Source organism: Drosophila miranda (genome assembly GCF_003369915.1).
Source record: "Drosophila miranda strain MSH22 chromosome Y unlocalized genomic scaffold, D.miranda_PacBio2.1 Contig_Y2_pilon, whole genome shotgun sequence".
Lineage (NCBI taxonomy): Eukaryota > Metazoa > Arthropoda > Insecta > Diptera > Drosophilidae > Drosophila > Drosophila miranda.
In genome coordinates, this window is record NW_022881614.1 from 16323710 (window position 1) to 16467888 (window position 144179).

The window sequence follows — 144179 nt, forward strand, 5'->3', positions numbered from 1 at the left end:
TACCGCAGCTCTTTCCTAAAGAACTCGCACTTGTCTGCGTTCAGCCGCAGGTTCGCCAAGCGCAGCCGTCGAAACACCTCTTTCAGGTTTCTTCGGTGTTCTTCCTCTGTTCGCCCGATGACCACTATGTCCTCCTGGTATGCGAACGCGCTCGGCATCATTTCTGGCCCAATCCCTTGGTCTAACGCCCGTTGGAAGGTGGCCGACGCGGAGTGTAACCCAAACGGCATCACCTTCCATTGGTATAGCCCCTTTCCGGGCACCGTGAACGCCGTGATCGGCCGGCTGCTCTCGGCCAGGGGGATCTGCCAATATCCATCCTTCAGATCTAGGCTACTTATGAATTTCGCTTCCCGCAGTTGATCGAGGATGTAATCGATCCTGGGCATTGGGTACGCGTCCTTTACTGATCTCGCGTTAACTTGACGAAAGTCCACGCACAATCTCCATTTGCCATTTTTCTTCTTTACCATCACTATAGGCGAACTGTAGGGGCTCTTTGACGGCTCTATGCATCCCATTTCTACTAGTTCGTCCACTTTCTGGTTAATCTCGGCCTGCATTTTGGGGTTCTTCGGGTAATATCTTTGCTTAATCGGTTGCGGGTCACTCATGGTGATTGTGTGCACCGCCACATTAGACACCCCCTCGATCTTGGAAAATGCCTCTAACTCTCGGGCTAAGAATTCCTCCACTGGCTCTTCCCTCGCCCCCTTATTCTGCCTCATGCCCGCTGACACCCCTCTGGCGGCCATTCTTAGGGCCGTGTCCGTTTCGTTGTCGGACTCCGGAGCCGTGTCTCCAGCTTCGGCCTTCGCCACGGACAGTCTTTCCTCCTGGTCTCCTCGTTCCCGATCTTGGGCAGGGATCACCACCCTGTGCCCTGCACAGGTCACCACTGCCCCGACCGCGCGGTGAAAATCCCATCCCAACACTAACTCATTAATCACACCCGGCAATACGAGTAGCACCATTGGGATCTCCTTGTTCCCAAAGCATACCTTCGTTTCAATCTGGCACGTGACCTCCTGGCTATGGCCATCCGCCAACCTCACCCTTTTCCTTGCCGCCGCCTCCCGGCCTTCACCCTTTAGTCGGTCCGCCAGCTCGCGGCTCACGAAACTGCTGGTAGCTCCTGTATCCACCGTGGCTTGCAGCTCCATGCCCGCGACCTCCACTACTGCGGATAACTGTTCCTCCTCGCTGGTCAGCCTGCCGACTAGGCTTGAGGGACCGTTTCTTGCGACCCTGGCACGGCCCTCCGCGGCGTGGGTCGCGGGGCGTTTCCCGTCTTCCTGCAGCATTGCCATGCCGAGGTGCCCACTTTTCCGCATCTCCAGAAGTAGGTGAGAGGTCGGCCATTGCACTCCCGGCTCCAATGATCCGCGCTCCCACACCTTCGGCACGCCTGGGCCGGATTCTTGACATATCCGTTCTCGATATTGCCGTTGGTCGGTGTCGGCCTAATGACACGCTCTCCCCTCTCCTCAAGTGCTGCTCCGTCCAGCGGGCCGTCCTTGCATCGCCGACAGGCCGTCGTCTCGGCTGGCTTGTGGAAGGGATTCGCTGCCCGGGCTTTCACGGTTGGATTCTCCCGTTGGAACTCTAGGCGGTCCCTCTCCAACGCCTCGAACTCGTCTGCCAGTTCCATCATGGTGTCGAGGTCCTTGCACCGGTGCGGCCTCATATACGCTCTCAGATCGGGCATGCTATTCTCACGAATCAGCTCCGTCTGCTCCTCTTGGGGACATTTCAGGGGTCGCATAAGTGTCTGCATCTCTACCATATACTCTTTGAATGGCTCGCCCCATTTCTGTTTCCGCATCCTCACTTCCTGCAGCAACTTCTCAAAGTATCCCCGCGGCAGAAAGTAAGCCTGGAAGCTCGACGAGAGCTCTTTCCACGTTCTCCACTGTCGATTGTTCGCCACGAACCACATCAGCGCCCGCCCTTTTAGCAGCTCCGGCATCGCCCTTGGGATCAGATCCGGATCCAGACCGTACGTCTCGGCGGACCACTCGACCTGCTCCAAGAACTCGAGAGGCTTCGTCGTCCCGTCGAACCGGAACGACCACTCTCTCACCTGTTTCGCCACTCTAGCGTAGTCCAGGTGTGCTGGCCGTATTGTGGCTGGGTCGGTTCTCCCTCTTTCGGTCTCTCGGCTTCGATCCCTTCCTTGGTGGCGGGGCCTGCTAGGCGTCCCCGTGTGCGAGCGTTCCGGTATTGGCACTGAGAGACTCGCTATCAATTCTCTCTGTATGTCGACTGGGGACCTCCACAGCGTCGCCGCGGTTGCGCCGGGTGGGGGTGCCGGGTGCTCGTACGCGGCTTGTTTGTCGTCCGCCCGGGGTGTCGGCGAGGACCTGTCCGCCCGACACTCCCATATCAGATCGGCCCACTCCGACTCATCTTCGTGTTCCCTCATCCACTCCTTAAATGGTCTTCTCATTTCGTCCACTGTGCCCTCCAGCCGCACGCCGAAGGCGTGGCCGCATTGGACAAGCTCCTCCTTTCTCAACCGGTGGATCCATTGTCCCTTCCCCATTCTCTCATCTATATTTCTCCTCCCTTTGTCCTACTATTTGTCGTTGTAGGCCCCACGTTGGGCGCCAGTTGTAACGGACCTGCTTCTTGGTTCGCTTGAGTTTGCTGGGCTCGCTCAGCGGTCGGCCGATTCGTCGCAACGTATTTTTATTGTTGCCCCCAACGACAAATGATTAGACCTTCCTTTTCTTTAATCGAATCTCTCTTTATTCGTACTTATATTAGGACTTAGTGCTAGATGCTACAATTCAGCTTATCTATGGATCTCCACCAAGCGTGGGCTATCGTCGGGTGTGGCAGCGTTGAGGCTGTTGATTGGGGCAGTTTGACCTCCGCTATTGTTTTGGCCCGCCACGCAAATCCGCACTCCACGTCTCGCACTCCCCTCTTAGCTTCCGCCGTCAACTGTGGATCACCTCTTAACTTAGACTCACTCTGGGGGCAGGCGGGGCCTGTCTTCCTGTTGTTATTCACTTCACTGCACTTCTTCGAACCGTACCGGGTGTTACTCTCACGTTTCGGCGGGGTTTCAACGTGCGCGCGCGATCACTTCTCCACGGAAAAAAAGAGCCGCTTCGTTGCCGCAGCCTCCTTTTATAGCCCCTTGACGGGCCCCGGCTCGGCGTTGGTAGTTTTCCATCGCCGTCTCCTGGTTTCCACGGCCTTCGTAACGGGGCCTGGCCGGTGGCGTGATCCCATGCCCCTATTTGGTCATGCGTCGGATCGCTGCCGGCCCGATCCCGCCGTCTCCTCTGCCTCTCGCGTTTCTCTTGCTCCGAGAGCGGGACACTTCTCCTCTCGGGGCCCTTGGCCTCTTCGCCGCATACGGCTAGCCGTGGGTATCTGGGCTGACCTTCGCCTTATCCAGCCAGCCATCAGCCTTTATCCGACCGTCCCACCGCCTCTATCCGGCTATGCTTTGGTCGAATTCGGCCTGTGGGAACCACGGTTCCTCACAACCCCAATACTCATTTTGAGTATCGGGTATAAAAAAAACGAGGGGGAACGTTGTGAGTTGCCGCGGAGACCGCAACTCTACAGTTATACCCGATACTAAGTCAGTATGGCTCTCCTCCGGCAGACGCCGCTAATATTAAACGACACGACAAGGAGTGCGTGCGAGAGAGACAGAAAATCAGTCTGAGCGTGACGTCGGGCGCTGCGTAGCCAGTGGAAATTGATTTGTTCCTTTTGGCTATAAAAACGATCTGATCTGATCCAGATTCAGCAATCTGATAGATATGGTCATTATCTATGATTCTGCGTTTGTAGTTTTCTCGAATCTGCAATATTGTGGATGCAACAGATTTTCGTCCTTTGTGTGGGCGGAAGGAGGTGGGGCGAAATTTTGAGATATGCGTTTTATAGTGAGATCTAACAGGAGTGCGGATACCAAATTTGGTTACTCTAGCTTTAATAGTCTCTGAGATTTGTGGATGCCCCAGATTTTCGTCCTTTGCGGGGGCGGAAGGGGGTGTGGCGAAATTTGGACACGAAACGGTCAAGGTCCGATATCACAGGAGTGTGGATAACAAATTTGGTTGCTCTGGCTCTTAAAGATTCTGAGATCCTTGAACTCATATTTTGCAATTGGCAAAGCCGACCATGAAACCTGTGTGTTAGAGAGAGACAGAGCGAGAAAGAATGAAATTGTTTTCTTGATTCTGGCTATAATAATTATACGATCTGGTTGAGATCTTACATTTTAAAACATATAGTCATCCTCTACGATTCTGCGTTTTTGGTTTTATCGTATCTTTAAAAATGTGGATGCCACAGATTTTCGTCCTTTGTGGGGGCGGAAGTGGGCGGGGCGAAGTTTTGAAATATTTTTGTAGCAGTGACATATCACAGAAGTCTGGATCCAAAACATCGTTGCTCTAGATCTTATAGTCTTTGAGCACTAGGCGCTGAAGGGGACGGACGGACGGACGGACGGACGGACAGACGGACAGACAGACAGGGCTCAATCGACTCGGCTATTGATGCTGATCAAGAATATATATACTTTATGGGGTCGGAAACGATTCCTTCTGGACGTTACACACATCCACTTTTACCACAAATCTAATATACCCCAATACTCATTTTGAGTATCGGGTATAAAAACATAATCCGCACTCCAAACACCGTTTCACATTAAATGTTATTTTGTTCCGTGTGTTGTCCGTTATTTAGTATTTAGTATTAGCTTAAACCGTTTAACGTAAAATCTTGGCCATTGAACTAAATATGTAAAAACACCAACACCTTTCACGAACCTAAATCTGCGAGCAGCTGTTCAGTTCCAGAAGATTAACCCTTAGTGGGTGAAGCGGGGGTCCCGTCAGTCCACCGTATTTGGTCGAGCGATTTGTGGAAAAATATTGTTTATTGTTTATGTCCCGGGGACCCTTAACAAGAGCTCTTGGTAGGTTAAGTCTCCGTAGGGGCCCGAGTTAAATTAACTCCCGTAAAATTGGATCCACTTTGTGGATCCCTGTTGGTTGAACGAAATTTCAGCAGTTATTTCCTTGTTTGCCTTTGTGTCGAACGTTTTGGTGTTTCTTTTTGGTTAGTGATAATTTTGAGTATATCTATTTATTAATGAGAAAGATGAAATTGTCAATTTATAATTATTAAAGCTTGGATATATATTGAAGCATGATGCAGTAAATTAAAATAGAGGGAGGACGCGTGGCGTAAGCCATGGATTAGGCCAGCCGTTACCGTTCCAGCAGATTTTGGCCAAAATGAACGTTGTGTTTGGTCACAGGTAGGGCGGGCGCGCGAAGTGATAACACCCAAGCTTCACCCACTTGATAGCCGTCTGTTTATGATTTTCTTTGTCTTTAGGTTGTTGTTAGTTTTGATGTCCCGAGAAGTAGTATGTCTCCATCTTTGTCTACATTTGGCGGGCAAGGGGAACTACCCAGCCCTGGGGTCGACAGCTAGCCGGCATTGCCCTCTGGGAAACAAGCCAAGTGTAACAAATGGCGCCCAAGATTATTTTCGAATTCGCATGCATCTGGACTGACGCAGGTTCGGGTGGTATTACAAGAAATGTCACTCGGGCTGGTAAAGGCAGATGAGGGGAATGAAAAAAAATAAGAAATTTAGTGGAGAAGACGACAGCACGCGAAGTGCAGTTTAGCTGTCCCGGCAGAAGTCGCTGCTGCAGGCTTAAGGTGAGCGTAAAGCTGGTCCTTAATGGCGCGGGGTGATTGATGCTAGGGATGGATAGACGGAGGCAGTTAACGGATATATAAAATATGTGATAGGGACTTACGAATTACAGTTGAACATTTTGTCGCTATTCGATGTCGCAAGTGAACGTAAGTCACTGCCGTTCAACAAAAAAATGGACAGGGAGCTTGCGACGGACACATTGCCTGGTGGACTGTGATATCGAATAAATCTGTGATGGAATGTGATATTGGAATAAGTTAGAGTAAGTCATGTAGGTAAATGTTCATTGTAGTTTCGCACCTGTTTGTTTAAAACAAAGCCGCTTTCGTGTTTTTGAACCTGTTGTCTGTCTGCCGAGAGGTGGTGAGGAGTAGGTGGCCCGGGAGTCGTAAAGACAACCCTCGATGCATCTGTTGTCATGGCAGATCGGTAAGATGGATGACAGGAACAAATCACAAGCAAAGTGAGCTCATACACCGTGAGGCTTCTCGTTTATCGGCCATCGCTTAGAGCGATGACTAGAGTAGATGACAGGCCACACAAAGGTGGTGTTCGTAATTGTAAGATATCCGTAGGGCGACTGTCAAGTGTAGCGCAGAAACTGGAGCGGTTAATGAATCTTGTAAGAAGAAGAAGAACTGTTAGGAATTTTTGTTGTTAGGTTTTGGGTTGTGTTGAATGTATTTGAAGTTTGAGTGTCTTAGGTGTCGACCGAATATACACGTATGTTATTATTTATTTATTTATTCAAATATTTAATTGCATATATCTCGTTAACGGCGCTAGTTGGCGCAATATTTATATCGGTATTTATTTATTTATTTATCGGAGTATTTATTGGTCCGAAGCGTGGTGTTATTTATTCTTGCTACATAGTTATTTCTTTGGTTATTTATTTCTTTATTTATATATATTATCTAGTTTAGGAGTTTCACTTTTTTTTGTAATATTGGTGTGGCTCGGTGTAGATGCCACAAGAAGGGGGTAGTCGACAGTATAATACGCGATCACGCGTAAACAAAACAGTGGACTAGATAGGAGAAGTGTCAGGGGCGATGTTTGATCAAGATCGGGAGGAACTTGGAGCTGTGGGTGGGTTGCCGAGAGCACCGGTCCAGGCCAGGTCAGAAGAATGGCCAATGTCCGATCCTACACCCACGCTTGCTTCCGAACTGGCATCAGCAGTCAACGTATCGTTGGCTCAGGCTCATGCGACACACAGGGCAGCGAACACTGACTCGATTAGTCGGGTGTTACAGGAGGAGTTGCGTAAGGGGTTTATCGAGATGATGCACCAACTCAACGAGGTACTCCAGCCGGTTAGACAGCTGCAGCAGCAGAAGGAACCGCAGCGGGAGGAGGTTCACCACGAGCAGGAGTATCGAGGAGCAATCCCGAAAAGTAAGCCGTCTAGCACGACTGATGCGCCGATTCCGCCACCAAAACCATTTTTGGCTCGCTCGGGGCGAGGTGGTATTGGTCCGGAACCGTCTTCAGGAGTAGGACCGACCGCATCCAGTGAGGAGCATCAACGGGGTGGGCATCAAGCGCGAAATTGGCGAAACCCGATAGCACTCAGATACTCGGGTCAGGGTCGTGGCGAGAGTAGGAGAGCTGGTGGGATTCCTCGAGAAGATCCGCATCCAAATCCCCCGGGTTATAGACCTTGGCCACGGTGGGGCCGAGTCAAAAAATGGGACGTGACGTTCGACGGAGACAGCAACAAAATGACAGTCGAGGATTTTGTGTTCCGAATTGAATTCCTACAAGCCCAAAGCCGCTGTCCGTGGGATGAAGTTCTAAAGGGATTTCATCACCTGGTTACAGGAAACGCGCTGGAATTGTACTGGCAGTACATCCGTGATCATGGCGGTGGTGTTTGGCAGGAACTAAGGGGCGACTTAATTGCACGTTTCCGAGGCACGGCGTCCGAGTTCGACCGCATGAGAGAACTGCGAGAAAGAATGCAGCGGTCAAACGAGAGTGTGGAAGACTTTTTCCATGTCATGAGAAAGCTCGCGTCGAGGTTGGAGATGCCACCACCTGAAAAGGAGATGGTAAAAATCGTCAAAAAGGCACTCACAGATGAGATAGCGAGTTTCGTCTACGGCTTACGGGTTTATTCCTTAGACCAACTGCGGGATGAGTGCGTGGAAATAGAGGCACATCTGAAGAGGAAGGCTCGATCTTCGTGGCGAGGAGCACCAAAAGCCACAAACTATGGTCGCGGGGCGAATGCGAACGTCAGCGAGGTCGCGCAGGATCGGTCGATTAGCGATGAAGAGGCAGAGGTCATTGAGGAAGCGCAAGTGACACAGCGGGTTCCACAGAAGTTGATTTGCTGGAACTGCGGGCAGACCGATCATGGCTTTAGGGACTGTATGGCATCGGAGAGGCGAATTTTCTGCTATCGGTGTGGAAAGCCCGATGCATATTGTCCAACCTGTCCGAATTGCGCGGGAAACGTGAAGAGGGCTGCGATCCAAGCAGGCGAATCACGCTCACAGAAGGGGCCTGCGCAGAGAAAGTAGCAGAAAATAAAAATGAATTAGATAGACGTAATTTGCATGCTAGGTTAAGGAACTTATCATATGAAGAGTGCTTAAGAAATTATTTAGAAGCCCGAAATAGAATATTTTCTGAACTACGAGTGGATGGTATGCGAGCACTGTTGGTGCGGGTGAGAAAGGCGAGATCCCGGTTTAAGCAAAGGAGAGCTATGAGGAGGCAGGTGATTGCTTCAGTAAAGCGTTGTTGCAAGAAAGACCCGAGAGTTTTCGCAGAAATCTCTATAATGGTCGAGTCCGTGCGAGGCCTGTTAGATTCAGGCGCTACACACAGCATGCTAGAGTGTAATGGGCAGGAATTCCTGGAGAAGCTGGGCGTGGAGGCTCGTCGATATTCTTCGATAGTGATGGTAGCGAATGGGGAAGATCGCGCAATCGTTGGCCGAGTAGAATTTTGGCGGGTATTCTCATTGGCTCCTGAGGTGATGGGAGAAGGTCCAGTAGGGGCATCTCACAGGTTAGTGGAAGAAGTGCTGGCTGATCAAGTCGCTCACTATGTGGAAGGCCCGGAGAAGGAGATAGTGCAGGAAGAATGGGAGTTGTCAGAAGAGCAAAAGGCAGCATTGGATCAGGTAGCCGTAGGCCTGGGGAGGACGTCGAGAGAGACTCACAAAATTCAGTTGGTGGAGAAGGCCGAGCCTGTGAAGGATCTACATTACCCGCTGTCGCCAGCGATGCAGCGATGTGGTGTGTGGTGAGGTGGACAAAATGTTGGCTTTTGGAGTCATCGAGTACAGTGATAGTCCGTGGAGCAACCGTACCACCGTGGTGCGAAGGCCGGGCAAAAATCGTTTCTGTCTCGATGCCCGAAAGCTCAACAAAGTAACCATCAAGGACGCTTACCCACTTCCTAGCATCGAGGGGATTTTGTCGCGTCTCGATCAGACGATATATATCTCCAGCGTCGACTTAAAATTCGCTTTTTGGCAAATCGAGCTGGACGAGCAGAGTCGACCATATACGGCGTCCACGGTGCCAGGACGGCCTCTGTACCAGTTCCGTATGATGCCCTTTGGCCTCTGCAACGCCGCACAACGCCTATGTAGACTGGTCGATAAGGTGATTCCGGTGGAGATGCGTTCAAACGTCTATGCGTATCTCGACGACTTGCTGATTATAGCTGAGGACTTCCAAACGCACGTGAAGATTCTGCGACATGTTGCCGAGCGTCTACGAGAAGCAAATTTAACGATATGGCTGAGAAAATCTCATTTTTGCTATAAAAACATTAAATACCTGGGATTTATAGTGGGAGAAGGAGCACTGAAGATGGATCCGGATCGTGTGTCGGCCATTTTGCGCATTCCCGAGCCGCGATCTGTTCGAGAATTGCGTAGTTTCCTGGGAACTGCGGGCTGGTACCGGCGCTTTATGAAAAACTATGCTGAGATGGCCGGTCCGCTCACAGACGCCCTGAAAAAGTCGGGAAATGGAAAGTTTAAATTGACGGAGGAGGCAAAACGAGCCATGGGGGAGCTAAAAGCTGCACTCACCTCGGCAACAGTCCTGGTACACGCGGATTTCAAGCGGCACTTCTACTTACAGTGCGACGCCTCACATTATGGGGTAGGAGCCGTACTCTTCCAACGGGATGACGAGCAGAACGAGAGGCTTATAGCGTTTTTCTCTGCCAAACTGAATTGCCACCAAAAAAACTACTCGGTGACAGAGAAGGAGTGTCTGGCAGCCCTCTTGGCGATCCTTAAGTTCCGTCCGTACGTAGAGCTTATGCCGTTTACAGTCATAACTGACCACGCCAGTCTCAAATGGCTCATGACCATGAAGAACATGGATGGTCGCTTAGCTCGTTGGTCCCTTCAACTGCAGGCCTTCGATTTCGGCATAGAACAGACACATTGTCGCGCAGTATTGAAGAGCTGGAAGTGGATCCGAGTAGTATCCTGGGTTTTGAAACGGTGGAGTTTGAATCTGGAGAATATCAGGAGTTAAGGAAGGAAATAACAGAGAACCAAGACCGCTTACCTGATCTCCAGATTGTTGACGGCATGATATTCAAGCGCATGCGCTTTGAACGATTGGATGATCAACTGGAGGGCGCCGTCTGGAAATTGTGGTTTCCGAGTTCGCTGACGGCCGCGTTGATAGACAAAGCACATTCGGAAGAGAAGACAGCGCACGGAGGAATCGCGAAAACCTTGCACTTATTGCGTAGGCAGTTTTACTGGACGAACATGGCAATAGAGGTGCGGGATTATATCCGACGGTGCACCGTGTGCAAGGAGTCGAAAGCGCCGAATTATCGGATGCAGGTCGGGATGGGGCAAGAAGTGGTCACTGAGCGCCCGTTCCAAAAACTTTATATTGATTTTTTGGGCAAATATCCGCGGTCAAAGAACGGTCAGGCGTGGATATTTATTGTAGTTGACCAGTTCTCTAAGTGCACATTCCTAAAGACCATGACCAAGGCCACAGCAAAGGAAGTGTTAAGATTCCTCGTTCACGAGGTGTTTTACAAGTTTGGAGTGCCGGAGATGATTCACTCGGACAATGGGGCTCAGTTCGTCTCGAAAACTTTTAAGGAGATGACCGATGCATTCGGAGTCACTCATATGAGGACGCCAGTGTATTCTCCGCAGAGTAACGCAGCCGAACGCGTGAATCGCACAGTACTCAGCGCGATTCGGGCGTATCTGGAAGACGATCACCGGGACTGGGATGTGCATCTGCCGGAGATAGAACTGGCTATTAGGAACTCGGTTCACGAGGCGACAGGCGTAACACCGTTCTTTGCAGTCTTCGGGCAGCAAATGTATTTGCATGGGTCATGCTAGAAGCTGGCAAAGCGACTGCGGTCAATCGGCGAGCATGACAAATCGCTGCTGGAGGGTCAGGACAAGCGAAAACTCATCCAAGAGAGGATTCGAGCTGGTTTACATCAGGCATACGAGCGTAGTAGGGTAAGGTACAACCAGCGAGCTCGGGGGTTCTACGCGAGGCCGGGACAAGAGGTATTCCGCCGAAATTTTGTCCTTAGTGACTTCGGAAAAGGCTTTAATGCCAAGTCCGCGCGCAAATTCATCCGATGCCGGGTAGTGAAGCCAGTAGGAGAGAACGCGTATGCTCTGGAGGACCTTAACGGCCGTCCCATAGGAGTGTACCACGCCAAAGACCTGAGAATGTAGTCAGGTGTGGGTGTGGCGAACGTTGGGCGCGGCAGAAGAATGCAGGGCACGCCGGCGTGTGCTCAATAGTGTTCCGGAATCCGGTGGGCATGCCCACGCGTATGTTGTCCCTCCTGGGACTGACGACATACTCGTGGTGGTGTTCCAGTCCCACCTGAACGATAGGTGGCCAGGGCTGAGGGCGACGCGCCATCTAGCGGAAGTCCAGGGAGGCTCGATGGTGTATGGGGACATCGGGGGGAGCTGGAGCCGTCACTGGGGATATAAGGAAGAGAATAGGATTAGTTATATGTATTAGTAAGGGAAAAAGGGATAAATAGGAGTGAAAATATTAGAAAACGTGGATTGGATTATAGAAATCGTGGAGCGTGGACGGAGTAACGTCGAAATTGGAAATTTTGTGCTTAAAACAGAAAGTTTGAAGTGAGTACAGAAAAGGCGGGCGATAAAATAGGTTGTAATGCAGAAAATTTTACAAACAGCCGGCAAGGAATATAGCCACCAGAACCGGGCCAGAAGGTTTCCTGGAGAGGGACACTGGAGTTCGAGAAAGTCGACTGCAGAGAAGAAGACTGCCCAACGGAACCTGAGTGAGTTCGTTCCAGTTGCGGGTGTGTGAGCCAAGTAGCGCGGGACGTGTGAAGGGGAGGGTGAAAGAGGACGATTTAGCTGCCAGGGCGATTCTAGCCACACCGCACGATCGTTGCATCGCCTTCCAGTGCGTGCCACACGTTTGGTCTCATTCACCAAGTAAAAACCCCGAAACCCTATTCACACACACACACGCGCACACGAATACTCGGACCTATATAAATTTAGGGCTGACCGGCCACGGCCAGCAATCGCCCACGTCGTTTGAATTTAAAGAAAAAAAACATAATCCGCACTCCAAACACCGTTCCACATTAAATGTTATTTTGTTCCGTGTGTTGTCCTTTATTTAGTAATTAGTATTAGCTTAAACCGTTTAACGTACATTGAAAAAAAATATGTAAAAACACCAACACCTTTCACGAACCTAAATCTGCGATCAGCTGTTCAGTGCCAGAAGATTAACCCTTAGTGGGTGACGCGGGGGTCCCATCAGTCCACCGTATTTGGTCGAGCGATTTGTGAAAAAAATATTGTTTATTGTTTATGTGCCGGGGACCCTTAACAAGAGCTCTTGGTAGGTTAAGTCTCCGTAGGGGCCCGAGTTAAATTAACTCCCGTAAAACTGGATCCAGTCAACTACACATATTCCATTACGTATGGGTGAGGGTATCCCTGTTGGTTGAACGAAATTTCAGCAGTTATTTCCTTGTTTGCCTTTGTGTCGAACGTTTTGGTGTTTCTTAGTGGTTAGTGATAATTTTGAGTATAGCTATTTATTAATGAGAAAGATAAAATTGTCAATTTACGATTATTAAAGCTTGGAAATATATTTAAGCATGATGCATTAAATTTAAAATAGAGGGAGGACGCGTGGCGTAAGCCATGGATTAGGCCAGCCGTTACCGTTCCAGCAGAGGGTGGCCAAAATGAACGTTGTGTTTGGTCACAGGTAGGGCGGGCGCGCGAAGTGATAACACCCAAGCTTCACCCACTTGATAGCCGTCTGTTTATGATTTTCTTTGTTGTTGTTAGGTTGTTGTTAGTTTTGATGTCCCGAGAAGTAGTATGTCTCCTTTTTTGTCTACATTTGGCGGGCAAGGGGAACTACCCAGCCCTGGGGGGGTCGACAGCTAGCCGGCATTGCCCTCTGGGAAACAAGCCAAGTGTAACATGTTATACCGTCAATGGCGAACAATTCTGATTGGAACGTGATTGTGTGCCTATCGATGTAATTGTGTGCGTTATCGACTGTCAAATTACATGAATTCTACATTTATTATACATGGCAGTTATTGCAAAGATCATTTAAAGGAATAGAATTTAAATAGATCAAGATATCGGTGGAAAAGAAATTAAGCATTTAATGTAATAAATATAAATGCACCAGTCCGAATTTCACTTTCTTCGATTTACCGTTGTCCTTGGCAGCAGCCAAAATGCAACCAAGGTTTCCGGCAGTTGTTTTTTTAAACAACATTGAACATTCCAAAGCGTTGAATCAATTAAGAGCGATCCTTTGACATGGAAACCATCGAATTCCTTAACCGCACCAGCCGGCGAATTATCAAATCGCAAATCGGCTGGAAGGTGGCACAGCGAATGCGGGAATGGTCAGAGGATTTGGACGACCGCCGCGGGCAGCTTTATGTGCAGCTCCACAGCGAGGCGCTGCAGGTGGACGAGGAGGTGGCAGCACTTCTGCGGGCACGCGCCGACGAGGCGGAAAGGAAACGGCACGAATGGATTCACATGGAGCGTCTGAAGCGGGAGGAGGCTGAGCAGGAGCTGCTGAAAGTGAAGCAGCAGCAGCGGGAAATGTGAGTCTCCCTTGCAGCCCAATTGCTGCACTCCAATCCAATCCTGTCTCCTTGCAGCAAGAACTCCGAGGCGCATCGCCACATGCAAACCAAACAGATCCTGTTCGAGAGCAAGCAGGCACAGCTCCAGCAGATTGAGGATCGCCAGGCTCTGAGGCGGCGCCAGGCTTGCGTGGAGATCCTCTGGCAGTACGAGCAGCAGCTGCGCCGCCTAATCGGGGGCCAGTGTCAGGCCGAGAATCTAGCCAGGGATCAGCAGCAGAAGACACAGCTCCACCAGAAAGTGCTCGCCGAGCAGCGGGCCTGCGCCGAGGCGTAGGTAGATAGCTCTTTAATGCCATGTTGATGCATCATTGTCTCTTCCTTAGCCTGGATTTGAGTGCCGAGAATGACGCGAGGAAGAGGGAAATGGAACTACAGCCAATCGCGGCAAACAATTGTCTGATCTTCAGGATCAAATCAGCCAGAACCTGAAGCTTGCAACCAGCCAGGCAGAGGCCAACCACCGCGAGGATGTAGGCTACAACATACGCGAGGATCGACAAATTTACGAGGAGCTCATGCAGAAGCACTGCGCCAGGATGAGTCACCGCGTCGACTACAACGTCGCTCAATCGATGCCATTCACCGGTGGAAACTCTTGTATTAGGGACGCAATCGTGATTGGCACCAGAGCTACATAACGAACACGGCTGAGGAGCGGACTGCCCGTCGCCGCAGTGAGCAAGAGCGGGAGCGCGCCTACCTGGGCACTGGGTGTGTGCTCGGCCAGCAGCAGAAGCAGCCATATGGCAGAGCTGTTCGCTGAACATTGATATGATATGTCGTCACGCCTCATATTTGGATACCGATCGATCGATTATTGCAAATATATTTACGACTTATATAAATCACGGGCTGCGATAAGGAAAAGCGTATCACGCACTGCCGGCATAAAACTGGGCACAATAATGGCCAACACCAATGCGGATGACGGACAACTGGTAGCGGAAGGGGCAGGGGAAGGCGGGAGCTGACCAACTTGGCCCGTGGCCAGCGGGCAGTATGCAAATCGATGAATATGCATCGATAAAGGCAGAAAAGTGTTGCTCGAGAAACGACTATGACAATATTCCTGATACCCCGAATGGGGCCCAGGACTGCAGCTGCGGCTCCACCTTGGGGGCATGGGCATGGGGGCATGGGGGGCATGCATAATTGAACGCTTCCGTTGTCCATTTTCTTGCTTGTCTCGACTTGTTGCCGCTAATTAGAGTTGATCGGTGGCCGCAATGCACTCTTAATGCAAACAGACGGCTAACCGCTGCACTGTGTTTATTCAATTAAAATTTGCACAACGAAGATTGTCCAGGATCCAGCATCGAGAAAATTGATGGCAATTTTCATTCCAATGTTCCAATGGCCAGAATGGCACGGACCACAAATAGCCCCATTTACCTATAAGATGAAAATGTTTGCTTAAAATTGTTAAGCAATTTCATTGGGATTAGTAAAAAAGTAATCTGTTTTCATCTGCTCGTAATGGCTGGAATTCATGGCCCAAACATGTGCCCATCTATTCCGCGCTCATGTTAGCTGTCCAAACAGCAAACATTGGCCCGAGATATCCACCCAACACGATCCCATACATCACACGTATCCCGACTCTACAGCCAGTCCTGTGAACGGACCGAAACGAGCCGAACCGATCCATAGTTGAGAAGCGGTCCGATTTCAAAGAGAGGTGTTAAAGTGGGCTCTGCCCGGCCTTCCTCCTCCTGCTGTGAGCCATTCAGCCATGTCATTAGCTGCAACATGCCAAAAGGGGTGGCTGCCACGGCTGCATTATTTATGTGACACTTGGGATCGGATCGTGACATCATTTGCCAACTGCTGGGAAACGATTGTATGTATTCAAATAGAAATATCTCAAGCAACGCTAAGAACAGGAATCCAACAAAAGCTGTTAGCATGCATCATAAAGGAACGGTCTCCAGAGAGGGGGGTAACTTTTCTAATATTCGCATAAATTTGATTCACTCCAAGACTTAATGCCAGGGTCTTATCGGGGATCTGCAAAAGCGCGGCCGAGATTTATGGATTTTCGGGGCAGACACATATCGCATCTCGGATCCCGACAGCAACTCATTAATAAACGTTTAGAGACGTCGCAAAGCCGCCCAAGTCACTAATTTCCAAACGCCTCCAGAGCCAGGACAGCGATCGGGACAAGGACTAGACGCAGACCAAGAGAATGAGGACTAGGACCAAAACAAGTCAAATAAATAATTGTTCACGTAGGCGACGCTGGACATGTCAGTCGGCTCGGGTCGGCCCTGGGCCCACCTATTGTGCGGTTGCACACGTTGCACGTCCATAGGGGGCAGGGCTGCGGTCAGCGCTGATTCGCTGATTGAAATACCCACGCCTGCCCACGTCCTGGCCTCCTGCTGGCCAGCCATGCCACCCTATCCTCCTACTCCTACTCCTACTCCCCTGCCCCTGCTCGTCTCTCCCGGGTCGTGTACGTGCTGGACAAATTTAACGCCTTTTATGCCCCGCTCCGGACACAAGAGAAATGAGTTGTGGCCTTTGCCTGGAGGCGCAGGAAAATTTTGTTGCAACAAAGCAGCCTGCCCATGCGACTGGCTGTTGCAGCTAGAACAAGTGGGCTGCAAGTGGCAGAGAGCACAGCCTGCTTATTCCCTGTAAAAAGGCCGAAGTGACTACACATGGGAGGTTTTTAAAGTCTTCTACGAGTCTACGAGTATTGAACGACTGTTTCGATATAGGTAGAGAACGTATAACCGTACAACTGAATCACCATAAGAACTGGTCATTGCTTTCCTTCGATGTGTGCCCATTAATCATCACCACTCACTATCAGTCACAAAATCCTACCCCAAATGCAGTATACCTCTCCTTCCATCGTCTATATGTAGGTACCCTTTGTAGCTTTCCGCCCCAAAAACAGATCCGAAATACCTTTTGTTTTTTGCGATGCTGTAATTTGCATGCTTCGAAATGAATTTCGCGCCTGAATCGAAAATTGCAAGCTGGCTAGCCAAACGTCCATTTCGTTACTGCCCCTCTTCGGATCACTCTCTTTGTGGCTTCTGCAACTGTGGGGCGACACTCAGAGTCGTGTCTGTTGGCAAGTATAGGTTTGTACTTTGATAAATATAGCGACGATAATCCAGGCAAGCGTTGGTGCATTTTTCCATAAACTTGAAACCATTGACAGACACGCGTGGAACCCCAATCTCTCTCCACATCAGAAGCATAAAAAACAAAACAAGAAAAAGAATGAACAACAGATGCGGGCAATTGAGAATTTGGGTATTGGGGAATTGGGGAAATGCTTTGGGGACGGGGGAATCAAATGTAATTACTGCGATAAAAGCGGAATAAAAATGGTGTTAATTGTCGAAAGGCTTGCATAGAAATTCGGTACAATCCAGCGGTACTCCAGCGAATGACGATGTTCTGGCGTCCACGCTTTATGGCCGCCATCAATCTCCTGGCTGTCTGAGTGGCCTGAGTGCTGATAGCCGGGATGGTTCCACAATGTACATAGAAGATGGTGTACGGAACAGCAGTTCCTAATGCAAAGTGAGTGAGTGCCACTTGGCTGTGCGACTGCCTGATTGAGCGATGCATCAGGAGGCAGCATCAGCAGCAGCTCCTTGTACATAAATACAACTCCTGTCCATTCACTTGCTGAGTGGCCCAGGCGATAAATTCGTTTAATATGGAAATCATATGCAAAATTGATCGGGGTGATGGGGTGTCCAGGGGGGGGCATTTGCCACGGAGTAATTAAAAACCACAAATTGCTGACTACCGCAGACACTGCACTACACTGCACCACACCACCGATCTCTAATTAGCCATAGATCAGAGATCTCCCAACTGGATCTGGCCAGTTTTCGACTGCTACTCGTATCTGGCGCCTACCGGCTCCAATATCCACACGTACCTCTCTTGAACAGACCCAGAGAGTGCCAATCGGGTTTCCAATAGTTCGTGGTAATTAATATCTCCCGTCAAGGACACTTCCTTGTGCAATTTGATTTAAATTGCTCGTTTTGTGTGTCATAATATCGCAACAATTCACTGAGATCTTAACACATGATATTGGTAAGTCTGCGATTTCAAAACTTCAGCTGGGGAGTGTCTCATGATAAATAAAATTATATAGATTGGAATGTAGAGCGGCAAAGATTGGTTCAAAAGATTAAAGATTGAAAGAGCACAGCTATGAATAATTGAGAGTCTAAAACTACATCTATGATAGACTTCTCTCATTTATGTATGTACATATGTAACCCTCTCCTTTGAGAAACCAAAACCCCCTAAACATGAACGATCAATAACTCATTCTGAGAGGGAGAGAGAGCATCAGTTTTGTTTTGTCAGAAATCCAAACAATAATTGACTGGGGGCTTCCATTCAATCAGTATCGTAGAAAACTCCAATCATTACTCAGAATAAGAGATGCTAACGTCTGTCTGTCAAAAGTTAATTTTGTTTTTGTGCCCAGTTATAAATCAATTGAAACTGAATTTCCAGTAGATGAAACATCTTAAAGCGATCGATCGCAGGCCAGCGCGGTGGGTAGCGGCGGTTTGGAACCCCCGTCAAAAGAATCGTCTTGCCTACCACATTGTCGAGGTCTGCAAAGCATAGCAAGGATTAAAAACCACTATAATCATTGTCATATCTTGGTAATGGCAATAATGGCATATGTAATACCAATGCCGGCTCCTGCCAGAACATCGGAGCAATGATGCTTGTAGTCGGAGATGCGCGTAAGGGCCGTGTACCAGGCGAACGTGAGCAGCAGGAACTGCACGAAGTGTTGCACCATTCTGAGCCTGGGCCAATGCATGCGGCGCTGCAAGTAGATCTTCAGGGAGAAACACGAAAATATATTAACTAATAGATGTTGTTTCTATAATAATCATCAAGTAGAACCTACTGCTGTATAGAGCATGGCATAGAATGCGAAACTGGCATGCCCGCTGGGGAACGATAGACTCATATCCTTGATCCTCCTGGCATTCATGTCCGCTGCCCCACAGGTAAACTCTTCGATGTAATGGCCGGCATTCATCGGATGATGAACCAGAACCACGGGCAGAGCGCCACACATGAGGTACAGCATCCAGCTGCGTATGGTGGAGTGCTTATAGGGATGCTTCAGGGACGTGTCGTTGCAGAAAAAGCCGCGCTTGAAGGGCTCGCACCACAAGGAAAAGCCCGGCATAGGCAGACCCACTGGAAAGAGATGGAAAATCAGGGCATGGCACTAGCATGGAAGGATGTAGCATGTGGTATTTGATATTCTGCCCAGTGCTATTTGAGATTTCCCATCCAGTGGGTGGCCCAGCAGCGGGCAATCGCAATGGTGTCCAATTCATGAAAGCAAGGTCTGCTGATCCAGCCTTAATTGGACTTGGGTAAACAACACAGACCATGTTGATGGTGATGATGACTATGTGGCTGCTGATTATTACATGGAAACGAGTACAAATTAATCAAATTCTCCCCCTGCTAAATGAGAACTTGCCACAAATTGAATAAAATAGATCAGACCAAACTCGATGCGCGAATATGTTTTTGGTTTTCTTCTGTTTAGGGTTTGCTTGGTCGAAAACTGTCTGTTCATTATTAAAACATTGAAACACTAATACATACAACGAAAAGCCACAAGGGAACACCATCATCAATAAACACTGCTGGAAGCATTTTAAAACAATTTGGAAATGTTTTCATTTCGCATCTGAGCCTCAGAGAGGAAACAATGCGGCGCTTGCTCACCTCATACGGTAAATACAGTATGTATAATAGATAGAACCCCATCTGTGGCCCATTCTCGCACCAGACAACATCTTAGGCGGCTGCGTGATTGATTCAGAAGTGGCATGGGTGGAATGACTTGCAAGTGCAAGAGATCAATTGCTGCCACATGATAATAGATCATAAAACGTGTGAAAGGGGGCAGAAGTGATAGCCGTGATGGAGAGGCTATTGTGCTAGAGCTCCCTCCATCAGAATTGATTTATTCGGAACTTAGATTAGAAAAGAAAACCATTCTTCACTGAAAATGGGAGCAACTCGAATGGGGTTTCTTTTTAAAAAATGCATTATGAAGTTTTTATTTTTAAAAGTTTAAAGTTCTCTCTCTCTCTTAAATCAGAGTGTAGTGAAAATCTCTACTGGAACCTATTTCGATTCCTGTATAACTATCCTACCTATATTTGCCTTTACCATCTATTAAAGGCCATCAATAACCACTCTTTGTTATAAGAGAACATATTTCTAACAGGAAGTTATATAGCACTTCCTGTAGCTCCTACACTTTGATGTCTGCCCTGAGAGGCCCCTTTCCCCTCGATTCTATTCAAATTCCCCCACTTACCGCAGCTAAGCATACACAAGTCCAGCAGAATACGTCCAATAATCTTCTTCGGACCTCGCAGCAGCCTCTTGCCGGGGACAATGGATCCCGGTCCGGTTACCAGTCCAGTTCCTAGGCCTGGGCCCGAGCTTCCAACGAATGTCGGCAGCTGTAAATCAAGTTTTACATTGTTGTTGTTGTTGAGATTGTGGGGATTGGATGTCGATGTCGGTGTGGCCGAAGATGCGGCTGCAGCGGCAGCGGCGGCGGCTATGATGCTGACGATGGCTCCTTCCCGCTGCTGCTCTGGCTCTCGAAGCGCTGCAGCGGCGTTGTATCGCAAACGCTGCCCGGACGCAGGCTGCTCATTCTGAGGCTGCGGTGTTATCAGGAGGGGGTATGGTATCGGAGGCTTTATCTAATGGGGGAGCACTGGGAGTGAGCTTGAACGTGGCCTCAATTTATGGATCTATTGCACCTGGACACCGCTTTGGTGGTCATCTTATCAGCGGCAGACACACACAAACGGACTAGCACAGTGCGATACAAATATTTGAATAATCCTCGCGACCCGAGAGATTTCTTCGAATATGTGCTAATGAATAATTCAGTTGGGTCTTACAAAGTAAGGCACTTTCTGTGATAAGCGTCGACGGTGGCGGTGGCGGTGGCAGTCGCTGATTTTTGGGTTGCACCAACTTATCGATAATGCTGTAAAGTCGGCGTTTTCTTAGCGGCTCCGAGGGGAGTGGTTAGTGGTAGTAGTTGGTGGGTAAGGGAATTGCGCAAGCGATGAGCGATTGCAATCGACCAAGACCGAGTCAAAATTTTGAACAAATACTGCTGGCGACGCGTAAAGCCAATACATTGTTTGTACGCTCAAAAAAATCTGTTCCATTATTTGCACTTGCATTTCTCCATTCGCACTCGATTTTTGTGTGTTTGCTTGCACATTTTTCTCTCCTCTCCGAAGATGTTCTTGTTGCTACTTTTCTATGCGTTGCGCACTCTCGGGAATACCGACGATCGAAACCTCACGAAGACGTACCGTTAACCGAATGAAAGCGACATGCACCGATGCCAACCGCTCGACTGGTGAAAATGGAATGAAACTGGAAAAGCAGCCCACCATCGCCATCTCTCTTTCTCTGTATTTATGGGAAAGATTGATTTGTTTGTTAAATTGGAAAGGGGGTGGAGGGGTCTCTTAATTTGGCTTGCGCTGCGCTTCTCATGGGATATGGAAAACAGAAACAACAGGGAAGGAGAGGAAGCTAGTTATGTTATAATGTTAATCTGTTATGATCCGAATATCTCCCTGTCTCTCTCTCTCTCTCTCTTTCCAATTGCCTACGCAAAGGATTCCTTCTGGCTGTTGCTTACATCTGCACAGATCTGATATGCTCTTTTAGTACAGGGTATAAGAAGAGAAGTAGTGGTAGCACTCTCTCTCTCGCTTTCTGTCGCTCTCTCTGATCAGTCCACGATTTGGGAATGGAACAGTGGATAGAGTTTCGGAAAGAACTTTTAAGGGTTGGAGGGTGGATGCAAAGGTGTTGTAGGTTCTTGTGATGGTCTTTATTGTATTGAATCCTTGATAAATTCCATTAGAGAGAGGGCTCACATTGATTGTAAAATTAACGAGGGGGAACGTTGTGAGTTGCTGCGGACACAGCAACTCTACGGTTATACCCGATACTAAGTCAGTATGGCTCTCCTCCGGCAGACGCCGCTAATATTAAACGACACGACAAAGAGTGCGTGCGAGAGAGACAGAAAATCAGTCTGAGCGTGACGTCGGGCGCTGCGTAGCCACTGCAAATTGATTTGTTCCTATTGGCTATAAAAATGATCTGATCTGATCCAGATTCAACAATCTGATAGATATGGTCATTATCTATGATTCTGCGTTTTTAGTTTTCTCGAATGTGCAGTATTGTGGATGCAACAGATTTTCGTTCTTTGTGTGGGCGGGGTGGGGCGAAATTTTGAGATACACGTTTTATAGTAAGATCTAACAGGAGTGCGGATACCAAATTTGGTTACTCTAGCCTTAATAGTCTCTGAGATTTGTGAATATCCCCAGATTTTCATCCTTTGCGGGGGCGGAAGGGGGTGTGGCGAAATTTTGAAACAAACTCGTCTCGGTCCGATATATTAGGAGTGTGGATACCAAATTTGGTTGCTCTAGCTTTTGTAGTCTCTGAGATCTAGGCGCTAATGTTTTACTCTAAGCAAAGCCGCCTATGCTACGTGTGTGTTAGAGAGAGACAGGGCGAGAAAAAATGAAATTTTCTTGATGCTGGCTATAATATTGATACGATCCAATTCAGATTTCGCAGTCTGAAAGATATGGTCATTCTCTACAACTCTACGTTTTTGGTTTTCTCGTATCGTCGAAATTGTGGATGCCACAGATTTTCGCCTTTGTGGGGGCGGAAGTGGGCGGGGCGAAGTTTTGAAATATTTTTGTAGCAGTGACATATCACAGAAGTCTATCACGATCCAAAACATCGTTGCTCTAGCTCTTATAGTCTTTGAGTACTAGTCGCTGAAGGGGACGGACAGACGGACAGACGGACGGACGGACAGACAGACAGGGCTCAATCGACTCGGCTATTGATGCTGATCAAGATATATATACTTTATGGGGTCGGAAACGATTCCTTCTGGACGTTACACACATCCACTTTTACCACAAATCTAATATACCCCAATACTCATTTTGAGTATCGGGTATAATTAATTATTGAACTTATTAGTAGACTTATGACTAATGAGCTTTCTAGGGCTGTAAGGGATGCTCCCCATAGCCATAACACGAAATAACATAATGGAGATAAGTATTTACAACCAGATTACGCAAGCTATAAATGGTTTTATTGAAAACCGCTGAATGTTGCCGCCGCAATGTTGCCCAAGAAAACCCTGCCTAAAAGACCATTACAAAAGCTCTTCTATAAATCTCCTTTCTGCATTCCACTTCCATAACGTTTCGTTGCGATAACAGAGAGAGTATTTATTCTCTGCTCTCTTCTGTCGCAATTCTCGTTCCGCCTGCGACTGAAACACTGGCATCTGAGTGGCAAACGGCAATCTTATCTCCACACTCGCCTTTTTTCTGCTTTCGTGCTCGGATGTGTATACATTTCTGATTCTGTGTCCCGCTAACTCTGACAGATCCCACTACGAATCGGTCGTATACTATATAATACCAGTGCTGATATTCAATTCGTGGGAAATCGAATTGTTTAAAAGAAGTGTACAAATCAGACCTAACGATGACGGCGCCAACAAGGCCTGCTTAACGAAAAGGTTTCGCATTTATTTACGTTTCTTCGGCAAAAGGTAAATCAATTATACAAAACTACGCAGAAATATACAAAGAAAGTGTTTATTTGTGGCGCCGAATTATTCATGGAGCGGATGGATATAGCCATATTTGTTACCTCAGGATTTTATTGATTTGCTTGGCTTGGCCGGCAAACACAAAAGTGCTCCACCGCCTCCAAATTTGGCGGTCACATAAACAAATGAAAATCAAATGCATATCGAATGTGTGCCAGTGGGTGAGTGTGATTGTGTGGAAATTCATACGTTTTGCAGGTGAAAAAACTGGAAAGGGAAAGGAAATTCCACTTGCTCACTGCCAGATCGTGGCATGGGAAACTGTATTGGCCATGTGCCAAAGTATAAGCCATTACAAGATTCGTCCAATAAACATTCGGATTGGAATTGTGATGGAAGTCTCAATATTATTCAAAATCAAATAGTTTGCATTGCTCCCTGTCCATCAATTATTTTTGAGGGATTTTTGCAAGCTATGGGGAGATTTTTCCTACTAAAACATCACATTATTTATACTGAAAGCTATAATAGTAGATTCATACGATTCCTTTTACAAAAATCACTTTCCGATTTCTGGAGTAGTAAATTGTGACTTTCTTCAAGAAATAAGCTTCACAGTCCAGTAGAGAAAAGCCCCAGTCAATGGCGGGTTCCTCTTTTCCATAAAAACAACCATCGCCTCTCATATTACGGCTAGCAACTCAACTCTTTTTCCTACCAATATATTTTGCCACCTCAACGTATTTTGTAGTATTCGATTTCGTTGTCAGGCGCGTGTAAATGGTGGCCAACTTCTGCTGATCTGAGCCGGAATAAAAGTGCATTGAAAAAATGTTCCTTAACAAAGCAAATAAACATGCACTTTACATACACCGGTGGGTTCGGTGGTTTTGGTGGGACTGGCATCGATTTTCCTTCCGTCGACGCGTCGACAGGTTGTCTGCCTGAATTTGAGACGACCCATGGATCCATGGATTGTATAATTGAACGTGGGGCTCTTTTTGGATGAGTTTGAATTTCCATATTCCAATGGAAAGTCACTTGTGGCCACCCGGCCATTCTCCTGCTGTTTATATAAATTATGATTATTACACTTGGCGATATATATGCGTATCTTGATTTTTAAATTCATCTTGGATAAAGCAGCTTGACCTTAATTCGCGCCATGTGCTGTCTGAAATATGTATTCCAGAAAAGATATCAAACGAGGGGGAACGTTGTGAGTTGCTGCGGACACCGCAACTCTACAGTTATACCCGATACTAAGTCAGTATGGCTCCCCTCCGGCAGACGCTGCTAATATTAAACGACACGACAAAGAGTGCGTGCGAGAGAAACAGTCTGACAGAAAATCAGTCTGAGCGTGACGTCGGACGCTGCGTAGCTAATGCATATTGATTTGTTCCTTTTGGCTATAAAAATTATCTGATCTGGTCCAGATTCAGCAATCTGATAGATATGGTCGTTATCTATGATTCTGCGTTTTTAGTTTTCTCGAATGTGCAATATTGTGGATGCAACAGATTTTCGTCCTTTGTGGGGGCGGAAGGGGGTGGGGCGAAATTCTGAGATATACGTTTTATAGTGAGATCTAACAGAAGTGCGGATACCAAATTTGGTTACTCTAGCCTTAATAGTCTCTGAGATTTGTGGATGCCCCAGATTTTCGTCCTTTGCGGGGGCGGAAGGGGGTGAGGCGAAATTTGGACACGAAACGGTCACGGTCCGATATCACAGGAGTGTGGATACCAAGTTTGGTTGCTCTGGCTCTTATAGGTTCTGAGATCCTTGAACTCATATTTTGCAATTGGCAAAACCGACCATGAAACCTGTGTGTTGGAGAGAGACAGAGCGAGAAAGAATGAAATTGTTTTCTTGATTCTGGCTATAATAATTATACGATCTGGTTGAGATCTTACATTCTAAAACATATAGTCATCCTCTACGATTCTGCGTTTTTGGTTTTATCGTATCTTTAAAAATGTGGACGCCACAGATTTTCGTCCTTTGTGAGGGCGGAAGTGGGCGGGGCGAAGTTTTGAAATATTTTTGTAGCAGTGACATATCACAGAAGTCTGGATCCAAAACATCGTTGCTCTAGCTCTTATAGTCTTTGAGCACTAGGCGCTGAAGGGGACGGACAGACGGACAGACGGACGGACGGACAGACGGGCAGACGGACAGACAGACATGGCTCATTCGACTCGGCTATTGATGCTGATCAAGAATATATATACTTTATGGGGTCGGAAACGATTCCTTCTGGACGTTACACACATCCACTTTTACCACAAATCTAATATACCCCAATACTCATTTTGAGTATCGGGTATAAAAATGGCCGAGGCGGAGGGGAGGGCTAGAGGCAGTCTTGGAGAGGAGAAGGCTCAGCTTGTGGTCGTTGCCCGAGATCGGTTAATCGTTCAACTTGTTTATGCAAATGTTCAGTGGTAAAGGAGAGGGAGAGTGGGAGGGAAAGACCTTCAACTGCCTCTCCTTCGTGTTGATCTTGTAATCCCGGTGAACATGACATATCCTTTGATATGCTAAACGCGTGAAATTTATTGCCCCGTGGAAAGATCATTGAATAATATAAATAGCCTTAAGTTGAAAGATGGATATGATTTGGCAGATTGATGAAAAACTGACTGTTGAGTGGCTGCCATATGAAAAGGAAAAGTCTGCCGAAGCGCCAGCATTTCCTTCAACTGTCTGCCTGTGAAAGATTTAGTAGAATTTCTGTTTCAAAATCTCCGATCCCCTGGGTTCCGATGAATTCTGTAAATAAATCGAAGCCAGATCATTACATCGTAATTGATCGTAAATTAGATCCAAGCGTGAACATATCTTGAAATTCTTAAAATATGTACTGTTTCTAAACAACAAAATATACTCCATATAAATCTTTTCACTTTACAAACCCTGTTAAAGTTATTTTATTTGTAAGACAGCAGAAGATCAGTATACAGAATTATGTGTGCTTCCGAGTAACATACGCAAGAGACAGACGCCGAAAGAAGAATATCGATATGAGAACATCGATATGCAGCAGGGCACATGCGCAGTGTTGTTAGAGATCAATATCTAATTATCGTGGCGGTCACTCTGAACACTCCTCCTCAACACAACGCATGTTTACAAACTTAAAATATACTTAACTAATATTCAATAACATGTCAAGCACTTATAAACGATCTTTTAAACCAAATGCAAATACAAATTTATGGTGCTTAACCTTGGCTAAGTTCTTTGTGAGGACATCTGCTATCATCTCATCGGTTGGCAGATACGCAATGTTGACTTCACCTCTCTTGAGAACCTCTCGAATATGATGTATCTTGACGTCGATGTGCTTTGTACGTGCATGAAACATGTGGTTTCTCCTTGGACATCAGCTTCAAGTCAATCAGTAGGCTGCGAAAGTATATCGCCTCTTTTGCTGCAGATGATAAGGCTATGTACTCTGCCTCCGTGGAACTGAGGGCTACCGTCGATTGCTTTCTTGACTCCCAAGAAACCGCTCCTCCTGCCAACATGCATACATAGCCAGTGAATGACTTTCGGTTCGTCATATCACTTGCCCAATCTGCATCAACAAAACACTCAATTGCCTTTCCTTGCTTTGTGTAGCATATCTCCCAGTCGATAGTTTTTGCCAAATATCGAAGGATGTGCTTGGCTGCCGCTTCATGCTCGGAATGAGGATCCTTGTTACGTTGTGCTAATTTGTTCACCGAATGCGCAATGTCCGGACGAGTCATAACAGCAAGATAAGATAACTCTCCAATTAGCTTTTGGAACGATGTGATGTCGACCCTGCGGCAGTCCTCTTTGTTGCATGCCACCTGGTAACCAGCTTCAAGAGGCGTGGACGTCTGTCGACAATCTTTCAAATTATACTGTTCGAGCAACCACATCAACCACATCAAATTCTGCTGCGATCTTTATCTTGATATCAGATATATCATCTAGGTCCTTACACGCCAAAATAATGTCATCTACGTAGACAGCTATTAGATACATATTTTTACCTGGCTTACAATACAGACAGGGTTCGTTGACAGTCGGTATAAAACCAATGCGTCTCAGCGTTGCATCCAACGTAGAGTTCCACACTCTTCCTGATTGTTTTAGGCCATATATACTTTTGAAGCCTCAAAACGTGATTTGGGTGAACTTCGCTGATGAAGCCCTCAGGTTGTCTCATAAAAACCTCATTTGATGTAGGTGGAGACCATGTTCGACTGCAAGTGCAATTATCAACCTGATAGTTGCGTGGCGTACAACTGGTGCAAATGTTTCCTTGTAGTCGATCCCGTAGCGTTGGCTACAACCTTTCGCCACCAGACGTGATTTGAGCCTGTTCACGCTTCCATCCGGATTGGACTTAACTGCGTAAACCCATCTGCATCCAATGGACTTTTTCCCGCTAGGCAATTTAGTAAGCGACCACGTGCCGTTCTTCACGAGAGATTCGTACTCGTCCTTCATTGATGCTTTCCATATCTCGCCTTCAGTAGACCGTTCAGCTTGTGCGTAGTTTTGTGGAACTTGTACGTCTGCTGCCAGTATCGCATTGAGCATATGATACTGTTTCCTTGGTCGTCCTGGTTTGCCCGTCCGTACTATGGTTGGGCGTCCTGGTCCTCTTATTGGTTCTGGAATTACAAGAATGTCAATACTAGACCTAATCTCCTCCTGATTTTCTGGCTCATTTTCTGGATCTTTAAATTGCTCGCAATCCATTTCTGGTTCAGAGTCCTGGTTTTGTTGAACCTCAATTGATGCCATGTCATTGGAACATGATGCATCTAGTTTGCCCCCTTCAGGTTCTACAAAAATGACATCCCTACTCTCTACGAGTTTCCTGGTTTCTTTACTGACCAAACGGTATGCTTTGGCTGTATCCGAGTAGCCCACCATTATATACTCTAAGCGAACTTTTATTTCTTTGTTTTATCTAGAGCTATCGCTACTGAGCCAAAAACTCTTAAATGCGATACCACTGGCTTTCTACCTGTCCATATTTCAAAAGGTGTCACCCCGCTCAAGCAGCTGCTTGCCACTCTATTTCGCAAATACGTGGCAGTTCGAATCGCTTCTGCCCAATAGCATTCACTTAACCCAGCATGCAGCAGCATACTTCTTGCCATTTCTACCAATGTTCTGTTGGCCCTTTCTGCAACTCCGTTTTGTTGAGGTGTATATGGCACTGTTAATTTTCGCTTTATTCCATTTTGGTTTAGGTAATTATCAAAAACGTTTGATATGTATTCTCGGCCATTGTCGCTTCGTAAAACCTTGACTTTTCTCCCATTTTGGCACTCAACTTGACTTTTAAATTCTTTAAAAGCCTCGAAAACCTGATCTTTGGTTTTTAGGAAACTAACTGATACATATCTTGAACAATCATCAATAAATGTGGCGATATATCGATTGCCTCCCATTGACTGCTTTTGCATTGGACCGCATACATCAGTATGTATTAAGTCTAGAACGCCCTTTGACCTGTTTGTGCTCGATTGAAATGGTTGCACGAAAATTTTACTTTTTGCGCATGTTGCACACACTTGTTTTGGCTTGTATATGCCCTTGAGACCTATTACCATCTCCTTGTTAACCATTTCCTTTTGTAACGGACCTGCTTCTTGGTTCGCTTGAGTTTGCTGGGCTCGCTCAGCGGTCGGCCGATTCGTCGCAAAGTATTTTTATTGTTGCCCCCAACGACAAATGATTAGACCTTCCTTTTCTTTAATCGAATCTCTCTTTATTCGTACTTATATTAGGACTTAGGGCTAGATGCTACAATTCAGCTTATCTATGGATCTCCACCACGCGTGGGCTCTCGTCGGGTGTGGCAGCGTTGAGGCTGTTGATTGGGGCAGTTTGACCTCCGCTATTGCTTTGGCCCGCCACGAAAATCCGCACTCTACGTCTCGCACTCCCCTCTTAGCTTCCGCCGGCAACTGTGGATCACCTCTTAACTTAGACTCACTCTGGGGGCAGGCGGGGCTGTCTTCCTGTTGTTATTCGCTTCACTGCACTTCTTCGAACCGTACCGGGTATTACTCTCACGTTTCGACGGGGTTTCAACGTGCGCGCGCGATCACTTCTCCACGGAAAAAAGAGAGCCGCTTCGTTGCCGCAACCTCCTTTTATAGCCCCTTGACGGGCCCCGGCTCGGCGTTGGTAGTTTTCCATCGCCGTCTCCTGGTTTCCACGGCCTTCGTAACGGGGCCTGGCCGGTGGCGTGATCCCATGCCCTTATTTGGTCATGCGTCGGATCGCTGCCGGCCCGATCCCGCCGTCTCCTCTGCCTCTCGCGTTTCTCTTGCTCCGAGAGCGGGACACTTCTCCTCTCGGGGCCCTTGGCCTCTTCGCCGCATCCGGCTATCCGTGGGTATCTGGGCTGACCTTCGCCTTATCCAGCCAGCCATCAGCCTTTATCCGACCGTCCCTCCGCCTTTATCCGGCTATGCCTTGGTCGAATTCGGCCTGTGGGAACCACGGTTCCTCACACCCCCCTCTTTCTTCCCGCAGCGGAATACTCCCGTTTTCCGCGACCTTGCGACGGAGTGTGCTTTCCTCATTCAAACGGCCCCATTTTACGCGCGCTCCTTACGGCATCTGGGATCACGGGCGCCCTGGCGCCCTCTGGCGCCTTTGCTCGGGCGGCGCTGCCAGCCATTGCAATTTTCTGGCTGGGGCCGAATCCCCACCTATCGATAAGGTGTGGGGGTGCTTAGGCGATCCACTCGATATCTCTCCCCCGTACGTATTCCACTTTTCTCTTTTTCTTCTCTCTTTATTCATTTTCTCTTTTTTTTCTTTCCCCCTTTTTTTCCTTACTTGTGCTCGCGGAACACCTCCGTGCGCGTGGCCGACATCGCAATGCGGTACCGGGTACCCCGCTCGCTCACCAGCTTCTTCACCCTCCTACCCACGAGGCGAATCTGGGCCTGCGCGCGGATCACCGCCGCCGGCCACTCCTCCCGCGGGATCGCCCTCCAGTGGACCGTGGCTGCTGGTGCCGAGCTCTGCCGTTGCAGGGCCGGTCGCTTCGGTCCTGCACAGGGCTCCGGGCAGGAGGCCTGTCGCTTCAGAGCCGGGCGCTCGGCCGCCGTCGACCTCTCCGGTGCGGGCCACACCCACGGTCCGCGCTCCCAAGCCTCGAGTTCCACCTCCGTCGGTGCTGTCGCCGCCGTCGCCGTTTCCGCGGCCCGCGTCTCTGCTTCTGCCGCTGCCTCGGCCGTCGCCGTCTGGGCCGCCGTCGCCGTTTCCGCGGTCTGCGTCTCTGCTGCCGCCGTCGCCGCCTCTGCCGCTGTCTCGGCCGTCGCTGTCTGGACCGCCGTCGCCGTTTCCGCGGCCCGCGGCTCGGCTTCTGCCGCTGCCTCGGCCGTCGCCGTCTGGGCCGCCGTCGCCTTTTCCGCGGTCTGCGTCTCTGCTGCCGCCGTCGCCGCCTCTGCCGCTGTCTCGGCCGTCGCTGTCTGGACCGCCGTCGCCGGCTGGGCCGCCGTCGCCATTTCCGCGGCCTGCGTCTCTGCTGTCACCTTCGCCGCTTCTGCAGTCCGCATCGCTGCCTCCGCCGTCGGCATTGCTGCCGCTGAGGTCGTGGGGGCGGGTCCGGGGTCCCTCCTCCGCGGGTCCCTGCTGTTGCTGCCGCGTGGACTCTCCTCCCACACCCGGGCGCCGGCCTCTGGCTGGGCTTCGCTCGGGGCGGGCCCCGAGGCCCACGTGATGTGCAAGGTCTGGTGGTGCCACACCATCCCCTGGCGCACGGCGGTCCGCACCTCCTGCGATACATACGGACCCATTACGGCCGCCTCCGGTCCCCTCCACTGTGGTTGCTGCTGCCACTGCTCCTGCCCCTGCTGCTGGTGATGCGGCTGCTGGTGCTGCTGGTGCTGGTGCTGCTGTTGCTGCTGCTGGTGCTGCTGCTGCTGCTGCTGGTGCTGCTGCTGCTGCTGCTGGTGCTGCTGGTGCTGCTCCTCCTCGGCCTGCGGCTGCCGCCTCTCGGGGCCCTCGTCATCCTCGGCCGGTGGCGTAGGCTGCCACAGCTCGCCTTCCTCCTCCTCGGCCTGCTGCAGCCGCCGCTGCCACTCGGCCTCTGGGTTCGTAGCCTGCTTGCCCGTGGCCTGGGGCGGCGTTCCCTCGGTCTCCGCCTCGTCGGTCCGGGGCTGCATCGGCGGCAGCACCACCCGGAATGGTGGGGGTGGCGGCGCCTCGTCGCTCTCTTGGCCGTGCTCCTCCGTACTGGCGGCTCTTTCCGCCTGTCGCCGCCGCGCCTCCATCCGCTCGTCCCTCCGCCGCCTGATCGCCCGCGCCCTCTCCAGCACTTGGTGCATCCGGCGCTTCTCCTCCGGCGTCGCCTCCTGAAACCTCCGCCTCACCGCCTCAATTTTGTCGCGCAGGGTCAACGGCCTTCCATTCCTCGTCTCCGGCTCCGCCCTTTGCTGCCGTCTCCATCTGGCCTTCTCCTGAGCGGTTGGCGCGCGCGGGCCGTCGGTGCATATGACCTCGTCGTCTTCCTCCTCCTCCTCATCCGATGACACCGTCGGCGACACCGAGTCGTGCCCCGATGGCGCCGGTGACACCAACGGCGAGGCCAGCAGTTGAAGGAACTGGGAGCCATCGCACCAATCCTCCTCGTCGCTACGCGAGAGCAGAGACGCCCGTCGCTGACGAGAAGTACCGGCGCGATAGCCCCCTCCTCCCACGAACGCCTGTTGCTCCTCCAGGAAGGCCCTCATATCATCCATCTTTTTCCTGCCATCCTCGTGGTTGAGCCCGCGTTTCATCTCCATTTTTTTTGCTGCCTTTCTTGCGTTCTTTCTGGTGATAACTACCTTCAAGTGTTCGCTGTTCCGTTTTCCACCCGCCTATATACACGCGTTGCATTGCCAATCGTTCCCTCTACCGGTGCCGGTGCTCCGTGTCTCGGTCTCTCCCGCCTGGTTCTAACGGTTGTTGCGTCTGTACTCATGGCCCTCAGCCTCGTCTCTCTGCCGGCCGCGCTCTCTAACGGCATCTTTCCCCTGGTTGTGCGAGTGCCGGCGCGCTCTCCGCTCTCTAGCCGATTTCGCCTTATCCCTTCTTTTTTGGATACTGTTGTGTTCTCGCCGCGTTTCTCTGTTGGCTCATGGATAAAACTTTTCCATCTTTGATGGACCCACCCCCTTCCCGTTCATGATTATTTTGCTTTTTATTCCCCCATTTTATTTTTGCTTATTCACAACTTTTATTCAGCCCTTTATTCTTGTTTATTTTAATTGCTATTTAATGGATTGATGGATTGCTAATTATTTACTTTTAATTGTTATAAAAAAATTGTTATTTATTCTTACATGCTACCGCCGACCTGTGCTGCTCGGACCCTCCTTGGCCTGGGTGAGTTCTCCCGACCCGGATGACTTTTACTCCATCCTTTCTCCCTTTCCAGCTCGCCCTCTGCCCTCAATGCGGGCCGCTTGCCGCGATTCCGCTCGTGAACAATGGGTCATCCGACCCTCCGCCCGGGCTGGAATCTTGGGCTCACATCCCAGGGCAACTCCTTTGCGCCACCGGCCGGACTCTTTTGACGGGTGTCTCCCTCACACAGTGGCTCGGACCCGAGGATCATCCGACTCCTCGCCCGGTAGTCCACGCATGAGCGGCACCCGTCGTTCCGGCCCGACGCTCGTAGTTGCCCCGTGAGTCCGCGTTGAGGCGTGAACCTGGCCCCTGGGTTTTTCCTGGTCATCCGCTGTCTGAGATTACACTCCCCGACCCTGGATTCGCCTCCCAGCTTTGGGGGCCGCGTTTCCTGTTCAGGTTTGCTGCGCTTTTCCTCTTCTCGTTTTATTTTCCTTTCTTTTTACTAATCTTCGCTTCTTTCAGATTTCTCCAAACACAGTCTTCCTGTTCGCCTTTTTTTTTTTTTAATCTAAGTGCACAAGTCCATCACCCTGCGTGCTGACGAGTCTCGTGCGTGTCCTGCGCGGCACCCTTCCCCAGTGTCCTGCGTGGCACTCTACCGTTCCTGGTCCTGCGTGACCCTTTAGGGCGACCTATTACAGCCATTCTCCTTCACCCCTGTGTCTCTCGCTCCTCGGGTTGGGGTTTCAGATCTCGTATGTGTGCCGTTCTCTTCTTCCTGTCGCCCTCCTTTCTTAGGTTGCAGATAACCGGCGATATAAAGTCCTCTATCTGGTATGGCCCATCGTACCTTGGTGCCAGCTTCGCGGCGAATCCCTCCGCTGCATTGGAAAGGTGGTGCTGTTTGGCCCACACGACCTCTCCCACTTTGGGTCTCCACGGTCTTCTTCTCAGGTTGTAATGCCTGGCCTGATCCTGGGCTGCCCTTTCCAAGTTGCGTCGAACCAACTGAAACAGCTCCTTTAATTTCTTCGCATTTTCATCCGGCGTCGCTGTGCCTTGTCCCGTGCCTACCGTCTCCTCGTCATATAGGGCCTTTGGCAGCCGGGGTTCCCTTCCTTGCACCACGAACGCCGGTGAATATCCCGTTGTATCCGACACTCCCGAATTCATGGCCAGCATCAGCTCCGGCCATTTTTCATCCCAACACCTTTGATCACCCTCGGTAAACTGAGCTATCATGGTCTTTACCGTTCTGTTCGTTCGCTCTGTCGGATTCTCTTGCGGCGTGTATGGCGCCGTAAACTGGTGACGAACTCCTAGCTGCTCCAGGAATCTTGTAAATGCCCTGCTTGCAAACTGCACCCCATTGTCCGTAATGAAGACTTTGGGCGTGCCAAAACGGGCTATTATACGCTCCCGACAGGCCTTTATTAGTGCCTCTGCTGTGGCCTTCCTCAGCGGCACCATCTCGGTCCACTTGGAGAATCGATCCACCAGCACCAACAACATCGAGTTCCCATGTTTCGACCTCGGCAGAGGACCCACAAAGTCCGCGCATACCGTTGCCCATGGTTCTTCCGGCACCTGTGTCAACATTTCTCCTGCCGCTTGTAGCTGACTTGGCTTATAGCGAAGACATAGTTCGCACTTCCGCACGTAGGCCCTCACGTCCCTGTACATCCCTGGCCAGTAATATCTTGCTGCCACCCGTGCCGCGGTTCTCCTTCCGCCGGCGTGGCCTGCTTCCGGACTATCGTGGCTTTCCTTTAAGACCCTTTCTCGGGCATATTTCGGCACACATAACTTCCACGAGGCGACTTCTTCGCTCCCTGCCCGGTGAGGAATGTGCCTGTACAAGTTTCCCCCCTTCTCCACATAGTCGGGGTACTTCGGGGATTCTTTTCTGATCTTTTCTACCATGCCCTCTAACCACTTGCAGGGCGGCTCGCCTACTGGCTGTGTTCCCTCCTCACTTCTTATCCGACGGCCTCGCTCCTCCACCGGTTGTCGGGAGAGTGCGTCGGCTACCACGTTGAGCTGTCCTTTCCTGTACGCAACTTCAAAGTCGTACTGCTGTAACTCTAATGCCCATCTCGCCACTCTTCCCGACGGACTTTCTATGCTATTTAGCCATTTCAGAGCCATGTGGTCCGTGACCACCTTGAAGCGATATCCTTCCAAGTATGGCCTCAACCGGCGGATGGCCCACACAATGGCCAGACATTCTTTCTCGGTCGCCGAATAGTTCCTTTCGGGTCCATTTAGCGTCCTGCTAGCATATGATATTACCCGTTCGCCCCTTTCCGTCTCCTGCGTGAGAATCGCACCCAGCCCGTAATAACTGGCGTCTGTCTGCAGAATGAACTTCTTCGAGAAGTCGGGGCACGCCAGCACGGGGTCCGCCACTAGTCGTCTTTTCACCTCCTCGAACGCTTCTTGCCGTTCTTGTGTCCAGACCCATTCCGTCTTCTTCTTGAGGAGCCCGGACAGGGGCTGCACGAGGGTGGCGAAGTCGGGCACGAACCTCCGGTACCATGAGGCCACTCCCAAGTACTGTCTCAGCTCCTTGACATTTGTCGGCGGTTTCAATTCGGCTATGGCTGCGACTTTCTCGGGGTCTGTACATATCCCCTCACCGGTCACCTTGTGGCCTAGATACCGCAGCTCTTTCCTAAAGAACTCGCACTTGTCTGCGTTCAGCCGCAGGTTCGCCAAGCGCAGCCGTCGAAACACCTCTTTCAGGTTTCTTCGGTGTTCTTCCTCTGTTCGCCCGATGACCACTATGTCATCCTGGTATGCGAACGCGTGCGGCATCATTTCTGGCCCAATCACTTGGTCTAACGCCCGTTGGAAGGTGGCCGACGCGGAGTGTAACCCAAACGGCATCACCTTCCATTGGTATAGCCCCTTTCCGGGCACCGTGAACGCCGTGATCGGCCGGCTGCTCTCGGCCAGGGGGATCTGCCAATATCCATCCTTCAGATCTAGGCTACTTATGAATTTCGCTTCCCGCAGTTGATCGAGGATGTAATCGATCCTGGGCATTGGGTACGCGTCCTTTACTGATCTCGCGTTAACTTGACGAAAGTCCACGCACAATCTCCATTTGCCATTTTTCTTCTTTACCATCACTATAGGCGAACTGTAGGGGCTCTTTGACGGCTCTATGCATCCCATTTCTACTAGTTCGTCCACTTTCTGGTTAATCTCGGCCTGCATTTTGGGGTTCTTCGGGTAATATCTTTGCTTAATCGGTTGCGGGTCACTCATGGTGATTGTGTGCACCGCCACATTAGACACCCCCTTGATCCTGGAAAATGCCTCTAACTCTCGGGCTAAGAATTCCTCCACTGGCTCTTCCCTCGCCCCCTTATTCTGCCTCATGCCCGCTGACACCCCTCTGGCGGCCATTCTTAGGGCCGTGTCCGTTTCGTTGTCGGACTCCGGAGCCGTGTCTCCAGCATCGGCCTTCGCCACGGACAGTCTTTCCTCCTGGTCTCCTCGTTCCCGATCTTGGGCAGGGATCACCACCCTGTGCCCTGCACAGGTCACCACTGCCCCGACCGCGCGGAGAAAATCCCATCCCAACATTAACTCATCAATCACACCCGGCAATACGAGTAGCACCATTGGGATCTCCTTGTTCCCAAAGCATACCTTCGTTTCAATCTGGCACGTGACCTCCTGGCTATGGCCATCCGCCAACCTCACCCTTTTCCTTGCCGCCGCCTCCCGGCCTTCACCCTTTAGTCGGTCCGCCAGCTCGCGGCTCACGAAACTGCTGGTAGCTCCTGTATCCACCGTGGCTTGCAGCTCCATGCCCGCGACCTCCACTAATGCGGATAACTGTTCCTCCTCGCTGGTCAGCCTGCCGACTAGGCTTGAGGGACCGTTTCTTGCGACCCTGGCACGGCCCTCCGCGGCGTGGGTCGCGGGGCGTTTCCCGTCTTCCTGCAGCATTGCCATGCCGAGATGCCCACTTTTCCGCATCTCCAGCAGTAGGTGAGAGGTCGGCCATTGCACTCCCGGCTCCAATGATCCGCGCTCCCACACCTTCGGCACGCCTGGGCCGGATTCTTGACATATCCGTTCTCGATATTGCCGTTGGTCGGTGTCGGCCTAATGACACGCTCTCCCCTCTCCTCAAGTGCTGCTCCGTCCAGCGGGCCGTCCTTGCATCGCCGACAGGCCGTCGTCTCGGCTGGCTTGTGGAAGGGATTCGCTGCCCGGGCTTTCACGGTTGGATTCTCCCGTTGGAACTCTAGGCGGTCCCTCTCCAACGCCTCGAACTCGTCTGCCAGTTCCATCATGGTGTCGAGGTCCTTGCACCGGTGCGGCCTCATATACGCTCTCAGATCGGGCATGCTATTCTCACGAATCAGCTCCGTCTGCTCCTCTTGGGGACATTTCAGGGGTCGCATAAGTGTCTGCATCTCTACCATATACTCTTTGAATGGCTCGCCCCATTTCTGTTTCCTCATCCTCACTTCCTGCAGCAACTTCTCAAAGTATCCCCGCGGCAGAAAGTAAGCCTGGAAGCTCGACGAGAACTCTTTCCACGTTCTCCACTGTCGATTGTTCGCCACGAACCACATCAGCGCCCGCCCTTTTAGCAGCTCCGGCATCGCCCTTGGGACCAGATCCGGATCCAGACCGTACGTCTCGGCGGACCACTCGACCTGCTCCAAGAACTCGAGAGGCTTCGTCGTCCCGTCGAACCGGAACGACCACTCTCTCACCTGTTTCGCCACTCTAGCGTAGTCCAGGTGTGCTGGCCGTATTGTGGCTGGTTCGGTTCTCCCTCTTTCGGTCTCTCGGCTTCGATCCCTTCCTTGGTGGCGGGGCCTGCTAGGCGTCCCCGTGTGCGAGCGTTCCGGTATTGGCACTGAGAGACTCGCTATCAATTCTCTCTGTATGTCGACTGGGGACCTCCACAGCGTCGCCGCGGTTGCGCCGGGTGGGGGTGCCGGGTGCTCGTACGCGGCTTGTTTGTCGTCCGCCCGGGGTGTCGGCGAGGACCTGTCCGCCCGACACTCCCATACCTCAATCAGATCGGCCCACTCCGACTCATCTTCGTGTTCCCTCATCCACTCCTTAAATGTTCTTCTCATTTCGTCCACTGTGCCCTCCAGCCGCACGCCGAAGGCGTGGCCGCATTGGACAAGCTCCTCCTTTCTCAACCGGTGGATCCATTGTCCCTTCCCCATTCTCTCATCTATATTTCTCCTCCCTTTGTCCTACTATTTGTCGTTGTAGGCCCCACGTTGGGCGCCAGTTGTAACGGACCTGCTTCTTGGTTCGCTTGAGTTTGCTGGGCTCGCTCAGCGGTCGGCCGATTCGTCGCAACGTATTTTTATTGTTGCCCCCAACGACAAATGATTAGACCTTCCTTTTCTTTAATCGAATCTCTCTTTATTCGTACTTATATTAGGACTTAGGGCTAGATGCTACAATTCAGCTTATCTATGGATCTCCACCACGCGTGGGCTCTCGTCGGGTGTGGCAGCGTTGAGGCTGTTGATTGGGGCAGTTTGACCTCCGCTATTGCTTTGGCCCGCCACGCAAATCCGCACTCTACGTCTCGCACTCCCCTCTTAGCTTCCGCCGGCAACTGTGGATCACCTCTTAACTTAGACTCACTCTGGGGCAGGCGGGGCCTGTCTTCCTGTTGTTATTCGCTTCACTGCACTTCTTCGAACCGTACCGGGTATTACTCTCACGTTTCGACGGGGTTTCAACGTGCGCGCGCGATCACTTCTCCACGGAAAAAAGAGAGCCGCTTCGTTGCCGCAGCCTCCTTTTATAGCCCCTTGACGGGCCCCGGCTCGGCGTTGGTAGTTTTCCATCGCCGTCTCCTGGTTTCCACGGCCTTCGTAACGGGGCCTGGCCGGTGGCGTGATCCCATGCCCTTATTTGGTCATGCGTCGGATCGCTGCCGGCCCGATCCCGCCGTCTCCTCTGCCTCTCGCGTTTCTCTTGCTCCGAGAGCGGGACACTTCTCCTCTCGGGGCCCTTGGGCTCTTCGCCGCATCCGGCTATCCGTGGGTATCTGGGCTGACCTTCGCCTTATCCAGCCAGCCAGCAGCCTTTATCCGACCGTCCCTCCGCCTTTATCCGGCTATGCCTTGGTCGAATTCGGCCTGTGGGAACCACGGTTCCTCACACTTTAATGCGTCAAAATGTACATGGCCGAACCTATTGTGCCATTTGAATGCATCTGCCTCAACATTTACAATGTTCATACCCTTTTCCTGATTGTCCTGAACCATAAACAATCCATTTTCCAGATGTGCATTTATAACTATTTTTCCGTTTTCAAAAATCATCGCTTGATTTTTCTCAAACACAACTTTTTTTCCATGTTTTAATAGTTTTGTGACCGATATAAAATTGTACTGCAAATCTGGTACCAAGATAACCTTTTTCAGCGTAACGGATCTATCACCGAACTTTACTTGAACAGTTCCATGCCCTTCAGCAATAAGTGATTTACCGCCGGCTAAAAATACTTTTTGATTATCTTCCGTGAACGACACAAAGTGTTCCTTGTCACAACATAGATGCGCCGTTGCGCCACTGTCTATGCACCATGCATTTAACATCTGGTCATTTGGCTTAGCTAAACTTAGGATTGGTACATATTTTTCTGGTTCCACTTTGGCATATTCGGTTACGCAAAGCATTGTACCCAATCTTTCCCCGCTTTTACTGTTTGCGCCATTGTTGTTTGCTCCTTCCTGCTTGCTTTTAGCACGGCATTCCGATTTAAAATGCCCTTCCTTTCCGCACTTAAAACACTTTTTGCCCTTCTTAAAGTTTTTCTTAAAATTGTTGTTGTCATAACTGACGTGTAGTTCCGCGCTACTTGTAATTTCCTTGCTAATGCTATCTTCCTGCCTATTCGCTTCTTCAGAAATTTTTATTTTTAGCATGCTCAAGCTCGGCAAATCATCTCGCGTCTCAATCGCAACAACAAAACTTTCATACGATTTAGGCAAACCATTTAGCAACACAACTGATAAGATCTTTTCATCAACCTTTATGTTGACCTCTGCTAAAGCCTCGTGTACCACCTGGAATTTCCGCAAATATTCCTGTGCACTTATACCATCCGACATTTTTAACGTCAACAATTGTTTAATTAAAAGCACTACCCTTGCTGGTCCGCTTGGCCTGTGAATTTTATTTAGCTTTTGCCATGCCTGTGACGACGATACACAATTTTTAATATTGTTGAGTTGGGTCGATTTAACACAAAGTAAAATTGACGCCAACGCCTTTTGATCCTTTAGTTCAAAAGCTGCACGTTGCTCATTTGTTGCACTTTCACTAAGTTCAATTTTACCACTGACGATTGGCCACAAATCATTTTGTATGAGAACACTTCTCATCAAAACTTCCCATGTGCTATAATTGTTTTCGTCCAGTTTCTCAATATTGAAATTCATATTTCCACTCATTTTTTATACTTATTGTCCCACAGTGCAAAATTTGGACCTGTCGATCGTCTCATGCACAAAGCAACTACGACGACAATACTGTTGTCCGTGTCTTTCTTTTGTTTTTTCGTTTTCTTTTAAGTATCCCTCCGAGTTTCTATTTACACACACACACTCGCGATTTTCTATGCCTTGGTATACACACTTTTGGGTATACACACTCGCGGTTTTGTGCGGCTTGGCATACGCACTTTTTGGTATACACACTTGAGTCTCCGTTCGCTTTTGTGTTTCTTGATCCGTTGGGACTGCTTTACTTTGGACTTTAAACCACGGCAACGGTCCGATTCGCTGCAAAATTCTAATCAAAACGAGGTGGAACGTTGTGAGTTGCTGCGGACACCGCAACTCTACAGTTATACCCGATACTAAGTCAGTATGGCTCTCTCCGGCAGACGCCGCTAATATTGAACGACACGACAAAGAGTGCGTGCGAGAGAGACAGAAAATCAGTCTGAGCGTGACGTCGGGGGCTGCGTAGCCACTGCAAATTGATTTGTTCCTTTTGGCTATCCGATCTGATCAAGATTCAGCAATCTGATAGATATGCTCATTATCTATGATTCTGCGTTTTTAGTTTTCTCTCTGTAGTCTCTGCTATCTATAAATAGTCGTTGTCTGATCGAATGGAGGATTGCCATGGCTCTGGCTGCTTTGGCCCGGCCATAATCGAAGCTGACAACTTCGATTTCCATCCCCTCCTCTCACCAATGAGTGGGCTCTTGCTCCTTCTGAACGGATCGTGCACAGTGGAGCATTGCATTGCTGAGAATCTGACAGACGTTTGCCACTTGGGGTTTTGTTAAATTAAGGGGCCTTGTTGAACCTGAAGCAGTTGGCGTGCCCCTAGTTGGTCATTACCGAGTTGATGGCCGAGTTGATTGCACAAAATTATAGAAATTCACGATGTTCTAGAAGAGAACGAAAGAATGGCAGTTCATGCTGTAGAGTGTAGATGCTCGATTGAATGGATACCCAAGGTTCCAGGAATACTCGTAACGAGATGTTCGAGGAAAGGAGTGGAAGAATCTCAAGTCTTAAATTGAATAAAAATTGAAAGTTAATTGCTCGTTTGAATAGACGTCACTTAACCCGTTTGAGAACTCGGTTGTTATTTCCAGTCGAGTGTTAATAAATCGTAAAGTTCTTCAATCAAGATTTACACACACATGCATACACATGTACATGTGTATGAATCAGAGTGGGGAAAAGGAAGAATCGTCACAGCTGTCTGTTTTATCGTTAGGGAATCCGCGCCGCCGCATTACTCACGCAATGCCCCCTCTTCCGTCTCGACTTTACCATTATTCAACATTTTATTATTTACTCATAATACATTTATCTCTTTCTTTCCACATGATCCGTGCCAGAGGCTGGCTATGACGTGAGTTCGGAATTTCTACCTTCGCCCGAGAGAGTCAAGTCGAAAGCGCCTTAAGCTCAAGTTCACTGCCAGCAAGCGGCAAAAAGCGCGAACGCGAGAGATATAAAGAAACGAGAAAAGCTTGGGGCAAGCAAGCTTTTGCATCACCTGTTTTTACACCCAAAAGCACCAACATGAGTAACGAATCTTCCGTTAGCGAGACAACACCGCTCCGGCGGCCGCCAAGTCAATTGAGTGCCGATACAGAAGCTAACGTGGCCGACACCAGACAGTCGACGGTTTCGGTTGTTAACAACAATAATCATAGCAACAATAACAACCACTACAGCAACTTGGTGGAGGTGCGTCTCCAGGAGGCAGAAGAGAGCCAGCAGCAGCAGCAGCAACAGCAAGAGCAACGCGAAAACATGGACACAAATAAGAGAATCTTGTGCCGCGTGGGTCTGGACATTTTAATTTTACTCTGCGGTAAGCTTGTAGCAGTAGCATAATCCACCTGATCCCACAAGTACACAATGTATCACATTTCGACTTGATTGCCCTGAAATTCAATGGGAACGTCTTCAAGTAAATACGGAATGTTTATTTGCTGCCGCAATGTTTATTATACCCGATACTCAAAATGGGTATTGGGGTATATTAGATTTGTGGTAAAAGTGGATGTGTGTAACGTCCAGAAGGAATCGTTTCCGACCCCATAAGGTATATATATTCTTGATCAGCATCAATAGCCGAGTCGATTGAGCCATGTCTGTCTGTCCGTCTGTCCGTCCGTCCGTCTGTCCGTCTGTCCGTCCCTATTAGCGCCTAGTGCTCAAAGACTATAAGAGCTAGAGCAACGATGTTTCGGATCCAGACTTCTGTGATATGTCACTGCTACAAAAATATTTCAAAGCTTCGCCCCGCCCACTTCCGCCCCCACAAAGGACGAAAATCTGTGGCATCCACAATTTTAAAGATACGAGAAAACCAAAAACGCAGAATCGTAGGGAATGACCATATCTTTTAGACTGCAGAATTTGAATAAGATCGTAATATTATTATAGCCAGCATCAAGAAAACAATTTCATTTTTGCTCGCCCTGTCTCTCTCTAACACACACGTAGCATAGGCGGCTTTGCTTAGAGTTAAACATTAGCGCCTAGATCTCAGAGACTATAAAAGCTAGAGCAACCAAATTTGGTATCCACACTCCTAATATATCGGACCGAGACGAGTTTGTTTCAAAATTTCGCCACTCCCCCTTCCGCCCCCGCAAAGGATGAAAATCTGGGGATATTCACAAATCTCAGAGACTATTAAGGCTAGAGTAACCAAATTTGGTATCCGCCCTCCTGTTAGATCTCACTTTAAAACGTATATCTCAAAATTTCGCCCCACCCCCTTCCCCCCACAAAAGACGAAAATCTGTTGCATCCACAATATTGAGGATACGAGAAAACTAAAAACGCAGAATCATAGATAATGATCATATCTATCAGAGTGCTGAATCTGTATCAGATCAGATCATTTTTATAGCCAAAAGGAACAAATCAATTTGCACTGGCTACGCAGCCCCCGACGTCACGCTCAGACTGATTTTCTGTCTCTCTCGCACGCCCTCTTTGTCGTGTCGTTCAATATTAGCGGCGTCTGCCGGAGGAGAGCCATACTGATTTAGTATCGGGTACAACTGTAGAGTTGCGGTGTCCGCTGCAACTCACAACGTTCCCCCTCGTTTTACATAATTTATAGATTAGCAGTTCAAAATGTGACTCCATATTAATGCCTATTCAACCGCATGTGTAGTAAATATCTATATTTTTCTGTATTTAAATCACTTGTTAAGTCAACCGCAACAATTTGTATTGCTGACTTATGTTTCATTTCCCTGTTTGCACACCGCTGAAGAGCTTCACCTACCTTTTGTTTAAACAAAAGCCAAAGCGCAAGTAAACTGTGTCAGCCAAAAGGTGGACAACCTGCAGTGGGTTTGTCTCTTGGTCCGGGGGAGGGGAGTTGGGAGCTCTGTGGCGGAAATGCTGGCGGAGGAGTTGTTGTGCATTTCACAATCAGCAGTTCTCTTCAGCTCAAACATTATCAGCATTTTGTGTTTTAAAATCTAAAAGAAAACGAATATAAAAGACTAGATTTTGGGGCGACGAAGATGTAGTCACCCTGCCAATCAATCGTTTCGGATAAATATAAGATTTAGCTTCAGAAGTTACGCCAAATCGGCTGATCAGGAATATACTCCATGGTCTAAGTATAAGAGTGGCTTGCACTCTACGATTACGGGGTATAAAAAGCAACGACAGCAATGAAAATAAGAGGCAAGAGCCACAGCTATCAATAGCTTGCATTGTACCGCAACCGGTTTGACTGAGAGCTTACCTGAGAACACGTTCGACCGTCCGTTCGCTCTCCTGATTACCTCCAAAGCGGGGTGGTGGATGGATGATTCACCGCTTACCCAAAACAGATCTGTAGACTTTTGCAGTTGGCACTACATCACATACAAAGTCTGTCGCCATATTTGTCTAACTGATATGCGTAAGAGTTGTAGATCGTTCCAATCAGCCATAGACCTCGGCCTGAATTTATGGCCTTATTGTGTTACCCGACCGATCGTGCCCCAGCGTGACACATGTGGCAGGTAGCAGGAAAACTTTCGCAAAGCTTGACTCATAATAAGAGCCTTTAAGAGATCCCGTGAATAAGTCCAGGTCCCCAAATGAATCATCCGCATAAGTATTTTGCTCATAAAACAAAAGGAGACGGGGACAATAAAGCCTTCTCTGGGCTATCAAAATAGATTACCCAAAAAAGTGCAAGCACGAATACGAATATATAAGCTCCAGACAACCGGGGCAATAGCGTCCATGATTTAGTTTCGTTTATAGCAATTGTTTTTTTTTTTGGGAGTCTCGTAATCTGAGTAACTCTTGCCGTGCGCATATTGAATTAATCTATAATCGAAAAATCAATTTCCTTTATCGATTTGTTAACTTAAAAGCTAATGTAAAACCTCCGACAAGAGTTCTTAAAATAAATTTATAGAAACCATGGAAACAGTCAACAAACAAGAAATACAATACACGATACACGAAACACTGCGATTCGTTTTGGTTTCCAAATAAATTCCAATTAGTTTAATCTGTTACAAAATACCAAAATATCTGGCCGAAAGTATGCCGGACTACATTTTGTGGTCCATTTGGAAATCTGGTTTTTAGTGGGTCGACGAAGATGCTTTTCTGTCTTCTGTCGTCAAATGATCTTCGGGTGTAAAGTGATAAAGTGATCCCAGACATAGGGAGAGTGTCGGTGGCACTTAGCAAAACAATCCCCAACCACAGCCACAACCTCAACCTCAAGACGAACCAAACCCAAAGCGACGGCTCCCTTTGACGTTAATTGAATGCGAACGAGCGGTGGCACACACTTTTCCCGACTCCACCACCTTTCTCCCGGGGGTTGGGGGAGTCTTTAAACCCATAACATATACAGAAATCCATTTTGGGGGTCGTCTATGCCTCTCAGCCGCTTCAATAATTTATTGAGCGTGATTGTGTGGTTCGGTGTTGGTGTTTACCTTCCATGCAACAACAAACAGACACGCACAGATACAGATGCAGATGCAGGGCAACAATAGATGCACCACAGCACCGATTTAGAGATACAAAACTATCGGATGATGTTGATTTTTCATTGGTTTTTTCGCTACAGTTTTCTTGGACAGAAAAGTAATGAACATTTAATTCCAGCAAGCCCATGACTCATGGCCTGTCAGAGAAGGGCACTGTCTTCTGTATCTGTGCAGCGGGTGCAGCGGGGGTGCGGGTGTATGGATGTGTTCTTTGTTGTTCACTTGTTCTTTTTTGTTCACTTGTTCGTTTTTGTTCACTTGTTCTTTGTTGTTCACTTGTTCTTTTTTGTTCACTTGTTCTTTGTTGTTCACTTGTTCATTTTTACTCACTTGTTCATTTTTACTCACTTGTTCTCTACTCACTTTTTGCGCAATTTTGCTCCTCAAAGGTCATTTTGCGATCTGGCAGCTTTGCTCATATTTGCGTTTACTTCACACCTTTTATATTACGGGCAAAGCTGTTTACAATTTTGAAAAATTCACTATGTCGCTTATTCGGAAGTATAGTGAGATTTGGAACCATTTCGAGGAAGTTGGACGCCAGGAAGCCAAGTGCAAGTATTGCAAATCTATTTTGAGTTGCAAATCTCAAAGCAACTTAAGCCGCCATTTAAAGAGCAAGCACCCGGCGTCTATGGAGCCCATTATCCGGCAAAACACCGATGGCCCGATTTTTGTGCAAAGTGCGCAACCAAAAATAACAAGCTTTGCTGAAAGGCCTGTACCAGCGAGCAAAGCGCAGCAGATTGATCTGCAACTTGTACGGATGATCGCCAAGGGTCATCACGCCTTGCGCTTGGTCGAAGAACCAGAATTTAAAAAATGTATTCACGATGTGTTGCAAGCCCCAAACTATAAGCTTCCGACGAGGAAAACATTAACCAGCTCCTTGATTCCCAAAATTCGTGACGAGTACACTGGGACGATAATAGAAGAACTACGTGCGGCCACAGCGGTGTGCTTAACTACAGACGGTTGGACATCTATAACCAACGAAAGTTATCTGGCTGTCACAGTACATTTTATCGATGAGGAATCAACGATGCTGACCTCCTATACAATTGCTTGTCAGGCCTTTGAAGCGTCGCACACTGCTGCGAATCTGTGCAGCTTTTTGGAAAAAATGGTGACTGAATGGGATCTCAAAAACAAAGTCGCAGCAATAGCATCCGATAATGCACAAAACATTGCTCTTGCTATTAGAACCGGCAATTGGAGTCATACAGGTGTTTTGCTCATACCCTAAATCTAATTGTCCAAAAAGCTCTAGATAAAATGAGCAGTGTGCGCAGAAAAGCTAAAGCTATAAGCGAATATTTTCATTGCAGCTCATCAGGCTTAAAAAAGCTTAAAGATATGCAAGCGCTGCTTAAGTTGGCTGACCTCAAACTAACACAGGATGTGCCAACACGTTGGAACTCAACGTACAAAATGTTTGAACGGCTGTCTATCCTGAAGGAGGCAGTCGTGGCAGCTCTGTCAACAAGGACAGATTTAATTTTGTCACTAGAAGACTGGGATGTCATTGATGGAGTGCTTCCCGTATTAAAGCCATTTTATGAAGTTACAGAAGAGATCTCAGCTGAAAAAAACGTAACATTGTCAAAAATAATGGCTTTGACTGGATTACTTCAAAGAAAAATGGCTCAAATATATCCAACATTTAAAAATAACCTAGTTGCCGAAGTAATCAATGAAATCATAAACGAGATGGACGGCAGGTTTAACGATTTCGAGGCTAATATTTTGTATGCGGAGAGCACTGTTCTGGATCCCAGGTTCAAAGGACGCGCATTTAAATCTGCGGAGGTCTTTAAAAAGTCAGTAGCGGATATCAACAAAAAATTGGCTCAAACGATACGGTCACTCACTGAACCTTTACAAGAAGCTATAAGCAACAAAAAACAAGAAGAGGACACAATATGGGCTGAATTTGATACCACTTTTCAGCAAAGTAAGCCAATCCACCAACAATACGGCAGCATCCATAAGAGAAATGGATAAGTACCTGGCTGAGGAGTACATCAGCCGAAAAGATGATCCATTGGTATGGTGGAATCAGCGGAAAGCGCAATACCCGCTACTTTATAACTATATGCTGAAACGCCTCTGCTTAGTCGCCACCTCAGTGCCATGCGAGCGCATATTTTCAAGTGCAGGCGAAACCATACGTAAAAGGCGCTCCCTTTTAAAGTCAACAACCGTTGAAAATTTAATTTTTTGCATAACAACATGTAAATCGGAAGTGAGTTCAACCTAATTTGTACTTGATTGCTTGTTTGCTTGATTAACATTTTTATCTCTTATAGCGCTAAAATGAAGAAAACGAAAAGTATAAGAATTCCTATGAAAGAATCTTCTTTTTTTTAAGTTAGTATAAGAATTCCTATGAAAGGATCTCCTTATTTTTATGTTAGTATAAGAATTCCTATAAAAGGATCTCCTTATTTTTAAGTTAGTATAAGAATTACTATGAAAGGATCTCCTTATTTTTATGTTAGTATAAGAATTCCTATGAAAGGATCTCCTTATTTTTATGTTAGTATAACAATTCCTATGAAAGGAAATAAAAAGTTTGTTTTTTTGTTATATACATTTTTTTTTTTTTTTTATACCCGATACTCAAAATGAGTATTGGGGTATATTAGATTTGTGGTAAAAGTGGATGTGTGTAACGTCCAGAAGGAATCGTTTCCGACCCTATAAAGTATATATATTCTTGATCAGCATCAATAGCCGAGTCGATTGAGCCATGTCTGTCTGTCCGTCTGTCCGTCCGTCCGTCTGTCCGTCCCCTTCAGCGCCTAATGCTCAAAGACTATAAGAGCTAGAGCAACGATGTTTTGTATCCAGACTTCTGTGATATGTCACTGCTACAAAAATATTTCAAAACTTCGCCCCGCGCACTTCCGCCCCCACAAAGGACGAAAATCTGTGGCATCCACATTTTTAAAGATACGATAAAACCAAAAACGCAGAATCGTAGAGGATGACTATATGTTTTAAAATGGAAGATCTCAACCAGATCGTATTATTTAGAAAAAATGAAATTGTTTTCTTGATTCTGGCTATAATAATTATACGATCTGGTTCAGATTTTGCACTCTAGAAGATATTGTCATCTTCTACGATTCTGCGTTTTTAGTTTTCTCGTATCGTCGAAATTGTGGATGCCACAGATTTTCGCCCTTTGTGGGGGCGGAAGTGGGCGGGGCAAAGTTTTGAAATATTCTTGTATTCCCCAATACTCATTTTGAGTATCGGGTATAAAAAAGAGAGAGGGGACAAGTCGTCGTCTGCCTCAAGTGCTGGTGGCCAAAGCGTCGCCAACTCTGCACTCGAGATGTCTCCCGACTGCTGGAACTAGAGCAACTACAACTACAGCTCCTAATGCAATTTTAATGTAGCTCTCCAACCAAAACGTAAAACAAACATAGAGAAGCGACTCCACTGAGCTGAACGTATAATCAATCCATCAATCGGGCCCCTCCATCTCCATTTGCCATTTGTCAGCTTGCACGACTCACAATTTGTATGCCCCGTTTATGAGTTATTATTAATGGCAACGAATTTTTAATTAGACAACCGAAGAACCCCAAACATAACTCCTCCCTTTCACTAGTTTATGATCCACATCAAAACCCCACGCACGTTCGGGCTGTCAATCGAGGAGGGGACTCTTCGTTATCAATAGCTTAGGACATATCATCCATAAGTCAGCTGTCAGCAGGGCCCCCCGCCATAGATAACACCCGGCGATGACCTACTAAATATTGATAAATTGATAAATATTCTCTACTAATATATTTTTCTTACGCTTTTAGTTGGTTTTCCCATTCTATTGTTTTTCCTGCTGGGAGATCCCTACAAGCGAGGTTTCTTCTGCGACGATGAATCGCTCAAGCACCCGTTCCACGACTCCACAGTGCGAAACTGGATATTGTACTTCATTGGAGTGCTGATACCCGTTGGTGTGGTAAGTCGAGGAAACCCAATTGTTGGGGGATTGAGAGTTAGAGTGGGAGTTGGATAGAGTGGAAATTGTGTCAAGCAGCTATCAGAGATACTTGAGCGAAGATTGCGCCATCATTTCAAGTTCAGTTGTCAGCAGTAGAATGGATCTGATGCAAGAACCCCGCGCCATATGGATAGATGGATAGACGGGCGTCTGTTTACTGTCCACATGTCAGCAATTAAAACTAGAGCAACATATGTCTGGCCCTAATGCGACTAGATACGGGTCACAGCCCATTCCATGCCAGACGCCATAAATATTTGCATGCGCGCACTTTAATGATTTCCAGAAAACCAAAAAAAACAAAGAAAGGGTTTTACGAGGTGTTAACAGGAAACTCAGACAACTGAAAGACCCTCACCTCACTCCCACTCCCATCTTGTTTCTCAATAGTTTCTCACTACCATCAATCTCTCTCTTTCTCTGTATCTAGATCCTCACGGTTGAGGTACTGATATCGCGGTGCAAGGCGAAGCGGGACAATGGCAATGCCACCAGTCGGCGGTATGTCTTCATGAAGTACGAGCTGCCCGACTGGCTGATCGAGTGCTACAAGAAGGTCGGCATCTACGGCTTTGGGGCCGCTGTCAGTCAGCTAACGACGGACATTGCCAAGTACTCCATCGGGCGACTGCGTCCACACTTCATTGCGGTAAGTCGCGTTCTTTCTGGAATTGGAATGGGAATTGGTAAGCAATTTTGACATTGCCAATTAATTTTAATCTGCCACATGTGCGACACTCTGACGGGGGGACAACGAAGACAAATTCAATCTCGAGTGCTGGAGACAAAGTCAAAAAGACTCTAAAGATGTGGCGGGGGCAAGGGTTATTAATAGACTGGTCCAAAAGGGGAGTGACTGCAGTTGGTGTGACAAAACTCCAAATGGAATACATACTCTATCCAAGGAGCAGTTCGAAAACGTTAAAAAGAAAAGAGACATATCTCAATTGAGGGATCTTCGAGTGCAACTCCAAATGAAATACACTCTCGAAAGCTGAGAGTATCTTCCAATTCAACTTCAACTCCAATTGAATATTGAATCTTGTAGTGTGCCAGAAATTCATATTCGTAGAGGTGTGAGATTGTATGTACGGATGGAGGTTGTACATACTTTTTTTTTGACGGTCAGACACCAATAGTATAGCAGGATTTCGGAACGTGTACCTCTAGCTATGCTCTAACTAGCTCGCCGGAATGTCGTGGGATCTTTCCTACTCTCCTATCTGCTATACGAACACATTCGCAAAGATGTTTTAGGTACACTTGATTTAATGTTCAAAAGGAACTCTACAAAAGAAATCAAAAAGAAAATAATGTGAATTTTAACTAACTGTTTAACCGACTACCGACAAATAGTCAGGCTATATTCCGTCGCTCTTGGGTAACTCAGATGACTTTGACCCCTTCTCTACCCTCCCTACCTTTGTATGCATAAAGAAGGAGGAAATAGTAGCAAGTTATACCTAGTTATATGTGTATATGTATATAGGACTTATGTGTAGAGAATATGGCGTAAAAGAAATTAAATTGGAAAGAAGAGAAAAATATGATCATTATATAACTAGAAGGCAAACGTGAAAGTAAAGTTAGTAGCCGATCCGCTTTAAATTATGGCACGGATATGGTTGTTTTATATACCGGAATAGAAGTTTTATCAGACAGATATATATTTCGAAAATACTCGAGAATTCCGTTTAAGGAAGTTCGTAACTCACTCATACTTTATACGAATTATCCGGCGTGTCCGTTGAGCTCAAGGGGCGACGTAGGAACATATTCTGAGGAAGGGAGAAAAATTATGAATATACAGGTCTTCACTTCTAATTCGGATGAAACACCGATTTTCTTTCCATTTCCAACCCGTACGACGACGATTTGCCACTCAACGGCTGATCTTAAAAAAAAATGTGGTTTTCATTTGCGCTAATTTCTAATTATGGGTAATTATATACATTATTGGGTTTTTTTTTTTTCTTTTTAAATCTATACAATACAAAAATAGTTAGTGCGTAGCCTAATCTTTAATAAATGGAAAATCTCATGACGAGACTCAAAACTAATACTTTGGTACATTTTCACACGACGACTATTAAACGGCAGTGTGGATCGCCGCAGAATGATGTTTTATTTTCACAGTTTGAGAACCACTCCACACACTGCGAAGAACTACATGCGAAAGCCTTAGCCACGCGCTTGATTCATAAGCGAGAAGGGTGACGAGTGCGGAATATTAGTTTCTCCGAATTCGCAAGAAATCCATTCTTCTCGTCTTACTCCAAAAATGTACTTCAGCTCAAGTATGCACCCACATAACTTCGGGTTTCACTCTTGTACATCTTCGGACGGCTCTTTCTGGTTTATTTGGTTATAGTTATCGTTGGTTTATGTAGATGCTGGCTCCTGGGAAATCCGAGGTCTTTCCCAGATCTACTAAGAAATCGATGGACTTTGACGACCTCGTTCTTGGAGGTGTCGAACGTAGTAAGATTTCCAGCCCTATGATACGAGACTGTTAAAGCTGTGTCACTATTGTAAGGTCAAAATACCTTTTATTTTTCTTAATCCAAAAGGAATAATGTAGTCCACCAGAACTTCAATTTACTTGGCACGTGTTTGATTGCGCAACGTTTTCAAATTCACTTGTATATATATATTTGTATAAAAAGACACATCCGAATTCGCACAGCTTCACTATATCAATGATCTAGCCAGAAGTTCTATTACTTGCATTAGCCCTTACGATCGGAACTTTACCTTCCACAACCAACGGGGTAATCGTACGATTTTAGACAAAGCTTACACCTTGCTTTCTATGGAGTGGTGGTATGGTGGCCAGCCTTGGACAGAAGGACATGCCTCAATAAACTCAGCAGAGTTCAGCGCATGGCAGAGCTATGCATAACTGGCGGGCTACGCACTACTCCAGGGGAAGCCCTGGATACTGTGCTGGACCTTCTCCCTGTGGATCTCATGGGAAAGAAGGTGGCAACACTTTCCGCCCTCAGAATGAGAGAAGCCAGATTCCGCGGCTGGGCACTCGGGAATCCTGATAAGACTCCCGCAATTACCAGAGAGGACAGATTACTGTATCCCCAGTGATCACCTCTCGACGCCCTTCCAGGTATCAATCCCATCTAGGGAGGACTGGGAGATGGGCGAACCAGGACCTGCAAATGCGGTCCACTTCTACACTGATGGCTCAAAGCTAGACGGCCGCGTGGGAGGCGGAGTCTACTGCAGCGAGCTGAACATCAGTCATTGCTTCAGGCTCCCGGATCACTGTAGTGTGTTCCAAGCGGAGGTTGAAGCCATCAAGGAGGCCATTTCGATCGTCTCCAAATTACTTCTAGATACGCACTTGTGTGCGTCTTCTCGGACAGCCAAGCAGCTATCAAAGCTCTAGGCTCAATATCGTCGAACTCAGCGACTGTAAATGTCTGCCGCAGGTCTCTGCACGAGGTCGCAGAGCAGTTAGATCTCTTCCTTATATGGGTCCCCGGCCACAGGGACATCGAGGGGAATGACGCCGCCGACGAGCTAGCCAGGCAGGGTACTACGATTCCTCTCCTACCGGAGAGGGAGCAAGTAGCGATGCCCTTGGCTACGTGCAGGCTCCTAGCGCACGAATTGTTCGAGCAAAATGCCAATAGGAGATGGCAGCAAACCGTTTCCTGTAAAGTCTCAAGATTGATTTGGCCATATCGATCGAAGAAGCGCTCAGCAGAGCTGTATAAACTCAGCAGAGCACAGTGCTCTGCAGTTACTAGAGCCATTACGGGACACTGGCAGATCGGCACTCACGCCTCTAGACTGTCAATCCCTCATAACGACTTCTGCAGGAGTTGTCGCGACGAGGAGGAGGAGGAATCGGTCCCCCACTTCTTCTGCCACTGCCGAGCCCTTGGAAATCGTCGTCTTCGTATTCTCGGGGCCGCTTTCCAATCCAAGCCACCGGATGGGACTGCCCTTAACCTGCAGTAGTATGCTCTCACGGTTCGGGCAACGCGAAGGGGCACATGCCCATGCGGCAACACAACGGACCTTTTATAGGTCCAAGTGAGCTTGGGGGCGGGAGGCTCTTATCCCCCCCCTCCCGGCTACCGCCTTAACCTAACCTAACCTACACCTTGCTTCCCTAGATAACGGAGTAATCGTACGAAGCTAAGCAAAGCTTACACATAGCTTCCACGACTAACGGAGTAATCGTATGATTTCTAGTAAAGCTTTAAAACATAACTCCCACAAATCCACGCTGCTTCTCTAAATTAGACATTAAGCTCTTCAATGGAAGCTTTAACTACTGCTCTCTTGTAATTGATCTCTTATCTTGTTTTTGTAAAGAGCAGAGTTAATGTTAAACGCGAGGGCCGTCCTTCCCAAGCTGTTCTCTGGAGTTTTAGAGTAACAACTGGCCACTACACCACAGTTGAGGAAGCGCTAGTTTTAACTGGCGAAGCCTAAACGGAAAAAGGACAGTTGCCTAGTGTTTCACTTGTATGTCTTTGAGGTGAAATATTCCTAAGTTTTTACCCTGTTCGTTCTTCAGTTGATAATAGGATGAGCCAACTCGTCTAGATACCACGGCTGAAATAAAAACCGGCGCTAACTTTGCATTGAACTTTTTAATAGCATTGCTTTGGCAGAAATTGCGGGCAAGTACTGGCTCTCCAACCTTAAACTCTACTTTCCGACAGCGTAGATTATATCGCCTAGCATTTTGTTCATGTGACTCTTTCACCTTTTTCTTTGCCGATTCGCGAATAATTTGTAGTGCTTCCGGATAACTAATGCGGCTATCCTCCGATAAGAGTCTTAAGCGGCGAAGCAACTCATAGTCTTTGCCATTCAGAATCATATTTTGTCCAAAGGTTAGGAAATAGGGCGAGTACCCGGTGCTTTGGTGAATGTTGGATCTGAGAGCAGCACTGATTTCCGGTAATTTGGTATCCCAAGTGGAATGATCCCGGCTTATGTAAGCTCTTATAGCTGCTAACACCGATCTATTGAGTCTCTCACTGGCATTCGCCTGTGGTGAATATATCGCCGTACGAATATGTTGTATCCCAAAGCGGGTTAGAAAAGCCTGAAAGGCTCCAGAAACGAATTGAGATCCGTTATCTGTTAATATCACCTCGGGGACTCCAAATGTACAGAACAAATCATTTTCGAGGTAATCGCACACCCGATTGGAAGTAAACACCCTAAGGGGGCATAGGAAATTAAATTTTGTGAAGTGATCTACGATAATAAGTAAACCAATATGCCCTTTCTTGGATCGGGGATATGGACCCAGCAAATCCATATAAAGCTTTTGAAACGGACGATCAGACCCCATTGGTTTTCCCATGGGTGGTTTCAACACGGTGTTCGGGTGTTTGGTGTGACGACACACTTCACAATGAGTTACATACTCACGTATTTGCTTGTTCATTTTTGGCCAAAACAAATATCTTTTAATTTTTTCGAGGGTTTTCCCTACTCCACTGTGGGCGGCATTGGGCGGATAATGGGCCCGTGAGATTACACCTTGGGTGAGTTCTCTAGGAATCCACAATTTCCAAGATAGATTATCTACACCATTATTTCCCTGATCAGGTTCGGTTCTTTTGTAGACAAAATCATTGAGAATCTTCAAGTCTGGTAATTTGTCTTGCTTAGCGCGAATATTATCAATTAAGGTCTTATATTCTGGTGATTTAAATTCTGCGGCAGATAGATCAACTATCGGACCCTGCTCTTCCATTTCAGAAACAGTAATTTCCTCTTTACGCGATAGGGCATCCGCTACCACGTTTAGTGAGTCCTTCCGGTGCGTTATCTCAAAAGAGAATCCCTGTAGTCTTATGGCCCATCGAGCTAATCTACCAGACAACTCCTTCTGACGCATAAGCCGTTGTAATGAGGCATGATCGGTTATCACCTCGAATGCCTGACCTTCTACATAAGCACGAAACTTTTTAATTCCCTTTATCACCGCTAAACATTCTAATTCCGTGACTGAGTAGTTTTTCTGAGCTTTAGATAGCTTCTCGGACATGAATGCTCCGGGTAATTCTTCTCCTTCTTCGTTTTTCTGAGCTAACACACAACCAATTCCTACAGTACTAGCATCACATAACAGCAAAAAGGGTTTTGAGAAATCAGGAGTAGACAAAATGGGAGCTGACGTCAAGCACTGTTTAACTTTTTCAAATGCCTGATTGGCCAAAGGGTTCCACGCATACGCTTTCGGTTTCTTTAATAGTTCTGTGAGGGCGCCACTTACCGTTGCATAATTGTCGACGAAACGACGGTACCACCCAGCAAGACCAAGGAATCGTCGTCCACGGACTATTTGAAGGTTCTATCACGCCCAGCTTAATCATCTTCTCTACTTCTTCGAACATCACTTTCTCTTTCGCGGGGGAAATGGGCCAATGTCGTTGTTTTACGGGTACTTCGGCATTGATTACCATAGAATGTTGTATTAGGTGTGTACGACTTAGTCCGTCGCATTCATATGACGGGAAGGTTCTTATTACCGCCTCTAATTGGTTCCTTTGTTCTTCATTTAGGGAATGCATTTTAGGCGTTTCCTTCATAATCGTGTCGTCTCTATTCTCCAAACAGCTCACAGTTCCTTCTCGGGTCAATAATTGGGATAGAAGACCGAAATCTTTCCAAAAGTCAACTCCTAAATAAACATCTTGCTTTAAATCTGGTATGATAAAGAACTCTACTTCCTTAACTATTTTACGGAATTCAATCGGAACCACCAATTTGGACACTACGGTACAAGCTTCGTTGCTGGCAGTGCGTATGGTTCCCAAACACTTCTGAGATTGTGGGTGATGTGCTGAAAAGGTTGCTGCTCTCCCACCCAAACAACTAATGGTTGCTCCTGAATCCAGCAAAGCCTTATAAGTTTGCCCTTCGATCATTACCTCCGTGTACAATCGGTTATCTGAACTCAGAATAACTGCTGAGACTAAACGTTTTCGAACAGATTGGACCTTTTTCCAGAACGCTCGTCTCCGGACCGTCGATCGATTGGTCTTAACTATCAATTTAAAGCACGTATTCACATTTTCTGAATCTAACTCTTTGCTCTCCATCGTTTGAGTCGCTACATCTATACCTGTACAAATTTGGTGTAGTATCATATCCGGTTTTACGTCAACTACCCCTTCGGAAAGCCCTCTTAAGGTAGTTGGTTTACTTTCGTTTAGTTGCTGCTCTTGGTCGGATGTACTGACTGGGCTCCGGTCGGTACATCCCGTTTCAAGTTTTTCGCTGGGTTACATTTGACGCATCGAGGTTTATAAATATCCTTAGCACCACAACCATAGCAGAATATTCGCCTTTCTCCTAAACAATCAACAAAACGATGCCCTTCCTGGTCGCAGTTCCAGCATACCAGTTTCTTACGATAAATCTGCGAAACGTCCTTCTTCCTCCATATCTTCATTGTCCGTAAGTATTTCTGCTACATTCGGTTTGCTGAATTTACCTCGTGGAAAAGGGTTATGGTTGTCTTTACAGAAGTTTTCATGCTTGCGAACTTCTTCTCTCAGGCCAGTTCGATCGCTGATTTTGAGATGCAAGAGTTCATATCTGAGGGCCGTTTTTGCGTTACGTTTTAAAATGTCTACTAACTTATTTTCGCTAACCTCGTGTGAGAGCCTGGACACTAATTCTTCGACGGCCGTCTGGTAATCGTCAAACGATTCACCCTCTCTCTGACGGCGTTTTCTAATCAACTCCCACAAGTCGAAATCATCTTTAGCATCATCGAATCGTTGTCTAAACGAGGCAGAAAAAGTTTGCCAAGAAAACTGTGGGTTCTTTCTATGGAAGTTCCAAAACCAATCGCTGGCTTTAGACGAGAAAAGCAGATGCATATTGTCACAGAGTAATTCGTATTCGTTATTTAAAGTGGAGGATGTAAGTGAACGAACCCTGTACAGGAATTCGTCGACGTGCATAGCGTCTTTGGATCCGTCAAACTTTAGTCGCCAACTGGCTAAGATATTAGTGGCCTTCCCAGGAGCTATTGCCCTGTTAGAGATATTGGATGTGGTAATCCCCTTTCCCTTCCATTTTCTGAAGACAACGAGTTTCCTGTTATATTAGACTCGTGATTTTGCCTTGTCGCTTGCACAGGCGTGCTATCTGAAGCTATAGTCATCCTACCTAATTGTCCGCGTAGGTTTTCTTCGATCAAATTCTTAACGAATGAACTTAGCTCCACCATCATATCTTTCTGCTCACCTTTTATCAGGGCTTGTATAACCTCAATGGTTCTTTCCGGCATATCTCCTTCGCCCGACCTATGGCTGATACTGCCCAAAGAATTATCCCGAAATTGTTGAGACTGCAACCTAGTATGCATCCCTCTGCGCGATGTAGTTCCCCGTCCCTGTTTAGGCCTAGCCCCTCTTGACTTTTGATGTCCTCTCTCTGAAGCGTTTGACTCCGGGTTGGATCGCCCTTCTAACGGCACTATACCCGAACCCATGTCGGGTGGTAATTCGGCTGCTACAGTATTCTCATCAAACGAAAGTTCCTCCGGATTCAACTCCGCCCTACATACGGGGCAATTTCTGTTATTTTTCACGAATTCTTTCATGCAAGTATCGGTATCGGCAAGTATTCTTTCATACCGGTGCCCACAAGACGCAGTACATATTAGTTGACTTCTTCTTATGGCTTCTTGACATATACCACAGATCTGGGCGTCCACGTCACCCGACGCCTTGCCCCCTGGGGTACGTTGTACTGGTGACATGTTAAGGTAACCCAGTAATACGAGTTCTGATCACTAAATGTGGAAATCCCTAATTATAGGACCAAAGCTTCAATAAATTCTACAAAATTTTCCTAAATACCCAATATTTGTCCTTTTCGAGCTTGACTCCGTCCGATATACGCTTTCTCTTGTCGCCGCAATATAACCTCAATGAAATCTAAATTGGTCTATGGTATGTTTATGTGGTCAGTAACCTTGGCAATGGCTAATTTCCAAATCTATATCTAGAAAATTAGACTTCCGAAAGCCATCGATACTCTTCCCTCATAAACTCTTTTGGGGTTATCCTATTATAATTTGGCCGACCTATCCGCCTTTGTGAATAGCTGTCGTATATTCGCAAATTAAGTCTGGTAACAAAAAAAAAATCAGTTTCCATCTCTTGCTACCTGGCGGATTCTATTTGGTTAGGTATTCCGAAACTCAGAATCTTAAGCCCAAAATTCCATCAATATCCTCCGTTACAGTAGTTGGACGGGAAGTATTAATTTAAATGTGGAATTTAAAATTGCAACGAGCAAAGTATTTGGGGGTTTTAACCAGTAGTAACTCGTACTCTGGCCCCACGTTGGGCGCCAATCTATGTAATGTGCCAGAAATTCATATTCGTAGAGGTGTGAGATTGTATGTACGGATGGAGGTTGTACATACTTTTTTTTTGACGGTCAGACACCAATAGTATAGCAGGATTTCGGAACGTGTACCTCTAGCTATGCTCTAACTAGCTCGCCGGAATGTCGTGGGATCTTTCCTACTCTCCTATCTGCTATACGAACACATTCCCAAAGATGTTTTAGGTACACTTGATTTAATGTTCAAAAGGAACTCTACAAAAGAAATCAAAAAGAAAATAATGTGCATTTTAACTAACTGTTTAACCGACTACCGACAAATAGTCAGGCTATATTCCGTCGCTCTTGGAGAACTCAGATGACTTTGACCCCTTCTCTACCCTCCCTACCTTTGTATGCCGTTTAATCGACAGCATAACCCTAATCGAGCGCATCTCTATTTGATCATCGGACTTCCTCAGGCTCTACTCAGGACAAACACGAAAGGTTTAATGTTCCATTATTATCTACTAATTATTATTTAAAAATTCAAAATTTAAGGGTTTGGACTTCATGGTTTTCCAGATAAGTATAAACTTAGCATAAAGTAATTAAATAAAGAAGGAGGAAATAGTAGCAAGTTATACCTAGTTATATGTGTATATGTATATAGGACTTATGTGTAGAGAATATGGCGTAAAAGAAATTAAATTGGAAAGAAGAGAAAAATATGATCATTATATAACTAGAAGGCAAACGTGAAAGTAAAGTTAGTAGCCGATCCGCTTTAAATTATGGCACGGATATGGTTGTTTTATATACCGGAATAGAAGTTTTATCAGACAGATATATATTTCGAAAATACTCGAGAATTCCGTTTAAGGAAGTTCGTAGCTCACTCATACTTTATACGAATTATCCGGCGTGTCCGTTGAGCTCAAGTGGCGACGTAGGAACATATTCTGAGGAAGGGAGAAAAATTATGAATATACAGGTCTTCACTTCTAATTCGGATGAAACACCGATTTTCTTTCCATTTCCATACCCGTACGACGACGATTTGCCACTCAACGGCTGATCTTAAAAAAAAATGTGGTTTTCATTTGCGCTAATTTCTAATTATGGGTAATTATATACATTATTGGGTTTTTTTTTTCTTTTTAAATCTATACAATACAAAAATAGTTAGTGCGTAGCCTAATCTTTAATAAATGGAAAATCTCATGACGAGACTCAAAACTAATACTTTGGTACATTTTCACACGACGACTATTAAACGGCAGTGTGGATCGCCGCAGAATGATGTTTTATTTTCACAGTTTGAGAACCACTCCACACACTGCGAAGAACTACATGCGAAAGCCTTAGCCGCGCGCTTGATTCATAAGCGAGAAGGGTGACGAGTGCGGCATATTAGTTTCTCCGAATTCGCAAGAAAACCATTCTTCTCGTCTTACTCCAAAAATTTACTTCAGCTCAAGTATGCACCCACATAACTTCGGGTTTCACTCTAGTACATCTTCGGACGGCTCTTTCTGGTTTATTTGGTTATAGTTATCGTTGGTTTATGTAGATGCTGGTTCCTGGGAAATCCGAGGTCTTTCCCAGATCTACTAAGAATCGCAGTAAGATTTCCAGCCCTATGATACGAGACTGTTAAAGCTGTGTCACTATTGTAAGGTCCAAATACCTTTTATTTTTCTTAATCCAAAAGGAATAATGTAGTCCACCAGAACTTCAATTTACTTGGCACGTGTTTGATTGCACAACGTTTTCAAATTCACTTGTATATATATCTCTGTATAAAAAGACATCCGAATTCGCACAGCTTCACTATAGCAATGATCTAGCCAGAAGTTCTATTATTTGCATTAGCCCTTACGATCGGAACTTTACCTTCCACAACCAACGGGGTAATCGTACGATTTTAGACAAAGCTTACACCTTGCTTCCCTAGATAACGGAGTAATCGTACGATGCTAAGCAAAGCTTACACATAGCTTCCACGACTAACGGAGTAATCGTATGATTTCTAGTAAAGCTTTAAAACATAACTCCCACAAATTCACGCTGCTTCTCTAAATTAGACATTAAGCTCTTCAATGGAAGCTTTAACTACTGCTCTCTTGTAATTGATCTCTTATCTTGTTTTTGTAAAGAGCAGAGTTAATGTTAAACGCGAGGGCCGTACTTCCCAAGCTGTTCTCTGGAGTTTTAGAGTCACAACTGGCCACTACAATCTGCCATTCCCAGTGATTTTGTTTATTTATGATATTTTGACTGCTTTTCAGGCTATTTCATAAACATTTCTCTTGCGGCAAGTGGCTTGTTAGGTTATCGTGGGGATCGTTTTGGGGGGATCGGATCGAGGGTGCTCTGGTCTGGCTCGCACAGAGCCGCCCTATTGTTTAGTGACGTGCGGCAACAGTTGAGCAGCAAAATGCAATGCAGATGCAGCTGTTGGCTCATTTCCATCTCTAATTTGCAGCACATGTGGCAGAGATCCATCCGCAGGGGAAGTCTCTCACAAAGACAAATACTCCACCCATAAGCAGCTTAAGTCGGAGTCAAACCTTGTACTCATTTCCGTTGCGATTCGATTACAGGTGTGCCAGCCCATCCTCGCAGACGGTACCACATGCAACGATGCCGAGAATGCCGGCAAATACATCCAGGAGTTTACTTGCCAGGGACTCGGCTCGTCGGCGCGCATGCTCAAAGAGATGCGCCTCTCGTTCCCCAGCGGACACTCCAGCTTTACCTTCTTTGCCATGGTCTACATGGCGGTAAGTTGTCTTTCTTCTTGGCTTTGTCCTCTAGTCCTCATCCTCTTCTCTCCTTTTCACTTGCAGCTGTATCTGCAAGCACGCATAACCTGGCACGGCTCCAAGCTGCTGCGTCACCTTCTCCAGTTTGTGTTCATCATGATTGCATGGTATACGGCTCTGAGCCGCGTCTCGGACTACAAGCATCACTGGTCCGATGTGCTGGCCGGAGCCCTGATTGGCTCCACGTGTGCCTTAGTTGTGGTAAGTAAATGATATTCTTCTGTCCCTTTCCCTCCACCTCCTCAAAAACCCACGGCATGATTCCAGTGAGGGTGGTAGTTCCCCTCGTTCTTTGGGTAGATTCATTGATGCTTCACTTCCATCATCTTTTTAGAGCTACTATTTGCCCAAGAATTGGTTCGATTGGCATACAGTGTGGCCCTCCAAGAGCAAGGAACAGTAAGACAGAGAGACATCCTACCACTTGCTCGGACATTGTAACGAAGTATTGCAATTAAAACTTCAGAAATCCAGCATTCCCCCGACTATTCATTATCCTCATTCATTTTCTAAATTGGCATAACTCAACACCTTCCCGGGGCCATGCGATTGCGTGTGGTTCTGCTGGCAATCAATCCAATCGATGGCACGAAACCGCTTTCGGGTTGACTTTTTATATCCCATCCAATGCAAGCACCAGATGTGGCATGCAGCTGTCCGGTTGTAATTTCACGCTTCATCAGAGGGGGGGATAAATCGAGCGCCCACATTCCATAACGATTCAATTAAACAGATAAGAAGGAAGGAAGCAAAGGCTTTAGAATCATCGCATACTTTTAGGAGCATTTATTTATTAGAAATTCCGTTATTGCAACATGAAGTTTATTTAATTTCCTTTACTTGCAGGCCAACTACGTCTCGGACCTGTTCCAGACGTCCAGCACGATGCCTTACCTGCCTCGGACCGCCCAAGATATGGGTGCCACGATAATAACAACGCAGTCGCCGCCGCTGGGGATCACCGTGACGACGAATTAACCCCCAGTGGAGGTCCACAACTACCACAAATTCCATATGCTGTAGCTGAAACAGGGATCTGATTTCACGCATGCTTTTTAGAAAGATGACGAAGCCAAGCTTTCGTGTTTTAATTTATTCTTGAGTTTGCATTTTATGTAGTACCGTGAGAGGGACGTTGCAAGTGCACTTAAATGTCTTCCCCGGAAGGTTGATTTTAAGCTTAAGTTAGCGCAATGGAAAGATATCTGTGTGATGATATTTATTGTATTATTCGCTAAGGAATTTTAATACAAAATAGTCTTAAATATGACATAAACTAATTTCACAAACAACTGTCCTTCTGTGGAGCAGCACAAAAGAGTGACGCAAAATGCGAAAAGTATTACTTTAAATTAGGACTAAGAATTCAATGCATAAAGTATTTTATTTATATGTAAGATGACCATAAAAAACAATAAATTAGACTTTTACTTAAAACTTTTTTAAATATCTAATTGCGGGCAGCTGCGAACGTTTTCCAGCACTAATTTGTAATGTGGCAGCAGTCGATAGTATCGAAAGCCAAACTATTTTCTTCGAATCGGTTTTTGGATCTCGTTTTCGAGACACAATCCAATAAAAGGGAGTATATAAAATTAATCAGTCATGTAGAAAATTGATTCATCAATTGGATATAATTATTGGTTTAGCTCTGAGGGTCCTAGCTAGCTAGTAATAGCTAATCGAATATCAATATCGAGCAATTAGATTAATGCTCATGGACACAGAATGATTAATCCATTGTCAGCCACTGGGTAATAAAATACTCCCAGCGAGATAATGAATGACGTGTCACTGTTGGTGGGCGTTCTCATCATTTTCGTGTTTACAACATTTCTTTCAGAATCAAAATGATTACCGACGTGCAATTGGCAATCTTCTCCAACGTTCTGGGAGTGTTTTTGTTTCTCCTGGTGGTGGCTTATCACTACATCAACGCCAACACGGGAAAGTACATAAGTGTTAATTAAAGGAAATCAAGAACATGCCGGCATCAACAATAAATTCAATTTTATTTTCAGGTCTAGCCCAAAGGCGAAATGATCGACCATGTTCACGGAAATTACCTATACTTTTATCTTATAATGCTGCTTCATTCGCAAAGTAAATAGTTATGTAAATCTAATCCAGGATGTCGTCGATGGCGTCCTTCATGTCCTGCACGTCCTCCAGGGTGTCGCCGGACTGCCTCTCCTTTCGCGTGTTGAACGTACGCATCGTGTGGTGGCCGAAACAGAAGGCTTTTGCGCTGCCGGCACCTCGTCCACCTCCATGGAGGCGTCGCTCTTCTTGCCACTGCCCTTGGGCTTGGTGTTGGCGTGGTCCTGGTCGAATCGATGAATCGAATCGGCGTGTGGAATTTGGTGCCGCACTCCTCCATGTAGCAGGCGAACATGGGCTTATCGCCGCGTTCCACGCTGGCAGCAAAGTAGAAATCGTGCTGCTCGGTGATGTGGAGATCCAACAGGTGGGCGGTGGGCAGTATCCTTTGGCACTCGGCGCATAGATAGGATTGTGTGCTGTTTATGTAGCTGTTGTTGTTGCTTATGCTATTGCCAGCAGCTTCCTTTGCGTCGATAATGTCATCCGCGTCAACGAGAACTCCCAGCTTCTTGAATGGCGGTAGCACAGGTGAAGGCGGCTTCATAAACCCCGCATCAGGCAGTTCCCTGAGCATTTGCAGGATTTGTTCTCTTGTGAGAAAAGAAGACGATGCTGCTTCCGAATCCATTTTGTTTGTGTTTTGAATTTGACAATGCATGTTTCCACTGACATGCATTTCGGATTTTTTTTGTTGTTTTTTTTTTTCTTGGTTGCAACTATACATTTTTTTAATGATTTATTTATGATCAGAAGTATAGAAAATATATATTTTTAATATTAATGTTTTGAATTTGACAATGCATGTTTCCACTGACTTGCATTTTGGATTTTCTTTCTGCTTTTTTGTGTGACCATTTTCGCAAAAACCTCTTTTTACGCAAAATGCAATAAAATCAAATGCTTAAAATGAACCCTTCAATGAGAAAATAGATTCACTAATCGGATAAAATTATGCGGGCATGTCTTAATGTTCTATATAGTTAGTTATATTCCACGGAATATAAGAAACGAGAAATATGTATGCTGAAACTTGAATTCGTTAGTATATTTACGGTATATTTAGGTATATTTATGAGTTTCGGTCGGTATGTTTTAACGATAAATCCACGGTCACTCTTTCTCTAATCAACTGCAGGCAACTGCGTGGTGTTTTTGCTTGAGATCGCTTTTATTTTCCTTTTTTACGCGTGGAAAATAAATAAAACCATACAAAATGAGTTTGTACAACTTCAAAAAGATAATGGTGGTTCCGCCAGCCAAGGTAAGTGAGGGTGCAGCCTTCTTTTGTTGTTATGTCCAGGGGAGCACCCCCGTGGGAAGCGACCTAACCTCACCGAAGGTTTTTACATATGCGCAACAAGTAAATAATGGTATAATGTTCCTTTTAGGACTTTATCGACATTATGCTGTCGAAGACACAGCGCAAGACGCCCACTGTGGTCCACAAGGGCTACAAAATCTCAAGGATTCGAGCGTTCTATACGCGCAAGGTGAAGTACACGCAACAGAATTTCCACGACCGTCTGTCGCAGATCATACAGGACTTCCCCAAGCTGGACGATGTGCATCCCTTCTATGCGGATCTGATGAACGTGCTGTACGACAAGGACCATTACTGGCTTTGGGCCAGCTCAACACAGCCAGGCATTTGGTTGACACGTAAGTACCATATTAAGTCCCCGTTCTACTGGATCTCATTATAACATTGCATGCAACTTCTTCTTTAGCGTGGCCAAGGACTACGTGCGTCTGCTGAAGTACGGCGACTCGCTGTATCGCTGCAATCAGCTGAAGAAGGCTGCTCTTGGTCGCATGGCCACCATTCTGAAGCGTCAGGTGTCCAACCTCCAGTACCTGGAGCAGGTCCGTCAGCATCTTTCACGTATGCCCACGATTGATCCCTACTCGCGGACGATCATTATCTGCGGCTTCCCCAATGTGGGCAAGTCCTCGTTCATCAACAAGATCACGCGTGCCGACGTCGAGGTGCAGCCCTATGCCTTCACCACCAAGTCCCTGTACGTGGGACACACAGACTACAAATACCTGCGCTGGCAGGTGATCGACACGCCCGGCATTCTGGACCATCCGCTCGAGGAGCGTAACGTCATCGAGATGCAGGCCATTACGGCGCTGGCCCATTTGAGGGCCTGTGTGCTATACTTCATGGACATTTCGGAACAGTGCGGACACTCGCTGGAGGAGCAGGTGGCGCTGTTCGAGAGCATCAAGCCCTTGTTCACCAACAAGCCCTTGATTCTGGCCATCAATAAGGTCGACATTCTGATGCCAGAGGATCTGCGCAAGGAGCGGCAGGAGATAATCACAAAGCTGCAGGAAGACAAGAACGTTCCGGTCATACTGATGTCCACTGTCCTAGAGACGGGCTTCATGGAGGTCAAGACCGAGGCCTGCGAGCGTCTGCTATCCTATCGTGTGGACCAGAAGATGCGCACCAAGAAGGTGGACAACATTCTCAATCGCCTGCACGTGGCCATGCCTGCGCCGCGCGACGAGAAGGTGCGAGCTCCTTGGCGCAAGCGTAAGCTGGAGAAGGAGATCGAGGAGGAGATGGGCGACGACTACACGCTTGACCTGAAGAAGAACTACAGCGAGATTCCGGAGGAGCGCTACGATGTGATACCCGAGTTCTGGCAGGGTCGCAACATTGCCGACTACATCGATTCCGACATTTTCGAGAAGCTGGAGGAACTGGAGCGCGAGGAGGGCTTGCGGGAGGAGAGCGGCATCTATGCAGTGCCAGATATGTCTATGGACGAGACCCTCAAGGAGATCCGCGAAATGGCCAAGCAGATCCGCGGCAAGCTTTTCGAGCTGCGCGACGAGAAGCGTCTCACTGCCAGAAAGAACAAGCCGATCATCCCACGCAACAAGCAGCCCAAGGTTCGCGACCGTTCAGTCAACAAACTGGTGCAGACTATGGAGGGCCTGGGCGTGGACATGTCCGGCAGCAAGACAGCCAACTTTACCAAATCTGTGGTGGATCTGCGTCGCGGCGTTGTGGCCGTCGGCTCCAAGAAGAACCCCAAGGTGCCGCTGCTCGACAAGGAGGAATCGGCGATTGTCAAGTCGACCGGTCTGCCCCTGAAACGTGCTCCGACCCGTGACACCCTGGGCATCAAGAACCTGGCTATCCGCAAGAAGGCTCAGTTGAAAGCCAGACACGACATTGCCAAGAAGGTCACCAAGGGATGGGGACTCAAGGGCGAGGCGGATCGCTTCATTGGCACCAAGAAGCCGCGCCATCTCTTTTCCGGCAAGCGTGGCACGGGCAAGACCGACCGTCGTTAAGCGATTATCCCATTGCTGGATGATCCAGCCTGGCGTACAAACTCCTCTTCTGTATAAACTAATGAATGTATCGTAATAATCACGTATCCTTCAAATGCACGATTGTATTTCCACCAACACTTTATTGAGTAAATTTTGTAGGGTATGTGGAAACCTTTCTCGTTTCCCCTGGCAACCAAATAGATTGTTTACTTGCCACTCGGTGGAAAAGTGAAAATCTGTAAGGTGTAGGAGCAAACCATGTCCAAAGCAACCACAATTAAGGAGCAGAATTCCCTCACCGCCAAGGACATTGACCTGCAGTTCCAGTGGCCGCCCATCGAGAAAATGGACGCCACCCTGGGCACCCTGGTGCAGTGCGAGTGAGATTAGATTGGACATGGGAACTATTGAAATATTACGGAACGTATCTGTTTTCCAGGCGGATTAGCATGTCCACGAATATGATTGAGAAGATCTTTGGTTTGTCCGGGATGAAGTGCCTCAAAGTGTTGTCCCTGTCCCGCAATTATATTATATCAATTATATCTCGGGTCTGGTAGGTGAAGCTTGAATCTATTACTTATGTATACACATGTACCCTCTCCATTCAAGGAAGCCGTGGCTCAGCTACAATCTGATAGAGAAAATCAAGGGTCTCACCACGCTCAAGTGCCTGAAAGTGCTCTATATAAGCAACAATTTGATCAAGGATTGGTCCGAGTTCAATCGCCTGGCCGAAATAGAGTAGAGCTGGAGGATCTGGTTGTCGTGGGCGATCCCCTCTCCGAGGGTCTGGACGATCCCTCGTGGCGGAGTGCATCAAACGACTGCCTACCATACGGAAACTGGATGGCGAGGCCGTCGTCAACGAGGAGCCTCAGCTGTAATGGAATCCGCTTTGGGGAATAAACTAAACTATTTCTCTCAGTGTCTGTTAATGAAAATGAATTTTTAACAGGGGAAAAACTGTAGTAGCGCTGCGTCAAATGCCAGAACTCGTTGGTGGTGCGCTGGGCGGCACTGCAGTGTAACTGACCTATTGGCCAACTTTTTGGGCCGTCTCTGTTAACGGCAGTGCTCTGTTAGCCGCAAGTTTCAAGGCTGCTCTGTTCTGCTCTTAGCAGCGGCATTCTCCAGTTTCAGCCACACGTGGCGGCATTCTTCGGTGTACGGGGCTCAGTCGCAGTCGCAGTCTGGACGCGTTCGCAGCTCCAACGCTACCAGCTAACGTTAAAGGTTCTTACTAACGCTAATCAAACATTTATCTAGTAGAAGCTCGGTAGAAACGAATCCTATGATATCTGTAGCGGGCAATTAGACGATTGTCGCACGTTTGTAATTGCCAATTGCCCTCCAACAAGCCACCAAAAGGAAAGTTGGTCGAAAGACACCACATCCGGTTACGGTGCATAAACGTGATGATGGGCTCCGTGGCAATGTGGATGTTGTATATTGTACTCGTATTCCCTGGATTGTCGGCAGAGAGCCCGCCATTACCAAAACTGAGCCAGACCGTTACTGTGCCGTGTCCCTTCCCCTTTGTGTCCCTCTGTGTGTGTGTGTGGGCCACCATTTTTAGAACACTCCTTGGATCCTTTACCCCAGAGATTGGCTGGAACTCTCGGGCAACATGTGCTTAGGAAGTGCGGCATATTTCCTTATAGTTTTTATGGTTTCTTTAAATAAACGCAAAACAAGCAGACCCCCTCTCCCCCACGCACGCTGTGCGCCATGCATGCGGTTGCCTATAATAACATAAGCAAACGTTTTGCATATTTCCTCTGTATCTGTGTGTGTATGTGGGTGGGCTGATGTGTGCAAAATCTGAAGTTAGATTTTTACGCTTGGGTGGCGGAAGCAGGACCCATAAAACGCTCGCCGCACACACCCACAAATAAACTACTACAGGACTACTTAGCAACATGCCTCGTAAACAGTTTGCGGCACACACTCCCAGTGCCACCACACACACACACATAACCTCATGCGTATGACTGAAAACAGATGCTGATGCTATCGCAGTGTGAGGGGGCGGGTGGCTTCAAATATGCAACAGCATCATATAAATAAGAGACTTAGGGCTAGCCAGATTGGATAAAGATTGCTCGTAATGCAGTCGCTGTTAACACTGACCTAATGCCAGAGCGTAACAAAGCACTGTTAACGCGAACAGCGAGAGAGTGACAATAACAGCAGAGAAAAAGGTGAGGCATTCCCTGGTCTTCGCGTAACATATTTCTCTCTCTTGGTGCCGATTTGCCTGCACAGAGCAGCACAACGGTAACGAAATATGCTACTATCCTGCGAGTGCTGCCTGCGAATGCCTCAGACACCTAGCAGAGACAGACAGTAGTACTGGGCGCATAGCATGGTTCTGCTTTCTGCTGGATCTGGCGTGTTCAGTGTTTGGCGAGCTTTCAGACACGACGCAGGCTCCCCCCATAAATTCCATCGTGAAAAAAGACAACCATGTGTATGTCTTTGAGTGTTTTTTTTTTTTTTATACCCGATACTCAAAATGAGTATTGGGGTATATTAGATTTGTGGTAAAAGTGGATGTGTGTAACGTCCAGAGGGAATCGTTTCCGACCCCATAAAGTATATATATTCTTGATCAGCATCAATAGCCGAGTCGATTGAGCCATGTCTGTCTGTCCGTCTGTCCGTCTGTCCATCCCCTTCAGCGCCTAGTGCTCAAAGACTATAAGAGCTAGAGCAACGATGTTTTGGATCCAGACTTCTGTGATATGTCACTGCTACAAGAATATTTCAAAACTTTGCCCCGCCCACTTCCGCCCCCACAAAGAGCGAAAATCTGTGGCATGCACAATTTCGGCGATACGAGAAAACCAAAAACGCAGAATCGTAGAAGATGACTATATCTTCTAGAGTGCTTAATTTGAGCCAGATCGTATAATGATTATAGCCAGAATCAAGAAAACAATTTCATTCTTTCTCGCTCTGTCTCTCTCTAACACACAGGTTTCATGGTCGGCTTTGCCAATTGCAAAATATGAGTTCAAGGATCTCAGAACCTATAAGAGCCAGAGCAACCAAATTTGGTATCCACACTCCTGTGATATCGGACTTTGACCGTTTCGTGTCCAAATTTCGCCACACCCCCTTCCGCCCCCGCAAAGGACGAAAATCTGGGGCATCCACAAATCTCAGAGACTATTAACGCTAGAGTAACCAAATTTGGTATCCGCACTCCTGTTAGATCTCACTATAAAACGCATATCTCAAAATTTCGCCCCACCTCCTTCCGCCCACACAAAGGACGAAAATCTGTTGCATCCACAATATTGCAGATTCGAGAAAACTAAAAACGCAGAATCATAGATAATGACCATATCTATCAGATTGCTGAATCTGGATCAGATCAGATCAGATCAGATCAGATATAGCCAATAGGAACAAATCAATTTGCAGTGGCTACGCAGCGCCCGACGTCACGCTCAGACTGATTTTCTGTCTCTCTCGCACGCACTCTTTGTCTTGTCGTTCAATATTAGCGGCGTCTGCCGGAGGAGAGCCATACTGACTTAGTATCGGGTATAACTGTAGAGTTGCGGTGTCGGCAGCAACTCACAACGTTCCCCCTCGTTTTTATTGGGAAAACAATTTATATTTATAAAATAACAATTATGGCTGGGAAGGGGGAGGGGGGGGGCGGGTGGGGTCGCTCCCGCGGGACTGCGGGAAACCATCATTGCTGGTGCCCACACTGCTGATCCATATAAGATTATGGAGCAGGCAGCTGCCTGCTACGCTGCCGTGGTCCCCCTGTATTGGCCATCATCCTGCTTATGGCCGCCGTTGCTGCAGTCGCTTTTGTGGTGGCGTATTCCAGGTGGGCCTTGAAGTTCAGCCTCTGGTCCATCATTACCCCTAGGTACTTTAGCGCAGGCTTGGTCCTGATGATCGTGCTACCGACTCTCACGCATGCCTGCTCGAACTTTTTTCTGCTGCTCATTAGCACAGCCTCCGTCTTCTTCTCCGCCAATGCTAGCCCGTTGGCTGCGAGCCAGGCCACTATCATCCCGACTGCTACGTTGGTTTTCTCCTCTACGTCTCTTACGTGTTTCGACACTGTCACCAGTGCTATGTCGTCGGCGAAGCCCACCAGGGTGCACCACTCCGGTAATGTAAGCCGCAGGATATCGTCATACATCACGTTCCACAGTATCGGCCCTAGGACCGAGCCCTGTGGGACGCCTCCGGTGATTTGGTGATGTTCTGCTCCTTCTTCCCGGTCGTAGATCAGGACGCAGAGTCCGTGTGATTTGCTCAGATATACCCCTCCTGGTCAGGGCCTCTAGGATGCTCTTCCAGCTGGCAGAGTTGAAGGCGTTTCGTACGTCTAGTGTACATACTAGGCAGTACTTTTTGTCGCCTCCAGCCCATCGCGTTCCTGCCATGGCTTCCCTGGCAAGGTTTGTCACCATCTCGATGGCGTCAGTGGTGCTCCTCTGCTTGCGGAACCCGAATTGGAGGTCGGAAAATCCGCGACGCTCAGCCAGTTCCGCCTCCAGGCGGTTACATACCATCCTCTCGAAAATCTTGCCCATGGTATCCAGCATGCACAGCGGCCGGTATGACGATGGGTCGTTGAGCTCTTTGCCTGGCTTGGGTATCAGAACCAGCCTTTGCCGTTTCCATGCTCGTGGGACTGTCCGCTCCGCTAGGCACTGGGTGTACATTGTGGCGAATGCTTCCGGATGGGCTCTAATTATGCATTTTAGTGCTGCATTAGGGACTCCATCTGGACCTGCCGCTTTCCCGATCTTCAGCTTACCCGTTGCCTCCAGTACTTCTCTGGCAGTGATGATGGTGGTGGTGTCCCTCAGGCTAGCTCCTTCTACCCTAGCTTCTTCTTGTAAGGGTGGTTGTCTAGGGAATAGGGTGCCGACTATCTCTCTCATATGCACCGGATCCTTGGGCATAGGCTGTCTGTTTAATCTCCCCATGACTAGTTTGTATGCTCCACCAAAAGGTTCCGCATCGGCCGCATCGCAGAGCTCCTTGAAGCATTTGAGTTTGCTGCTTCTGATGGCCTCCTTCAGCTTTTTTCTTTTGGCCTTGAATGCCGCGCCATTTCTGCCAAATTGGGCGGAGCCTCTTGCTCGCTGGTAGGCACGCCGAGCTGCGCAGCACACCCTCCTGGACTTGGCAATGTGCTCATTCCACCACGGTACTGGCCGGTGCCTGCTTCCTCCGATCTTTCTTTTTTTCATGGCTGCATCACAGGCCATGTGTCTGTGTGGCAGAGAGAGAGAGTTCATCAACCTGCCCAACAACAACAACAAAAATAGTTGAATAAATAAATACCAAAATCAAAATAAAACGAGGGGGAACGTTGTGAGTTGCTGCGGACACCGCAACTCTACAGTTATACCCGATACTTAGTCAGTAAGCTCTCCTCCGGCAGACGCCGCTAATATTAAACGACACGACAAAGAGTGCTTGCGAGAGAGACAGAAAATCAGTCTGAGCGTGACGTCGGGCGCTGCGTAGCCAGTGCAAATTGATTTGTTCCGTTTGGCTATAAAAATTATCTGATCTGGTCCAGATTCAGCAATCTGATAGATATGGTCGTTATCTATGATTCTGCGTTTTTAGTTTTCTCGAATGTGCAATATTGTGGATGCAACAGATTTTCGTCCTTTGTGGGGGCGGATGGGGGTGGGGCGAAATTCTGAGATATACGTTTTATAGTGAGATCTAACAGAAGTGCGGATACCAAATTTGGTTACTCTAGCCTTAATAGTCTCTGAGATTTGTGGATGCCCCATATTTTCGTCCTTTGCGGGGGCGGAAGGGGGTGTGGCGAAATTTGGACACGAAACGGTCAAGGTCCGATATCACAGGAGTGTGGATACCAAATTTGGTTGCTCTGGCTCTTATAGGTTCTGAGATCCTTGAACTCATATTTTGCAATTGGCAAAACCGACCATGACCTGTGTGTTAGAGAGAGACAGAGCGAGAAAGAATGAAATTGTTTTCTTGATTCTGGCTATAATAATTATACGATCTGGTTGAGATCTTTCATTTTAAAACATATAGTCATCCTCTACGATTCTGCGTTTTTGGTTTTATCGTATCTTTAAAAATGTGGATGCCACAGATTTTCGTCCTTTGTGGGGGCGGAAGTGGGCGGGGCGAAGTTTTGAAATATTTTTGTAGCAGTGACATATCACAGAAGTCTGGATACAAAACATCGTTGCTCTAGCTCTTATAGTCTTTGAGCACTAGGCGCTGAAGTGGACGGACAGACGGACGGACGGACAGACGGACAGACAGATATGGCTCAATCGACTCGGCTATTGATGCTGATCAAGAATATATACACTTTATGGGGTCGGAAACGATTCCTTCTGGACGTTACACACATCCACTTTTACCACAAATCTAATATACCCCAATACTCATTTTGAGTATCGGGTATAATAAAAAAGTAAAAAGTTTAATCCAAATGCTTAATAAATAGCCAAAAGGTGGAAAAGCGTATTAAAAATGGCAGCAAAAAGAAAGGTGAATATATGAAAAAAAATCAAATTTTTGCGATGAAACAAGAATCAACGGCATACAAATTGACCAAAGAAGAATAATACTAGTAAAAGGAAAGCAACAGCCATACAGAGCACCTCTGTCGCCACCCCACCGTCTCGGGGTGGAGTATTTTCCGGAGTATTTCCCGAATGTGCCATGCCACTTTGGCTCGTTTGAAATAGTCCCCGAGTGTCCCGCCCCGTCACGTTCCGTTCTGTCCAGCTCTGACTCTTTCGGAGTATTATAGTAGTACCCGAAATGTAACGGTAACAGGCACAGCCATGTTTTACTTTGAGCACCGCCATGCAAACGTATGTATGTATTTATTTATATGAGCATATCTGTACATGGAGTTTGCGGCTCTTTTTAGCCCCTCTCAGACCGTGTCGTCAGCCCAGACTCAGCCTCTCAGCCTCTCTGCTTCATCTTTTTTCGTTTTGTTTGCCTCGAGACATTTATTTGCTCTTTAACGTTTCAGCAGGCCCGTGTTTCGTTGAGGTATTCTTTCAGTCTCTCCTTTTCCTTTACGCACGCTGTTTCGTTCCCTGTATTCCAGCGGAGGTCCCATCTCCCTAGCACCAGGCACACTGGTGTCGAGCACCAGGCTCTGGCTCTGGCTCTGGCAAGGGGTGTGCTAATAATAAGGTATGTCAGCGGCCACATATTAAACGAATACACGGTGGCAGCTGCGATTTCAGAGCGATAGAGAGATGCGAGGAATATTATGAATATACCTTGGACCTTGGGTTCTGGCATGTCATGCGGCAAAACAGTTAGTCCAACACTCGAAAGTCTCATTCTGGCCGCTGTGTTGCTTTCTGCCATGTAAAATGCGATGGAGGGGAAAAATAATATAAATTCGCCCACAAACACACAGAAAGAGAGAGTGAGAGTGTCAGAAGGAGAGAGAAGGATGGTATATATGTATGTACATTCAACAATTTGTTGAGCCCCAATGCCTTTTTTTGGTTTTTTGTTGCTCCACCCACCACTTGGGGGAGTGCCAAGGATGCTGAGGCCAACGTCAACAAGTTGAAGCTGTTGCCGCTGCCCATCTCGGCCCTGTTCCTGTGTCTGTGTCTGTGTGTGTGAGTGTGTGTTTGAGTCGGGCTGTGTGAGTGGTGGCGCCCCAAAGTATGTCCGATTTTGGCAGCTCAGATAAATCATAAGCATAGACTGTCGGACTGTCGCCCGATAAGTACATTTCGATGTATCTCCAACAACAAAATTGATTCCACTCTCTCTAATTCAAAGATTTACCCCGAAAGGGACCCAACCCTGCCGGACCTCTTACAGACGCCCTTCTGGAATTAACCGGCAACTGGCAACTGAAAGATGGACTTAATTAGAATTAATGCACAATTAATTGTCAGCTTCAGCCACCAGTAATCCTGCTCCCACAAAACTATAAACAAAACGAGGGGGAACGTTGTGAGTTGCTGCGGACACCGCAACTCTACAGTTATACCCGATACTAAGTCAGTATGGCTCTCCTCAGGCAGACGCCGCTAATATTGAACCACCCGACAAAGAGGGCGTGCGAGAGAGACAGAAAATCAGTCTGAGCGTGACGTCGGGGGCTGCGTAGCCATTGCAAATTGATTTGTTCCTTTTGGCTATAAAAATGATCTGATCTGATTTCTTCCTTTTGGCTATAAAAATGATCTGATCTGATCCAGATTCAGCAATCTGATAGATATGGTCAATACCTATGATTCTGCGTTTTTAGTTTTCTCAAATCTGCAATATTGTGGATGAAACAGATTTTCGTCCTTTGTGGGGGCGGAAGGGGGTGGGGCGAAATTTTGACACAAAGTGGTCAAGGTCCGATATCACAGGAGTGTGAATACCAAATTTGGTTGCTCTGCCTCTTATAGGTTCTGAGATCCTTGAACTCATATATTTTTTTTTTTTTTTTTTTTCATGTGGAAAATTTGTTTTTTATTGTAAACAAGTTTACTGCTACCTTTCGTGGCAACTTATTCTAGTTTTACATTTAAGGGGAAAAACAATTGATCACAGGAGATACATACTTAAACTTAATGTTACATATATGGAGTAGGTACATACATTATTTAGAATATTTACAAAAAGTTAATGAGATGTTATAGGAGGGATCTAGTAGGGAGATCCAGTGGATGACTCCTTTTGAGTCTTCTTTTCCTTGGCGGGTTAATTAGACGTCTGGCTAGCGCATTAGGGTGACCACCAAGTCGTTGCAAGTAACTTGCTGCATGTAATTGTATAACATCGCCCACTTTGGGACCCTTTAGGTCCCTCTCGATGTCGCTGTTTCGTATGTACCATGGAGCATTGCATATTCGTCGTAGAATTTTTGACTGAGCAACTCTAATTTTATTTAAGTTGGTTTTTGACGCGATGCCGTAAACTTGAAGTGCGTATTTCCATATGGGGCTGAGGATGGACTTGTATATCGTGACTTTGCTGTACAGCGATAGCTTATTTCTTGGTGCAAGTAGCCACGCCATCTTTCCCGCTTTCGCCATCACAGACTGTCGAACCATGGTAGTATGGGTTTTGAAATTTAGTGACCTGTCGAGTACAACACCCAGGTATTTGTACGAGCTCTTGTGCGTAAGTGTGGAGCCCAGCATATTAATGCCTCCGCAAGAAAGTGTTCTCGTAGCAAAAGTAACATTAGCACATTTGCTGCTGTTGATGCCTATGTTCCATTTCTGAGCCCAGACCTCAAAGCTGCTCACATATTGTTGCAGAGCTTCCGTAGCTAGATTTATGCTTGGACCTCTGGTCAGCACTGCAGTGTCATCCGCGTAGGTTGCTATCAACACATCGTCCTCGTCCAACCCAGTTATTACCCTTGAGGAAGGCATATCGGCTGTATATTGGGAAGATAACGTTGGTCCCAGGACGCTGCCTTGTGGGACGCCTGCACAGATTGGTCGCTTCGATGATTTTGCTCCATTTACAACAACTATAAAACTTCTGTCCATTAGAAAGCTACTCACCAGCTGGAATAGCTGCGGCGGCAATATGTTTCTCAGCTTAAAGAGGAGGCCATCATGCCACACCCTGTCAAACGCTTGTTGAATGTCCATAAACACAGCTACCGAATACATTTTTTGCTCCATTGCATCAAGCGCGAAGTTGACCACTCGATGAAGTTGTTCTGGCGTGCCGTGACCTTGTCTAAATCCAAACTGCCACTTTGGAATTCTTTTCTTTACAGGTTCAAGCTGCATGATGCGGTTCAGTATCATTCTTTCCGCCATCTTCCCTAGCGCTGAGAGCAGGCTAATTGGTCTGTAGCCATCGACTTCTGTGTGTTGTTTTTCTGACTTAGGTATCATGGAGATTAGCGCCATCTTCCAGCAGGTAGGAAAGTGTCCTATCCTAAGAATGCTGTTGAGGAGCAGCACTATAAATAGCAGCGCTTTTTTAGGCAGAAGTTTTAAAGTCCTGTTGTCCAGCAGGTCCTCACCAGGGGATTTTTTGGCCTTCAGCTTCTTAATTTGCTGCACCACCTCTTGAAATGTGACTGGGCTTGCTGGCAAGGACATTTGAAATGGCATTTCCAATTGTAGCTCGACGGCCCTTGGTGTAACAGCAGACGTAAGATTAAATGGCTTAAATCTTTGCTCTAAACTGTCTGCGAAGATATCAGCCTTTTGCTGACTGGAGTAGCACCAACCGCCTGCTGGATTTTTAATTGGCGATTTAGGCATGACTACTCTTTTAAATCGGCTTGTAAGCTTCCAGAGAGTATAGTTGAAAGATGCATCGGGGCCAGCTTTTTCTAAAATGTTATCAATGCTCGTCTGCTTGACTTTTGCAAGTACCTTTTGCAAACGGTTTGATAGTCTCAAGTAGATTTGATGAACTCGAGTATCACCCGTTCTCGCATACTCTCTTCTTACTCTTCTTTTCAGGCGCAGGAGAGCTACGGCACTTGGGGGAAGAGTATCTTGTCGTCGTTGGCTTGGTGAACATTGGTTTACAGGCGCAGCAGAAGATGCAGCCAATATTACGTTTCTCATAAATATCGAGATTGCATCTTCTATATCATCGGGACTTTTTATTTCCGTGTTGAGGTTGATTCTACTATCTAGTTCGGCTTGAAATACTTCAACGCAAGAGCCTCGAGGGAGAATTTGTTGCTTCATAGTTTTGATTTGAGGAGAATGATGCACTGATGCTACAATTGGCAGGTGATCCGAGGAGAGTTCATATTTAGTTTCGACTGACAGCTTGTTTTGCGCAATCCCGTTGACAATGAAAAAGTCGAGAGCAGAAGGTGTAAGGCGAGTGTTGTATGAGAAGAAAGTTGCCTCGCCAGTGGCAAGGATTTCGCATGTGCTACTGACGATGGCCTCTTGCAATCGCTTCCCTCGACAGCATGATCTGACGTTACCCCACCATGGGTGCTTTGCGTTAAAGTCACCGCCTGCGATGAATCTGTTCCCCAGGCTAAGAAAAAGTTGCTCAAAATCAGTTGTACTCCAAGGTTGGTTGGGTGGCAGGTATATTGAGGAGATCTTGATGCATCCAACATTAGTCGGCACACTCACGCTGGCAACTTGTATGTTTATCCTGGACATAGGTTCGTTCTGAGTATGGGCAATGGACGTTCTGAGTATGAACAGAGCAGAGCCACTTTTCGATGTTCCGCTGGGATGATCACCGTAATATTGATCGTATCCTGGTACGAATGCTCTCCGACCAGGGCGCATATGTGTCTCTGTTATCAACATTACATCGATTTTATTAGCATTAAGGAAAAGTCTAAGTTCTTCAATGTTCTTGACTAGCCCTCGTGCATTCCATAATCCGATTTTTAATTGAAGCTTGTTCATTTTGAAATAAGCTTCTGTACCAGGTCGCGGAAGGCTTTGTTTGCCTCCATCGTATCCTGTATTAGTTTGAACATTTGATCCATTCTACTATTAAGGTCGTTTATAGCTTTTTCTAATATTTTGAATTTGCTACTAAAATGTTGATCTTCAGCACCATTAAACAACCGGGAGCTGTCATGTAATGTGTTCACGTTAATATTTTTCTCTGCACGCGGTCTTGTTATGTCTGCATAGGAGAACCCACTCCTCACATTGGCATTTGAGATGACTTGCGATCCGACTGGGTGATTTTTATTTTTGCTACTGGCAGGCATTCCATCTTCTGGTAGTCTGGCTGTCGGCTTAAGCTTCTTGCTGAGTTCAATTCGGACTGAACAACTTTTATAGCTAGATAGGTGATCTTCGCCGCAGTTTGCACAAATGGATTTGTTACTAAGACTTAGTTCGCACGATTTTGATCCAGTATAGTGGTCGCCAGAGCATTTTCCACAGACTGGCTTTTTAAGGCAGTAGTTTCGCGTATGTCCAAAATCTTGGCATCTAAAGCACTGCACCAATTCTTTACTGTGCTTTGCCTTAATTACTGTTACTCTGTGCCTTCCAATTTGAGTAATCTTAAGTGCCTCTGCAATATTTGGTGTTTTCTTTAGGTTCACGTAGAACATACTCTGTCTTGTTTTTAAGTTATTTATTTCATGATCATCCTCTTCATTTATTTCAATATTACGCCAGTTTGGCTTCCTGGGGCAGTAGATGTTCATGACTGTGAAACCCTTGTCGGTGAAAGTGTGCTCAATTAAGTGTTTTGGTACATTTGGATGCATATCTCGAATAATCAATCTGTACGGCGTATCCTCTCTCAACTGATGGTGCCAGAATTCACAGTTTTGCTTCGTCAGCATATCAATAACTGTTTGAAAAGCTTGGGAATTTTTTGCATATATACGCGAAACTCCAAATCTGGATGTGCGAATGTCATACTCATCAGCTGGAATTACAGAATTGAGGGCGTCTTCGAGTTTGTCCATTTTATTCACTTGCGGCACGCAAATAGCTGGAGGCTTAGGCACTATGCTTGGCTGCTGCTCATTGCTAGCTTCGTTTGCTACTAGCCCATGTTGCTCTTCTTCGTCCAGTTCCATGACAGATTCAGCTTCTTCAGATAGCGCTGCATAGCGATTATTTAGAAGTGCTACTGAAGGGGTAGTAACAGGTGTAAAATTTTGGCGGCCCTTGAATGGGTGATTTTTTGGAATAGCTGGGTGTGTAGTTTTTTTAATTGTTTTTGATACTTTATCAGCTCTTTTTTGCTTTTTACTAATAGAGACCATCGGCATCTGAAAGCTACAATCTTTTCCTTGGGATACTTTTTTGGCTAAGCTTGAAGTAGACGCCTCAGCTCTCGAGGTGCTCGGTACTGAACATATGCTGCCAGTTACGGTATTTGCCATTGAGTAATTCGCTGGACATTTCCCTGTTGAAAAAGATAGTGTGCTCGTGGTAATAGTGCTTGTAGTCGTTGCGATCAAGCTACTATTGTAGTTAGGCGTTCCAATTGCCTTATATAGGTCTTTAGCCAAGCTGGCACGGAATTCTGCAGGTGCACCAGCTATTTTCCTCATCTTATCAGTCGCTGAAAGCTTATCACTAAGCTGGGAATGTTCAGGTGAGTGTACGTCCATTTTTTGGCACTTCACGAAATTAGCTTGTTACAAATTTGTGATTGCCTAGCATCAAGAATTCTTGCTACTAAGAAAAGTTGAGCTTTTGTTGCCCTTCGTTTGCGGCTGCGCGCAGGGCGAGGGCAAAAGCTTGCCCGCTGTACGACAGCTTACTTCGCTTACTGTTCTTTGTTGTTCTCGTGTTACCGACACCGCTACGCAGTGTCTAAAAATAGATTCTCGTGCGAGATAAGCACACAGAATGCTCTTTGCGATTATTTAGAAACTTCAATGCGCGACACGTCCGTCTTCGACGAATGTGAACTCATATTTTGCAATTGGCAAAACCGACCATGAAACCTGTGTGTTAGAGAGAGACAGAACGAGAAAGAATGGAATTGTTTTCTTGATTCTGGCTATAATAATTATACGATCTGGTTCAGATTTTGCACTTTATAAGATATAGTCATCCTCTACGATTCTGCGTTTTTAGTTTTCTCGTATCGTCGAAATTGTGTATGCCACAGATTTTCGCCCTTTGTGGGGGCGGAAGTGGGCGGGGCAAAGTTTTGAAATATTCTTGTAGCAGTGACATATCACAGAAGTCTGGATCCAAAACATCGTTGCTCTCGCTCTTATAGTCTTTGAGCACTAGGCGCTGAAGGGGACGGACAGACGGACAGACGGACGGACGGACAGACGGACAGACGGACAGACAGACATGGCTCAATCGACTCGGCTATTGATGCTGATCAAGAATATATATACTTTATGGGGTCGGAAACGATTCCTTCTGGACGTTACACACATCCACTTTTACCACTGAAATTTTGAACCCCAATACTCATTTTGAGTATCGGGTATAAACAGTACATAAATATTGTGCGAATACGTATACGTGTAGGTATACGTGTACATATGTACATGCTCAACAATTTGTTGAGCCCCAATGCCTTTTTTTGATTTTTTGTTGCTCCACCCACCACTTGGGGGAGTGCCAGGGATGCTGAGGCCAACGTCAACAAGTTGAAGCTGTTGCCGCTGCCCATCTCGGCCCTGTTCCTGTGTCTGTGTCTGTGTGTGTGAGTGTGTGTTTGAGTCGGGCTGTGTGAGTGGCCAGAGCATAAACACAGCAGCAGACCAATTGTTGGTCTTTGAAGTGAAATGTGATTAAGGTGTTTACACCTCAGATCGGGAATAAGTACTACTCGCGTATTCTTATTTACTTATCGAATACCCACTTGGCCCCAATTTGACTCTCTGTTTTGTGGCTGCAGCAGGACCACGAAAGAATGAAAAATAAATTTACCCACCCACACACACACACACACACACACACAAAATGGAGCTTAAAAGGAATTAGAAGGATGAAAATAATAAATAAAGGCAATTCCGAATACGGTCGATTTCATTTTCCCATTTTCCCTTTTGTGGGTTTACCTTCCCCTTTGTGGAAAAACTTCAATCGGAGTTTTCCCAGTTGCCATTACACGCATTTTTAATTTGCTTATTAAGCAAAGTCAAGCGAGTTATTCCGGACTCCAGTTCACTTTAGGCTCCACTTTAAGCCTGTTTGGGACAGGCACTTCGTCTGGGCTAACCATTCATTTAATGCTTGGAGGAACTTCGTGTGGAGAATGACGAAGATGGACATGTCATGGGCAGCTTTTGGAATACTCCTTCTGGAGGGCTAATTTTTTGGGGCTTACGGTATCTCTTTCTGGCACATCAATCTCCTCCGCATACGAATTCGTGTGTACATCCTAGCTGTTCGTAGTCGACTGGTTGTCTCGTTCATTATAAGCTGCTCGTTCTTGGTCCGTCCGTCCGTCGGTCCGTTCTTTTTTGCAGGAATTTTCCGGCTTCTCCTGCGTGCTAGGGTGTGTCTGTGAGTGGGTGTGGGTGTGTGCATGTGACATGTCTGACGTTTCATTTTCTGCCATATAAACCTGATGATGGTTTCGGTCCAGCACCAGACGGCAGGCGGTGCAACACGGTACAGGCGGCGGCATGCCTTAATTTGGCATTAGGGCGTTTCAATGGAAACTCATTTGAAAGTTTTCTTTATGAAAATCTGTGCATAGGCACATCAGCATTTGGGCTTCCAAAATAAATATTTACGTGTGTGTGAGTGTTGTGTGTGGTGTGCGGTGGCTGTGTGTGTGTGTGTGCGTTTGATTCCGGCTGACGTGTGGGAATACGGCAGATGTTTAACGGAGCGGCATATACGGAGCGGTATATGTACATACACCCACACTGAGGCATGTATTTGGCAACATATTGTTGTGTTGGCAGAATAAATAATACATAAATATGTACATATACATATATGTACATGCATACATATATGCCATACAGAAACATACATCGAAATAAATCTGTACATGGCACCCGGCTTATGCGAATTTTCTGCTCCTCGCGAGGAACTTCTTTCACGCACGAACAAAGGAGGACACCGGACGGACTCGTTAATCATCGATATATGTCGCAGCGCAATATATCAGAGGAAAGGGATGTGCCACTGCCACTGCCACTGCCTCTACCTCTGCAGCATGCTACAGATTATATGTAGATTGAAAATATACAAGTTTCCCATTGATTTGCCAAGCAAGCCTTTGGGCCAAATGAAATATGAACAGCATTCGGGGATCTTGCCCACCTTCCGTCTAGTCTGGTCTCCCTCTAGCCTTTTGCTGATTTTTAAAAAGTGCTTTTAAGCCGACTTTGACATTTTCCATTTTCCCAGTGATTTGCATGGTCATTTCGGCTGCCTAATTGATGAGAGCCAGTGGATGATGCTGATACCTTATGCAGGTTATGCAGGATATGCAGGATATACAGGATATCGGTCAATAAATCATGGGGGACTTGCATATTAAATGCAAATTGCGGCAGGCCAATAAATCGCATGACCTGCATTGATCTTTGCCGCCCTCGCTGCCGCCCCCCACTGCAGAATCCTCCAGACAACTGCACAAAAAGCCGGAAAATGAGAGGAAAATTGTGCCACATTAAATTAGCCGACCGACAAGTAGCTCTCGTCCTCGGCTTCGGCTACGGCTACGGCTTTGGCCCTTGTCTTTGCCAACTATTTTTTTGTGTGTAATTCAATTGGCTCCGAGCAGGCTGGCAGACAAAATGCAATTAGCATTAACGGGGGAAAACCTCTCAAGGCCTCCGTCCCGCCCCACTTTTGCGGAGAAAGAAAGGGGAAGTGCGTAAAATGTAGCCGCAATTTAAGCAAATATTTAATCAAACAAAAAGCCACAGCAAACACCCCGAGAAATGCTTAAATCAACATGAATTTAACTGCAGTTTAAAATGTGTTCGAACTAGAATTTTAATTAAACAAAATCAACAGAAAGGAAAGTGCAATTTCCACAATGAAAGTCAAATACGGAAAGAGTTGAGGGGAATAGATATTCAATTCATTTATTGGGCTTGGTGCGGAGATGCGGACAATTTTTGAATGGAGTAACATTTCCGGCCATCGAGAAAAGCCCCTCTCAGACCGTGTCGTCAGCCCAGACTCAACCTCTCTGCTTCATCTTTTTTCGTTTTGTTTGCCTCAAAACATTTATTTTCTCTTTAACGTTTCAGCAGGCCCGTGTTTCGTTCCGGTATTCTTTCAGTCTCTCCTTTTCCTTTACGCACGCTGTTTCGTTCCCTGTATTCCAGCGGAGGTCCCATCTCCCTAGCACCAGGCACACTGGGGTCGAGCACCAGGCTCTAGCTCTGGCTCTGGCTCTGGCAAGGGGTGTGCTAATAATAAGGTATGTCAGCGGCCCCATATTAAACGAATACACGGTGGCAGCTGCGATTTCAGAGCGATAGAGAGATGCGAGGAATATTATGAATATACCTTGGACCTTGGGTTCTGGCATGTCATGCGGCAAAACAGTTAGTCCAACACTCGAAAGTCTCATTCTGGCCGCTGTGTTGCTTTCTGCCATGTAAAATGCGATGGAGGGGAAAAATAATATAAATTCGCCCACACACACACAGAAAGAGAGAGTGAGAGTGTCAGAAGGAGAGAGAAGGATGGAATATATGTATGTACATTCAACAATTTGTTGAGCCCCAATGCCTTTTTTTGGTTTTTTGTTGCTCCACACATCACTTGGGGGAGTGCCAGGGATGCTGAGGCCAACGTCAACAAGTTGAAGCTGTTGCCGCTGCCCATCTCGGCCCTGTTCCTGTGTCTGTGTCTGTGTGTGTGAGTGTGTGTTTGAGTCGGGCTGTGTGAGTGGTGGCGCCCCAAAGTATGTCCGATTTTGGCAGCTCAGATAAATCATAAGCATAGACTGTCGGACTGTCTTTCGATAAGTACATTTCGATGTATCTCCAACAACAAAATTGATTCCACTCTCTCTAATTGAAAGATTTATCCCGAAAGGGACCCAACCCTGCCGGACCTCTTACAGACGCCCTTCTGGAATTAACCGGCAGCTGGCAACTGAAAGATGGACTTAATTCGAATTAATGCACAATTAATTGTCAGCTTCAGCCACCAGTAATCCTGCTCCCACAAAACTATAAACAAAACGAGGGGGAACGTTGTGAGTTGCTGCGGACACCGCAACTCTACAGTTATACCCGATACTAAGTCAGTATGGCTCTCCTCAGGCAGACGCCGCTAATATTGAACCACCCGACAAAGAGGGCGTGCGAGAGAGACAGAAAATCAGTCTGAGCGTGACGTCGGGGGCTGCGTAGCCATTGCAAATTGATGTGTTCCTTTTGGCTATAAAAATGATCTGATCTGATTTCTTCCTTTTGGCTATAAAAATGATCTGATCTGATCCAGATTCAGCAATCTGATAGATATGGTCAATACCTATGATTCTGCGTTTTTAGTTTTCTCAAATCTGCAATATTGTGGATGAAACAGATTTTCGTCCTTTGTGGGGGCGGAAGGGGGTGGGGCGAAATTTTGACACAAAATGGTCAAGGTCCGATATCACAGGAGTGTGGATACCAAATTTGGTTGCTCTGCCTCTTATAGGTTCTGAGATCCTTGAACTCATATTTTGCAATTGGCAAAACCGACCATGAAACCTGTGTGTTAGAGAGAGACAGAACGAGAAAGAATGGAATTGTTTTCTTGATTCTGGCTATAATAATTATACGATCTGGTTCAGATTTTGCACTTTATAAGATATAGTCATCCTCTACGATTCTGCGTTTTTAGTTTTCTCGTATCGTCGAAATTGTGTATGCCACAGATTTTCGCACTTTGTGGGGGCGGAAGTGGGCGGGGCAAAGTTTTGAAATATTCTTGTAGCAGTGACATATCACAGAAGTCTGGGTCCAAAACATCGTTGCTCTCGCTCTTATAGTCTTTTGGGACTTGGCGCTGACGGGGACGGACAGACGGACGGACGGACAGACGGACAGACAGACATGGCTCAATCGACTCGGCTATTGATGCTGATCAAGAATATATACACTTTATGGGGTCGGAAACGATTCCTTCTGGACGTTACACACATCCACTTTTACCACAAATCTAATATACCCCAATACTCATTTTGAGTATCGGGTATAATAAAAAAGTAAAAAGTTTAATCCAAATGCTTAATAAATAGCCAAAAGGTGGAAAAGCGTATTAAAAATGGCAGCAAAAAGAAGGTGAATATATGAAAAAAAATCAAATTTTTGCGATGAAACAAGAATCAACGGCATACAAATTGACCAAAGAAGAATAATACTAGTAAAAGGAAAGCAACAGCCATACAGAGCACCTCTGTCCGGAGTATTCCGGAGTATTTCCCGAATGTGCCATGCCACTTTGGCTCGTTTGAAATAGTCCCCGAGTGTCCCGCCGCGTCACGTTCCGTTCTGTCCAGCTCTGACTCTTTCGGAGTATTATAGTAGTACCCGAAATGTAACGGTAACAGGCACAGCCATGTTTTACTTTGAGCACCGCCATGCCAACGTATGTATGTATTTATTTATATGAGCATATCTGTACATGGAGTTTGCGGCTCTTTTTAGCCCCTCTCAGACCGTGTCGTCAGCCCAGACTCAGCCTCTCAGCCACTCTGCTTCATCTTTTTTCGTTTTGTTTGCCTCGAGACATTTATTTGCTCTTTAACGTTTCAGCAGGCCCGTGTTTCGTTCCGGTATTCTTTCAGTCTCTCCTTTTCCTTTACGCACGCTGTTTCGTTCCCTGTATTCCAGCGGAGGTCCCATCTCCCTAGCACCAGGCACACTGGGGTCGAGCACCAGGCTCTAGCTCTGGCTCTGGCTCTGGCAAGGGGTGTGCTAATAATAAGGTATGTCAGCGGCCCCATATTAAACGAATACACGGTGGCAGCTGCGATTTCAGAGCGATAGAGAGATGCGAGGAATATTATGAATATACCTTGGACCTTGGGTTCTGGCATGTCATGCGGCAAAACAGTTAGTCCAACACTCGAAAGTCTCATTCTGGCCGCTGTGTTGCTTTCTGCCATGTAAAATGCGATGGAGGGGAAAAATAATATAAATTCGCCCACACACACACAGAAAGAGAGAGTGAGAGTGTCAGAAGGAGAGAGAAGGATGGTATATATGTATGTACATTCAACAATTTGTTGAGCCCCAATGCCTTTTTTTGGTTTTTTGTTGCTCCACACATCACTTGGGGGAGTGCCAGGGATGCTGAGGCCAACGTCAACAAGTTGAAGCTGTTGCCGCTGCCCATCTCGGCCCTGTTCCTGTGTCTGTGTCTGTGTGTGTGAGTGTGTGTTTGAGTCGGGCTGTGTGAGTGGTGGCGCCCCAAAGTATGTCCGATTTTGGCAGCTCAGATAAATCATAAGCATAGACTGTCGGACTGTCTTTCGATAAGTACATTTCGATGTATCTCCAACAACAAAATTGATTCCACTCTCTCTAATTGAAAGATTTATCCCGAAAGGGACCCAACCCTGCCGGACCTCTTACAGACGCCCTTCTGGAATTAACCGGCAGCTGGCAACTGAAAGATGGACTTAATTCGAATTAATGCACAATTAATTGTCAGCTTCAGCCACCAGTAATCCTGCTCCCACAAAACTATAAACAAAACGAGGGGAACGTTGTGAGTTGCTGCGGACACCGCAACTCTACAGTTATACCCGATACTAAGTCAGTATGGCTCTCCTCCGGCAGACGCCGCTAATATTGAACCACCCGACAAAGAGTGCGTGCGAGAGAGAAAGAAAATCAGTCTGAGCGTGACGTCGGGCGCTGCGTACCCACTGAAAATTGATTTCTTGCTTTTGGCTACAAAAATGATCCGATCTGATCCAGATTCAGCAATCTGATAGATATAGTCATTATCTATGGTTATGCGTTTTTAGTTTTCTCGAATGTGCAATATTGTGGATGCAACAGATTTTCGTCTTTTGTGGGGGCGGAAGGGGGTGGGGCAAAATTCTGAGATATACGTTTTATAGTGAGATCTAACAGAAGTGCGGATACCAAATTTGGTTACTCTAGCCATTATAGTCTCTGAGATTTGTGGATGCCCCAGATTTTCGTCCTTTGCGGGGGCGGAAGGGGGTGTGGCGAAATTTGGTCACGAAACGGTCAAGGTCCGATATCACAGGAGTGTGGATACCAAAGTTGGTTGCTCTGCCTCTTATAGGTTCTGAGATCCTTGAACTCATATTTTGCAATTGGCAAAACCGACCATGAAACCTGTGTGTTAGAGAGAGACAGAACGAGAAAGAATGGAATTGTTTTCTTGATTCTGGCTATAATAATTATACGATCTGGTTCAGATTTTGCACTTTATAAGATATAGTCATCTTCTACGATTCTGCGTTTTTAGTTTTCTCGTATCGTCGAAATTGTGTATGCCACAGATTTTCGCCCTTTGTGGGGCGGAAGTGGGCGGGGCAAAGTTTTGAAATATTCTTGTAGCAGTGACATATCACAGAAGTCTGGATCCAAAACATCGTTGCTCTCGCTCTTATAGTCTTTGAGCACTAGGCGCTGAAGGGGACGGACAGACGGACGGACGGACAGACGGACAGACAGACATGGCTCAATCGACTCGGCTATTGATGCTGATCAAGAATATATACACTTTATGGGGTCGGAAACGATTCCTTCTGGACGTTACACACATCCACTTTTACCACAAATCTAATATACCCCAATACTCATTTTGAGTATCGGGTATAATAAAAATAAATAAATAAATAAATAAAAAATAATAAATAATAAAAAAGTAAAAAGTTTAATCCAAATGCTTAATAAATAGCCAAAAGGTGGAAAAGCGTATTAAAAATGGCAGCAAAAAGAAGGTGAATATATGAAAAAAAATCAAATTTTTGCGATGAAACAAGAATCAACGGCATACAAATTGACCAAAGAAGAATAATACTAGTAAAAGGAAAGCAACAGCCATACAGAGCACCTCTGTCGCCACCCCACCGTCTCGGGGTGGAGTATTTTCCGGAGTATTTCCCGAATGTGCCATGCCACTTTGGCTCGTTTGAAATAGTCCCCGAGTGTCCCGCCCCGTCACGTTCCGTTCTGTCCAGCTCTGACTCTTTCGGAGTATTATAGTAGTACCCGAAATGTAACGGTAACAGGCACAGCCATGTTTTACTTTGAGCACCGCCATGCAAACGTATGTATGTATTTATTTATATGAGCATATCTGTACATGGAGTTTGCGGCTCTTTTTAGCCCCTCTCAGACCGTGTCGTCAGCCCAGACTCAGACTCTCAGCCTCTCTGCTTCATCTTTTTTCGTTTTGTTTGCCTCGAGATATTTATTTTCTCTTTAACGTTTCAGCAGGCCCGTGTTTCGTTGCGGTATTCTTTCAGTCTCTCCTTTTCCTTTACGCACGCTGTTTCGTTCCCTGTATTCCAGCGGAGGTCCCATCTCCCTAGCACCAGGCACACTGGTGTCGAGCACCAGGCTCTAGCTCTGGCTCTGGCTCTGGCAAGGGGTGTGCTAATAATAAGGTATGTCAGCGGCCCCATATTAAACGAATACACGGTGGCAGCTGCGATTTCAGAGCGATAGAGAGATGCGAGGAATATTATGAATATACCTTGGACCTTGGGTTCTGGCATGTCATGCGGCAAAACAGTTAGTCCAACACTCGAAAGTCTCATTCTGGCCGCTGTGTTGCTTTCTGCCATGTAAAATGCGATGGAGGGGAAAAATAATATAAATTCGCCCACACACACACAGAAAGAGAGAGTGAGAGTGTCAGAAGGAGAGAGAAGGATGGTATATATGTATGTACATTCAACAATTTGTTGAGCCCCAATGCCTTTTTTTGGTTTTTTGTTGCTCCACCCACCACTTGGGGGAGTGCCAGGGATGCTGAGGCCAACGTCAACAAGTTGAAGCTGTTGCCGCTGCCCATCTCGGCCCTGTTCCTGTGTCTGTGTCTGTGTGTGTGAGTGTGTGTTTGAGTCGGGCTGTGTGAGTGGTGGCGCCCCAAAGTATGTCCGATTTTGGCAGCTCAGATAAATCATAAGCATAGACTGTCGGACTGTCGCCCGATAAGTACATTTCGATGTATCTCCAACAACAAAATTGATTCCACTCTCTCTAATTCAAAGATTTACCCCGAAAGGGACCCAACCCTGCCGGACCTCTTACAGACGCCCTTCTATAATTAACCGGCAACTGGCAACTGAAAGATGGACTTAATTAGAATTAATGCACAATTAATTGTCAGCTTCAGCCACCAGTAATCCTGCTCCCACAAAACTATAAACAAAACGAGGGGGAACGTTGTGAGTTGCTGCCGACACCGCAACTCTACAGTTATACCCGATACTAAGTCAGTATGGCTCTCCTCCGGCAGACGCCGCTAATATTAAACGACACGACAAAGAGGGCTTGCGAGAGAGACAGAAAATCAGTCTGAGCGTGACGTCGGGCGCTGCGTAGCCAGTGCAAATTGATTTGTTCCGTTTGGCTATAAAAATTATCTGATCTGGTCCAGATTCAGCAATCTGATAGATATGGTCGTTATCTATGATTCTGCGTTTTTAGTTTTCTCGAATGTGCAATATTGTGGATGCAACAGATTTTCGTCCTTTGTAGGGGCGGAAGGGGGTGGGGCGAAATTCTGAGATAAACATTTTATAGTGAGATCTAACAGAAGTGCGGATACCAAATTTGGTTACTCTAGCCTTAATAGTCTCTGAGATTTGTGGATGCCCCAGATTTTCGTCCGGAAGGGGGTGTGGCGAAATTTGGACACGAAACGGTCAAGGTCCGATATCACAGGAGTGTGGATACCAAATTTGGTTGCTCTAGCTCTTATAGGTTCTGAGATCCTTGAACTCATATTTTGCAATTGGCAAAACCGACCATGAAACCTGTGTGTTAGAGAGAGACAGAACGAGAAAGAATGGAATTGTTTTCTTGATTCTGGCTATAATAATTATACGATCTGGTTCAGATTTTGCACTTTATAAGATATAGTCATCCTCTACGATTCTGCGTTTTTGGTTTTCTCGTATCGTCGAAATTGTGTATGCCACAGATTTTCGCCCTTTTTGGGGGCGGAAGTGGGCGGGGCAAAGTTTTGAAATATTCTTGTAGCAGTGACATATCACAGAAGTCTGGATCCAAAACATCGTTGCTCTCGCTCTTATAGTCTTTGAGGGAAGGGTATAAACAGTACATAAATATTGTGCGAATACGTATACGTGTAGGTATACGTGTACATATGTACATGCAGATAAACAAATGTTTGGCCAGAGCATAAACACAGCAGCAGACCAATTGTTGGTCTTTGAAGTGAAATGTGATTAAGGTGTTTACACCTCAGATCGGGGATAAGTACTACTCGCGTATTCTTATTTACTTATCGAATACCCACTTGGCCCCAATTTGACTCTCTGTTTTGTGGCTGCAGCAGGACCACGAAAGAATGAAAAATAAATTTACCCACCCACACACACACACACACACACACACACACACAAAATGGAGCTTAAAAGGAATTAGAAGGATGAAAATAATAAATAAAGGCAATTCCGAATACGGTCGATTTCATTTTCCCATTTTCCCTTTTGTGGGTGTACCTTCCCCTTTGTGGAAAAACTTCAATCGGAGTTTTCCCAGTTGCCATTACACGCATTTTTAATTTGCTTATTAAGCAAAGTCAAGCGAGTTATTCCGGACTCCAGTTCACTTTAGGCTCCACTTTAAGCCTGTTTGGGACAGGCACTTCGTCTGGGCTAACCATTCATTTAATGCTTGGAGGAAATTCGTGTGGAGAATGACGAAGATGGACATGTCATGGGCAGCTTTTGGAATACTCCTTCTGGAGGGCTCCTTTTTTGGGGCTTACGGTATCTCTTTCTGGCACATCAATCTCCTCCGCATACGAATTCGTGTGTACATCCTAGCTGTTCGTAGTCGACTGGTTGGCTCGTTCATTATAAGCTGCTCGTTCTTGGTCCGTCCGTCCGTCGGTCCGTTCTTTTTTGCAGGGATTTTCCGGCTTCTCCTGCGTGCTAGGGTGTGTCTGTGAGTGGGTGTGGGTGTGTGCATGTGACATGTCTGACGTTTCATTTTCTGCCATATAAACCTGATGATGGTTTCGGTCCAGCACCAGACGGCAGGCGGTGCAACACGGTACAGGCGGCGGCATGCCTTAATTTGGCATTAGGGCGTTTCAATGGAAACTCATTTGAAAGTTTTCTTTATGAAAATCTGTGCATAGGCATATCAGCATTTGGGCTTCCAAAATAAATATTTACGTGTGTGTGAGTGTTGTGTGTGGTGTGCGGTGGCTGTGTGTGTGTGTGTGCGTTTGATTCCGGCTGACGTGTGGGAATACGGCAGATGTTTAACGGAGCGGCATATACGGAGCGGTATATGTACATACACCCACACTGAGGCATGTATTTGGCAACATATTGTTGTGTTGGCAGAATAAATAATACATAAATATGTACATATACATATATGTACATGCATACATATATGCCATACAGAAACATACATCGAAATAAATCTGTACATGGCACCCGGCTTATGCGAATTTTCTGCTCCTCGCGAGGAACTTCTTTCACGCACGAACAAAGGAGGACACCGGACGGACTCGTTAATCATCGATATATGTCGCAGCGCAATATATCAGAGGAAAGGGATGTGCCACTGCCACTGCCACTGCCTCTACCTCTGCAGCATGCTACAGATTATATGTAGATTGAAAATATACAAGTTTCCCATTGATTTGCCAAGCAAGCCTTTGGGCCAAATGAAATATGAACAGCATTCGGGGATCTTGCCCACCTTCCGTCTAGTCTGGTCTCCCTCTAGCCTTTTGCTGATTTTTAAAAAGTGCTTTTAAGCCGACTTTGACATTTTCCATTTTCCCAGTGATTTGCATGGTCATTTCGGCTGCCTAATTGATGAGAGCCAGTGGATGATGCTGATACCTTATGCAGGTTATGCAGGATATGCAGGATATACAGGATATCGGTCAATAAATCATGGGGGACTTGCATATTAAATGCAAATTGCGGCAGGCCAATAAATCGCATGACCTGCATTGATCTTTGCCGCCCTCGCTGCCGCCCCCCACTGCAGAATCCTCCAGACAACTGCACAAAAAGCCGGAAAATGAGAGGAAAATTGTGCCACATTAAATTAGCCGACCGACAAGTAGCTCTCGTCCTCGGTTTCGGCTACGGCTACGGCTTTGGCCCTTGTCTTTGCCAACTATTTTTTTGTGTGTAATTCAATTGGCTCCGAGCAGGCTGGCAGACGAAATGCAATTAGCATTAACGGGGGAAAACCTCTCAAGGCCTCCGTCCCGCCCCACTTTTGCGGAGAAAGAAAGGGGAAGTGCGTAAAATGTAGCCGCAATTTAAGCAAATATTTAATCAAACAAAAAGCCACAGCAAACACCCCGAGAAATGCTTAAATCAACATGAATTTAACTGCAGTTTAAAATGTGTTCGAACTAGAATTTTAATTAAACAAAATCAACAGAAAGGAAAGTGCAATTTCCACAATGAAAGTCAAATACGGAAAGAGTGGAGTGGAATAGATATCCAATTCATTTATTGGGCTTGGTGCGGAGATGCGGACAATTTTTGAATGGAGTAACATTTCCGGCCATCGAGAAAAGCCCCTCTCAGACCGTGTCGTCAGCCCAGACTCAACCTCTCTGCTTCATCTTTTTTCGTTTTGTTTGCCTCAAAACATTTATTTTCTCTTTAACGTTTCAGCAGGCCCGTGTTTCGTTCCGGTATTCTTTCAGTCTCTCCTTTTCCTTTACGCACGCTGTTTCGTTCCCTGTATTCCAGCGGAGGTCCCATCTCCCTAGCACCAGGCACACTGGGGTCGAGCACCAGGCTCTGGCTCTGGCTCTGGCAAGGGGTGTGCTAATAATAAGGTATGTCAGCGGCCCCATATTAAACGAATACACGGTGGCAGCTGCGATTTCAGAGCGATAGAGAGATGCGAGGAATATTATGAATATACCTTGGACCTTGGGTTCTGGCATGTCATGCGGCAAAACAGTTAGTCCAACACTCGAAAGTCTCATTCTGGCCGCTGTGTTGCTTTCTGCCATGTAAAATGCGATGGAGGGGAAAAATAATATAAATTCGCCCACACACACACAGAAAGAGAGAGTGAGAGTGTCAGAAGGAGAGAGAAGGATGGAATATATGTATGTACATTCAACAATTTGTTGAGCCCCAATGCCTTTTTTTGGTTTTTTGTTGCTCCACACATCACTTGGGGGAGTGCCAGGGATGCTGAGGCCAACGTCAACAAGTTGAAGCTGTTGCCGCTGCCCATCTCGGCCCTGTTCCTGTGTCTGTGTCTGTGTGTGTGAGTGTGTGTTTGAGTCGGGCTGTGTGAGTGGTGGCGCCACAAAGTATGTCCGATTTTGGCAGCTCAGATAAATCATAAGCATAGACTGTCGGCCTGTCTTTCGATAAGTACATTTCGATGTATCTCCAACAACAAAATTGATTCCACTCTCTCTAATTGAAATATTTACCCCGAAAGGGACCCAACCCTGCCGGACCTCTTACAGACGCCCTTCTGGAATTAACCGGCAGCTGGCAACTGAAAGATGGACTTAATTCGAATTAATGCACAATTAATTGTCAGCTTCAGCCACCAGTAATCCTGCTCCCACAAAACTATAAACAAAACGAGGGGGAACCTTGAGAGTTGCTGCGGACACCGCAACTCTACAGTTATACCCGATACTAAGTCAGTATGGCTCTCCTCCGGCAGACGCCGCTAATATTGAACCACCCGACAAAGAGTGCGTGCGAGAGAGACAGAAAATCAGTCTGAGCGTGACGTCGGGCGCTGCGTACCCACTGAAAATTGATTTCTTGCTTTTGGCCACAAAAATGATCCGATCTGATCCAGATTCAGCAATCTGATAGATATAGTCATTATCTATGATTCTGCGTTTTTAGTTTTCTCGAATGTGCAATATTGTGGATGCAACAGATTTTCGTCTTTTGTGGGGGCGGAAGGGGGTGGGGCGAAATTCTGAGATATACGTTTTATAGTGAGATCTAACAGAAGTGCGGATACCAAATTTGGTTACTCTAGCCTTTATAGTCTCTGAGATTTGTGGATGCCCCAGATTTTCGTCCTTTGCGGGGGCGGTAGGGGGTGTGGCGAAATTTGGACACGAAACGGTCAAGGTCCGATATCACAGGAGTGTGGATACCAAATTTGGTTGCTCTGGCTCTTATAGGTTCTGAGATCCTTGAACTCATATTTTGCAATTGACAAAACCGACCATGAAACCTGTGTGTTAGAGAGAGACTGAGCGAGAAAGAATGAAATTGTTTTCTTGATTCTGGCTATAATCATTATACGATCTGGTTCAGATTTTGCACTGTAGAAGATATGGTCATCCTCGCCGATTCTGCGTTTTTGGATTTATCGTATCTTTAAAAATGTGGATGCCACAGATTTTCGTCCTTTGTGGGGGCGGAAGTGGGCGGGGCGAAGTTTTGAAATATTTTTGTAGCAGTGACATATCACAGAAGTCTGGATCCAAAACATCGTTGCTCTAGCTCTTATAGTCTTTGAGCACTAGGCGCTGAAGGGGACGGACGGACGGACGGACAGACGGACAGACAGACAGGGCTCAATCGACTCGGCTATTGATGCTGATCAAGAATATATATACTTTATTGGGTCGGAAACGATTCCTTCTGGACGTTACACACATCCACTTTTACCACAAATCTAATATACCCCAATACTCATTTTGAGTATCGGGTATAACGAAGGGGAACGTTGTGAGTTGCTGCGGACACCGCAACTCTACAGTTATACCCGATACTAAGTCAGTATGGCTCTCTTCCGGCAGACGCCGCTAATATTGAACGACACGACAAAGAGTGCGTGCGAGAGAGACAGAAAATCAGTCTGAGCGTGACGTCGGGTTCTGCGTAGCCATTGCAAATTGATTTGTTCCTTTTGGCTATAAAAATGATCTGATCTGATTTGTTCCTTTTGGCTATAAAAATGATCTGATCTGATCCAGATTCAGCAATCTGATAGATATGGTCAATACCTATGATTCTGCGTTTTTAGTTTTCTCAAATCTGCAATATTGTGGATGAAACAGATTTTCGTCCTTTGTGGGGGCGGAAGGGGGTGGGGCGAAATTTTGACACAAAATGGTCAAGGTCCGATATCACAGGAGGGTGGATACCAAATTTGGTTGCTCTGCCTCTTATAGGTTCTGAGATCCTTGAACTCATATTTTGCAATTGGCAAAACCGACCATGAAACCTGTGTGTTAGAGAGAGACAGAACGAGAAAGAATGGAATTGTTTTCTTGATTCTGGCTATAATAATTATACGATCTGGTTCAGATTTTGCACTTTATAAGATATAGTCATCTTCTACGATTCTGCGTTTTTAGTTTTCTCGTATCGTCGAAATTGTGTATGCCACAGATTTTCGCCCTTTGTGGGGGCGGAAGTGGGCGGGGCAAAGTTTTGAAATATTCTTGTAGCAGTGACATATCACAGAAGTCTGGATCCAAAACATCGTTGCTCTCGCTCTTATAGTCTTTGAGCACTAGGCGCTGAAGGGGACGGACAGACGGACGGACGGACAGACGGACAGACAGACATGGCTCAATCGACTCGGCTATTGATGCTGATCAAGAATATATACACTTTATGGGGTCGGAAACGATTCCTTCTGGACGTTACACACATCCACTTTTACCACAAATCTAATATACCCCAATACTCATTTTGAGTATCGGGTATAATAAAAAAGTAAAAAGTTTAATCCAAATGCTTAATAAATAGCCAAAAGGTGGAAAAGCGTATTAAAAATGGCAGCAAAAAGAAGGTGAATATATGAAAAAAAATCAAATTTTTGCGATGAAACAAGAATCAACGGCATACAAATTGACCAAAGAAGAATAATACTAGTAAAAGGAAAGCAACAGCCATACAGAGCACCTCTGTCGCCACCCCACCGTCTCGGGGTGGAGTATTTTCCGGAGTATTTCCCGAATGTGCCATGCCACTTTGGCTCGTTTGAAATAGTCCCCGAGTGTCCCGCCCCGTCACGTTCCGTTCTGTCCAGCTCTGACTCTTTCGGAGTATTATAGTAGTCCCCGAAATGTAACGGTAACAGGCACAGCCATGTTTTACTTTGAGCACCGCCATGCAAACGTATGTATGTATTTATTTATATGAGCATATCTGTACATGGAGTTTGCGGCTCTTTTTAGCCCCTCTCAGACCGTGTCGTCAGCCCAGACTCTCAGCCTCTCTGCTTCATCTTTTTTCGTTTTGTTTGCCTCGAGACATTTATTTTCTCTTTAACGTTTCAGCAGGCCCGTGTTTCGTTGCGGTATTCTTTCAGTCTCTCCTTTTCCTTTACGCACGCTGTTTCGTTCCCTGTATTCCAGCGGAGGTCCCATCTCCCTAGCACCAGGCACACTGGGGTCGAGCACCAGGCTCTAGCTCTGGCTCTGGCTCTGGCAAGGGGTGTGCTAATAATAAGGTATGTCAGCGGCCCCATATTAAACGAATACACGGTGGCAGCTGCGATTTCAGAGCGATAGAGAGATGCGAGGAATATTATGAATATACCTTGGACCTTGGGTTCTGGCATGTCATGCGGCAAAACAGTTAGTCCAACACTCGAAAGTCTCATTCTGGCCGCTGTGTTGCTTTCTGCCATGTAAAATGCGATGGAGGGGAAAAATAATATAAATTCGCCCACACACACACAGAAAGAGAGAGTGAGAGTGTCAGAAGGAGAGAGAAGGATGGTATATATGTATGTACATTCAACAATTTGTTGAGCCCCAATGCCTTTTTTTGGTTTTTTGTTGCTCCACCCACCACTTGGGGGAGTGCCAGGGATGCTGAGGCCAACGTCAACAAGTTGAAGCTGTTGCCGCTGCCCATCTCGGCCCTGTTCCTGTGTCTGTGTCTGTGTGTGTGAGTGTGTGTTTGAGTCGGGCTGTGTGAGTGGTGGCGCCCCAAAGTATGTCCGATTTTGGCAGCTCAGATAAATCATAAGCATAGACTGTCGGACTGTCGCCCGATATGTACATTTCGATGTATCTCCAACAACAAAATTGATTCCACTCTCTCTAATTCAAAGATTTACCCCGAAAGGGACCCAACCCTGCCGGACCTCTTACAGACGCCCTTCTGGAATTAACCGGCAACTGGCAACTGAAAGATGGACTTAATTAGAATTAATGCACAATTAATTGTCAGCTTCAGCCACCAGTAATCCTGCTCCCACAAAACTATAAACAAAACGAGGGGGAACGTTGTGAGTTGCTGCCGACACCGCAACTCTACAGTTATACCCGATACTAAGTCAGTATGGCTCTCCTCCGGCAGACGCCGCTAATATTAAACGACACGACAAAGAGTGCTTGCGAGAGAGACAGAAAATCAGTCTGAGCGTGACGTCGGGCGCTGCGTAGCCAGTGCAAATTGATTTGTTCCGTTTGGCTATAAAAATTATCTGATCTGGTCCAGATTCAGCAATCTGATAGATATGGTCGTTATCTATTATTCTGTGTTTTTAGTTTTCTCGAATGTGCAATATTGTGGATGCAACAGATTTTCGTCCTTTGTGGGGGCGGAAGGGGGTGGGGCGAAATTCTGAGATATACGTTTTATAGTGAGATCTAACAGAAGTGCGGATACCAAATTTGGTTACTCTAGCCTTAATAGTCTCTGAGATTTGTGGATGCCCCAGATTTTCGTCCTTTGCGGGGGCGGAAGGGGGTGTGGCGAAATTTGGACACGAAACGGTCAAGGTCCGATATCACAGGAGTGTGGATACCAAATTTGGTTGCTCTGGCTCTTATAGGTTCTGAGATCCTCGAACTCATATTTTGCAATTGGCAAAACCGACCATGACCTGTGTGTTAGAGAGAGACAGAGCGAGAAAGAATGAAATTGTTTTCTTGATTCTGGCTATAATAATTACACGATCTGGTTGAGATCTTTCATTTTAAAACATATAGTCATCCTCTACGATTCTGCGTTTTTGGTTTTATCGTATCTTTAAAAATGTGGATGCCACAGATTTTCGTCCTTTGTGGGGGCGGAAGTGGGCGGGGCGAAGTTTTGACAGTGACAGTGACATATCACAGAAGTCTGGATACAAAACATCGTTGCTCTAGCTCTTATAGTCTTTGAGCACTAGGCGCTGAAGGGGACGGACAGCCGGACGGACGGACAGACGGACAGACAGACATGGCTCAATCGACTCGGCTATTGATGCTGATCAAGAACGACCTTCTGGACGTTACACACATCCACTTTTACCACGAATCTAATATACCCCAATACTCATTTTGAGTATCGGGTATAATAAAAAAGTAAAAAGTTTAATCCAAATGCTTAATAAATAGCCAAAAGGTGGAAAAGCGTATTAAAAATGGCAGCAAAAAGAAGGTGAATATATGAAAAAAAATCAAATTTTTGCGATGAAACAAGAATCAACGGCATACAAATTGACCAAAGAAGAATAATACTAGTAAAAGGAAAGCAACAGCCATACAGAGCACCTCTGTCGCCACCCCACCGTCTCGGGGTGGAGTATTTTCCGGAGTATTTCCCGAATGTGCCATGCCACTTTGGCTCGTTTGAAATAGTCCCGAGTGTCCCGCCCCGTCACGTTCCGTTCTGTCCAGCTCTGACTCTTTCGGAGTATTATAGTAGTACCCGAAATGTAACGGTAACAGGCACAGCCATGTTTTACTTTGAGCACCGCCATGCAAACGTATGTATGTATTTATTTATATGAGCATATCTGTACATGGAGTTTGCGGCTCTTTTTAGCCCCTCTCAGACCGTGTCGTCAGCCCAGACTCAGCCTCTCAGCCTCTCTGCTTCATCTTTTTTCGTTTTGTTTGCCTCGAGACATTTATTTGCTCTTTAACGTTTCAGCAGGCCCGTGTTTCGTTCCGGTATTCTTTCAGTCTCTCCTTTTCCTTTACGCACGCTGTTTCGTTCCCTGTATTCCAGCGGAGGTCCCATCTCCCTAGCACCAGGCACACTGGGGTCGAGCACCAGGCTCTGGCTCTGGCTCTGGCAAGGGGTGTGCTAATAATAAGGTATGTCAGCGGCCCCATATTAAACGAATACACGGTGGCAGCTGCGATTTCAGAGCGATAGAGAGATGCGAGGAATATTATGAATATACCTTGGACCTTGGGTTCTGGCATGTCATGCGTGAAAACAGTTAGTCCAACACTCGAAAGTCTCATTCTGGCCGCTGTGTTGCTTTCTGCCATGTAAAATGCGATGGAGGGGAAAAATAATATAAATTCGCCCACACACACACAGAAAGAGAGAGTGAGAGTGTCAGAAGGAGAGAGAAGGATGGTATATATGTATGTACATTCAACAATTTGTTGAGCCCCAATGCCTTTTTATACCCGATACTCAAAATGAGTATTGGGGTATATTAGATTTGTGGTAAAAGTGGATGTGTGTAACGTCCAGAAGGAATCGTTTCCGACCCCATAAAGTATATATATTCTTGATCAGCATCAATAGCCGAGTCTATTGGGCCCTGTCTGTCTGTCCGTCTGTCCGTCCGTCCGTCCGTCCGTCCGTCCGTCCGTCCGTCCCCTTCAGCGCCTAGTGCTCAAAGACTATAAGAGCTAGAGCAACGATGTTTTGGATCCAAAAATCTGTGATATGTCACTGCTACAAAAATATTTCAAAACTTTGCCCCGCCCACTTTTGCCCCCACAAAAGACGAAAATCTGTGGCATCCACATTTTTAAAGATACGATAAAACCAAAAAAGCAGAATCGTAGAAGATGACTATATGTTCTAGAGTGTAAAATCTCAACCAGATCGTATAATGATTATAGCCAGAATCAAGAAAACAATTTCATTCTTTCTCGCTCTGTCTCTCTCTAACACACAGGTTTCATGGTCGGCTTTGCCAATTGCAAAATATGAGTTCAAGGATCTCAGAACCTATAAGAGCCAGAGCAACCAAATTTGGTATCCACACTCCTGTGATATCTGACCTTGACCGTTTCGTGTCCAAATTTCGCCACACCCCCTTCCGCCCCCGCAAAGAACGAAAATCTGGGGCATCCACAAATCTCAGAGACTATTAAGGCTAGAGTAACCAAATTTGGTATCCGCACTTCTGTTAGATCTCACTATAAAACGTATATCTCAGAATTTCGCCCCACCCCCTTCCGCCACCACAAAGAACGAAAATCTGTTGCATCAACAATATTGCACATTCGAGAAAACTAAAAACGCAGAATCATAGATAATGACTATATCTATCAGATTGCTGAATCTGGATCAGATCGGATCATTTTTGTAGCCAAAAGCAAGAAATCAATTTGCAGTGGCCACGCAGCGCCCGACGTCCCTTCCAAACAAATTTTCTGTCTCTCTCGCACGCACTCTTTGTCGTGTGGTTCAATATTAGCGGCGTCTGCCGCAGGAGAGCCATACTGACTTAGTATCGGGTATAACTTTAGAGTTGCGGTGTACGCAGCAACTCACAACGTTCCCCCTCGTTTTGGTTTTTTGTTGCTCCACCCACCACTTGGGGGAGTGCCAGGGATGCTGAGGCCAACGTCAACAAGTTGAAGCTGTTGCCGCTGCCCATCTCGGCCCTGTTCCTGTGTCTGTGTCTGTGTGTGTGAGTGTGTGTTTGAGTCGGGCTGTGTGAGTGGTGGCGCCCCAAAGAATGTCCGATTTTGGCAGCTCAGATAAATCATAAGCATAGACTGTCGGACTGTCGCCCGATAAGTACATTTCGATGTATCTCCAACAACAAAATTGATTCCACTCTCTCTCATTGAAAGATTTACCCCGAAAGGGACCCAACCCTGCCGGACCTCTTACAGACGCCCTTCTGGAATTAACCGGCAACTGGCAACTGAAAGATGGACTTAATTAGAATTAATGCACAATTAATTGTCAGCTTCAGCCACCAGTAATCCTGCTCCCACAAAACTATAAACAAAACGAGGGGGAACGTTGTGAGTTGCTGCGGACACCGCAACTCTACAGTTATACCCGATACTAAGTCAGTATGGCTCTCCTCCGGCAGACGCCGCTAATATTGAACGACACGACAAAGAGTGCGTGCGAGAAATTCAGGAATCTGATAGATATGGTAATTATCTATGATTCTGCGTTTTTAGTTTTCTCGAATCTGTAATATTGTGGATGAAACAGATTTTCGTCCTTTGTGGGGGCGGAAGGGGGTGGGGCGAAATTCTGAGATAAACGTTTTATAGTGACATCTTAAAGGAGTGTGTGTACCAAATTTGGTTACTCTAGCCTTAATAGTCTCTGAGATTTGTGGATGCCTCAGATTTTCGTCCTTTGCGGGGGCGGAAGGGGGTGTGGCGAAATTTTGACACAAAATGGTCAAGGTCCGATATCACAGGAGTGTGGATACCAAATTTGGTTGCTCTGGCTCTTATAGGTTCTGAGATCCTTGAACTCATATTTTGCAATTGGCAAAGCCGACCATGAAACCTGTGTGTTAGAGAGAGACAGAACGAGAAAGAATGGAATTGTTTTCTTGATTCTGGCTATAATAATTATACGATCTGGTTCAGATTTTGCACTTTATAAGATATAGTCATCTTCTACGATTCTGCGTTTTTAGTTTTCTCGTATCGTCGAAATTGTGTATGCCACAGATTTTCGCCTTTTGTGGGGGCGGAAGTGGGCGGGGCAAAATTTTGAAATATTATTGTAGCAGTGACATATCACAGATGTCTGGATCCAAAACATCGTTGCTCTCGCTCTTATAGTCTTTGAGCACTAGGCGCTGAAGGGGACGGACAGACGGACAGGCGGACGGACGGACAGACGGACAGACAGACATGGCTCAATCGACTCGGCTATTGATGCTGATCAAGAATATATATACTTTATGGGGTCGGAAACGATTCCTTCTGGACGTTACACACATCCACTTTTACCACAAATCTAATATACCCCAATACTCATTTTGAGTATCGGGTATAAACAGTACATAAATATTGTGCGAATACGTATACGTGTAGGTATACGTGTACATATGTACATGCAGATAAACAAATGTTTGGCCAGAGCATAAACACAGCAGCAGACCAATTGTTGGTCTTTGAAGTGAAATGTGATTAAGGTGTTTACACCTCAGATCGGGGATAAGTACTACTCGCGTATTCTTATTTACTTATCGAATACCCACTTGGCCCCAATTTGACTCTCTGTTTTGTGGCTGCAGCAGGACCACGAAAGAATGAAAAATAAATTTACCCACCCACACACACACACACAAAATGGAGCTTAAAAGTAATTAAAAGGATGAAAATAATAAATAAAGGCAATTCCGAATACGGTCGATTTCATTTTCCCATTTTCCCTTTTGTGGGTGTACCTTCCCCTTTGTGGAAAAACTTCAATCGGAGTTTTCCCAGTTGCCATTACACGCATTTTTAATTTGCTTATTAAGCAAAGTCAAGCGAGTTATTCCGGACTCCAGTTCACTTTAGGCTCCACTTTAAGCCTGTTTGGGACAGGCACTTCGTCTGGGCTAACCATTCATTTAATGCTTGGAGGAAATTCGTGTGGAGAATGACGAAGATGGACATGTCATGGGCAGCTTTTGGAATACTCCTTCTGGAGGGCTCCTTTTTTGGGGCTTACGGTATCTCTTTCTGGCACATCAATCTCCTCCGCATACGAATTCGTGTGTACATCCTAGCTGTTCGTAGTCGACTGGTTGTCTCGTTCATTATAAGCTGCTCGTTCTTGGTCCGTCCGTCCGTCGGTCCGTTCTTTTTTGCAGGAATTTTACGGCTTCTCCTGCGTGCTAGGGTGTGTCTGTGAGTGGGTGTGGGTGTGTGCATGTGACATGTCTGACGTTTCATTTTCTGCCATATAAACCTGATGATGGTTTCGGTCCAGCACCAGACGGCAGGCGGTGCAACACGGTACAGGCGGCGGCATGCCTTAATTTGGCATTAGGGCGTTTCAATGGAAACTCATTTGAAAGTTTTCTTTATGAAAATCTGTGCATAGGCACATCAGCATTTGGGCTTCCAAAATAAATATTTACGTGTGTGTGAGTGTTGTGTGTGGTGTGCGGTGGCTGTGTGTGTGTGTGTGCGTTTGATTCCGGCTGACGTGTGGGAATACGGCAGATGTTTAACGGAGCGGCATATACGGAGCGGTATATGTACATACACCCACACTGAGGCATGTATTTGGCAACATATTGTTGTGTTGGCAGAATAAATAATACATAAATATGTACATATACATATATGTACATGCATACATATATGCCATACAGAAACATACATCGAAATAAATCTGTACATGGCACCCGGCTTATGCGAATTTTCTGCTCCTCGCGAGGAACTTCTTTCACGCACGAACAAAGGAGGACACCGGACGGACTCGTTAATCATCGATATATGTCGCAGCGCAATATATCAGAGGAAAGGGATGTGCCACTGCCACTGCCACTGCCTCTACCTCTGCAGCATGCTACAGATTATATGTAGATTGAAAATATACAAGTTTCCCATTGATTTGCCAAGCAAGCCTTTGGGCCAAATGAAATATGAACAGCATTCGGGGATCTTGCCCACCTTCCGTCTAGTCTGGTCTCCCTCTAGCCTTTTGCTGATTTTTAAAAAGTGCTTTTAAGCCGACTTTGACATTTTCCATTTTCCCAGTGATTTGCATGGTCATTTCGGCTGCCTAATTGATGAGAGCCAGTGGATGATGCTGATACCTTATGCAGGTTATGCAGGATATGCAGGATATACAGGATATCGGTCAATAAATCATGGGGGACTTGCATATTAAATGCAAATTGCGGCAGGCCAATAAATCGCATGACCTGCATTGATCTTTGCCGCCCTCGCTGCCGCCCCCCACTGCAGAATCCTCCAGACAACTGCACAAAAAGCCGGAAAATGAGAGGAAAATTGTGCCACATTAAATTAGCCGACCGACAAGTAGCTCTCGTCCTCGGCTTCGGCTACGGCTACGGCTTTGGCCCTTGTCTTTGCCAACTATTTTTTTGTGTGTAATTCAATTGGCTCCGAGCAGGCTGGCAGACAAAATGCAATTAGCATTAACGGGGGAAAACCTCTCAAGGCCTCCGTCCCGCCCCACTTTTGCGGAGAAAGAAAGGGGAAGTGCGTAAAATGTAGCCGCAATTTAAGCAAATATTTAATCAAACAAAAAGCCACAGCAAACACCCCGAGAAATGCTTAAATCAACATGAATTTAACTGCAGTTTAAAATGTGTTCGAACTAGAATTTTAATTAAACAAAATCAACAGAAAGGAAAGTGCAATTTCCACAATGAAAGTCAAATACGGAAAGAGTGGAGTGGAATAGATATTCAATTCATTTATTGGGCTTGGTGCGGAGATGCGGACAATTTTTGAATGGAGTAACATTTCCGGCCATCGAGAAAAGCTATTTCGAACAGGTAGAGAGAGGAAGAGTATTTGGATGAATACCAAAAATGAAGACAGGACAAGGAAAAAGAAAACAAAATTTCAATGAGTGTAGAATACCTTAGCATTAAATTCCGTTGGCATGCAAGGATTGCGCTTTTCATAAACTTTGGTCTTCGAGGGGGGGGGGGGGGGGGGGGGGGGCTGGCCTTGTTCTGAAGGCCTTGCGCTGGCCTCCAGCGCAACACACAATTTAAGGTCTGACCCAGTTCCAGGACATTGGCATCCAGTCAGTTTGATGCTTTCATCTGGGAAGAGCACTCAAGAATTCTCTGACGCGACCGCCAAAGTGCGAAGTGGAACCAGAACGAACCGCAGGAGCGATAGTGGAAATAGGTGTCCGACCAGGCTGTCCTTCCCGTCAGGATTCCATGTCATTAGGCATTCATAAAGGCCTTCCCTCGTATTCTTTTTGCGGCTTAAAGAGTGCGCTCCAAGTGCTCCGTTCGAGTGCCGGACAGCATTCGCTGTTTAGGTAATTGCACCAGGCACCGAGCACCTGAAATGGGCTCCCTTCCTGCTATGAATATGCATAAAGTAGTTGCCTCTTTAAAAGTGGATGCTGCTGCTCATTCTCGGCATTCTAAAGGCCAAATACACAGCCAGAGAGAGCGACAGAGTGGCCAACAGAATTCCTCACACATATGTACCTGTACCTGCCAACCCACCGCCGTGTGGTGTCCGGGTGTCCGAGTGTGGAGAGCGGGAGCGGATGGGTACGTGACGGCAGGTGACATTGACTAACATGCAACATGGGGGACTACATGCACACATGCAGCACAGAGGGGAAGAAGGAGACGCATGCTGGCCAACAATTTGTGGCAGTGAAATTTAGCACGAACAATTTAATTTAAAAAAAAACGCAGCAGCAGCAACCAGCAACCAACAGCGATAACATTCACACGACGCAAGATAAAACAAGTGCTCGTAAAACACACATGTTTGCCTCCCTTTTACTCTCCCTCACTCTCCCTCCCTCTCTCCCGCCCACTCTGACTGTGTGCGTGTATTACATGCATAAATGCAATTTAATTTAATTGCTCAACATTTTGAATGCGGACAGTTTAGTTGGGGATTGCCGTGTTGATTTAGCTGTTGATTTGCCTTGCCACACGCGCCACACGCTAATCTGCGGCGCGTAATTCAGGATTAAAATAATATTTAAAGGGATTTGGCCATAGTTTTTGACTCTCACACGGGTTTACCATTGGCGTTCTTCCATTTCTTTCCATTTCTATCTCTTAATAGTCGAAAAATGTCCCATAAGCGAAAGGATACCTTCCTTACCGCGAATGTGAATGTCTGTGGCCTTAGTAGAGACTATTTTTGGCATCTGCTGTCCCTGCTGCCTTATTAGTGGTCTTTCTTCATCGACAGCTCTCATCCCTCTTCCCTCAATAGTCGTTTAAGCCATCTCTAGTCAATGCAATTGACTGAAAAACATACATGGCAGCGTACAAAACTGGGCAAAGAGGTATGGAGTGAAATGTCTCTGGTGGGAAACGCATGCTGCAAGGTTGCACCATGTTTGTGTTTGTGTTTGTGTTTCCCCTTTGTGCCAGTGTGTAGTGTGTTTTTTTTAATGTTTTTTTTTTTTTTTTTTATTCTGTATTAACTCTTAATTTTATTAAATTTTATAAGCCTGGGACTTAACTAAAGCTAGACAAGGGAGCTGTATTGAGTTGGAGAGACCGGCAGGAAGTTCCGGGTCTCTGCGGGACGGCCGCAAAGCATTGCTTCGCAGGGACCATGGTTCCTCCTAGCCACTCTCGTTCCTTCGGCGCTCGCACCTACGCAGCTCCTTCATGGCGCCGGCTGCAAAGTTGCTCCAGGCCGACCATACCATGGGGTCTTCCACAATCTTCTCGATCAGGTTGTTCGGCGTGAGCTGCCCGCCGGCGGCTCGCCACAACTCCTCCCTAATAAGTGAGAAGCGCCCACATTGAAAAACGATGTGCTCAGCGTCTTCAGTGGCGTCGCCGCACCACGAGCAGTTCGGCGAGTCCTCGTGGCCGAACCACCAAAGGTAATGGCTGAAGCAGCCGTGTCCGCTCAGAAGCTGTGTGGAATGGAAATTGACCACACCGTGTCGCCTGCCGATCCAATATTGGACATCCGGAATCAGGCGGTGTGTCCACCGTCCTTTATCAGAGCCGACCCAGCGGCTTTGCCATGCTCTGAGGCTTCCTTCACGGGCCTGCTTGCGCGCGTCTCTCCTTGCCACGCCGGCCCGGATGGCCTCGGCCACGGCCCTCTCCTCAAGCACCAAAAGGTCAATTGGAAGGACACCCGCCAGGACTAGGGCAGCGTCGTCGGATATGGTCCGAAAGCCGCAGCAGATCCGGAGCGCGCAGAGGCGATGAGTGGCTTTTACGCCCCTAGCGTAGCTGGCAACTTTAATTCCATCCGCCCATACGTCTGCTGCGTAGGTAATGGCTGAGCGGACTACACTGGTCAGCAGAATCCTCCTCTCCTGCTTCGGGCCACGGGTGTTCAGCAGTATTCGGAACAGCGCCCGACTCGTGTTTGCCGCTTTCTCCTGGACGTAGCTTAGGTGTTCACGGAAACTGAGCCTGTTTCGACGATAGTCTCTGGTCGCCAACCCTGATGTGAGCGGTCTCCACAGTCGAACGGGTGCTCACCAATACTGCCTCGGTTTTATGAGCGGCTATCTCTAGTCCCGCAGAGCGGAGCCAGTCTGCAATCAGCTGGATTGCGGTGTCACAATTTGCTTCGACGACGTCCAGGTGCTTGGCCACCACCGTCAGGGCGACATCATCTGCGTAGCAGGTTAGCTGACATCCACCTGGAAGAGCTAATCTCATGACTCCATCGTAGGCAATGTTCCATAATAGGGGACCCATCACTGATCCTTGGGGAACGCCTGCCGTTATGCCGTGAGTCTGCGCGCCGGCCTCCGTATTATACTCCAGAAGTCTCTTCGCGAAGTAGCTCCTTACGATTGCCTGAATGTATTGGGGTACACCGCGCCGGTTAAGTGAGTCCAGGATGCACTCCCACTTCACCGTATTGAAGGCGTTCCTGATGTCTAGGGTGACAATCAGGCAGTATTCCTTCTTGCCGCCCTTCCATCGAGTTCCCTCCACTGCCTTGGAGGCTATGTCAACTACCCTGCCTATGGCGTCCACCGTTGACCTCCCACTCCTGAAGCCGTATTGGTTTGGTGAAAGTCCCCCAGCATCCTCGACGGCGTTGTCTAGTCTTCTACGGATTATCTGATCCAGAGTCTTCCCCAGCGAGTCGATTAAGCAAATCTGGCTTTGGCAAGAGCACCAGGTGTTGCAACTTCCACTGCGGCGGAAATAGTCCTTCCCGCAGGCACTGCGTGAATGCCTTAGCAAACTCGTGCGGGTTGTATGCCATCGCCAGTTTTACCGCACGGTTGGGGATTCCATCAGGGCCTGGAGCCTTCTTGGCCTTTAAGCTTTGGGCCAGGGCGACGATTTCGTCCTCCGTGACCGGTTCGACGGAGTATGCAAGCTGGTGTGCGACGGCACTGCTGGCAAGACCGTGAGCCCCGGATGGGAACAATGCCTCAACAATCGTCCGCAACTGGTCTGGGTCAGACGGCGACCCCGCGTTGCTGCCATGAATTCGCTTCATTACCGTCTTGTAGGCACGTCCCCACGGATCCTTCTCGGCTGAGTCGCAAAGCTGCAGGAAGCACTCCCTCTTGCTCTCCTTGATGGCGTTCTTTAGGGCTTTTCTAGCTCCGCAGTACTCCGCCTGTAGCCTTGGCCAGCTAGTGCCACTCCTTCTGCGAGCCCGTTGATATCGCCTTCTAGCTGACAGGCAAGTGCGTCTGGCCTCCTGGATCTCGTCATTCCACCAATAGGTCGGCGATTGCTTACCCTTGAATGGCCTCTTGCGACTCATACTGGCATCGCATGCGAGCAGTAGGGACTCCAGAAGCTGGTTGACCATCTGTTGAGCTGAGCCTCCGACCTCCATATTCCTCAGCGCCTCCAAGAACCTTGGAATCCGCATTGATTCGGGATTGTAGGCTGCTCTCCGGCTTGTCTGCGTTGCCCTGGTCAGTCTGCAACCACCTTCTCCGCCTATCGAGAACACCACTGCCTCGTGGTCGCTGGCCGTATAGTGGTTCCCCAGGCGCCAGGTGGACAGAGGGGAAAGGCTGCTAGAGGCGAATGTAAGGTCGATGACTGACCCAGAGCCGCCCCTGTTGAAGGTATTCGCGGTCCCCTGATTCAACAATGCTACGTCCAACGCAGCGAAGGCCTCAAGCAGTGCGTGTCCCTTGTATATGGCGTCCGAGCTGCTGCGTCTGGAGATAGCAGCTGTAAATCCATAAGTTCCCCAGTTTTGCCCTGACGAAATGTCGGAACTCAGCGCACACTGAGGGCCGCAGAGGAGGCTTACCGCAAGCCCATATTGCTGCTTTTCCTGAGGAGCTTTGGACCCAGAATCCATCCTCGGGGGAAATGTATGGTTCGCTAATTATAGCAACGTCCGATCTCATTTCACGCACCGACTGAGAGAGCAGATCTGTGGCAGCCTCGCAATGGTTTAGGTTTATTTGGTAAAACCTAACCATGTCCAGCGTTTTGACTTGCCTTCTCTTTGGGTGCCATGGGGCACCTGTGGCTACCAGCTACGTGTGAGTGGGGCTTGCCCTTTCCGACACAAAAGAAGCATTTTGCCTCATTGTGGCAGTCGCTTATCTTGTGCTCCTCAGACCCACAGCGGAAGCACCACCCGCTTCTGTCTACAGAGCTTTTGCAATTAAGTGCAACGTGGCCGATCTCAAGGCACCTGAAGCACTTTAACGGCAGATTTCGCTCCCGTATGCGGCAGACGGACCATGCCACTTTAACCTTACCAACGGATAGCGCCTTCGTCGCAAGGTTCGCCGGCAGGCAGATAATAGCCCGCTGGGTACCACCAAAGCCTGGGCGCAAACTCTTAATGGCGTCCACATCGAGTGTAATCCCCATTTGCTCGCTGAAGGCCTTCCTCACGTCCTCCGAGGTAGCCATCTCATCCAAGTCGAGCATCTCTAGCCTCGTCTGCTGGGTGAGTGCTCGCGCCTCCGCCTTGCCTCCTAGGACAGTGCCTATGTCCTCGCGAAGCAGCTGCGCGGTCTCCTTCGAGGCGTCTTTGAGCTCCAATAGAAGAGCACCTTTGGCTGTTCGCTTCACTCTGCTCACACTCTCGCCGACCTTCTTCATCTTCTCGCTCTGGTTGCGGGTGACGAGGTTAAGGATCTCCGCGTAAGTCATTTCCCCTTTTGGCTCGATGATAATAACATCCGGCGGGGCCTTGGCTTCCGGGCGTGCGCTCTGCTCTTCACCTTCTCTCATTCACCTTCGGTAGGTGCAGCTGATTCGGTCTTCCTTGCCGGTTGTTCGCGGGACTGCAACGTGGGATGGCCACTCATATTGTTTCTCCGCTTCGGCGGGCTCCTCGTCGGCTTCCTTTTCGTCCAGCTTCCTTTTCGGCGCATCGTGTTGAGGGGAGCACTGCGTCCCCTGATCACGCCGCTCCACCCTCTCCTTCCTCTGAAACTTTGCGTCGAAGCTGTGAAGCGCGGACTTTTGCATCCTCACCACGTTCTGCGCCAACTCTTTCATCTCCTTGTTGAGATAACGGGCGTCCCTCAGCATCTTCGACAATTCCGTCGAGTGCTATGAGTGTGAGTGCTATGCATACGCCCGAGTTGTTGCTTGAATGTCAGTTTATATCTCAAGGATAAGCGGCGCCCTCCCCTGGCTTGGGGTTAGCCAAGGGGTAACCAATGCTCTGACTTTTCTTCATTTTGGCCACACACATATGTAGATTACTTGTGTCGCTTTCACACATTACGTACACCATATGTACACATGCATATACAGATGTACATGTTCATGTGATTCTCGCGTGAGATTTGTGTCCCTTGGCATGTGGCTCTCTTTAATAAATGGCCACTTTAAAGTTTAAACAGAGGCAGGCAAGGGCAAGGAGCGGTGGAAAGTGAAAGCGCGAATATGAAGCACATAAATTGGATTTTCATTGTACAAAGAGGGTTCACAATTAACTTGAACAGAGAAAAACACTTCTGTTCTGTCGTTCGGTTTTGGTAGGAATGAATCCAATTTATTCTTCATAAATTTCTTTAGCCTAAAAGTACATAATATTCTGTCGCTAAGAACAGCGGCAGAACGGGATCATGTAGCATTCCATATGTATGTGTATATTTATGTTTGTAAGAATGTATATGCAGAAGGCATATACATTGGAATGCTCATTTGGGCACTTGGAATATATTGCCGACACTGCAGTTCTCACGCTGCAGGCCAGTCCACATACAAAGGACTGATCGTATTACAGCTCTTGAGTGCGGCTGTGTTACGTATGTTATGTTTATGAGCGTGATACTCTACATTAACTTTGGGCATATGACCACTTGACATATTGTATACACTACAATGCTGTGTGCATATGATTATTTGGCATACGACATACTACACCTCCCTTTTTAGAGAAATAACGTAATATAATTATGTAGTTATTTTAAAATAATCATTTTTTTTTTATTGGTAATATTTTTTTTTTATATCTTTATATACTATGTTGTATTTAAAAACTATTGGTATTTTGAAATATATGCATATATTCTGTTTTTAATTTTATTTATTAATCTTTTTATACCCGATACTCAAAATGAGTATTGGGGTATATTAGATTTGTGGTAAAAGTGGATGTGTGTAACGTCCAGAAGGAATCGTTTCCGAGCCCATAAAGTATATATATTCTTGATCAGCATCAATAGCCGAGTCGATTGAGCCCTGTCTGTCTGTCCGTCTGTCCGTCTGTCCGTCCGTCCGTCTGTCCGTCCCCTTCAGCGCCTAGTGCTCAAAGACTATAAGAGCTAGAGCAACGATGTTTTGGATCCAGACTTCTGTGATATGTCACTGCTACAAAAATATTTCAAAACTTTGCCCCGCCCACTTCCGCCCCCACAAAGGACGAAAATCTGTGGCATCCCCATTTTTAAGGATACGATAAAACCAAAAACGCAGAATCGGATGACTATATGTTCTAGAGTGTAAAATCTCAACCAGATCGTATAATTATTATAGCCAGAATCAAGAAAACAATTTCATTCTTTCTCGCTCTGTCTCTCTCTAACACACAGGTTTCATGGTCTGTTTTGCCAATTGCAAAATATGAGTTCAAGGATCTCAGAACCTATAAGAGCCATAGCAACCAAATTTGGTATCCACACTCCTGTGATATCGGACCTTGACCGTTTCGTATCCAAATTTCGCCACACCCCCTTCCGCCCCCGCAAAGGACGAAAATCTGGGGCATCCACAAATCTCAGAGACTATTAAGGCTAGAGTAACCAAATTTGGTATCCGCACTTCTGTTAGATCTCACTATAAAACGTATATCTCAGAATTTCGCCCCACCCTTTTCCGCCCCCACAAAGGACGAAAATCTGTGGCATCCACATTTGTAAAGATACGATAAAACCAAAAACGCAAAGTCGTAGAAAATGACTACATGTTCTAGAGTGTAAAATCTCAACCAGATCGTATAATTATTATAGCCAGAATCAAGAAAACAATTTCATTCTTTCTCGCTCTGTCTCTCTCTAACACACAGGTTTCATGATCGGTTTTGCCAATTGCAAAATATGAGTTCAAGGATCTCAGAACCTATAAGAGCCAGAGCAACCAGATTTGGTATCCACACTCCTGTGATAACGGACCTTGACCGTTTCGTGTCCAAATTTCGCCACACCCCCTTCCGCCCCCGCAAAGGACGAAAATCTGGGGCATCCACAAATCTCAGAGACTATTAACGCTAGAGTAACCAAATTTGGTATCCGCACTTCTGTTAGATCTCACTATAAAATGTATATCTCAGAATTTCGCCCCCCCCCCTTCCGCCCACACAAAGGACGAAAATCTGTTTCATCCACAATACTGCAGATTCGAGAAAACTAAAAACGCAGAATAATAGATAACGACCACATCTATCAGATTGCTGAATCTGGATTAGATCGGATCATTTTTGTAGCCAAAAGCAAGAAATCAATTTGCAGTGGCTACGCAGCGCCCGACGTCACGCTCAGACTGATTTTCTGTCTCTCTCACACGCACTCTTTGTCGTGTCGTTTAATATTAGCGGCGTCTGCCGGAGGAGAGCCATACTGACTTAGTATCGGGTATAACTGTAGAGTTGCGGTGTCCGCAGCAACTCACAACGTTCCCCCTCGTTCTTTTTATACCCGATACTCAAAATGAGTATTGGGGTATATTAGATTTGTGGTAAAAGTGGATGTGTGTAACGTCCAGAAGGAATCGTTTCCGAACCAATAAAGTATATATATTCTGGATCAGCATCAATAGCCGAGTCGATTGAGCCCTGTTTGTCTGTCCGTCTGTCCGTCTGTCCGTCCGTCCGTCCGTCCGTCCGTCCGTCTGTCCGTCCCCTTCAGCGCATAGTGCTCAAAGACTATAAGATCTAGATATGTCACTGCTACAAAAATATTTCAAAACTTCGCTCCGCCCACTTCCACCCCCACAAAGGACGAAAATCTGTGGCATCTACATTTTTAAAGATACGGTAAAACCGAAGACGCAGAATCGTAGAGTATGACTATATGTTCTAGATCGTAAAATCTCAATCAGATCGTATAATTATTATAGCCAGAATCAAGAAAACAATTTCATTCTTTCTCGCACTGTCTCTCTCTAACACACAGGTTTCATGATCGGTTTTGCCAATTGCAAAATATGAGTTCAAGGATCTCAGAACCTATAAGAGCCAGAGCAACCAAATTTGGTATCCACACTCCTGTTATATCGGACCTTGACCGTTTCGTGTCCAAATTTCGCCACACCCCCTTCCGCCCCCGCAAAGGACGAAAATCTGGGGCATCCACAAATCTCAGAGACTATTAAGGCTAGAGTAACCAAATTTGGTATCCGCACTTCTGTTAGATCTCACTAGAAAACGTATATCTCAGAATTTCGCCCCCCCCCCCCCCCCTTCCGAACCCACAAAGGACGAAAATCTGTTTCATCCACAATACTGCAGATTCGAGAAAACTAAAAACGCAGAATAATAGATAACGACCACATCTATCAGATTGCTGAATCTGGATTAGATCGGATCATTTTTGTAGCCAAAAGCAAGAAATCAATTTGCAGTGGCTACGCAGCGCCCGACGTCACGCTCAGACTGATTTTCTGTCTCTCTCGCACGCACTCTTTGTCGTGTCGTTTAATATTAGCGGCGTCTGCCGGAGGAGAGCCATACTGACTTAGTATCGGGTATAACTGTAGAGTTGCGGTGTCCGCAGCAACTCACAACGTTCCACCTCGTTCATTATTTATTTGGGTCACTCTTAATGATTTTAAATTTTCATTGCCCAATTGTTTGAAAGTATCTATTGAAACTGATTCAAAGATCTTTTCGCTCGGTGCCACTTTTAGTTGGCTGATTTAAGATACACCGGCTTGCCATTCAAGCCTTTGGAAAAATTGACCTAAGTCGAGAATTCCATTGGAGTACAAATCGCTAACATTAATTCTTGCTACAACTGTTTTTCCATGTTTCAATAAACATGTGGAATCTATTATTCGCAAGGTCACTACTTTTCGTACCTCGTCATTTGTGATGACTTCGTTTACGTTGGGCTTAGAAGCTTTTTCAAGACTTTGCTTTGGCAATAGTTCTTGTTTATTTCCTGCGCAGGAATTGTTTTGTCTACTTTGTTGCCTGGTAGTGACTTTCAGGACTTTTCTATTCATGTCAATTGTTATATTGTTATCCTTGACAAGGCATCTGCCACAAAATTGTCTTTCCCTTTCAAATACTCTACTGTAAAATCATATTCTTCTAATTCGAGTCGCATGCGTGTTAATTTTGAACTTGGGTTTACCATAGAAAAGAAATATGTTAAAGGTCTGTGATCTGTTTTAACTGTAAAATGTTTGCCATATATATATGGTCGAAAATGTGTTATTGCCCAATGTATTGCTGCTAGTTCTTGTTGTGTAGTACTCTTATTGCTTTCACCTTTAGTGAATGCTCTTGATGCATATGCAACTGGGAGTTGGAGTCCATTATAGTTTTGAGTTAAAACTGCTCCACATGCTGGCTTGCTTGCATCTGTGATTATGCAAAATTCTTTGCTAAAATCTGGGTACTGTAATAAATTTGGCTGAACAAGTTTATTTTTTAGGTACTGGAATGCTTTTTCACACTCTGTTGTCCATTCAAATGGGACATTCTTTTTACATAATCTTGTTATGTGCCGTGAATATTCGCGCGAAGTTTTTTATAAAACGTCTATAATAATTGCAAAATGCAACGAATCTTCTAGCGCTGTCTGCGTCCGTAGGGACAGGATAATTATTGATGACGTCAAATTTGTTGTCATCTGGTAAGATTCCTTTATCTGTGCATCTGTGACCTAGAAACGTCACCTCGTGCATAAAAAATGAACATTTTTCTGGATGTAATTTCAGATTGTGTTTTCTACAAAGTTTGAAAACATCTGTTAAATTTTTAATCATATGTTGTTCAGAACAACCAATAACGATTAAATCATCCATGTAAAGGAAAGCTTGTGTAGGCTCAAGGCCTGAGAAAGCTATTGTCATCATTCTCTGAAATGAATTAGGCGCTATTTTTAAACCAAATGGTAATCGCGTGAAGCGATATGAACCATTGCTTGTTGAAAAAGACGTTATATTTCTTGAGTTTTCCTCAAGTTCGATTTGGTGGAAGATCAAGGCATGAAAAATATTTAGCTCGACCCAATTGATCAAGAATATCGTCAATTCTGGGGAGTGGAAATTTATCGGACAGCAATTTTTTATTTATTTGGCGATAGTTGTGATGAACCTATTTCAGGCTGAGGTGAGCTCAGTCCCGTCCAGGGGTCAATCCACAAGAAATTTGTAGAAATGGATGGAACTTCAAAGGAGACGTCGGGGGTGGCCTATCGTAGAGTAGATGGATCGGGGCTTGGGCGGGCGTTGCTAGCGTTGTGTATCGAATGGTGTACGTGGACGTGGAGTGGGGTGGAGTCGGTGCCTCGGCTAATTGGGGTGAACTTACGCAATCGGGTGTTTTTACTTTAATAATTTGACACTTTATTGTATTTCTTAGCGGTTTAAATGAACTTATTTTAAATTGTGCGCCGATGTCTTCTGGTGAGTTCCGGGTACCGCGTCTGTACTCCGGGTCGAGTCTCTGCGTAAGTTTTGGTACCACGACCGTACTGTGAGCCGGACCTCTGCGTAAGTCGCTCTGGTACCACGTCCGTACTCTGAGCCGGGTTTCTGCGTAAGTTTTGGTATCACGACCGTACTGTGAGCCGGATCTCTGCGTAAGTTGCTTTCTGGTTTCAGTCGGCGTCTATTTATACGCCAATGAGCCGTCAGCTCGTCACAACTGTAGACTCGGAACGGGGCACAGGCGCCTCGGGTTCATGGCTTGCCCTGGGTCCAAGGCGACTGTGCTCCGCGTCATAGGATACAGGTGGGCACGAGCGAACCGGCACCCGCCGTAACTGTACACACCGGCGGAAGTGCGACTATACTCTCCCCGTGAGGGCGGCTGGAAACAGGTCCTGGTACGGTCATGTCTCTGCCAGGATTCTGGCTAATTGTAGTCGGGCGGAGAGAAGAAAACTCTCAGTGAAATAACCCCAATCCAAGGTGACACTGTCATATGCCGAGGGATGCATGGCCGAGGGGGTGCTCGGTCGCTTATATGCGGACTCTGGATACCTGCTGACCTCCAGTTTTAAATAAGGCTTCCCGGGGCACGCGGGCTATGCCCCGGGCGACTAACACCTTCCCGCCTACTCGTGGGATCAATATGCCAAATTTAAATCTAAAAACAAAAAACACAGCAAAGGAGCACGGCACTCCTCCTAAAGTGCCGGAGGGAAAAGACCATCCATCTACAAACGCATCTGGGAAACCAGTGCCCAAAAAGACGGGGAAGGAGACTAAGTCGGTCCACCGTCTCGAGGCAGCAGGCGCTGTGAGGAGAGGACCGAAAAGCCAATCGGGCCAATCCACGTCGGGGGGCCCCAAGGGCGACCCGGTTACCGGGGGGGCGACCATGCAGAGCGATATCGCGGCTGGCGGACCCCTTGGGACCGTGAACCCCTTGACAACCCCGGCAGGCGGCGCCTCTGCCTCGAAAGATAGGCCCAAGTTCCAGGACAAAAGACGTGCGGCCTTCATCCTGGGCAACGACGACCCGGTGTTCCTGGCGTCTGCCCAGGGAATCGAATCGCGGCGATGGGCCAAGACAGTCCTGCCCGACTACCAGCCAGCCAAAGCTGGCAAGGCCACAGCCAAGGCCCCAAGCAAGCGGCAACGCTCGGCGGTGGACACCGCCACACAAGTCCAACAGGCCAAGAGGACGAAGACACTGAGCAACCGCTCGTTTGCCGAGGTGGCGAGGGGAAAAACCCTGATTGGAGTCCTAGACAGGGGCTCTAAAGACGGGCAGATCCCTAGGGACAAGTGGGAGGACGCCGGGTGGCACCAAGGCAGGGTGAAAGCCATCGCCTGCCCTCTACGCGAAGGCGGAAGCGTCGCTCAAGGAGGTCTACCCAGGAGCCCAGCTGGAGGTCGTGAAGTGGGAGGACATCCCCAGCAATCCGAGGGCCAGAGCGTGGGTCTCGGCGAAGCCTGCAGAGCCGGATAAGATTCTCCGGATTCTGCAGGTCTGCAACCCCCACCTTCCCACAGCCGATTGGAAGGTGGCCAAGGTAGAGGAGAGCAACGGGCAGAGGCGCCAAATCATCCTCGTCCTGAACGAGGAGTCGGTCAGACTTCTCCACGACACGGAGGGCGCTGTGGACTACGGCTACAAGAAGGTAGTCGTAGTACCGTACAAGTCCGACTCCAAAGGCATGCAATCGACGGTCGAGCCAGACCTGGAGCCGCCGGAGATCCCTAGTATGGAGATCAAGCCTGCGGTGTCAGACGTGTCATCAGTGGTGTCGGATGACATCCTAGATGGTTACGTGTCAGACGTGAGCGATCTCACTAGGGATCTCAAGCACATCGGGGTCGCGGAGGAGCTGGACTCTTCGGAGAGCGACCACGACAGGACAATGGTGGAGGTGAACATCAGGAATGTCACTGATACTCCTGCAGATAAACCTCCACCATTGTAAGGCAGCATGCGCTGCTCTCCTGCTCCACCTAGCCAAGGGTGGAGCCGACATAGTCCTCATTCAGGAGCCCTGGATCCTCGGAAACAGGGTCTTTGGTCTTAGGACTCCTGACTATAAGCTATACGTAGCTGACTCCGCAGGTAAAACTCGCACCTGCATCCTTGCAAAAAGAGATTTGCACTTATTTTTTCTCCCAAATTTCAGCAATGAAGACCAAACAGCAGTGAGCCTCGAAGGCCAGGGGTGCTCACTCAGAATCTGCTCCACGTACATGGGTCACGACCAACCAGACCCCCCTCCACAGGCGCTCAGGGCGCTAATCACAGACTGCGAGGCCAAGGACACCGGCCTAATCGCAGGGTGCGACGCCAATGCACACCACTGCCAGTGGGGAAGCACTGACACCAACGAAAGGGGTGAGTACCTTTTCAACTATTTACTGACCACTCAGATGGTCCTTTTAAATAGGGGAGTGATCCCACCTTCATTATTAAAAACCGAAAGGAGGTCCTGGACCTCACACTTGCCTCTCATGAGTAACACGGGAACATCGTATCCTGGAGGGTCCTGGAAGAGCACTCCTTCTCGGACCACAGGTACGTGGAAACCGTATTCTCTTTTTCACTACCGAGACCAGCTCAATTTCGGAACCTTAGGCGGACAAACTGGGCTCGGTACTCAGACCACCTCTGTCGTGTTCTCCCTGAGACTCCACCTGAGGAGGAGATCTCCAGGGAAGCCACGACTCATCTTGTTAAACTATTTACCGACGCCTGCAATGAGGCGCTCGATAAGTCCTGCCCTCTAGCAAGAGCAGAGGCCGGAAGAAACCTGAATGGTGGAATCCGAAAGTGAGGGAACTCCGGAAAGCCTCCCGAAGACTCTTCAATAAAGCTAAGGCTGAAAACGCTGAGCAGAACTGGGCCGATTACAAGGCCAGTCTGTCAGTTTACAATAAAGAACTGAGGAAAGCCAAACGCGCCTCATGGCGTAAGTTCTGTAGCGACATTGAGAATAACTCGGAAGCCTCGCGCTTGCGCAAAGTTCTCTCGAAGACTACACCCACTCTGGGCTACCTGAAGAACGCCGACCAATCATGGACAACGTCCAGCAATGAGTCGCTAAATCTTCTCCTTAACACCCACTTTCCCGGCTGCGATGAAAACAGACCACACTACATCGCGGCTCCCTCCGTTGCCTCAAGTGTTATCATGAACCTGCTAAGCCAGGAGAACATTTCCTGGGCAATAAAAAGCTTCAAACCATACAAATCCGCGGGACCAGATGGCATCATCCCTGCCCAACTGATTCACGCTGGACAAAAAGCCACTAATTGGCTCAAAAGGATATACGAGGGAATCTTCTCCCATGGATATATCCCGGAAACCTGGCTTCACACCAAAGTCGTCTTCATCCCCAAGGCAGGCAAGCCCTCGCACACTGCCCCCAAAGATTTCAGACCCATAAGTCTATCGTCCTACCTTCTGAAGACGATGGAACGGCTTTTGGGGATGCATCTCACGGTAAATATTCCGCCTAGTCTATTCTCAGACTCCCAGCATGCCTATCGGAAAGGAAGATCCACCGAAACGGCCGTACACACGATCACATCGATCATAGAAGCGTCCCTCAACTGTAAGGAGTACACCCTGGTAGCCTTCCTCGACATAGAAGGCGCCTTTAATAACATCCTCCCGACCGCCATCACGGGTGCACTGACGGACCTGGGGGTTGACTCCCGGACGGTGAGCCTGATCGATCAGATGCTACAATGCAGGACGGTTGAGGCATCACTGGGGACGTCAACGTCCACCAGATTTGTCAGTAGCGGCACCCCGCAGGGCGGAGTCCTCTCGCCCCTCCTATGGAACGTGGCAGTGAACGAACTGCTGCGGGAGATAGAGGGGGGTGGCTGCCGCGTGGTGGCGTATGCGGACGATGTTGCTATAGCATTCTCGGGTAAATTCCCGCAGACGCTGTGTGAGTGCCTGACAAGCACTCTCATGAAGATGTCAAAATGGGCAGACAAATGCGGTCTAGGCGTCAACCCGTCTAAAACGGAACTGGTGCTCTTCACTAGGAAGTACAAAGTTCCGGCACTGATTCCCCCAAGACTATGTGGGGAAGCGCTAATCTTCAGCAACAACGCCAAGTATCTTGGTATAATCCTCGATAGAAAGCTCGATTGGAAATTGAGCATAGAGGATAGAGTAAAGAAGGCCACAGTAGCCCTCTATACTTGCAGGAAAGCCATCGGACTAAGATGGGGAATGACCCCCTATATAGTTCGGTGGCTTTACACCACCATCATACGACCGATCATGCTCTATGGAGCGGTAGTATGGTGGCCAGCCTTAGACAAAAGGACATGCCTCAATAAACTCAGCAGAGTTCAACGCATGGCAGAGCTATGCATAACTGGCGGGCTACGCACTACTTCAGGGGAAGCCCTGGATACTGTGCTGGACCTCCTCCCCATAGATCTCATGGGAAAGAAAGTGGCAACACTTTCCGCACTCAGAATGAGAGAAGCCAGACTGTGGAAAGCGTCCGCGGTTGGGCACTCGGGAATCCTGACGAGACACCCGCAATTACCAGAGAGGACAGATTATTGTGTCCCTAGTGATCACCTCTCGACGCCTTTCCAGGTATCAATCCCACTTAGGGAGGACTGGGAGATGGGCGAACCAGGACGGCCGCGTGGGAGGCGGAGTCTACTGCAGCGAGCTGAACATCAGTCATTGCTTCAGGCTCCCGGATCACTGTAGTGTGTTCCAAGCGGAGGTTGAAGCCATCAAGGAGGCCATTTCCATCGTCTCCAAACTACTTCTAGACACGCACTTAGTGTGCGTTTTCTCGGACAACCAAGCAGCTATGAAAGCTCTAGGCTCAATATCGTCGAACTCAGCGACTGTAAATGACTGCTGCAGGTCTCTGCTCGAGATCGCAGATCAGTAAGACCTTTTCCTTATATGCACTAGGACGTGCACTATCGGGACGGCAACCAGAACGTAGTCGCAGACGCACTATCAAGACAACCACTGGAGACCCTCTCCCGCATTGAGGAAGACGACACGCCATGCACCTGGCTTAAACAAAGGATCCAACAAGTCCAAGACGAACCCCAGAAGTACCCAGACTGCACGTACGAAAATGGGCAGCTATACCGCTACCTAGGACACGGAGCCGACGACGACGACCACATACCGTGGAAACTATGCGTGCCCAAAAACGGCCGGACGAGAGTACTCCGCGAATGCCACGACGAACCAACGGCAGGACACCTTGACGTCCGAAAAACAATCCTGAGGACAACACAACGATACTACTGGCCAGGACTACACAGAGACGTGCGACGGTACGTGCAGGGCTGCGTAAGCTGTCAGAAGTTCAAAGCCACGCAGCGCCATGCCGTGGGCAGGATGCTCCCACGTAAAGCCGAAGAACCCTTCGCCACCCTGTGTGCCGACTTCGTCGGACCATTACCACGGTCCAAGCACGGGAACACCATCTTACTGGTATTCTTCGACACTTTCTCCAAGTGGGTCGAACTGGTACCCCTCAAGAAAGCGACATCGGCGAAACTCGAACGAGCCTTCAGAGAACGAATACTGAGCAGCTTCGGCGTACCGAAACTATTCGTCTGCGACAACGGAACCCAGTTCACCAGCCGATCGTTTAGAACATTCATGCGAAGCGCAGGCTTGGAGCTGCAACACACGGCCCCATATTGCCCCCAGGAAAACCCGACGGAGAGAGCCAATCGGACTGTGAAAACGATGATCGCCCAGTTCGTCGACGACCACCAGAACACATGGGACGAGCTCCTACCCGAGATGACATTGGCGATCAACTCCAGCGTCTCCGAGACGACCGGATTAAGCCCCGCCTTCCTCCTGCAAGGAAGAGAGCCCCGACTCCCCGGCGCCCTCTACGACGAAGTCACGCCCGGGACAGGAAGTACGCCAGAGGCGGCCACCAGCAAAGCGACGAGGCTGAAAGAAGTATTCGCCATCGTCCGGAACAACATCCAGAGAGCCAGTCAAGAACAATGGAGGCATTACAACCTCCGCCGGCGACTATGGCGCCCCGCCGTCGGATCATTGGTACTACTACGCCAACACCACCTCTCGAACGCCGCCAAAGGCTTTGCGGCAAAACTAGCCCCGAAGTTCGACGGCCCCTACCGGGTCAAAAGTTTTCTATCACCAAACATCGCCAAATTACAACACCGCGAAAGCCGGAAACACAAAACCGCAAATATCAACGACCTGAGAGAGCTCCACGATCACGAGTCCGAAGAACCCACCGACCTGCTCGAGAATGCTGACATCGCGGAAGAAACCAATGGAAACCGACGACGGCGCAGAGACGACACTACGGCACACCCCGACGCCCGAAGTGCCCGAGCTACTCACTGCCGAGGACGTCACGCGTTGGACGGTGGCCCCACCAGATTGGGTAACAAACACCGCCAACCGGACCCTACCGACACCGTTGGTCCAAGAAATACTGCGGCGACTGGAGCCGCAAGGTCGAACCCTATTCGACAGCTGGTGGTTCGAGCAACGGTATCGGACCCACCGCCGCACGCCCCACGCATGGGTCTTCGTGACTCTCGTCGGACTTCCCCCACTCCAGAACAAGCAACCGGCCAGGCGCAGTCTTCCGGGTTCATCGACTACAAAACGATGACACCGCGGAAACCCACGACAAGCACCCAACGGCAAACCCGCCAGCTCGCCAAAAACGCGAAGAGACAGAACCAAGTCAACCCGCGATCGCCAGAACGGCGAAGTGCACCCCGATGCGGAAGTGCACTTTCGAACCCGCTGACACAACACCCATTGGCGTATAGGTTAGGTTAGGTTCAGGCGGTAGCCTGGGGGAGTGATGAAACCCTCCCAAGCTCACTTGGACCTGTAGAAGGTCCGTTGTGGTGCCGCATGGGCGTGTGCCCCTTCCCAGTGCCTAAAAAAAACCGTGGAGAAACAGGCTGTTGCAAATTAAGGGCAGTCCCATCCGGAGGCTTGGATGAATCTGGACAAGGTCCCCGGTTTGATTTCGGACAGGTCCGAAATGTCCGTGAGGAAAGCGGCCCCGAGAATACGAAGACGACGATTTCCAAGGGCCGGGCAGTGGCAGAAGAAGTGGGGGACCGATTCCTCCTCTTCCTCGTCGCGACAACTCCTGCAGAAGTCGTTATGAGGGATTGACAGTCTAGAGGCATGAGTGCCAATCTGCCAGTGTCCCGTAATGGCTCGAGTAACTGCAGAGCACTAAGCTCTGCTGAGCCTATACAGCTCGGCTGAGCGCTTCTTCGATCGATATAGCCATATCAATCTTGAGATTTTACAGGAAACGGTTTGCTGCCATCTTCTATTGGCATTTTGCTCGAACAATTCGTGCGTGAGGAGCCTGCACGTAACCAGATGCATCGCTACCTGCTCCCTCTCCATAAGGAGAGGAATTGTAGTACCCTGCCTTGCTAGCTCGTCGGCGGCGTCGTTCCCCTCGATGTCCCTGTGGCCTGGGACCCATATAAGGAAAAGGTCTAACTGATCTGCGATCTCGTGCAGAGACCTGCAGCAGTCATTTACAGTCGCTGAGTCGTATTGGTATTGCTGTAGTTCGAGCGCCCATCTTGCTACTCTACCGTAAGGGCTTTCGAGGGTATTCAGCCACTTTAGTGCGAGATGATCGGTGATGACGTCGAATCGGTAGCCTTCGAGATAGCATCGCAGTTTTCGGATCGCCCAGATGACGGCGAGGCATTCCTTGTCGGTGGCCGAGTAGTTTTCTTCTGCCTTGTTGAGGCGTCGACTGACGTATGCGATGACCCACTCCTTCCATTCGATCTCTTGGGTGAGGACCGCGCCTAATCCAAGGTTGCTTGCGTCCGTCTGCAGGGAAAATTTGACGTTAAAGTCTGGGCAGGCGAGTACCGGTGCGGTGGTGAGCAATGTTTTCAGCTCGTCGAAGGCGTCTTGTTGTTCTTGGCCCCATGTCCATGCTTTCCCTTTCTTCAGCAGCAGTGACATTGGTTGGACCACGGTGGCAAAGTTTGGGACCAATCTGCGGTACCACCCGGCCATGCCTACGCATTGTCGTAGCTCCTTCAGGTTGGTCGGCGGGCTCAGATCCTTTACGGCTGCGATTTTGTCGGGGTCCGTGGGGATACCTTCTTCGCTGATCATGTGGCCCAGGTATTTTATCCGGCGCTGGAAGAACGCGCACTTGTCCGTGTTGACCCGCAGGTTTGCCTTCCGCAGTCGTGCGAAAACTTCTTTTACGTTGTTCAGGTGTTCCTGGAAGCTTTTCCCGACGATGACGATGTCGTCGAGATATGCGAACGCAAATGGTTCCATGTCTGCGCCGATAACGGCGTCGAGGGTCCGTTGAAACGTGGCTCCCGCGGAGTGTAAACCGAAAGTAATGCCACTTTCCATTGGTATAATCCTCGGCCGGGGATCGTGAATGCCGTGGCTTCCCGGCTGTCGCGGGCCATTGGTATCTGCCAATACCCGTTTTTCAGGTCGAGGGTCGTGATGAAGTGGTCATTTCGGAGTCGCTCTAGTATTTAGTTGATCCTGGGTAGCGGGTACGCGTCCGGGATGGAACGCTCGTTTAGCTGTCGATAATCTACACACATGCGCCATCTCCCGTCCTTTTTGCGGACCAGGACGATTGGCGCGCTGTGGGGGCTCCGGGATGGTTCGATTAGGTCCTCGGCTATTAGTTGGTCGACCTGTTCATCGATGATCCGCCGCATGGCTGGATTTTTCGGGTAGTACCGTTGTTTTATGGGTCGGTTGTCCCTCATGACGATGGTGTGTTCCGTCAGATCCGTCGTCCCCGGAGGCCCGCGAGTTTTGGCAGTTCCTCGTCTAGGAATTTCCGTATTTTCGGCGCGATGTCGGGAGGCCATGGGTCGGAGATTCGTTCCGAATCGTTCTCGGGTGGGTCGTCGATTCCTGGGTCGCAAGTGTGGTCGGGGTTCTCGGGGAGGACTGTTGTGTCGAACGCGCTTGGTGGCTCGACTTCGCGAGTGTCTTCGCTTATGCTGGCGACGATGGCGGGTGCCTCGATCGTGAGTAGGGGGCTCGTGTGTGTCCTGGGGGGGGCTTGCGCGACGTTGTACTCAGCGTGATGTACGAACGTGCGGGTCTCGCTGGCGATCGTAGCGTTTGACCGACGGCTGGTTTGGACGGTGAGGTTAACCGACATGGCTCCAGGCGTGATGCTGGGCCGCATGCCGGCGCCGTACGAGGTGTTGCCCGGGAGGCGTTCCATGATGTCGGGGACGATCGATGGTGCGTCGGCTCCAGGTGCGTCGGTGTTCCGATGGGTGCCTCGCGTGGCAGTGATCGCCTTTCCCGGTTCCTGCTTGAGAGGAGTAGCGGGTCGGTCGGTGTCGTAGGGGTCGTTTTCGCGTCGAGGGCGGTGTCGACGCGTTTGTGGGCCAGGGTGGCGGTCAGAGGTGGTACCTCGAGCGCCTGGCTGCTGCGTGGCGGCTGCCGTTGCTGGGGCCGGGTTGTCTTCTGGAGGGGCGTCCTGGGTTCTTTTCCCTTCGTTGGTGGAACCGGGTCGGTGCCCTCGGGAGACCGGCTTGCTTTCTTCGTGGCTTTGCTTAGTTTTGGTTTTCTCGGAGTGGGCCTGGGGCTAGTGTGCTTCGTCGTGGCCGTGGGTTCTGTGTTCCTTGTTCCTTATGCTCTTGTCTCGTGTCGTGGCGGGGAATTCATTGGCGGCGGAGGTCTCGAGTTCGTGGGTCCGGGGCCGTGTACTTGGCTGGCGCTGATAATCGGCGTGTTTGGGATGGGGCGTTGGGAGCCTTTGAGATGGAGACGTGTGGCGCCACATTGTATTGTGGTTTCAATGGCGCACAGGAAATCCATCCCTATGATGGCTTGCTCTACCATATCGGCTAGTACCAAGAGTGGCATCTGTATCTCTTGTTCGTCTAGTTTGACGCGCGCTAGCAAGATCTGAGTTATCTCGCGAGCCGAGCCGTCTGCTATGCGTATCGGGACGCATGCGGCTCGCAGGTCGTTGTCGCAGCCGAGTTTGCGGGCGAGGTCGGCGTTGATGAAGTTTCGGGACGCCCCGGTGTCGACCGTGGCTTCCGCGCGCCGTCCTCCGATGGTCACTCTCGCCATTATCCGGCCGTCGTGTACTTGTAGCGGGTTTCTTAGTTGGTTGTCTGAGGAAGCGTCGTGCCCGGCTGTTCCCGTGTCAGCTGGGGACGCGGGTGGTTTACCGACGGGTCCCGGCGGCAACAGCCCACGGTGCGCGTTCCGCGCCTGCCGCATTCCCAACAGAAGAGGATCGATGGGTTGGTGCAGTCGCGAGAAACATGTCCAGCTTCTCCGCAGCGTCGACAGGCTGCGTGCGGGTTGGCGATGGGGGTGGTGATCATTCTATGTGCCGTTTCCTGTGCTGGAGCGCCGGCCTGATGCGGCTTCCTTGCGGGTTCCGAGGTGTTCCAGTGAGGCTTTCGGAATTGGGCCCGATTCGTCCCGTTTTCGTTTTGTTGTGCCGTTGGCCGCGTGTACCTGGGTGGTTGTCGAGGGGGATGAGGGTCGCTGGTACGTTTCGTTCCTGGATACTCTCGAACTCTGTGGCCAACCTTGTTAATTGCGTCAGACTTCTCAGTTCGTGCCTTCGCACGTACAGCTGGTACGCCGGGAGGGTGTTGTCATAGATCCGGCCAAGTTCCTTGGCTTCGTCTTACCCGGCGTGGTGCATGAGCAACCGGAGCATTGTGACGAAGTCCTTGAACGGTTCGCCCACCGCTTGTTTGCGGTCCCTGATCTGGTCTTCCAATTGCTCGAAGCACCGGGGAGGCAGGAAAAAAGCTAGGAATTCCTGGCGGAAATCAGCCCAAGAAGCGCTCTGGAGTCGGCTGGTGCGGAACCAACGGTTGGCTCGGTCGGTGAGGAGCTCTGCCATAGCTCGCGGCACGTAGTTCATGTCTACCCCGTACGAGAGGGCACGCTCTTCCAGTAGTTCGACGAACGACAGTGGGTCGTCCTGCCCGTCGAACTGGATTCCCCACTTTCGGATCCGTTCCGCCATCTGTGCGGCGTGACTGTAGTAATGACCGTCCGTGGGGCCATTTCCTCCTGCTGTCGGCAAGATCCTTCTCATGGGCGAAGGCCTTGGCTCCGGGGGCGGGGGCTTCGGTAGGTCTTCGACGGTTATCGATGTCGGCGAGGGGCTGGCTTTGCCCTCCATGACTCCTGGAACTTGTAGGCTGAGTTTGGGGTCCGTCTTTCGCTTCTCTGTTAGTGCTGAGATGTCGGGCTGGGGCGATCTGGCTCGTCCTGGCGATCTGGTGTACTGCCGCTCGAGCTCTGCCAACCTGACCCAGGCATCGTGTTCGAGGGGCCCGGCGACTAGTTCGGCGAAATTTCTCCGCAAATCTTCCACGTTACCCTCGCGGCTGAATCCGAATTCCTCCGCGAAGGACTCCAGCTCCTCTCGGCGGCGTTTGTGTATCCAGCCGGTACTCACCCCTGGGTTGGCGACGTATTCTCAAGGGTAATACCCACTGGGCTGTTCCTCTGTATGGGATTCCATCGCTTCGATTGTTACTCGAGTTGGCTGTTTCGCTGGGCCTGTGCTTTTCCTTCACTAGGGCACTAAGTCGGGCTTCGCGGTCGACGCTTCGAATTTCTTCTCGGGGTGACGGCACTGGTCCCGTTTCTCTGTCGCTGTGTCGCGCTTTCGCCTGCTCGTTGCGCAACTCTTGCCGTTGGTATTGTGCGAGGTCGGGGTTTTCTTTGAGTCGTTTTCTTTTGTTCTTCTCTAGTGGCCGGGGGGTTTTATTCCACAAACCCTCGCTGACGTTCCCTTGGGTCCCTGCTCGGTCGCCACTTGTGATGAACCTATTTCAGGCTGAGGTGAGCTCAGTCCCGTCCAGGGGTCAATCCACAAGAAATTTGTAGAAATGGATGGAACTTCAAAGGAGACGTCGGGGGTGGCCTATCGTAGAGTAGATGGATCGGGGCTTGGGCGGGCGTTGCTAGCGTTGTGTATCGAATGGTGTACGTGGACGTGGAGTGGGGTGGAGTCGGTGCCTCGGCTAATTGGGGTGAACTTACGCAATCGGGTGTTTTTACTTTAATAATTTGACACTTTAAATGAACTTATTTTAAATTAGGACCTCTGCGTAAGTCGCTCTGGTACCACGTCCGTACTCTGACCCGGGTTTCTGCGTAAGTTTTGGTATCACGACCGTACTGTGAGCCGGATCTCTGCGTAAGTTGCTTTCTGGTTTCAGTCGGCGTCTATTTATACGCCAATGGGTGTTGTGTCAGCGGGTTCGAAAGTGCACTTCCGCATCGGGGTGCACTTCGCCGTTCTGGCGATCGCGGGTTGACTTGGTTCTGTCTCTTCGCGTTTTTGGCGAGCTGGCGGGTTTGCCGTTGGGTGCTTGTCGTGGGTTTCCGCGGTGTCATCGTTTTGTAGTCGATGAACCCGGAAGACTGCGCCTGGCCGGTTGCTTGTTCTGGAGTGGGGGAAGTGTTTGGTCAGCGTTATGAAGACGGCGCGTGTCAATCGGTGGCTATGTGTGGAGGGGGGGGTGTTCGTGTAGTAAATAATGCATGCGTTCAATTTACGTTGGGCGAGGTGTTGCAATTTAGTAGCAGGGTTTTTTATTGGGCGTTGGGAGAGGCGTTGTAGCGAACCCTTTTGGGTTCGTTACACCCTCCCCTTTCTTCCCCGACGAGAGTCACGAAGACCCGTGCGTGGGGCGTGCGGCGGTGGGTCCGATACCGTTGCTCGAACCACCAGCTGTCGAATAGGGTTCGACCTTGCGGCTCCAGTCGCCGCAGTATTTCTTGGACCAACGGTGTCGGTAGGGTCCGGTTGGCGGTGTTTGTTACCCAATCTGGTGGGGCCACCGTCCAACGCGTGACGTCCTCGGCAGTGAGTAGCTCGGGCACTTCGGGCGTCGGGGTGTGACGTAGTGTCGTCTCTGCGCCGTCGTCGGTTTCCATTGGTTTCTTCCGCGATGTCAGCATTCTCGAGCAGGTCGGTGGGTTCTTCGGACTCGTGATCGTGGAACTCTCTCAGGTCGTTGATATTTGCGGTTTTGTGTTTCCGGCTTTCGCGGTGTTGTAATTTGGCGATGTTTGGTGATGGAAAACTCTTGACCCGGTAGGGGCCGTCGAACTTCGGGGCTAGATTTGCCGCAAAGCCCTTGGCGGCGTTCGAGAGGTGGTGTTGGCGTAGTAGTACCAATGATCCGACGGCGGGGCGCCATAGTCGCCGGCGGAGGTTGTAATGCCTCCCTTGTTCTTGACTGGCTCTCTGGATGTTGTTCCGGACGATGGCAAATACTTCTTTCAGCCTCGTCGCTTTGCTGGTGGCCGCCTCTGGCGTACTTCCTGTCCCGGGCGTGACTTCGTCGTAGAGGGCGCCGGGGAGTCGGGGCTCTCTTCCTTGCAGGAGGAAGGCGGGGCTTAATCCGGTCGTCTCGGAGACGCTGGAGTTGATCGCCAATGTCATCTCGGGTAGGAGCTCGTCCCATGTGTTCTGGTGGTCGTCGACGAACTGGGCGATCATCGTTTTCACAGTCCGATTGGCTCTCTCCGTCGGGTTTTCCTGGGGGCAATATGGGGCCGTGTGTTGCAGCTCCAAGCCTGCGCTTCGCATGAATGTTCTAAACGATCGGCTGGTGAACTGGGTTCCGTTGTCGCAGACGAATAGTTTCGGTACGCCGAAGCTGCTCAGTATTCGTTCTCTGAAGGCTCGTTCGAGTTTCGCCGATGTCGCTTTCTTGAGGGGTACCAGTTCGACCCACTTGCAGAAAGTGTCGAAGAATACCAGTAAGATGGTGTTCCCGTGCTTGGACCGTGGTAATGGTCCGACGAAGTCGGCACCCAGGGTGGCGAAGGGTTCTTCGGCTTTACGTGGGAGCATCCTGCCCACGGCATGGCGCTGCGTGGCTTTGAACTTCTGACAGCTTACGCAGCCCTGCACGTACCGTCGCACGTCTCTGTGTAGTCCTGGCCAGTAGTATCGTTGTGTTGTCCTCAGGATTGTTTTTCGGACGTCAAGGTGTCCTGCCGTTGGTTCGTCGTGGCATTCGCGGAGTACTCTCGTCCGGCCGTTTTTGGGCACGCATAGTTTCCACGGTATGTGGTCGTCGTCGTCGGCTCCGTGTCCTAGGTAGCGGTATAGCTGCCCATTTTTGTACGTGAAGTCTGGGTACTTCTGGGGTTCGTCTTGGACTTGTTGGGTCCTTTGTTTAAGCCAGGTGCATGGCGTGTCGTCTTCCTCAATGCGGGAGAGGGTCTCCAGTGGTTGTCTTGATAGTGCGTCTGCGACTACGTTCTGGTTGCCGTCCCGATAGTGCACGTCGTATTGGTATTGCTGTAGTTCGAGCGCCCATCTTGCTACTCTACCGTAAGGGCTTTCGAGGGTATTCAGCCACTTTAGTGCGAGATGATCGGTGATGACGTCGAATCGGTAGCCTTCGAGATAGCATCGCAGTTTTCGGATCGCCCAGATGACGGCGAGGCATTCCTTGTCGGTGGCCGAGTAGTTTTCTTCTGCCTTGTTGAGGCGTCGACTGACGTATGCGATGACCCACTCCTTCCATTCGATCTCTTGGGTGAGGACCGCGCCTAATCCAAGGTTGCTTGCGTCCGTCTGCAGGGAAAATTTGACGTTAAAGTCTGGGCAGGCGAGTACCGGTGCGGTGGTGAGCAATGTTTTCAGCTCGTCGAAGGCGTCTTGTTGTTCTTGGCCCCATGTCCATGCTTTCCCTTTCTTCAGCAGCAGTGACATTGGTTGGACCACGGTGGCAAAGTTTGGGACAAATCTGCGGTACCACCCGGCCATGCCTACGCATTGTCGTAGCTCCTTCAGGTTGGTCGGCGGCCTCAGATCCTTTACGGCTGCGATTTTGTCAGGGTCCGTGTGGATACCTTCTTCGCTGATCATGTGGCCCAGGTATTTTATCCGGCGCTGGAAGAACGCGCACTTGTCCGTGTTGACCCGCAGGTTTGCCTTCCGCAGTCGTGCGAAAACTTCTTTTACGTTGTTCAGGTGTTCCTGGAAGCTTTTCCCGACGATGACGATGTCGTCGAGATATGCGAACGCGAATGGTTCCATGTCTGCGCCGATAACGTCGTCGAGGGTCCGTTGAAACGTGGCTCCCGCGGAGTGTAAACCGAAAGTAATGCCACTTTCCATTGGTATAATCCTCGGCCGGGTATCGTGAATGCCGTGGCTTCCCGGCTGTCGCGGGCCATTGGTATCTGCCAATACCCGTTTTTCAGGTCGAGGGTCGTGATGAAGTGGTCATTTCGGAGTCGCTCTAGTATGTAGTTGATCCTGGGTAGCGGGTACGCGTCCGGGATGGAACGCTCGTTTAGCTGTCGATAATATACACACAGACCAGGACGATTGGCGCGCTGTGGGGGCTCCGGGATGGTTCGATTAGGTCCTCGGCTATTAGTTGGTCGACCTGTTCATCGATGATCCGCCGCATGGCTGGATTTTTCGGGTAGTACCGTTGTTTTATGGGTCGGTTGTCCCTCATGACGATGGTGTGTTCCGTCAGATCCGTCGTCCCCCGGAGGCCCGCGAGTTTTGGCAGTTCCTCGTCTAGGAATTTCCGTATTTTCGGCACGATGTCGGGAGGCCATGGGTCGGAGATTCGTTCCGAATCGTCCTCGGGTGGGTCGTCGATTCCTGGGTCGCAAGTGTGGTCGGGGTTCTCGGGGAGGACTGTTGTGTCGAACGCGCTTGGGGGCTCGACTTCGCGAGTGTCTTCGCTTATGCTGGCGACGATGGCGGGTGCCTCGATCGTGAGTAGGGGGCTCGTGTGTGTCCTGGGGGGTGCTTGCGCGACGTTGTACTCAGCGTGATGTACGAACGTGCGGGTCTCGCTGGCGATCGTAGCGTTTGACCGACGGCTGGTTTGGACGGTGAGGTTAACCGACATGGCTCGAGCGTGATGCTGGGCCGCATGCCGGCGCCGTACGAGGTGTTGCCCGGGAGGCGTTCCATGATGTCGGGGACGATCGATGGTGCGTCGGCTCCAGGTGCGTCGGTGTTCCGATGGGTGCCTCGCGTGGCAGTGATCGCCTTTCCCGGTTCCTGCCTGAGAGGAGTAGCGGGTCGGTCGGTGTCGTAGGGGTCGTTTTCGCGTCGAGGGCGGTGTCGACGCGTTTGTGGGCCAGGGTGGCGGTCAGAGGTGGTACCTCGAGCGCCTGGCTGCTGCGTGGCGGCTGCCGTTGCTGGGGCCGGGCTGTCTTCTGGAGGGGCGTCCTGGGTTCTTTTCCCTTCGTTGGTGGAACCGCGTCGGTGCCCTCGGGAAACCGGCTTGCTTTCTTCGTGGCTTTGCTTAGTTTTGGTTTTCTCGGAGTGGGCCTGGGGCTAGTGTGCTTCGTCGTGGCCGTGGGTTCTGTGTTCCTTGTTCCTTATGCTCTTGTCTCGTGTCGTGGCGGGGAATTCATTGGCGGCGGAGGTCTCGAGTTCGTGGGTCCGGGGGCGTGTACTTGGCTGGCGGTGATAATCGGCGTGTTTGGGATGGGGCGTTGGGAGCCTTTGAGATGGAGACGTGTGGCGCCACATTGTATTGTGGTTTCAATGGCGCACAGGAAATCCATCCCTATGATGGCTTGCTCTACCATATCGGGTAGTACCAAGAGTGGCATCTGTATCTCTTGTTCGTCTAGTTTGACGCGCGCTAGCAAGATCTGAGTTATCTCGCGAGCCGAGCCGTCTGCTATGCGTATCGGGACGCATGCGGATCGCAGGTCGTTGTCGCAGCCGAGTTTGCGGGCGAGGTCGGCGTTGATGAAGCTTCGGGACGCCCCGGTGTCGACCGTGGCTTCCGCGCGCCGTCCTCCGATGGTCACTCTCGCCGTTATCCGGCCGTCGTGTACTTGTAGCGGGTTTCTTAGTTGGTTGTCTGAGGAAGCGTCGTGCCCGGCTGTTCCCGTGTCAGCTGGGGACGCGAGTCGTTTCCCGACGGGTCCCGGGGGCAACAGCCCACGGTGCGCGTTCCGCGCCTGCCGCATTCCCAACAGAAGAGGATCGATGGGTTGGTGCAGTCGCGAGAAACATGTCCAGCTTCTCCGCAGCGTCGACAGGCTGCGTGCGGGTTGGCGATGGGGGTGGTGATCATTCTATGTGCCGTTTCCTGTGCTGGAGCGCCGGCCTGATGCGGCTTCCTTGCGGGTTCCGAGGTGTTCCAGTGAGGCTTTCGGAATTGGGCCCGATTCGTCCCGTTTTCGTTTTGTTGTGCCGTTGGCCGCGTGTACCTGGGTGGTTGTCGAGGGGGGATGAGGGTCGCTGGTACGTTTCGTTCCTGGATACTCTCGAACTCTGTGGCCAACCTTGTTAATTGCGTCAGACTTCTCAGTTCGTGCCTTCGCACGTACAGCTGGTACGCCGGGAGGGTGTTGTCATAGATCCGGCCAAGTTCCTTGGCTTCGTCTTACCCGGCGTGGTGCATGAGCAACCGGAGCTCGATGACGAAGTCCTTGAACGGTTCGCCCACCGCTTGTTTGCGGTCCCTGATCTGGTCTTCCAATTGCTCGAAGCACCGGGGAGGCAGGAAAAAAGCTAGGAATTCCTGGCGGAAATCAGCCCAAGAGGCGCTCTGGAGTCGGCTGGTGCGGAACCAACGGTTGGCTCGGTCGGTGAGGAGCTCTGCCATAGCTCGCGGCACGTAGTTCATGTCTATCCCGTACGAGAGGGCACGCTCTTCCAGTAGTTCCCACTGGAATTTCGAACTGGATTCCCCACTTTCGGATCCGTTCCGCCATCTGTGCGGCGTGACTGTAGTAATGACCGTCCGTGGGGCCATTTCCTCCTGCTGTCGGCAAGATCCTTCTCATGGGCGAAGGCCTTGGCTCCGGGGGCGGGGGCTTCGGTAGGTCTTCGACGGTTATCGATGTCGGCGAGGTGCTGGCTTTGCCCTCCATGACTCCTGGAACTTGTAGGCTGAGTTTGGGGTCCGTCTTTCGCTTCTCTGTTAGTGCTGAGATGTCGGGCTGGGGCGATCTGGCTCGTCCTGGCGATCTGGCGTACTGCCGCTCGAGCTCTGCCAACCTGACCCAGGCATCGTGTTTGAGGGCCCGGCGACTAGTTCGGCGAAATTTCTCCGCAAATCTTCCACGTTACCCTCGCGGCTGAATCCGAATTCCTCCGCGAAGGACTCCAGCTCCTCTCGGCGGCGTTTGTGTATCCAGCCGGTACTCACCCCTGGGTTGGCGACGTATTCTCCAGGGCAATACCCACTGGGCTGTTCCTCTGTATGGGATTCCATCGCTTCGATTGTTACTCGAGTTGGCTGTTTCGCTGGGCCTGTGCTTTTCCTTCACTAGGGCACTATGTCGAGCTTCGCGGTCGACGCTTCGAATTTCTTCTCGGGGTGACGGCACTGGTCCCGTTTCTCTGTCGCTGTGTCGCGCTTTCGCCTGCTCGTTGCGCCAGTCTTGCCGTTGGTATTATGCGAGGTCGGGGTTTTCTTTGAGTCGTTTTCTTTTGTTCTTCTCTAGTGGCCGTGGGGTTTTATTCCACAAACCCTCGCTGACGTTCCCTTGGGTCCCTGCTCGGGCGCCACTTGTGATGAGGCTGAGGTGAGCTCAGTCCCGTCCAGGGGTCAATCCACAAGAAATTTGTAGAAATGGATGGAACTTCAAAGGAGACGTCGGGGGTGGCCTATCGTAGAGTAGATGGATCGGGGCTTGGGCGGGCGTTGCTAGCGTTGTGTATCGAATGGTGTACGTGGACGTGGAGTGGGGTGGAGTCGGTGCCTCGGCTAATTGTGGTGAACTTACGCAATCGGGTGTTTTTACTTTAATAATTTGACACTTTATTGTATTTCTTAGCGGTTTAAATGAACTTATTTTAAATTGTGCGCCGATGTCTTCTGGTGAGTTCCGGGTACCGCGTCTGTACTCCGGGTCGAGTCTCTGCGTAAGTTTTGGTACCACGACCGTACTGTGTGCAGGACCTCTGCGTAAGTCGCTCTGGTACCACGTCCGTACTCTGAGCCGGGTTTCTGCGTAAGTTTTGGTATCACGACCGTACTGTGAGCCGGATCTCTTCGTAAGTTGCTTTCTGGTTTCAGTCGGCGTCTATTTATACGCCAATGGGTGTTGTGTCAGCGGGTTCGAAAGTGCACTTCCGCATCGGGTTGCACTTCGCCGTTCTGGCGATCGTGGGTTGACTTGGTTCTGTCTCTTCGCGTTTTTGGCGAGCTGGCGGGTTTGCCGTTGGGTGCTTGTCGTGGGTTTCCGCGGTGTCATCGTTTTGTAGTCGATGAACCCGGAAGACTGCGCCTGGCCGGTTGCTTGGTCTGGAGTGGAGGAAGTCCGCGTGACCGCGTGTGTTTGGTCAGCGTTATGAAGACGGCGCGTGTCAATCGGTGGCTATGTGGGGAGGGGGGTGTTCGTGTAGTAAATAATGCATGCGTTCAATTTACGTTGGGCGAGGTGTTGCAATTTAGTAGCAGGGTTTTTTATTGGGCGTTGGGAGAGGCGTTGTAGCGAACCCTTTTGGGTTCGTTACATAGTCAATTACTAATCGCCATTTTTTCTCTGTTGAACCCGGAAGGGCTTTCTTTGGGACTAATAAAAGTGGGCTATTATAGGGTGAAACAGACGGTTCAACAATATTTTGTTCAATTAACTTTCCAACTTGATGCTGGATTTCTTCTATTTGGCTTTGCGGACATCGATCATTTTTTACATATACTGGTTCATCATCCTTAAGTCTCAGTTTTGCTTATAGAAATTGTTCGTTGTGATTGGTTCGCTTTCAAGTCCGAACACATCGCTATACTGGGTGCATATTTCTTCAAGTTGTTTCTTAAACAAAGTTGGAAAATTTTTGTTTAATGTATTAATTACAGACTCTTTTCTATTGTCTTTGAGATTTTGAACTACCTCGTAGTTCGAAAGTGATTCAAATTTTAAATTATTAATGCTTACTATTTGGCATATATCTATGGTATTTAAGAATCGGACGAAAGGCATTCTGGGCTGTTGCAATCGTGTTTGCAACATAAACGCCCGATTTAATTTCCTGATTGGGAATTAAAATGTTTTCTTCTGCTGAAGACAACTCTATTTTGCGTATCACTTGGGATCTTGCTGGTAGAAGTGCTGAATTAGTACCAGAACTAAATGTAATTGGAACATAGATATGATACTTTAGGTTTTGAGGTCTAATTATAAACAAATCCTCGGAACTATTGTAATCTAATTGGCAATTAAATGTTTTTATGAAATCTAATCCTATTATTCCATCGCAAGGGATTGCGAAGTTTGGATGAAGTAGATGAAATTTGTATGGAATAATGTATTTGTCTGTTTGGAGTTCAATTGAGGCTAGTCCTTTGGAGTTTATTACTCCTTCACCTATGCCTCGAATGTCTATAATTCTATTGATTTGGATGTCGTGAAAGACATCAGAATTTTCTTTTATAATTGAAATATCTGCACCTGTATCGATCAAAAAAATTAATTTTTTATTTGTTGCTACATTTTTGAATGATACGAAATTGTTGAGACTTAAGTTAACAGTATATATTTTATTATTTACTCTTGAGTATCTGGAGGTGTCTGGGAGTTTCCCGAACTATTTTGGGCAATTCTAACATTATTGTTGTTGTTATAATTGTTTCTATTTTGGTTATTGCCTCGGTTGTAATTATTCCTACTGTTAAGACCTTAAAAGAAAAGTCTAGACATTTGCGAGTTGAGTTGTAAATTCAAACTAAATTTTATTCTTAAAATCAGAGCCTTATATGTCATTTGACAATGAGGCAAGAGGTACAATTTGGTGAGGGTGTCTATTTGAGTACATGCTTACATTAGTTTTATTTTAGGACCACATTTGTTAAGTGTTTTCTCCACTTGTGTTTTGTTGTCGTATTAATGGGTTACGAATCTCTGTTTACACCCGTGCAGTCATAACTTGTCTACTTTATGTGATTTCTTTAGAGATCGGTGTTGTTACATGAGTGAATGTGTACAATAATCTATTTATGTTTAAACATTCTGCAAGGGGCCGAAAGTGGCATTGAATTGACGATAATATGTTCATGTTTGAACATTCTGCAAAGGGCCGAAAGTGGCATTGTTTTGTATTTTGATTCTTGTGAACCTTTTTGTGTACATTTGCTTTATAGCTATAATTACAAGTACAGAGAATCATTTACAGTCAATTACAGTGGGTAGGGAAGTGCTATCGTTTGCAGTCTTCGTGCTACTTTAATTCTTCTTATGGCATAGATTATTAATATTATCATTATTATGATTCCGATAATCAAGGCCGCATGTCCAGATACATGATGGAACTTAAGTCCTTTTAAGTCATGATGACCTTATTTTAACAATTTTATTTCGTTTCTTAACTTATCCATTTCTTCTGTATGGTTAATTAATGGTACTGTTAATGGATTCCAAACAATTTTTGGTATTTTACTTATATTACTTATATAAAAGGATGAAATTGGCACGTAGCTTTCTGTTTGAATACTGTGATGAGGTACTAGTATTTTATCATCGGTTCGCACAGTACAACCATGTATTATTGTTAAAATTCCTTGTTGCGGAAGATCAATTAGTTCTTGATTTGAGTTACTACATTGAATTCTAGCATTAGTGTTTACTGGAACTTTGAAGATCCAACTACCCTGTCTTTCTAATTCGACCCAAAATGACCTTGTCTCTGCTATCTTCCTATAAACGCAATTTGAATTACCCTTTGGTTTGAAAGGAGCTATCTCACAAGCATTATCATTGGCATTGCTCCAAGGCCAATTACCTTCGCATACTCTTCTATTCGTTTGCCATTTTTGGCATTTGTTCAAGGTAGCTTCAGTCATCGAATGATAGGAATCAATTTCGAAATTATATACTAAATACCTGGAGCTCAAATCTACCTTGACTAATTCTTGTTCATGCTCAACCGGCATTGGAATTATCCTAAACAAATGGGATGCGTGTCTACCAGACAGGGGAATCTTCACGTTCAGAATTAATTTGTTATCAACAAAAATTCCTTTCGCTGTTAATAGGATGTAAATTTCCTTCAATTCTGTTCCTGTTCTTTTTTCTCAAGGCACCAATGTTTCTAATAAGTTATCTTTTATTTTTGCTATTTCTCCCTTTAATTGTATAGGTTTTAAAATATTTGGATTTAGTCTACCATGATTAATATCTATCAGTAGATTAATAACTGCTGATTGAATTTTATCGCACTCTTCAATCTAGGAGCTTAGTTGCTTTGTTACCATAAAGAAATTTATAGATTCTTTGTACACATAGAAACTTTCCTTTAATGCTTCCGTTATGTTTTCTACTCTAGCGCTCATTCTTCTAAAGTTCAAATTTATTTCCTCGGTAGTTCTTTTGAGAATATTTACCGTTGACTCTACCACCGATGTTTGTTTTTTAATTAAATCATCTAGGTTATGTTGGTTTTCTAATAAATTTTTCATATTTCCTCCAACGTTTCCCTATCTTCGGCGTCCATTATCCCAAATAATATATGATAAAGTGAGCCCATAAACTCAAATGGTGCTCGCTTCTTTCTTTTATTATCCTGAGTCATGAAAAGTTTATTATTTTCCTCCAGGTCTGCAATTTGTCTTTCCGTATTATCTAAGACATTATTGCATTGATCTTCAAAAGTATAAAGTTTACCACACACAACTCTCATTTTCCCAATCAATTCTTTACCCTTTTTTATCATTTGGAAATACGGGTCCATGTTATAATAAACAATTAAATCCCAGGATGAGGCGACTATTTCAACGTCCCCCATCGGGTCCAAATATATCGAAGTGGAACTGTTCATTTTTTCAATTGACCACTTCGCCATTCCTCTAGCAGCAATGTTTGCATTTGACACTTGGCAACATAACACAAGCATTAACAATGCTGCCATCAGTCCTAGCTTGGACATTCGAGGTCTACTACGCGTACTTCCGGTCTCTTTTGGAGTCATTCCTGAGTCTTGCTCTTCTGACTCAATTCCAGCTAATGGACAAATTTTAGTTATAGGTCGTTTTATCAACCCGTCTTGATGTTTTATAGTTACTACTCTGACTCTATCGTCCCTACCTTTATGTATTTCTTCTATTTTTCCCAAGGGCCATCTAGCTGGGTGACAGGTTTCATCTTTTATTAATACAATCTGTCCTGTTTTAATATTCTGCATTCCTATTTTCCATTTATTTCTTTGTTGCAGTGTGTGAAAATAATCTTCTTTTCATTTAATCCAAAATTCTCTTTTCATTTTCTGAATTAATCTCCATCTATCCAGATTCCCGATTTTTTCCTCTGAAATTGTCTCAATCGGGCCAAATATTGGCCTTCCAATTATAAAATGACCTGGTGTTAATAGATCCAGATCGTCAATATCATTTGTAGCTGTATACAAAGGGCGTGAATTTAGTACCGCTTCAATTCGACATAATAGAGTTGCCATTTCCTCATAGGTTAAATTATTGTACCCAATTACCATTTTTAAATGATATTTCACTGATTTTACCACAGCTTCCCAAATACCTCCGAAGTGAGGTCCTGCCGGGGGAATAAAATGCCACTCGATCTGTTCTCTTTCTAATATTGGAACCACTTTTATGTTGTCTTTGAGGGCTTTTTGGTATTCCTCGTCTAATTTGCGCGAAGCTCCCACAAAGTTGGTTCCATTATCGGACAAAATTTTTGCACATTTTCCTCTTCTTGAAAAAAATTTTCTAAGTGCAGCTAGAAATGCATCTGAAGTAAGATCGCTGATTACTTCCAAATGAATAGCTTTTGTCGCCATGCATACGAATACGGCAATATATCCCTTATAGGATTTCTGCCCCGGTTTTTAGAGCATCGGATATGGTAAGGCCCGGCGAAGTCTACACCTGTATTTGTAAACGGGTGCGACATTGTAGCTCTGCAGATTTCCCATAATTTGTTCTGCAGTATTCTGTCGATACCTAGCACAGGTGGCACACTCTTTAAGTTTTTTCTTTAAGCAATTTCTTAGCCCAAATATCTAAAACTTTCGCTGGATATAGTTTCGCATCAGATTAATTCCACCGTGCAAATTTTTCTTTATGTGCATTCTTGATAATTAAAGACGTCAAGTGACACTTATCTAAAATCAAGGGATGTTTAACCTCAAATTCCGCGTTGGAGTTTTGCAATCTACCTCCAACACGTAACAATCCGTCTTTATCTAAGAACGGATTTAAGCTTAATAGTTTATTTCTTGTTTCTATTTCCTTTTTATTAATTATGCTAGCTATTTCGGAACCGAATTGGATAGCTTGTTGTAGTTTTACTATTAATACTTTGGCGCTCTTAATCTCCTTCACTGTCAAAAATGAAGGAAATTCTTTCTTTTTGGTTTTGATTTGAATAAACCTCAATACATATGCAATGACTCTTTCTAGTTTATGCATACACGAATATTTTTGTAATAATTCACAAAAAATGTTAATTTTTGCTATTACCATTGTTGTGCCAACAACTAATTTTTCTTTAATTTCCTCTTTTGGCCAATGTTCCTTAGATTTCGCCAACCATTGAGGCCCTTTCCACCAAATCTTAAAATCTTTTAGCTTATCTGCACTAATGCCCCTTGATGCTACATCTGCTGGATTGTCTTCAGTTCTAACGTGTCCCTATTTAATTTCCTTAATCTTTCTCACTTCGTCAGTTCGACGCCTGATAAACTTGTCTTTATTGTCTCCATTCTTTATCCAGGCTAGAGTAATAGTAGAATTACTCCAGGCATAACACTCTACATTACTTCCAACCGCTACTTTCACCCGTTGAATTAATTTTGCCAGAAGATGTGCTGCAAAAAGTTCTAATTTTGGAATAGTTTTCCGATTCTTCTTTGGATTAGCTTTGCTTTTGCTGGCTATTATAATTGTAGAACTATCTACCTTGGCATACACTACGGCAGCATAAGCCTTTTCGAGGGGGGAACGAGGGGGAACGTTGTGAGTTGCTGCGGACACCGCAACTCTACGGTTATACCCGATACTAAGTCAGTATGGCTCTCCTCCGGCAGACGCCGCTAATATTAAACGACACGACAAAGAGTGCGTGCGAGAGAGACACGTTTTTAGTTTTCTCGAATGTGCAATATTGTGGATGCAACAGATTTTCGTCCTTTGTGTGGGCGGAAGGGGGTGGGGCGAAATTTTGAGATACACGTTTTATAGTAAGATCTAACAGGAGTGCGGATACCAAATTTGGTTACTCTAGCCTTAAAAGTCTCTGAGATTTTTGAATATCCCCAGATTTTCGTCCTTTGCGGGGGCGGAAGGGGGTGTGGCGAAATTTTGAAACAAACTCGTCTCGGTCCGATATATTAGGAGTGTGGATACCAAATTTGGTTGCTCTAGCTTTTGTAGTCTCCGAGATCTAGGCGCTAATGTTTTACTCTAAGCAAAGCCGCCTATGCTACGTGTGTGTTAGAGAGAGACAGGGCGAGAAAAAATGAAATTGTTTTCTTGATGCTGGCTATAATAATAATACGATCCAATTCAGATTCCGCAGTCTTAAAGATATGGTCATTCTCTACAACTCTACGTTTTTGGTTTTCTCATATCTTTAAAATTGTGGATGCCACAGATTTTCGTCCTTTGTGGGGGCGGAAGTGGGCGGGGCGAAGTTTTGAAATATTTTTGTAGCAGTGACATATCACAGAAGTCTGGATCCAAAACATCGTTGCTCTAGCTCTTATAGTCTTTGAGCACTAGGTGCTGAAGGGGACGGACAGACGGAGAGACGGACGGACGGACAGACAGACAGGGCTCAATCGACTCGGCTATTGATGCTGATCAAGAAGACGTTACACACATCCACTTTTACCACAAATCTAATATACCCCAATACTCATTTTGAGTATCGGGTATAAAAACGCAGAATCATAGATAATGACCATATCTATCAGATTGCTGAATCTGGATCAGATCAGATCATTTTTATAGCCAATAGGAACAAATCAATTTGCAGTGGCTACGCGGCGCCCGACGTCACGCTCAGACTGATTTTCTGTCTCTCTCGCACGCACTCTTTGTCGTGTCGTTTAATATTAGCGGCGTCTGCCGGAGGAGAGCCATACTGACTTAGTATCGGGTATAACCGTAGAGTTGCGGTGTCCGCAGCAACTCACAACGTTCCCCCTCGTTCTTAATTGGTTCATAGTGGAAATTGAACCTAAACTCGTCTTTAACCGGATCCCGTTGTATTCCTAATGTTTTGACGGATTCATTCTCCTCAATGGTTAATACTTTATTTTCTTGGTCATCTCTAATGCCTTCTATAATTTCTGGGATATTTGTTATCCACTTTCTTAAGTTAAACCCAACCTTATTAAACTCCCGGGTAACTTCCTTTACATGCTTTTTAGCATCCAGTATCGTGTCGGCACCTGTCATGAGGTCGTCCATATAAAAATCATTCTTTATAATTTCCCTAATTGCTTGATTTTTGCAATTATCTGCTATTGCAACAAGCACCCTGGTTGCTAAGTAGGGTGCTGAAGCTGTACCGTACGTAACGGTTGTAAGTTTATAATCTTTTAACTTTTCGTTTGGATTATCTCTCCAAATTATATGCAAATATTGTTGATCGTCTTTATCAACATTAATTTGCCGGTACATTTTTTCAATGTCCGCAGATATTACAAATGGCCATTTACGCCATTTCACCATAATATCGAAGATATCTTTTTGGACCCTTGGTCCAACCCACATGATATCATTTAAACTTTTATTGTTTGTGGTTTTTGCTGAAGCATCGAAAACCACCCTCAGCTTTGTCGTTAGACTGGAATCTCTTATGACTCCTTGATGGGGTAAATAATATTTCCCATCTTCTTTGGACTCTACCGTATGTCCTAAGTTTTTATATTCATGCATGAACTTTACATAATTTTCTTTTAATGTTTTATTATTGCTGAGCTTTCTTTCTAAACTATAAAATCGCGCTATAGCTTGGGGTTTTGAATCTCCTAGATCCTTTTCTTTTTTAAATGGTATTTTAACCACATACCTACCATTCTCATCTCTTCTTGTTGTTTCCAAGAAATGCTCCTCGCACACATCTTCTTCTACGTCATTCATTTCACTTTCCAATTCCCAGAACCGCTCTAAGTCCCCAACTTCAATTGTTGTCGCCACAATAAATTTATCACCTTTTGATTTGGTGCAACCGGATATAATCCGTCCGTCTATTTTTACTACTCCGTCTTTTAAAATATGGGTATACAAATCTATCCCAATTATTACATCTACCCTACCTGGTTTGTTAAAGTTAGGGTCTGCCAACACATGATCTTGCCACTTAGTTTTATCAATATTGAAAGACTTTAATGGTAAAGCTTTCATCACTTTCGGAAGAATAATTGCTTCAATATTTAGAGGACCTTTATTATAATCACGAGTTTTTACCGATAAAGTAATTTTGTAGATGTCATTCCACTTACCTCGGTGTTCGCTCTTTTTCGTACAAAGTTTAATATTTGCGCAGCTTCTTCTGAAATTATGGTACATTGCGACCCACAATCAATGAGACCTCTAAGGTTTTGATAGCCACCATTCCTTGCCCTTACTTTTATAAGTGCTGTGGCTAAGAACGCTTGTTCTTTTGTCAAGCAAGTGTTAACATTTTCCCTCTTTTCGTAGGGAATATGGAGCATCGTATGATGAGGTTTTTTACAAATCCCACATAAAATTTCAGAAAAGCATTTCTTATACATATCATGCCTACAGCATTTTGTGCAAAGGCGCTGTTTTTTAATAAACTGGCCTCTATCTATCGGACTCATTCCCTTAAACTTATAGCAGTGAATTATGGTATGTCCTGCCATTTTACCTAACGGACAATTTTCTTTTATTTTACCATATTGCACTACTTTTTTCAACGGTTTCCACTCTTTATCCTGCGACGTGTAAAGAGAAGT

General features: G+C 47.3%; 3 protein-coding genes and 4 pseudogenes across 5 annotated transcripts; 5 read left to right on the forward strand and 2 right to left on the reverse strand.

Annotated features, from left to right (window-relative positions):
* Nucleotides 1-13345: 13345 nt before the first annotated feature.
* Nucleotides 13346-14941, forward strand: LOC117193598 (annotated as a pseudogene).
* A 3418-nt stretch (nucleotides 14942-18359) lies between these two features.
* On the reverse strand, nucleotides 18360-20917 carry LOC117193766 (annotated as a pseudogene).
* Nucleotides 20918-23422: 2505 nt separating this feature from the next.
* On the forward strand, nucleotides 23423-63020 carry LOC117193177 (putative phosphatidate phosphatase). 2 transcript variants are annotated; one of them, XM_033397915.1, is made up of 7 exons: nucleotides 23423-23563; nucleotides 41790-42271; nucleotides 49256-49407; nucleotides 49880-50098; nucleotides 61395-61574; nucleotides 61641-61817; nucleotides 61951-62055. In XM_033397915.1, the coding sequence occupies exons 2-7, from the start codon at nucleotides 41977-41979 to the stop codon at nucleotides 62017-62019; spliced, it is 1092 nt and encodes a 363-aa protein (XP_033253806.1). In that variant the 5' UTR covers nucleotides 23423-23563; nucleotides 41790-41976; the 3' UTR covers nucleotides 62020-62055. The 2 variants fall into 2 exon arrangements, with proteins under 2 accessions (XP_033253806.1, XP_033253805.1); XM_033397914.1 differs by lacking the exon at nucleotides 61951-62055 and adding an exon at nucleotides 62463-63020 and having other exon boundaries at nucleotides 23435-23563.
* A 151-nt stretch (nucleotides 63021-63171) lies between these two features.
* On the forward strand, nucleotides 63172-63741 carry LOC108159281 (dolichyl-diphosphooligosaccharide--protein glycosyltransferase subunit 4). 2 transcript variants are annotated; one of them, XM_033398488.1, is made up of 3 exons: nucleotides 63172-63370; nucleotides 63460-63563; nucleotides 63638-63741. In XM_033398488.1, exons 1-3 carry the CDS (start codon nucleotides 63345-63347, stop codon nucleotides 63721-63723), a joined length of 216 nt encoding a protein of 71 aa, XP_033254379.1. In that variant the 5' UTR covers nucleotides 63172-63344; the 3' UTR covers nucleotides 63724-63741. The 2 variants fall into 2 exon arrangements, with proteins under 2 accessions (XP_033254379.1, XP_033254380.1); XM_033398489.1 differs by having other exon boundaries at nucleotides 63196-63370; nucleotides 63460-63567.
* Nucleotides 63610-64431, reverse strand: LOC108159279 (protein lethal(2)k10201). The gene is given in 3 exon segments (XM_017292440.2): nucleotides 63610-63871; nucleotides 63874-63966; nucleotides 63969-64431. Coding segments are annotated over 3 exon segments (654 nt in total). The 5' UTR covers nucleotides 64396-64431; the 3' UTR covers nucleotides 63610-63737.
* A 434-nt stretch (nucleotides 64432-64865) lies between these two features.
* Nucleotides 64866-67032, forward strand: LOC117193354 (annotated as a pseudogene).
* Nucleotides 67033-67069: 37 nt separating this feature from the next.
* On the forward strand, nucleotides 67070-67937 carry LOC117193355 (annotated as a pseudogene).
* Nucleotides 67938-144179: the final 76242 nt, after the last annotated feature.

What these genes read in the sequence shown, in the direction of transcription:
- LOC117193177 (XM_033397914.1), top strand. Translation starts at nt 41,977, where the DNA reads ATGAGTAACGAATCTTCCGTTAGCGAGACAACACCGCTCCGGCGGCCG. An exon ending in TTGCCATGGTCTACATGGCG is followed by an intron (nt 61,575 to 61,640) that starts GTAAGTTGTCTT and finishes TTTCACTTGCAG; the next exon opens with CTGTATCTGCAAGCACGCAT. An exon ending in CCACGTGTGCCTTAGTTGTG is followed by an intron (nt 61,818 to 62,462) that starts GTAAGTAAATGA and finishes CTTTACTTGCAG; the next exon opens with GCCAACTACGTCTCGGACCT.
- LOC108159281 (XM_033398488.1), top strand. Translation starts at nt 63,345, where the DNA reads ATGATTAATCCATTGTCAGCCACTGG. An exon ending in AATCCATTGTCAGCCACTGG is followed by an intron (nt 63,371 to 63,459) that starts GTAATAAAATAC and finishes CATTTCTTTCAG; the next exon opens with AATCAAAATGATTACCGACG. An exon ending in CTACATCAACGCCAACACGG is followed by an intron (nt 63,564 to 63,637) that starts GAAAGTACATAA and finishes TTTTATTTTCAG; the next exon opens with GTCTAGCCCAAAGGCGAAAT.